Source organism: Sus scrofa, chromosome 15, assembly GCF_000003025.6.
Source record: "Sus scrofa isolate TJ Tabasco breed Duroc chromosome 15, Sscrofa11.1, whole genome shotgun sequence".
In the NCBI taxonomy this organism is placed as follows: domain Eukaryota; kingdom Metazoa; phylum Chordata; class Mammalia; order Artiodactyla; family Suidae; genus Sus; species Sus scrofa.
Window position 1 is genome coordinate 104,395,065 of NC_010457.5, and position 127,473 is coordinate 104,522,537.

The 127,473-nt window shown below is 44.7% G+C and overlaps 1 protein-coding gene across 3 annotated transcripts; it reads left to right on the top strand.

The window, feature by feature from the left end:
* AOX2 (aldehyde oxidase 2) lies at positions 1,438-104,725 on the top strand. 3 transcript variants are annotated; one of them, XM_021074625.1, is made up of 37 exons: positions 1,438-1,595; positions 12,241-12,352; positions 15,659-15,725; positions 17,440-17,533; positions 18,438-18,546; positions 20,470-20,596; positions 22,425-22,486; positions 24,802-24,891; positions 28,067-28,147; positions 29,794-29,938; positions 31,251-31,343; positions 36,238-36,389; positions 40,383-40,476; positions 42,423-42,532; positions 43,891-44,075; positions 44,693-44,876; positions 47,021-47,113; positions 48,488-48,657; positions 49,528-49,642; positions 51,310-51,432; positions 55,234-55,330; positions 55,752-55,876; positions 56,891-57,024; positions 58,905-58,992; positions 61,673-61,759; positions 62,232-62,423; positions 65,785-66,012; positions 69,133-69,228; positions 71,711-71,839; positions 74,645-74,719; positions 75,735-75,787; positions 78,249-78,363; positions 81,628-81,693; positions 81,809-81,997; positions 85,251-85,418; positions 100,605-100,680; positions 104,033-104,725. In XM_021074625.1, exons 2-36 carry the CDS (start codon positions 12,299-12,301, stop codon positions 100,656-100,658), a joined length of 4,044 nt encoding a protein of 1,347 aa, XP_020930284.1. In that variant the 5' UTR covers positions 1,438-1,595; positions 12,241-12,298; the 3' UTR covers positions 100,659-100,680; positions 104,033-104,725. The 3 variants fall into 3 exon arrangements, with proteins under 3 accessions (XP_020930284.1, NP_001295401.1, XP_020930283.1); NM_001308472.1 differs by lacking the exons at positions 1,438-1,595; positions 12,241-12,352 and having other exon boundaries at positions 15,623-15,714; positions 17,435-17,533; positions 104,033-104,617; XM_021074624.1 differs by lacking the exons at positions 1,438-1,595; positions 12,241-12,352; positions 15,659-15,725 and having other exon boundaries at positions 16,921-17,533.

The following is a 127,473-nucleotide window of genomic DNA, read 5'->3' on the forward strand; positions in this document are numbered from 1 at the left end:
TATTATCTGTCTAATTATAAATGTTATTAACAGTGATCATCATGCTAAAAGTATATAAAATGATCTTTTTAACCAGTGGACTCAGTAAACAGTCAAGCACCCTTAAAAAAGCACATGATTATTATTAACTCTGGGTGAAACTGCTAGTGCTTGTTCCTCATAGAAACTTCCCTTTACTATTGCTTAATTGTGGGTTCAATAAAAGTTTGTCAGGAGAAACTCTACTTAAAAGAGACACATGCACCTGCATGTTCATTGCAGCACTATTCACAATAGCCAGGACATGGAAACAACCCAAATGTCCATCAACAGATGATTGGATTCGGAAGATGTGGTATATACACAATAGAATACTACTCAGCCATAAAAAAGAATGACATAATGCCATTTGTAGCAACATGGATGGAACTAGAGAATCTCATCCTGAGTGAAATGAGCCAGAAAGACAAAGACAAATACCATATGATATCACTTATAACTGGAATCTAATATCCAGCACAAATGAACATCTCCACAGAAAAGAAAATCATGGACTTGGAGAAGAGACTTGTGGCTGCCGGACGGGAGAGGGAGGGAGTGGGAGGGATCGGGAGCTTGGGCTTATCAGATACAATTTAGAATAGATTTACAAGGAGATCCTGCTGAGTAGCATTGAGAACTATGCCTAGATACTCATGTTGCAACAGAACAAAGGGTGGGGGAAAAAATGTATACATGTAAGAAAACTTGATCCCCATGCTGTACAGCGGGGAGGGGAAAAAAAAATTCCCTTCAGAAAAAAAAAAATTGTTAGGAGGGAAATAACACTTGGCAGGTGCTACCCTCGCTGCCTTTGTTCATTCAACTTAAAAGAACCCATGGGGCCAAGGCTGTCTTACTTCTCCTGGACCAAAAGTTAATGATGAACAGTTTCGTGGTGGTGAAGGGCTTTATTTTCATTTAGTGTCTTGACCCTGCAGACATGCACATGCATTCAAGTTTTAGAAATGGGGCAGGGGAGGAGGGGTGAAAAAGCTGGGAAGGTCAAAAGGGTCAAGAGGGCTTGGAGAGCTACCTTGTTTCTTTCAAGGGAAAAACTTTACCTCCTCCACACTTGATACTTTCAGAGATGTAAACTGCCCTCATTCTTCTTACTGTCAGAGCGGCAGCTACAATGGATGGAGTTTTCCAGAAGCGGTTGCTGAGATAGGTTCCGGGCAGGGTGTTTCTTAGGGATCAATACCTGAGAAGGGAAGGTTGAGGAAGCAGAGTTGGGCAGAGGGAGAAGGCAAGCAACGCAGGCCCCTTGAAGCAACAGGAAGCCAGCAGGGCGGTGTCCCGCTCAGGATGAAATGGACAGACCTCTGGGTCCCCAAGAGACTCTGTCACGGGACTGCCTGAGAAAAGCTTTACTGAGCAAGGAAGTTCCTCTGCCCCAGGCAGACCCTGAGGGCGCTGACAGCTGGAGACCACGTGCTGACCACATTCCCACAGCCTGGGACAAGTCCTTTCTCTAAGGGGAACTGGGTGGCCAGCTCACCCCCATCTACCACAGAGATCTACCAAAGTGAGCCTTCCTGATTTGTGAGTTTACAAATATGAAAATCTGACAGAATGTAAGTAGCAATTCATACTTAGTTATTCATTGGATGAATTGCCTTTATAGAAAAAAATAATTTTACATTCAAAGAAATGCAAGATTTATGTATATAGAGCATTGCAGCATTTCAAGTCAGCACCTACAGAAATTTCCATGTTATATGTTCGCTATTTGCTTTCCTTACTTATGCAAATGAATTGGTTAAATTCAGTTATCAGCTCACTGTGTGCCAGAGGCTCTTATTAATTACAAATAAAACTTCAGGGAAAAAGTCTCTTACCTGAGTTTTATTATCTGGAATTGACACTAGGTCAAGAAAATTAATTTGCTCAGAATAAATAAGTGACAATGTAGAAGTGTTCAAGAAGATACGGCTTTCTGCAGAGCTCTAAAACTCTAAGGTCGGGTTGACAGATGTAAGAATGTAAGAAGTATTATAAGAAAGCTTATATTTGTCCCCAAAAGTCATGAGAATAAGTAAGTTTTGATTGAAATGTTTAATATGTAACATTTTCCAAAAATTATAGTCAGAGACCTTTGCTCCTCAGGTAAACCAATTCACTTGCTAGGGAATTCACTGTAAGACGCTCACTCTTTGTCATTTATTAAATGCACACGTTTACTGGGGTCTATTTTTAGCTTCTTTCATCAGTTCTACTGATCTGCTTGTTCTAATTTGAGCACCACGGCAAGTTCTCCCTCACCGTTATTTTTCACATTCCTCTTACTGATTTGGTCTTCCTCGAAAACCTAGGCGCGGGGCTCCCATTGTGGCTCAGTGGTAATGAACTGACTAGTATCCATGAGGATGCAGGTTCAATCCCTCAGTGGGTTAAGGATCTGGCATTGCCGTGAGCTGTGGTATAGGTCATAAATGGGGCTCTGATCCTGTGTTGCTATGGCTGTGGCGTAGGCTGGCAGCTGTAGCTCTGGCTCAACCCCTTGCCTGAGAACCTCCATATGCTGTGGGTGTGGCCCTAAAAAAAGGAAAAAAATAAAAACCTAGGTAGGGAGTTCCTGTGGTACAGGCAGCAGCTCAGCAGTGCCAGGACATGCACCAGTCCCATCCCCTGCCCGGCACAATGGGTTAAAAGTGTAGGAACTCCATATGCCACAGGGCAGCCAAAAAAGAGGGGGGAAAAAAAAAAAAAAAAACCTAGATGGAATTCTAATTAGAATCATGTTAAGTTTATATATTAATTTTTTAAGATAGTTGACTATATTGACTTTGTTTTTGTATTTTTAGGGACCCACCCCCGGCATGTGGAGGTTCCCAGGCTAGGGGTCTAATCGGAGCTGTAGCCACAGCCTACCCCAGAACCATGGCAGCATCTCCATCCAAGCCGCATCTGCAACCTACACCACAGCTCACGGCAACACCGGATCCTTAACCCACTGAGCAAGGCCAGGATGGAACCTGCATCCTCATGGTTCCTAGTCGGATTCGTTTCTGCTGCACCACAACGGGAATTCCATAATCCCTGATTTTAATTGAATTTTGAAAATTTTGCCCGTAAGAATAATAGTAATTATTGGGTTTTGTAAGTATTTTTGTTTTGGTAGTTTATGCCTGTTCTCTTTGATTTAGAATTTTTCTTAGGAATGGCTGCTGCATTGTCTCAAGTAATTTAGCAACTATGAATTTGATTAGTTTCCACCCTTTATTTTCTTGATGTAACAAACTAAATTTTAAAATGTGATAAAATTCTGATATTGAACCACATTTGTGTCCCAGAAACAAGCCTTACTTGGTAATTATCTCTTGGTACATTGCTAGATTCTATTTACTAGTATTTTATTTAGAACTTTCGTGTCTATATTCCTAAGCAGAACTATTCTACAGTTTTTTGTACTGTCCATGTTGGGTTTCAGTATTAAAATTTTACTAGGTTTATAAGATGAATTGAGGAGAATTTCCATTGTATACGACCTAGGAGAGTTTAAATAACATTGGCATCATCTTAATAATTACGTAAAATTCATCTATAAATACGTTTGTTCCTGGTGTGTTGTTCAGTGATAGAGCTTTAATCTTTTCCATCCTTTTCCATAATCAGTTGTCTCCTTGTTTACATTTGCCTGTTATCTCTTTGACCCATCTGTAGTTTGTCCTTTCTTTTTAACTTTAAACATTTTTCCTATAAATAGTACATATTTAGGTGTGGGGTATTTTTCTTATCCAATCTGCTAGGCATTATTTTTAAGTGGTAATATTTACTTCACTTCTATATCTTATAATTATAATTATTTAAACTTTATTTTTCCAATTTATTATGCAGGTAGTATATAGCAAATTATGTAATTTATATCATATGTTTATATAATTCAGCCTTCCTCTCCTCTTCACCTTTCTTATCTGGGTGGTTTCTTATCTTGGTTCACCTTTCCTATCTGGTTGTTCTTATCTGGGTTGTTTTGAGCCTCCTCACCTCGCAGAAGCCAAACCCACAGCTGCGAGTCTCCTGCCCTCTAGCGTCCACTGTGGCAGCGAGACGTTTGAGGCCAGGCTAAAGCTTTTTCCTTCAGAGAAAACTTGGTTTTTCAACCTGGTACCTTGTAAGACATTCTTTCTTTCCTCAGAGTAACAATGGTGTCAGGTATGTCAGATGAGTGTCCTTTCTCTTCAGTCCAGCATAGAACCTGACGAGCAATCCAGTCTCTAGACTCAGATCTCTCATCAGCTCCAAGTGTCTTTTTTTTTTTTTTTTTTGTCTTTCTCTCTTTTTTAGGGCTGCATCTGCGGCATATGGAGGTTCCCTATCTGCGGCATATAGGGGTTCAATCAGAACTGTAGCCGCTGGCCTACATCACAGCCACAGCAACGCTGGATCCGAGCCGCATCTGCGACCTACACCACAGCTCACAGCAACACCAGATCCTTAACCCACTGAGCGAGGCCAGGGATTGAACCTGCATCCTCATGGATGCCAGTCAGGTTCATTAACTGCTGAGCCACGGGAACTCCAGCTCCAAGTGTCCTCAAGTGTGTAATGGCTGCTTCTCCTTTATCTAGTCCTTTTCCTCCTTTAGCTGTCCCATTCTTTTGCTTTATCTCTTGCATCTGGGCTCCAGGTCTCTTATTTTGCCCTTCAGCATTGCTACTTCTATCAGTCTCTACTCTGTGCTAAGGTATATGTGTTGTACTTTGTCTTCCAAGACACTGACTTGGGTTTCCTGGTCTCTCCCTGGCTTGTGGCGGTTGTCAGCATTCCTTGGTGTTTCCCCGCTTTCAGACACATGACTCCAAACTACCTCCATCTACTGAATTATTGGTTAGTCGGCTGGTTGGTTTTGTCCTTGAGACTGTCTTGGGGGCAAGGGTTGTCTGGTCCATTAAGGACTATAACAAAATACCATAGACTAGGTAGCTTATAAGCAACATATATTTGTTTCCTAGAGTTCTGAAGCCCAGAAGTCCAAGATCAAAACACTAGATTTGGTGTCTGGTGAGCACCAGCTTCCTGGTTTACAGACTGCAGTCTTCCAGCTGTGTCCACACTTGGTGGAAGAGGCAAGGGAGCTCTCTGTGGTCTCTTTTATAAAAAGAACACTAATCCCATATATGACCTCTGCTCTTGTGACCTCATCCCCTCCCAAAGCCCCCCACCTCCTCATGCCATCACCTTGGGGGTTAGGATTCAACATATTCATTTAGGGGGACACAAACATTCAGCTCATAGCATTCCATCTCTACACCACCACCCCAAATTCAAGTCCTTCTCCCATGTAAGCAAACTGCTCTCCAGCTGTGACCCTAGGCAATCAAACATGCCATCTGGCTCCAAATACATTGGAGGATAGACATTCCCATTCCGAAAGGGAGGAATAGGGGAAAAAAAAAAAAAAAAAAAAGAAGAAGAAGAAGAAAAAGTAGGAACGGCAGATCCAGAGAAGTCCAAGTCCTTAGGGCTCCAGAATAATCCCCTTTGGCTAGGTATTCTACCCTCCAGGCCCACTGGAGCTGCGTTCTGCCTTCAGGACCCACTGGGTAATGATCCTACCCCCTCAGCTCTGCTGGGCAAGAGGTGGGCCCAAGGGCTCTCTGCTGGCCATTGCCCTAGGGGAGATTGTCTGCCGAAATTCTGCCCTCAGGCTCTTCTTCTCTGTGTGGTGGCCAGCACAGCTCCAGGTGGCTCCATCCCCCAACAACAGGCAGAGGTAGCCACACCTCAGCTGGTGCACCCAGCAGGCAGGGGGAGGTATGCGGTTTGGACCACCCAAAGGCCGTCAGACTCACATCACCAGTTGGGTGGGGCGTGGAGCCCACAGCATGAGCACAGGGCGGTGGTAGCCCCTCCGTTGAAATCATTCTGTCTCCCAGACCCTTGCACTCTGGGCCTCTGCTGCAAGGGACTGCCCTGATGAGGCTGCTGGTCAGTATTCCCCCTTCCCTCCCCCACCTCCCCCCCGCACCCGAGGCACATGGAGATTCCCAGGTTAGGGGTCGAATCAGAGCTACAGCTGCCAGTCTACACCACAGCCACAGCAACACAGGATCCAAGCCACATCTGCAACCTACGCCACAGCTCACGGAAATGCCAGATCCTTAACCCACTGAGCAAGGCCAGGGATCAAACCTGCAACCTCATGGTTCCTAGTTGAATTGGTTTCTGCTGCGCCATAGCAGGAACTCCACCATTCTTTTTTTTTTTTTTTTCAAATTGACAGTTGTCTCCTCCAAGAGCTCTCTCTTTTGCAGGGTGTGTTCTAGTTTGAATGATCCTCTCTAGCTCTTGGGTCTGTATGATTCCAGGGGCTGCCCTAACAAATATCACACACTGGCTGGCTTAGAACAACAGAAATTTATTCTCTCACTGTTCTGAAGTCTAGAAGTCTGAAATCAAAATGTTGAGGGACCATACTTCCTCTGAAGGCTCAGAGAAGAAGTCTTCCTTGCCTCTCCCTGGGCTGAGATGGTTGCCAGCAACCCTGGGTGTTCCTTGGCTTGTAGTCACAGCCCTCCAATCTCTGCCTCCATCGTCAAGTGTCTGTCTTCCTTCCGTGTATGTCAGTCTGTCTTCAAATCTCCCTCTCCTTATACCAGTCCCTGGATTTAGAGCCAACCCTAATCCAGTGTGACCTCATCTTAATTTGATTCTGTCTATAAAGACCCACTTTCCAAATGAGATCACATTGGAAAATGCAGCAGGCAGTCCACAATAGGCCCCTTAAATTTGTATTTGTCAGGGGAGTTCCCATCGTTGCTCAGTGGTTAACAAACCCAACTGGTATCCATGAAGACTCGGGTTCGATCCCTGGCCTTGCTCAGTGGGTTAAGGGTCCCACGTTGCTGTGGCTGTGTGCTTAGCCTGGGCACCTCCATATGCCACAGGTGCGGCCCTAAAAAGACCAAAAAAATTTTTAATTTAAAAAATAAAATTTGTATTTGTCAGCTCACTGGGCCCCAGAGTTATCAGGGTACCCTAAGAGGCACCAGACTATAGAAGGCAAAGTGACCCCAATCTACCCCACGGCCTGGCAGGGCAGAAGCACATAGGCTGCCAGTGCCCTACTGAGGAAACTGGAGGAAGCCTCACCTTCCAGCTCCTTTTTTTTTTTTTTTTTTTTTTTTTGCTATTTTAGGGCTGTACCCATGGCATATGGAGGTTCCCAGGCTAGGGGTCAAATCGGAGCTACAGCTGCCAGCCTATGCCACAGCCACAGCAATGCGGGATCCGAGCCACATCTTCGACCTACACCACAGCTCACAGCAACACCAGATCCTTAACCCACTGAGCGAGGCCAGGGATTGAACCCATGTCCTCATGGATGCTAGTTGGGTTTGTTAACCACTGAGCCACAAAGGGAACTCCACCTTCCAGCTCCGTTGATTCCTCCTACTGGCCCAGACCCATGGGAAGGAAGGGCTTAGACCACCCATGTGGCACTGCTGACCTCCTGTTCACACCCGGGTCAAACTCCTCTCCATGTCCCCACCCACCCTGACCCTGCACCCCAAAGGACCAAGCCCTCCTCCAGATTCATGATTTTCAAGGTGCAGGTCTCCAGCTCTCCCCAGGCCTGAAACCTCTCCCCCACACAGCCCCAGGTATCACTAGCACCCAGTTTCTCAGAAGCCCAGCAGCCACCTGGCTCAGCAGAGGCTGGATGATGGGAGCTGGGAGCTGAAGAGAAGGGACTTTACAAAGAGGTTGAGAATGGAGGGTGTATTGCCCAACTCAAGGTCATTTAATGACCAACACAGGGGTCGTAAAAAGTGCCCACTGTCAGTCTGTGGCCAACGTTCCCTCTTCAGGTTTTGAAGCACTCACAGCATAAGGTGGCATCCCAGAGACACAGACATCATGGCCAGTACTTTTCCATTTACATCCGCGGCCAAGACTTGTTACAGTTTTTTAATCCAGAAATAGTTCTGTTTGAATTGTTGGGAAGGGCAGTGTCCTTTCCAGTATTAATCCTCTCACTGAGTAACTCGGATTCTTTCATGTAACTACTAAGATCTTTTTCAGAACAAATATACAAGCACCTGTGTCAGTAGATGTGGCATTTTCTCTCACCCACCAGAACAATCCATTTGAAAGTAAAGAAATTCAATCTTCCCTTTTCTTTAAAAAAAAAAAAAAAAAAAGCAGTCCTTGCTTTTTTCCCATTGTCTTGAATAAGATCTGAGAATCAGAGACCTTGGCAGAGACAGCCTCCTGCTTTTCTACTGTGAACAACTTTCGTTTACACTGCAGCGCATGAGCTTTAGACTCAGCACCCAGAGCCCTGGGGGTTTCTGAGGGAGAAAAAAGCAGAGGACTTCAGGCCTCACCCCCAGCCCTCTGGGCTAAGCAGTCACCTTTTTAAAAAGTTGTTTACACTTCACAAGATACCATTCAAACAGAAGTTTCCCTGGTCAAGGTCAAGGTCAGTTTCCAGTTCCCGTGCAATGTATTTGGTTCTCTAGTGCAAAGTAAATCCCAAGTACCTATAATTATATCTTCCACTCTAATACTGCAGCCCAACTTTAGCACTCTAAAACTGATCTTCTGAGTTCCCATCATGGCACAGTGGAAACCAATCTGACTAGGAACCATGAAGTTGCAGGTTCGATCCCTGGCCTCACTCAGTGGCTTAAAGATCCGGCGTGGCTGTGAGCTGTGGTGTAGTTCGCAGACGTGGCTCAGATCCCGAGTTGCTGTGGCTGTGGTGTAGGCCGGCAGCTACAGCTCTGATTGGACCTCTAGCCTGGGAACCTCCATATGCTGCGGGTGCAGCCCTAAAATTCCAAAAAAATCCAAAAAAAAAAAAAATCCAAATAAATAAATACATAGATAAAATGGATCTTCTACCTTAAGTGCTATGTGTGGGTTTTTTTTTTCTTTTTTTCATTTTTGTTTTGTTTTGTTTTTGTCTTTTAACGGCCGTACCCAAGACATATGGAGGTTCCCAGACCAGGGGTTGAATTGGAGCTGTTGCTGCTGGCCTACACCACAGCCACAGCAATGATGGATCCAAGCCGCGTCTGCAACCTACACCACAGCTCAACAGCAACGCCGGTTCCTTAACCGAGTGAGCAAGGCCAGGAATCAAACCTGCATCCTCATGGATGCTAATCAGATTTGTTTCTACTGAGCCATGTTGGGAACTCCCCAATGCAGTGTTTTATATTGACCCTGAAGAAGTGATTCTCAAAAATATTTTGAAACACCAGTACTCATGCTTTTCACTGGTAGGGCCCCTGCTCCTGCAAATGGGAATTGTGTGCCCTTTGTGCTCACTGGCTGCCCTGTTTCAAGGATAGTGTATGACAGAACAAACTGGGGACCCTTAAAAACAATACCTGTGTCGGTTTTCCCCTACACAGAAGCAGCCAAAAGAAGGGCCTTCGTCCCCCCTCCCCAGGCTGCTTTCCCTCTCTCCCAGCCCACCTCCTGTCCACGCCCAACTCTCTGGGAATCAACCCCTAGTCATTTCACAAGCCTGAAGGTCCCTCCTCATGGAGACTTTTCTGATCCCACTCCCCAGAAAAAGCTGATTCCCCTGTTCTATGCTTCTCACAATGGTTAAAATTTAATTCCACGTTCATTGTCCCTCTACCTACCCATACCCTCTTTGGAGGAAGAAAACGTAGCTCTTGTTTTCCACGGTGCCACTACCACTGAGCATAGTGCCTGACTCAAGGCGGATGCTTAATAACTACCAAGCGAATGCAGGAATGATCGCTAATGCTCCCTCACTTAAAGCAGGTTCGGTCATCAGTCACACACATTCATTAACCCCCTCCAATGAACGAGTCATCATTCGTGCTGAGCGAGGTGGGGGATATCACCAGCTATTTAACCTCCAGGAACTTGTTACCTATTTGGGAAAAGGAGAGATGAACATTGAAAAGACAGCCAACTATCACTGGCAGATTAGAGACGGGTTTCCTGGTTCCTTTAAATGAAAAGCAAAGAAGCAGTCAGTTGGAACTGCAGATGTTTTTACAATTAAGAGAACGGGAGAGAAGGGAGAATCGATGCTGCTTTTTGACAGTAAATAGAGAAGGCAGGAGGACGAACAATCATAGCAGGACAGGAACGAGGTTGCTATCATTGCAGACACAGAAGAGCCTGCCTCAGTCACTTAGGCACTCTGGGAGTTCCTGCTGTGGCGCAGCAGAAACAAATCCAGCTGGTATCCATGAGGATGCAGGTTCGATCCCTGGCCTCACTCAGTGGGTCAAGAATCTGGCATTACCATGAGCTGTGATGTAGATCGCAGACAAGGCTCGGATCTCGCGTTGCTGTGGCTGTGGCGTAGGCCGGGGGCTGCAGCTCCTCTTCAACCTCTAGTCTGGGAACCTCTATACGCCACAGGGGCGGCCCTAAAAAAAAGCAAAAAAAAAAAAAAAAATACTCTATATGGTCAGCACCATTTCAGGCCCAGGATACAGTGGTGCCCTCAGGGAGCTTACCCTCTAGTGGAAAAAGCAAATAGCAGGTGGAGAAGCATGCCCGTCAGGTAGGATGCAATGCTAGGAAGAAAAGGAATCAGAGCAGTAGGAGTGACAGAAGTGCTCCTCCTAACGTGGCGATCAGGGAAGAGCTCAGACCCAAGGAGCAGAAAGGCACAGCCAGGCCAACGCCTGAGAGCAGAAAAGTCAAGGTGGAGTTCCCGTTGTGGCGCAGTGGTTAACGAATCCGACTAGGAACCATGAGGTTGCGGGTTCGGTCCCTGCCCTCGCTCAGTGAGTTAACGATCCGGCGTTGCCGTGAGCTGTGGTGTAGGTTGCAGACGCGGCTCGGATCCCGCGTTGCTGTGGCTCTGGCGTAGGCCGGTGGCTACAGCTCCGATTCAACCCCTAGCCTCGGAACCTCCATATGCTGTGGGAGCGGCCCAAGAAATAGCAACAACAACAACAACAACAAAAAGACAAAAGACAAAAAAAAAGAAAAAAGAAAAAAGAAAAGTCAAGGTGGAATGAATAACCTACAACAAGGCCTAGGTCATGTTCGAGAAGCAGGGAAAAGGCCCACATGCAGAGACACAACCAAGGGAAAGAGCAAAGTTGCGCTCAGACAGGTGGGCAGGGTCTGCACGGAAAGCATGCGGGGTTTTGCCAAGTGCAGTGGGGACTACTTGGGAGATTCCAAGGAGAGATACGCCAAGTTGAAGCAAGAGGATGACAATGAGAGGAACAGTTTGGCTGGAGCAGGAGACGTCTCCAAAGAGCAAGAGTGCGAGGCCAGAAACTGGGGCAGATCCTGGAGGGCTTCACACACGGGCTGAGGAGTTTGGACCTTAGGTTCTGAGCCTCAGAAACTCAGGATCCCAGCCACGTCTGCAACCTACACCACGGCTCACAGCAACGCCGGATCCTTAACCCACTGAGCGAGCCAGGGATCAAACCCGCATCCTCATGGATACTAGTCGGGTTTGTTAACCCTTGAGCCACAACGGGAACTCCAAGAACTGCTTGAATTTATACACATGTATCTAACTGGAGATCTTCAAGCGTATCAAAAATGATATTTGTTTTAATTAATGAATCTGTCTGCACACTAAAGTTATTTTAATTCAAGGAATCTTGGTTTTAGTTCCCGTTTTGCCCATTTGTGTGACCCTGCGCTACTGATCTCCCCTGTCTGGGCCCCACTGTATTTACCTGTCAAGTGGTCCCCTAGACTAGATCACTTTTTCCGGTGGAATATTCCCGTGGGTGGGGAGGAAAGGCATGAAGGGACTCGGTTGGTGTGACACCGACACCTCCACTTTGGCACACAGACTGGGCTTGTGCATATGATTTCCTACAAGAAGACATTTCTGCAGCTAGAATAAGAACAAGGCTGGGGAAAACGGGAGTCTCAGAAAGCCCACCGCTAGCTCTCTTTGAGAAGGATGAAATCCATCCAGGACGCATTTCTGGGGCAGAGGCAGCATGCAGAGCGGGTTTATGTTTAGATGGTTGTTTACAGTTTTCACTCTGAGGCCTTCCAGCTTCCAGCTTCCAGCCTCCGAGGAAAGAAGAAAGGGTGCAGGCTGTTCACAGAGCACACTTCAAGCCAGGATTGGTAGGAGGCAAAGTGAGGCATGAGCTGGGAGGCCGGGCCACAAGGGGGCCCTCCATTTAAAAAGATTCTCCACGCCTTGCCCTGGGGCTCCAAGCCATCTGCTTCCGCTCAGGTAGAGATTTCAGTTGCTTGGACCGAAATCCTTTCTGCTCATTTCTGCAGCTGGTGCCACAGAGCCTTCCCACCTTGACCTGTAAAGAGAAACTTACTTGCAGGAGCAATGCCCTGCCCGTCCAGATCAGATGAGTTGGTTTTCTTCGTGAACGGGAAGAAGGTAAGTATGGGGGGGTTACTACCCTGTTTGTGGAGACAGCAGGAAACGTGTAGTGTGAGGGGAGCACTTGTGGCCTCTCTGGGTTGGGACCCTTCCAGGCAGGGACAAGAAGTCAAAGACCAGGAACCAGGCTAATTTGGCCTGTTCTCCACTCAGCCAGGGCTCAGCCTCTGGGAAGGCGGGGAGGCGGTAAAGCATTGGGGTTAATCACATGCCTTGGGGTGAGACAGCCTGGCATCCATTCCAGCTCTGCCATTTACTGTGTAACCTTCCACAAGTTGCTTCACCTCCCTGCGTCTCTGGGTACCCACCTTTAGAATCCACTTCCTATGGCTATTATAAAGATTAAAAGAGAGATGCTTTTTTCATTGATTAGGAAGCTCTTAAATACTTATAAGCCCATTGCACTGGGCCTGATATATTGCAAGCATTCTATTCTACAACATACCTTGTAGAATCAAGCAACATACCTTGATTCTCAAACTCAGGAAGATAAGAAATGGAGCTTTTTTTTTTTTTTGGCAACCCCTTATTTATTTTTTTAATTTTTTATTATGATTGATTTACAATATTCTGTCAATTTCTTTGTACAGCAAAGTGACTCCATCATACATATATATGTACGTTCTTTTTTTCACATTATCCTCTATCATGTTCCATCACAAGTGATTAGATATATAGTTTCCTGCGCTATGCAGCAGAATCTCATTGCCCATCCACTCCAAATGCAAGAGTTCTCACCTACTAACCCCAGATTCCCAACCCATCCCACTCCCTCTGCCTCCCTACCAGCAAACACGAGTCTGTCCTATATGTCCATGATCTATTAACAAACCAGAAAAGATCATGGGTTTTCTTTATTTTTCTATTTATGAACTTAATTTTCTGTGGAGTTTCCGTTATACAGGAGTAGTTGAAATTTTTTTTGGTTTGGGGTTTTGTTTTTTGGTTTTTTTTTTTGTCTTTTAGGGCCGCTTACATGGCATATGGAGGTTCCCAGGCTAGGGGTCAAATTGGAGCTACGGCTAACAGCCTACGCCACAGCCACAGCAACTAAGAATCTGAGCTGCGTCTGCGACCTACACCACAGCTCATGGCAATGCTGGATCCTTAACCCACTGAGCAAGACCAGGAATTGAACCTGAGTCCTCATGGATCCTAGTCGGGTTTGACCACTGAGCCACGACAGGAACTCCAGGAGTAGTTGAAATGTAATTGCAATTTCCAGCCGCCCTATTTCCCTGAGTTGCAGTTACGTTCCAGGAGGAAACTTTGACATTTCTCCGGCATCCTCCCCTCCAGGCCTCACCATCAGTCCATAAAGGCCGCAAGATCACCCTCAGTGCCGCCTGCCAGGCCCATGCCTCTCATGCGTCTCTATCTGCCTCTCAAGGGAGCCGTTCTATGGCTCCAAGGCATGCGGCTTTCCTGGGGTCTTGCCCACCTCTCCTCCAGGGCCCCTCAGCTCCCAATCCCACAAACCTAACTAGGGTTTGGTCATGTACCCCCACCCCCACCCCACGTGGGGGCTCGGCCCAAGGAATGAGCGAGCACACAGAGCCTCTATATTCTTCCCATCACTTCCGTTCAAGCTCTCTCTCCTGTATCCAGTCTCCACAGCCAGCAGCCACCATACTTTCTTCCAAAACTCACTCACGAGCTGAGTCCTTACTGGCTTGTTCCATTAGCCTAGGCTTTGGAACCTCCTTGCTCTATGTTCTGTCCCACATCCCTTCTGATTCATAAGCCCGGGAGGAAGCGGCTGCAGCCAGAACAGGGAATAAGTCAAGGGCTAGAGGAAATACGGACTGTGTGGTAGGGGTAGAGTCAGCTAGATAATACAAATATTATCCAACCACATTCTCATCAAATGCTTTCAAAGGACTTGGGATAGGAGTAAGGGCAGGCAGAGGAGGCTGCTTCTGGCAGTGATAGCAGCCCCCTGGAGATCCAGAGAGCAGCTGAATTGCAATATCTCAACTTGGAAACAGCTTCCTGCACTTTTTTTATTCTTTGAGGGCTACACAAGTTCATGTTTTTCTTCTGGGGAGAAAGAAGAATGTCACATGAACAGCCCACTGTAGCTCCCCTCCCTCTGTTGCATCAGAATGGTTGTAGATATTGGCAGGACACCCAAAGACAAAGTCACAGGAAACAAGCAAATAAGAAAGACGCACCAAGGAAGGCCCCTCCATGGTTCAAGAGTGCTAAATCCCCCACTTTTCTTTCTTTCTTTCTTTCTTTTTTGTTTCCTTTTTAGGGCCGCACCCGTGGCATATGGAGGTTCCCAGGCTAGGGGTCCAAGCAGAGCTGCAGCCACCACAGCCACAGCAACACCGGATCCTTAACCCACTGCGCGAGGCGAGGGATCGAACCCGAAACCTCGTGGTTCCTAGTCAGATTCGTTTCCGCTGTGCCATGATGGAACCCCAAAATCTCCCACTTTTCAAGTTGAGGGAGGCAGGAATTCTCGTGTTCCTCCAGAACCTCCGTGGGTTCCAAGCTGGGCTCACAAAGCATACCATTAACCATGCTGCCATGAGGGGATTGGCATCCTCGGGGGCTACACCAGGGTGGCAGCACTTCCCCTGCTTCCCCTTTCTGCCACCAATTCTTGGGATCCCTGATATTATCAAAATGTGCTCCCCACAGGAGTTGTCTCAGAAGTGCCAGAATATTAATTCTTGGAGTTCTCACTGGGGCACAGTGGGTTAAGAATCCAACAGCAGCAGCTCTGGTCACTGTGGAGGCACAGGTTCGATCCCCAGCCTGGCACAATGGGTTAAAGGATCTGGTGTTGCCATAGCTGCAGCATAGGTCTCAGCTGTGACTCGGATTCGATCCCCGGCCCAGGAACTTCCATATGCCAAGGAGGCAGCCTTTAAATAAAAAAAATTAAAAAAAAAAGAATTGAAACTCTTCCTACTCAAGCTTCTTCTCTCAAGAACCCCCTGACACACACACACACACACACACAGCATCCAAGTCCTTCCCCAATTTGAAACATTTCAAGAGTACAAAAGCCTGACGTGGCTGAGTGGGAAGACTCCACAAAATTAGATAGTGGAGCAAACATGAAGAATGAAACTCCCAGGGCATCTTACACTGTGGTGGTTCCCAGCTCTCATCATGTAGATGAGCGTTGTTGCACAGTTGCTCGGCGAGTCTCCTACTCTATGAACATATGCAAAAGTTGCCTTTAGAGCACACACAAAAAAAGAGGCAAATGAATGCCGGCCACGGCAGGCATTCCGCTGGGTCACCCACTCCATGCCCACCATCATCTCTTTTCTGTTGCTAACGCAGGTGATCGAGAGGAATGCGGACCCAGAAGTCACGCTGCTGACCTTCCTACGAAAGAACTGGACCCTTTTGATCCATCTTGGCCATGTCTTATGTTTGCCTTAAAATTTAGGCCAGCTGAGATTATCAGAATTAATCCGATCTTTCCACCCCCCACAGCCAGGCCCCTTGGCTCTTGCTCTCTAATTGCTTTTGGAACTGGTTCTAAGCATATTAAGTTAATTGAGCTATTTGGAGAGGATAAAGTTTCCCCAGAGTTTCCTTATATCTCGATTTAATAGCCATGAAATAGAAGCTAAGCTCTTTACTTCAGGACTAATTATTCTTTTAAGGGCCTTCTGATCCCCAAGAGAGTGATTATGCAATAGAGGTTTGTGTTGCACATCCCCTGCCCTGGAGGACAACCAAGATCTCCAGATTCAGGGAGAGCACCTGTCGTAAGAAAAGATTGCCTTTCTCGACATCTGTTTTCTCACCGCAGATTTCCCCCCACCATTCTATACTCTGAAATGTAGATCTTCATGATGGCAAACCTATCTTAATTGGTAAATCGAATGGATCTCGCAGAGAAGCCCCCCCAAAAGATAGAAATTACAAGCTTTATTGGAAAGCCTACACAGCTTTTAATTTATGGTGACTGTTTGAAAATTAGGAAATCTCATATTTAAAAAATAGGAGTTTCTCATGCAACAAGGGGAAGATAGTCCTTCCTGCCTGGCAGCGGTCTTGCTTAGAGCTGAGTGGGGGACTGTCGGTCACCACCCACTCCCCTGTCGTCTAAAGTGGAGCACAAGCTCTCCAGTTATACCCAACCCACTCCACTCATTCACAGACCTCTCTGATAAGCATTTATGGTTATGACCTAACTTCAGTGAACAAGCTATATGGCTTTGAAAAAAAAAAAAGAGTCAATGATTCTGAAGTGTTTGTAGCCAGTCTAGGTAGTTACATCCAATCCATAAACTGGGTGGAAATAGACCACAATGAGGGAGAAGGATGGCTAAAGAGAGGGGGCAGAGGCTGAGGCTTGCGATTGGACCAAACAGGAGCAAAGGTGGGATTTGAAAATAAGGATGGATGGAGTTCCTGTCGTGGCACAGAGGAAACAAATCCGACTAGGAAAGATGAGGGTGGGTTAAGGATCCAGTGTTGCCATGAGCTGCGGTGTAGGTCACAGACACGGCTCGGATCTGGCCTTGCTGTGGCTCTGGCGTAGGCCGGCAGTTATAGCTCCAATTAGACCCCCTATCCTGGGAATCTCCATATGCCGAGGGTACAGCCCTAAAAAGACAAAAAGACAAAAAAAAGAAAAAGAAAAGAAGGATGGGGGTTTTCTCTGAGGGCTCACTCACTTGGTATCAAATGCAGTACAAATTACTGGGCAAAACTAGCAATACATTAAACTGCTAAATGGAAATTTCTCTTCCAGTTAGATGATTAACCCAGAAGAACATCTATAATGAAATAGGATTTTTTCCCAAGGGTTTTTACTTCTGTTATCCAGCAAGATGCTTATGACAAGCCTGTGAAGATAGGGTAGGTATTGCTTTTCCCTCGCTGCAAGTGCAGCGGCTAGTTGGCTGCGACCTTCCAGCGTCACAGCTGGTAAGATACCGAGGGGCCCCGACCCAGGCCTGGAGGCAGGGGAATGACTTCTCAGACTTGCACGTCACCCCCCAAAGGAGATCTTTTCTCACCTGCAACACCTCAGGGAGGGAGGCAGCTCTACTGGAGGGGACGTGTCTACCTGGGAGTCTTTTCCTTGACAGCCCCCCTCCCAGTACGCCTCACAGGAACCAAGTATGCCTGCGGAAGAGGAGGCTGTGGTGCCTGCACCGTGATGGTGTCGAAGCGAGACCCCGTGTCCCAGAAGATAAGGTATCTGCCCAGACGCCCAGAGGCCAGGCTTGCATTCTCATCTCCCAGCTGAGAAAGGTTTCTAAGGACCTTCTGGTCTTGTGGTTCTCACCCTCTCTAAGTCTTAGACCCCTCTGACAATCTGATAAAGCTATGAGATTTTACAAAAACTAATAACATTTTGCACCCACTTTCCAGGAGATCATGGACCTCCCAAGACCCAGCAATGCATCCCAGGTTAAGAAACCCCAATTTAGGCTAACCATTCACTGTACACATGGGGAAACAGAGGCTTAAAAGGATGAAGTAACTGTTTCGAGGTCATATAACTAGTAAGCCATGGAACAAGGACTTGAACTCACATTTTCTGGCTCTGACGCTAATGCTTTTTCTACTGTTGGGCTGGACCCAGGCCATGACTCCATCCTTTCATTAAGGGCCAGATTCCAGGCCTTGGGCTGCTCCCAAATCCACTGGCCCAAGAAATCAAGAAATGGCCTCAGGACACTGGCCATCCCACACTGCCGAATGACCTTACACAGAGAGTTTAAAATGAACAAGCAAAAAAAGTCTTAAATGTGGTTAAAAAACAAAGCCTTTTACCTGTTATGGGACCACTGTCCTGATGAATACTAGTTAGAATATTGCCCATGAATCCAGACCCAGGAAGACCTCTTCTGGGCTTGGCAAGGTGTTCTGAGGTCAGAATGCCCATATCACCCCTAAGGATCCCCAGTTCTTACAGATAGTACAGAGTCAGCAGGGAGGACTCTAAATTCTCCCTTCCAGCCACACCTCCAGTTGCTCATCGTCTGGGCTGAGTGATGGGCTTGGGGGGGTTTCTGTTGCCCTTTTTGGTTCCCAGTTCGCACCCAGGCAGAACTACATTATTCCTTTTGATTTTCCTTGTGTTTCTCATATAAAGACACTTCTCTGTCACCGCATGCCTGGTGCCCATCTGCTCTCTGTATGGAGCTGCTGTCACCACTGTGGAAGGAGTTGGAAGCATCAAAACCAGGCTTCACCCCGTGCAGGTGAGAGCGTACAGCCTAACTTTCTCACTGCTTCACTCTGTCTTTCTAATCAATGCCGTGTTGGCTGTACCTCCTAGGGCTTTGAGATTGCAGTCCTGTAAGTAGAAGCTTTGGATGCATATTGATCAAGATAATAATAACTGTTAAGTGATTTGAAAGAAAGCTAAAGATAATGCATATTTCATTAGAAGATTGTATTTCATCTGACTTTTTTCTGCTTGAATGATAACAGTGTGATCAAAACATTGATTAATGCCTATTAGACTGTGATGCAGAATAAATATTGCACAAAGGGTATTATGCATAGAATAAAACATCTCTGAGGCTAATAGGGTAAAATTCAGGATTATTCCCTGTGGCATGGAGCTCTTTGGAGTAAAATCAGAATTGAGGGTGACTGTACCTGAGCACGAGGACAATTATTTCTCCAATTCTTAACTTGAAGCTGGAACACAGAGACTGGTTTTAAGAGTACCGTGACATGTGTTGGCAGAAAGACATCACTTCCTCTGTTATTGTCACGGGGGTTTGGAAAGTTACACATCCAGACCGACTAACACTGCGAATCCTTCTAGGCAGGAGGAGCCTGGATTTTAACCATGTGAGAATCAATTCCAGGAAGGTCAGCAAAGGCAAAGGCCCCAGCTGAACATACTAGCATCTCTGAGAAGGTCAGAGAAGATGGTCTCACCAAGGCTGATAAACCTGAATCCAAGAATTACACTACATTCTGAATCCAGAGCAGGGCTTCCCAAGCTTTAATGGGCCCAGGAATCAAATAAGTGGGAGCAGACCCACAACTTCTTACTGTACCTTTAGGATAGCGAAATAAGGACATTTGGACATTTGCCCAGTTGAGGCTGTAACCCTCTGAGTACACAATTATTGTGTTACGGACTCACACTTAAAAGAAAAGCATGCAGGAGTTCCCGTCGTGGCGCAGTGGTTAACGAATCCGACTAGGAACCATGAGGTTGCGGGTTTGATCCCTGGCCTCGCTCAGTGGGTTAAGGATCCGGCATTGCCGTGAGCTGTGGTGTGGGTCACAGACACGGCTCAGATCCCGAGTGGCTGTGGCTCTGGTGTAGGCTGGAAGCTACAGCTCTGATTGGACCCCTAGCCTGGGAATCTCCATATGCCACGGCAGCGGCCCAAGAAATGGCAAAAAGACCAAAAAAAAGAAAAGGAAAAAAAAGAAAATCATGCACCTGCAATGTGAGCAAAGGCTATCAAATGAGTGAAAGAAATCTTTTCTAAATATTAAAAATAATAATAATAAGCTGGGAGCTTGTTAAAAAAAAAAAAGCAGATTCTGGGTCAAGAGGTTTGGAGCCGAAGCATGAGGTACCATGTTTCCCACAAGCTTCCCAGGGTGGAACGAACACTTCTGGTCCACAGACTACACTTTAAACAGCAAAGATCTAGGATACAGACCAAAATCTTGGACCTTTGAGAATAGGGCTCCTTTGAGCCAATACAAAATAATTCAAAGAAGAGAGTAAGGCAAAATCAATAGTGGAGAATCCCGGAGTTAATCAGAAAGCGGTCTCCACGGTCAGAGCCAGCTGGGAAAGACGTGGGCGTGCTCAAGAAAACTGCTTTTGAAATCACACGCACGTTCCTCGTGATTATTGATTTCTGGAGAAGTCTTCTCATTCTGGGAATGGAGGCTGGGCATTCCTGATTCCCAAGGAGAAGAATCTCAGCCCTGGAGCATGAGAAGCGACAGTGATGCTAGAACAGGGCTCCGGGGTCACCTCCTCCAGGAGCGGCAGAGGCCCGGGGACGCCACTCTGCCCAAGGGGAGGATGCACTGCTCAGGGAGCGGGTTCCACCGAGGCGAGGGAGACGCAGACTGTGGGCCCGGCGGGAGGCAGGGGCAGCAGGGAGGCAGGGCCTGTGACCACCCCCGTGTCCTTCCAGGAGAGACTTGCCAAGAGCCACGGCACCCAGTGCGGCTTCTGCACCCCCGGGATGGTGATGTCCATGTACGCGCTGCTCAGGAACCACCCGCAGCCCTCAGAGGAGCAGCTCCTGGCAGCCCTGGGGGGTAGGTTTGCCCGAGGCCAGGTGGGGGTGTGCCTCGGGCTGCTGCTCCCCACAATGCCACCCCCAGCCCCGCTCAGGGACTCCCCTCGGTTGTTTCTGACGTAGCTGCCTTTCACCCAGGAGCAGAGAAGAATGTCTTGCTGCACAGAACTAAGACATCTTGGCCCCATCTTGACCCCTCACTTCTCTGCCAGTGACTTATGTGGCTGCCATCCTGCAGGCTCTGATGACGAAGCACCACAAATTGGATGGGGTGAAGGGGCGGGGCTTACAACAGGAATTTCTCCTCTCACAGTTCTAGAGGCTAAGAGTCTGAAATCAAGGAGCCAGGCAGGGCCCTGCTCCTTCTGAAGGCTCTAGAAGAGGGTCCCTCCTTCCCTCTTCCTATATTCTGGTGGTTGGCGTTCTTTGGCTTATAGATTTGTCACTCCAGTCTCCGCCTCGGTCTTCCTGTGGCCTCCTCCCCTGGGCTCTGGGTCCACATTCCCTTCTATATAATCTAGTCACTGGACCTTGAACCTTTAGGGCCTCATCTTAACTTGATTATATCTGCATCCCTGCAGATTTCCAAATAAGGTCACACTCACAAGTTTCAGAGGTTAGGACCTCAACAGATCTTTTTTTTGGGGGGGGGGGGGGGACACGATTTGACCCATAACGGAGTCCTTCATGTATCTAAGGGATCCTTTAAATTTTGCAGTGGTTAAGTTACTACAGAGGAATTCATAAACACATCCCTTTCACAGGATAAATAAACCTCACATGCAGGTGTCAACAATCTCCAAACAAGACATCTGTTAGATACACAACGGTTCTTAGAGCGCACAGGGCACACTCTCCTATCTGCCAGTTACTTTTACAGACTTCCTGTACCCTCTCTGCTCCGTTTTAGAAAATCAGATCAAGTCACCTGAAACCCTGCCAGCCTGAGGTCCTTCCGCAGCTCCTCCCCCTTCGCGGTGTGGCCACGCCTACCTCCTTCACCTGCCACTCAGAGAACCTGGCTTCCGGAACTCAACCTTCCGCCTCAGCTCCTTGATCCCCGCTGGCCCGTCTCCTTTCAACCCTCAATCCTCCGCACGATCCCACTTCTACACCTTTGCTCATGCTGCTCTGTGAACCTCAAATGCCCCTCGCCTGCTCTCCACCCACCACGGCTTGCTCATCCTTCAAGCCTGAGCCTCATTGTGAAGCCTTCCCAGATGAACTCCGTTCCACACGGACCCCCCTCCACCCCATCCTTGCCCATGTCTTCATCCTTGGACATCTGAGGTCCTCACTCACCACCACGCAATCGACTTACCCGCAGACCTCCTAAATGCAGATTCCTTGGCCTGTCCCCCAACATTCTGATTCAGGACATTGCAGGAAGGCCAGGGACTTGCATTTTAGGCAAATATCCCCGGGAAATTCTGATGCAGTGACCTAAAATCCACTGAGAGGCACTACAAACAAGCTGCCTAAGGCATGATATTTCACTCAAATAGAGCCTTAGAAAAGGCCTCTATTTTCTTGTTTAAGGATCCCCTGACTTACATAGTATTTGAAATATAGTTGTCGATAGATTCGTGTTAAATGAATGAATGAATAATTTAATAGATGGTTGCAAGTGAATGCACCAGAGAGACCATTAACTTTTTTGGAACAGTGAATAAAACTAGAATTGTTGGGGTGGGAGAGATAATTGTCTAAGAAAAAAAAAAGCAGTAAACCATCTGGCAGATATTTAAGTATTCTCAAAAACAAAACGAAGCACCTGTGTTTATTTTAACTTCCTAAAGAAACCAGTAAAAATAAAGCCTACTGATAACTGCTTCTTCTCTGATTAGGTAACCTCTGCCGCTGCACTGGGTATCGGCCAATTCTCGAGAGTGGAAAGACCTTTTGCTCGGTGAGTAGGGGGCTGTGCGGATACTCTTCAAAGCGAGAATGACCGACAGGCAGGTCCCGGGCGCTTGCGCGTCCCATCTTCTAGTGCCACACGGGGGAGCCAAAGTTGACGCGCTGAGAAATGAACAGCTTGTAAACCCATCAACTTGCTGGTGTAAATGGAAAAGCATTTGTGAAATACAAATAAAGGAAGTTAAAGGAAACCTGGCTCCCTCCGGAATGTGGGTGTTATCCACCTTTCCAGACACAGACTCTGAGGATAAAGGCAAAAATATAGTCAGAGACCCACCCTGCCACTTTCCAGCCCCAGGGAACTTTTTTTTTTTTTTTTTTTTTTTTTTTTTTTTTTGTCTTTTGTCTTTTTTTGTCTTTTGTTGTTGTTGTTGTTGTTGTTGCTATTTCTTGGGCCGCTCCCGCGGCATATGGAGGTTCCCAGGCTAGGGGTTGAATCGGAGCTGTAGCCACCAGCCTACACCAGAGCCACAGCAACGCAGGATCCGAGCCGCGTCTGCAACCTACACCACAGCTCACGGCAACGCCGGATCGTTAACCCACTGAGCAAGGGCAGGGATCGAACCCGCGACCTCATGGTTCCTAGTCGGATTCGTTAACCACTGCGCCACGACGGGAACTCCCAGCCCCAGGGAACTTAATGGCTAAAAGGAGCAGGAGCTCCTGTGGGAATACCCGAGGCTGCTACGGACTAAGCAAGAGAAGACTGAAGGCCCATCACAGAAGCGGTCAGAGTTTTGAGTGAGAGAGGAAGCGCTACTACCTTGGCCCAGCTGGTTTTGCTCCATGGACAGAAGTAGGAAGGTGACAGCCTGAGACACTTGTGCAGAGAGGGAGAACTGAAGTGCCTGGAAGAAATTATTTTGCTAGAAACTTAGGAGAAATTATTTGAGGAAGAAGATACAAGAGGTAAGCTTGGAGGAAATGAGAAATGAAAGAACCGGCAAATGGAAAACTTCTTTAAAACTGATTGTTGGAGTTCCACTTGTGGCTCAGTGGTAATGAACCCAATTAGTATCCATGAGGATGCAGGTTCGATCCCTGGCCTCACTCAGTGGGTTAAGGATCCTTCATTGCCATGAGCTGTGATGTAGGTCGCAGACATGGCTTGGATCCTGCAAGGCTGTGGCATAGGTGGGCAGCTATAGCTCTGATTCGACCTCTAGCCTGCGAACTTCCATATGCCACAGGGGTGGCCCTAAAAAAAAAAAGAAAACAAATTAATTGATTGTCCATTGATTCCCAGTCCATCCCAAGCAGATCACAAATGTCAGGGAGATCTGTTTCCAAAATGGTTTTAGTTTTTCTTTTTTACATTTTTTTCTTTTTCAAGGTCCTTATATAAATGATAATACTTAGTATTGTCGAATCTTATATATACTAGAGAATGCATAAATTGCTCTAAAAAGCAACTTATAATTGACTCTACTACTAGGAATTCACCTAAGAAAAAATTCAGGGATATACTCAAAGCTGTGCATGTAATGAACAGAAATGTTCATTATGTTATTTGTAGGTATAAAGTGTTGGGGGGAAAAACTTAAGTATACATCAATAGCAAATGTTACAAATACATTACGGAATAACCAGAAGATGAACTATTATGCAATCAGCAAAATTATACTTTAAAGACTTTTTAATGATAAGCAAATAAATGAACAAAACAATAGGCAAAAAAAATGAACAAAAAACCAAAGTAAAAAGTATATTCTGGAGTCCTTGTTGTGGCTCAGTGAGTTAAGAATGGGACATTGTCTCCATGAGGATGTAGGTTCAATCCCTGGCCTCACTCAGTGGGTTAAGGATCCAGCATGGCCACAAGCTTCAGTGTAGGTCTCAGATGCAGCTCGGATCTGGGATTGCTGTGGCTGTGGTGCAGGCCGGCAGCTACAGCTCCAGTTTGACCCCTAGCCTGGGAACTTCCATATGCCATAGGTGTGGCCTTTAAAAAAAAAAAAAAAAAAAAAAAAGTATATTCTACCATAAATATAGTGCAAATATATATTCTATAAAAAACTTCAGTGGAATAGAGTAATGATAGTTTATTTCTTTGAAGCTTTTCCATATTCTTTATTATTGTCTTATGCAAGTTATTTTTATTATGTATATATCTATATATTCTATCTGTATCATTTTATTTAAAAAAATATATTAAAAAAATCTTATGAATACCCCTTTCCAACAGAAACCACCCAAAATGACTCTAAAAATTTGGAATCTCATTTAAATTGCCAAACTCTTCAAGGCACACACCCCATTTACATGTTTAAAAGTTTTTCGTCTCAAGGCATTTCCCTGTCCTAGGAGTCAAATGGCTGTCAACAGAAAGGAACAGGAAAATGCTGCCTGGATCAGGGAGAAAATGATTCTGCCTCGCTCGACAGAAAAAGTGACGTGAGTCCCTTTGTTTCATCCTCTCCCCGAGAGCACCGCTTAATGCAGGCCAGTGTGGAAGCTGTGTTTGTTGGTTTTGATGGTTATTCTCTGCTTTTCGTACACACGTCTCAAGTGCGTATACGAATGAAGCATGTTCATGTGGGAGCTGGGTAAGGTGGAGGTTCAAAGCCCAGGCTCTGACTTTCCCCTTCCCTCTCGGGAAGGCTGAAACAATGAAACATACACCACTCAGATGAGAGAAAAAATACCCACCCCAACTCTGGGGAGTCCCATCCTAGCCTGGCCCTCCTCGTGCAGGGCTGTCTCTCATCCCTGTGTCCCCTTTGCAGACAGAGGGCACTGCAGCCTCAGGAAGGCTGAGGAGCCCATCCAGAGTCACATGGCAAGTTCACGGTCCCGTAGCAGGGAAGTCCAGCCTACACCCAGTCTCTGGCTCTGCTCTCTGAGAGACACTAGTTTCCACAAAAGACTCTCTGCCAAGTTCCTAAAGGAATTACTTAGAGAAGTTAGAATGTGGGACGTCTGCTCCCTGTAGACAGAGAACTCTAAGAGAACAGAGCTGGCCTTATACGCAACCGAGCCTGGCATTTCCCAGCTCTGTCTCTTTCTATTCTTCACATCTACCTTGTCCCCATCCTCGGCCTCCCCCATCACTTTCCCTTGGTCTGGGGAAGCTGTGCAGTGGAGCAGGGGATGCCCCAAGGAAGGGGGGCTGCACCCTCCCCAAACAACTGCACCGAGGACCGCTTCTCCCTGGAGGGCTCAGTTCATTTTAAAGTCTGAGTCTTGATTTTGCGGCCTCAGGAATTCAATTCGGGCCATCATTGCGCTCTGGGGACCACCTGAGTCACTTTCATCAAACTCAAAAAAAAAGCATATTTAAACTGGACTATGCCCTGATATTCATTTATAAAGAGGAAACACACTTTAAGGTGGATCTTATGATCATTGAGCCACGTGACCTTTCCCTATAGGGAAATACACGTAGGAAGCCGCATTGTAAGTGCAAGGTCACTTGGTGGGTATGGAGGCAGAGCAGCTGGCTAAGCTTAAGGGTAACATTAGAGAAGAACCCTGTCCATGAGGTGGACCTGCTGCATGGCAAGCTTGTCTATCCTGTGACATCTGCCCCAGGATGCTCCCTTCTCTTGAAGCTATGTTAGTTTCATCTGCAGGGGAGCTGTGAAGTCTTGGCCTAGCCCCTATTTAGGGGAACTTGAAGTCAGAACCTGGGCTTTGAACCTCCACTTTACCCAGCTCCCACATGGACATGCTTTATTCGTATAGCTCAGGTCTTCAGCTCTGATTCGTTATGTTTGTTTTACATTTTAATTCTCAGACACTGTCTTATTTCTAGATTTTGTAGGTACACATTAATGCGCCCCAGGTACTGCCCACACTTTTAATTCCAACTAACACAAAACAGATCCTTTGAGAGTTCCCGTTGTGGCACAGTGGTAATGAACAGACTAGGATCCATGAGGATACTTGTTCGATCCCTGGCCTTGCTCAGTGGGTTAAGGATCCGGTGTTGCTGTGAGCTGTGGTATAAGTCACAAATGTGGCTTGGATCTGGCATTGCTGTGGCTGTGGCATAGGCCGACAACTGTAGCTCCTGTTCAACCCCTAGCCTGGAAAATTCCATATGCCACAGGTGCGGCCCTAAAAAGCAAAAAAGCAAAAAAATTAATTAATTAATTAATTTGAAAAAAACAGATCCTTCAGATGTTGGTCAGTAATGCCTCAGTCTGGGATCCCACTAGGACCCTACACAAAGAACAATTGTAAGTTTTCCTTCTAGAACCCAGGAAGACTTTAGAGAGAGAGGAAGAAAAAGAAAAAAAAAAAGGAGGGCATGTTGGACAAATGTCAGATCATTTAGAAAACCGAGCTATAACCTGCTTGTCACAATTACCCTTCCAAATAGGCATTATTTCTATTTAGTCTCTAAAGAGGGTAAGTCCCTTTCCCATTGGGAGGGCCAGAGAGCCAGGCTGTGGCAGAGCTGAGAATGAAGCCAGATCTCTCTGCCCCCCATGTCCCCTGCTTCCCCAACTTCACAGCACCCCCTTGCCCTGTATCCCACAGGGCTCTCCTTACTCTCTTTAGGAAGCTTTCCCAGGAGTGTTCCCAAGGCCAAAACATATTTGATTCCTACAAGATTGCAGTTGGAGTAACTTCTTACTGTGCTTTAGTTTCCTAAGAGATAAAATGGAAAGAATAATTTATTTCTTTGTACAACTGTTGTGAGGATTAAATAAATTATTAAGGAGTTTCCCAGGGACCTATCAGTTAAGGGTCCAGTGTTGTCACTGCTGTGGCTCAAGTCACTGATGTGGCGTGGGCTCAGTCCCTGGTCTAGGAACTTCTGCAGGCGCAGCAAAAAAATAAATAAATAGAATAATCAACAGGTGTAAAAGCACTTGGGATGTAAACACTCCACAAATGTTAACGATTATATTAAAGCAAGTGGGGTGTGTGGGTGTGTGGGTGTTTACACGTGGTGTATATGTCTAGGGTCATTTTCTACTTAAACTATGGGACTTCTTTGAATCTTGACTTGACAGATGAAGAGATAGAGGTTGGGGCACAGTGAGAAGATTTCCTGAACTTGTTTGCCCTCTGGTTGTTTTCAATAGACTGTCTTGGTGTTTCACAGGGTACTGTTTGAACTGCTTCTTTAGCAGAACACGCCCTTCTTTAGCATCACATTAGTGTCAAATCAGTATTGATGTTATAACAAGATTCTTGTTTAAAACTATATGGTTTGGAGAGTTCCCGTCGTGGCTCAACAGTTAATGAACCCAACTAGTATCCATAAGGACATGGATTCGATCCCTGGCCTTGCTCAGTGGCTTAAGAATCTGGCATTGCCATGAGCTGTGGTGTAGGTCACAGACACGGCTCGGATCTGGCATTGCTATGGCTGTGGCGTAAGCCAGCAACTACAGCTTAAATTCGACCCCTAGCCTGGGAACCTCCATACACCACGGGTGTGGCCCTAAAAAAAAAAAAATAAGACATAAAACTATGTGGTTTGAATTATTTTCCCATATAAAGAAAACTGGAGCGTTATTACTATGTTCCTTTTGCCTGACTGATGTAAAGAATTATGATGCTGTTTCCACTTGAGCGGGGCTGACAGAACCATCTTCTTCTGCCCTTTATAAAGATTTGCACAGAGTTATTTGCGAATGAGGAGTTCCAGCCCTTGGACCCCACCCAGGAGCTCATATTTCCCCCAGAACTCTTGGTAAGATGATTTGGGTGTTTTGTGTGCTTGTTTAAATGTCACTGGTTATAAGCTCGGTTTTCTGAAACCAGCCTTTCTGCCTGTGAAATTATCAAATTGTGGAAATCCTTGATTGAATCAGGGTGCCTGTCCTTGCGCAGCTCACCAAGCCCTGACTGATGCCCAACACATATCCCCTGAAGCCTCAGCTAAGGCTATTTTCAAAGTGATATCATCATTAGTCTCATCATTGTCATCTGCCATGTGTCCCTATTGACTGTCCCAAGCAATCCGGTTTTTCTCGGCTTCTAACTTAGTCCTTCCAGCCCCTCCAGGACATCGACCCCAAGGAGCCTTTCCAGGGCCTCCTTATCCTTCAGCCTTCCCTCCATCAGCATCTCTTTTTTTCTCGAACATCCAGTGGTCCCATTCTATAAAATACCTGTTTCTGAAGGGTTTCTGATGTGTTTATTCATGCATTCAGCAAATATCAATCATTCAGCAATGTACCAGGCACTGAATATACAGCAGGGGACAAAACTCACACAGTGATCTGCCCCCGATGAGCTTGTAATCTGGTGAGAGAGACAGGCAAGGAGCAAGATCATAGATCAATTACAGAGTGTGTCAGCAAGTGAGAAGGAGAACAGAATAAAATGGAGACAGGGGATAGGGTGCAGCAGGTGCAATTTCAAATACTGGCCAAAGAAGCCTTCTCTGCGAAGGTAGCATTCGAAGATGGTCCTAAAGGAAGTGAGGGAGGGAGTTCCCACTGTGGCTCAGCAGTAGCAAACCCAACTAGTATCCACAAGGACTCAGATTCAATCCCTGGCCTTGCTCGGTGGGTTGAGGATCCGATGTTGCTGTGAGCTGTTACGTAGCTTGCAGACACGGCTCAGATCTGGTGTTGCTGTGGCTCTGGCATAGGCCAGCAGCTGTGGCTCCAATTTGACCCCTAGCCTGGGAACTTCCACATGCCACAGGTGCAGTCCTAAAAGGCAAAAAGTAGAATAAAATAAAATAGGAGTTCCCGTCGTGGCACAGCAGTTAATGAACCCGACTAGGAACCATGAAGTTAAGGGTTCGATCCCTGGCCACCCTCAGTGGGTGCAGGATCTGGCGTTACCGTGAACTGTGGTGTAGGTCACAGATGTGGCTCGAATCCTACATTGCTGTGGCTGTGGCATAGGCCAGCAGCTGTAGCTCTGATTGGACCCCTAGCCTGGGAACCTCCATATGCCATGAGTGTGGCCCTAAAAAAGCAAAAAAAAAAAAAAAAAAAAAAAAGTACTCATTCAGGTATATGAGTTTGGATTTCAGAGAAAAGGCTGAAGACTTAGGAATATTAGTATAATTATGATTTTTAAGACCATCATACTCAATTACATTAAATTAATCTATACCACAGCGTCATTGATGGGTACTAGCTCATATTGTCCCTTGTCATCAAAGAACTACATATTAACAAGTCTTAAGCTAAAGGGGTAAATATCTAATTCTGGAATGTCAGCCATTAGCCAGTGGGTGGAGTGAGTATCTTTTTGGTCAAGGGGACCCCAGAACTTCTGAAAGCTCTCTAGAGGAGCCTACACCTCCGCCTGGGATCTGTTATAACCCAGGAAGACAGATGTGCCCACATGCACACACACTTGTCATTTGCAACTCAGAGAATGGCAGAGAACCCAGAAAAACGAACTCTGACCTTTCGTGGAGAGAGGGTCACCTGGATCTCCCCTGGGACCCTCAAGGACCTCCTGGAGCTGAAAGTGAAATATCGGGACGCTCCTCTCATCATGGGCAACACCTCACTCGGTGAGTGATTCCGACAGTTCTCAGGCCGCCATTACTGCCCAGCTGGCCTTCCTGTCCTCTCCTCTGTCACAGCCTACGAAAACTAGTTTTTAAGGATAAAAACCTCATCTTTTTAAGTAAAAATGGTATCATAATAATGTATCACAAAACGTGCTATTATATTGTATCGTATGTGTTATATAATTGCTTATATAATAACATTGTATATAAATGAAAATACTAGCATATATATGCTATGTATACTTTCACATGCAAATTTTATATACAGTATTAAAACTATAGTACAAATAGGATACTATAATATACTAAGATGGTCTCCCAAACTGGAGGCACATATATCCTGGGAGGGTGCAGTGTAACCCTTGGCGATGTGGGGGAAGAGTATAGGAGGATTGTTTACCATTTAACTTACCTTGTCCTTTTTAATTTTGTTTAGGTTAAATAGTGAATAAAGAAAATAGGATTTTATAAAATGCATATGAGTATATTAACAATACATACCCAAGCTTAAGAAGTCGAGCTTTGCCAAGAGCTCCGAATGCCCCGTGGGTGCCCCCAAACCACAGTCCCTCCCTTCCCCTTCCTCTCAGAGCTACTCATCAGCCTGAATATGGTGCTGATCCATCTCTCCTTCCTTTTTTATCATTTTACCACATATATTTGTGTCCCTAAGCAATACGTTGCTTACTCTGGCATATTTTTGAACTGCACATAAATAGATTGACATGGTGTTATTTTTCTGCAGTTTGCTTTGTGCACTCAGCATTCTTGAACGGAGATTCACCCCTGTTGCATGTAATGACTGGATGCTATCGTGTGTCCAGGACACAATTTGCTCATCCACCCTATTGCTCAAAAACGTAGAATGTGTTCCAAGTTTGGGCTATTAAAAACATCTTTATATGTTTCTCCTGGTTCCCATATGCAAGAGTTTTCTACGAGGAGTTCCCTGGTGGCCTAGTGTTTAAGGACTCAGCATTGTCACTTCTGTAGCTCAGGTTCCATCTCTGGCCTGAGAACTTCCACGTGTCTTGGGCATGGCCAAAAAGAAGAGTTTTCTAAGAACTTCTCCTCCATTTTATTTCCTATTTTTATATACATGTAGTGAGTCTAAATAAATACATATAGTGGGAGAGCATGCACCATGAAATTACTTGGCAGGGTGTATGGCCACTGCTTTCACAGCTATACACATTTATTGCCAGTTTTTAAAATTAGCATCTGAATAGTTTTATGAGGAACTTTCAATGCCAAAAAATTGCATTTTCTCTTTCCTAACTCTCTCTAAAACATATTCTGCATTGACTTTCAGGACCTGCAATGAAATCCCAAGGACGTTTTCACCCAATTCTACTCTCTCCTGCTAGGATTTCTGAGCTGAGTGTGGTGTCTAAAACAAGTGATGGTGAGTTCCAGGTGTTCTTGGCAAAGTATCAATGAACCAGTCCCTGCACTATGCTTAACCCTTGTCCAATAGTCTGGAACCTCCTCATACATTTATTTTGTCCGGCCTGTCTCTAACTTTTCATCATTTTTCTGATGTAATATTAAATCCCTACCATGAAACTTTACTGTCAAAAGCTTGCACAGAATGTGAGATACTCAGATGAGATGGTGGAAGACCTCGAATATGTGGGATTCTTGCCTATGAAAAGCCAGGGCGACCCAAAGGAAGTATATTTGCAGGGTCACATTAGTGAGAAGGCGTGAGAGAACTGGCACTCACCATTGGTTGGATGGTCAATTCCAGGGAGGGAGGATGTTTGCAGGAGGAAAATACGCGATATGGTGTCTGGCACTCAAATGCCACTTGTCACATGGGGACAATGGCAAAAGAGTGAGACAAAAATCTACCAGGACAAGCACCCCCCAGTCACTTACAACATCCTTAAGGGCTCACTATGTGCAGATACTGCATCGGGCAAGCTGGCACTCACAGAATAGGAAGGAAACATGCAAGACTTTGCCTTCAAGATGCGTGGGGCCGGGGTTCTCATTGTGGCTCAGCGGTTAATGAGCCCGACTAGTAACCGTGAGGATGTGGGTTCGATCCCTAACCTCAATCAGTAGGTTAAGGATTCGGCATTGCCATGAGCTGTGGTGCAGATGGAAGACACTGCTCAGATCTGGCATTGCTCTGGCTGTGGCGTAGGCCATGGCTACAGCTCCGATCGGACCCCTAGCCTGGGAACCTCCATGTGCTGTGGGTGCGGCCCTCAAAAGACAAAAAATAATAATAATAAGAAGAAGAAGATGCATGGGGAAGGTTCCCATTGTGGCTCAGCAGAAATGAATCTCACTAGTATCCATGAGGACACAGGTTCAATCCCTGGTCCCACTTAGTGGGTTAAGGATCCAGTGTTGCCATGATCTGTGGTGTGGGTCACAGACGTGGCTTGGATCGTGCATTGCTATGGCTGTGACTGTGGTGTAGGCCAGCAGCTCTAGCTCCAATTCAAACCCTAGCCTGGAAACTTCCATATGCCATGGATGCAGCTCAAAAAGCAAAAAAAAAAAAAAAAGCACAGTAAAAATTTTTACGAAAGGCACCTTATTTTACTCCTTCCCTCACCCGCCCAGATAGCCTAGTATATAAGTGCATGTCCCAGGTACATGCATATATGTGCTAAGTGACTGACAAACAATTTCATGGGGAAAAAAGAGACAAATGAAGGCGTGAGTCAGGAAGTTGAATTTGGGATGCAGTGACTTCCTTACCTCGGGGAACCAAGCAGTTGGCTGAACTGAAAGCTTTAGTCCAGACTGACTGGTAGGCCGCTGGATATTTGTGGAAGTCAGAGGTTGGCAGGAGAGGGACCCACCTTGGCTGTATCACTGCCATCCAGGAGTCCTACCTTCCCAGCCTCAACCATCCTTAGCGAAACTTAGATCGTGCTGCAGACCAGCAAGCCTGCCCTTCCCTGGCCTCAGCTGACCCATCTGCAAGGAAAGGGACCCTTCCTGCTTTGCCCGGCACCCACAGCCTCACAGCTCAGCCTCAGGACAACTCAGGCAGCACACCTGAAGACCCCTCAGAAAATTCAGGGAACGTGCTCAAGTTTATCTGAAGTCTTGGGGTGAGTAAATGGGAGAGAAGCCGAAGAAGGAATAGTCAAATGGGTGGTTCGGCAGTATAGACAAGTAGCTTCAGCAAAAGCTCGAGACAGGAAAAACCCTTCTCATCTTCACCCCGGGCATCCTTTAGCCTCATGGTTTTCAAACTTGTCTTTGGCACCACAACCCTGCCCTCAAACAAATTTTAGCAAAAGGAAACCAGCTACACTGTTTGGAGGGGTGAGACTTTTCACTATCCCACTGAGCTCCCCCTACGTCTTCCCCCAACAGGGCCAGGACTCAGGGAAAGTGAACTTGCCTTAGGTCCCCAAACGGGCTTGTGGCTCTTCCCCAAGCCGCACATCTCCCACTTCCACTCCAGAACTCCTGCCGTTACTGCCATTCCCAGGCCCACCTCACATCTGTCCAACTGGCTTTTCGTCTGGACTCTGCAGGCAAAGTTGAACCAGGTTCTAAAATCTGAGGAAAAATGGAGTTCCCATCATGGCTCAGTGGTTAACGAATCAAACTAGGAACTATGAGGTTTTGGGTACGATCCCTGGCCTTGCTCAGTGGGTTAAGGATCCGGCGTTTCTGCGAGCTGTAGTGTAGGTCGCAGACAAGGCTTAGATCTGGTGTTGCTGTGGCTGTGGTATAGGCCGGCAGCTGTAGCTCCAATTCGATCCCTAACCTGGGAACCTCCATAGGCCTCGGGTGTGGCCCTAAAAAAGACACACACAAAAAAATGTTTACTATAGTAAGTGCTCCAGAAAGTTACTGCATTTTTAACCCATAGACCCACAAACTCTGAGAAATACGGAGTTAAAACCCACATTCTGAGAATCAAATATAAAGCTCCTTTCCACTCCATTGAAATACCTGCTAGGTTTTTTCTGACCAAAGATAGAATAAAATTTGAATAGAAGTACAAGAAACAGAATTTTCTCAGTACAGCTATGTCATGCCTGGCACAAAGGGAGGGGGTCATGTGAGCAATGGAAAGAGCCAAACGAAAGCCCCAAAGTGGATTGTCTGGCCTCAGCCTGAGTTTGAAATTCATCCTTAGGAGGACCCAGGCAGTAAGTAGAGAAGACAGCAGGCATTTTACTCTCTCATGGGACTGAACTGCCCTGCTCTACCTGTGTCAGGTAAGAGAGGCTCATGCTGGTCTGTGGATGCTTCTGAACTTAAAAAGATAATATTATAATAATAATAACAATGTCTTTGGTTTCTGATTTCTTCTCTCCCAATAAGGCTCTGGGTCTATAGCATAAGAGAAATTGTCTTCCAATGCTCCTGCAGGCAAAGGGAAGGTAGGAGTTTGCAGATGTTAAAGGCCAAGCTTTATTAGAACTTTGATGGGACGCAACAGACCATCACGGATGGGTCAGGGTTGGGAGCCCCTGTTATAGAATGCCTTTTATGAGACACCGAGGCAGATACAGGTTGAGGACTCAAGCTGAGAGCCATTCCGGGGGAGAGGAGCAGTTTGGTTACTTTTAGGCAAGATTGGCTTAGCATAAGGATAATAAGGAGCAGCTAGTGTTTTCCCTGATCAGTTGGGCTAGCTATGATCATTGAAGCAGCAGGGACTGTTATGGGGCTATGCTGGCAGGAATGGGGGGAAGTACTGTGCCAAGTACATTTTTAATATCAACAAAAATGAAGCTACGTGGGAGGGTGACATATTCTCCAAGATTAATCCACAAGAGAAAAATCAAAGCCTAGTCTGCAACTTATTAAAAAAAAAAAGAACAGACGTGGCGTTCTCATTGTGGCACAGCGGGTTACGAATCCAACTGCAGCAGCTTAGGTTGCTGCAGAGGAACAGGTTCGATCCCCAGCCCAGCGCAGTGGGTTGAAGCATCTGACATTGCCACAGCTGTGGCTCTGATTCATTCCCTGGCCCAGGAACTTCCATATGCTGGGGATGTAGCCGTTAAAAAATAAATAAATAAATAAAGCAGACTAACTGTAACTGCAGTTAGAACCCAGTCCTGGGAGTTCCCATCGTGGCACAGTGGTTAACGAATCTGACTAGGAACCATGAGGTTGCAGGTTCAATCCCTGGCCTTGCTCAGTGGGTTAAGGATCCAGCGTTGCCGTGAGCTGTAGTGTAGGTCGCAGATGTGGCTCAGATCCCGCATTGCTGTGGCTGTGGTGTAGGCTGGCGGCTACAGCTCCGATTCATCCCCTAGCCTGGGAACCTCCATATGCCGTGGGGGCGGCCCTAGAAAAAGGCAAAAAGACAAAAAAAAAAAAAAAAAAAAAAAAAAGGAACCCAGCCCTGGAAGTGATGTCAAATCATACTCTGTGTGTTAGTGATACATTCTACAAACCCCAGGGGAAGTGAAAGATTAATTTTTCAAAGCCAACTAAGTCATCTGGTGGTTTGGGTGACTTCATTTTCAAAGATTGTTCTAAACCATTTTTAAATCCCTACCACAGAGAAAACCAAAGCTGGTGCTAATATCCTGCCAATATTCACAAGTATGGCTACAGTGGTCTTTAAATTCTGAATTACTTCCTTGCCAAGCGGCAAATAGCTTTGCCCCAACCCTCCTGAGTGCTCTCCCATTGCTCCTGCCTCCCTAGCCCCTCCCTGGGAACCCCCAACATCCCCACACCCAACAACACCCAACATAAGGCCAGGGGCAGCTCCTGGCATGGGCTGTGTCTATTCTGATTGGGAGTGCCCCTAATGGAACTGGTCGTTGAAGATGTTGAGTATCCAGGCTATCTGCAGAAGAGCAAATCAGCAGTCAAAGCTCTGCTGATTTTAGGCAAGGACCTGGGCAATTGAAAGACCTTTGATTTATTTGTTTAATACCATCAAATTTATCCCCCTTCATCACAAAACAGCTTTGTGTTGCTTCACTGTGGTCAGTCAGGAGGGGGCCACAGAAGGTTCTAGTTGAGTCCTTCCAACTGCTAATTGTTACTCTCATTCCACTCTCCAGCCTGTTTTCTTGCATTTGTCCAAAGAGTGTAGACCAGCCCAAGGGTTCCTAACCCTGGCTGCCCAGGAGAACTCCCTTAAGAGATTTTGATAAAGCCCACACTCAGAGATTCTGATTTGCTTGACATGGGAGTGGGGCATCTGTGGTGTTCTGAGTTCCTGGTGGCTCTTTGTGCAGTCAGTGTGGAGAGCCACTGCACTAGCTGAAGGCTAAGGCCCAGGCACCATGATTACAATTCAGCTTCTTCTTCTCCCGTGTCACCTATAAAAACAATGTGCTTTCCAGGACTGACAATAGGTGCTGGCTGCAGCCTGTCCCAGGTGAATGATATCTTGGCTGAGAGCATATCTGAGCTCCCGGAGGAGAAGACCCAGACGTACCGAGCCCTCCTGAAGCACCTGAAGAGTCTGGCGGGCCAGCAGATCCGGAACATGGCCGTATGTCCTCTGGGCTACTCACTAGGCCCACTACACCTATTTCTCTTTTTTTTATTTTTTATTTTTTTTTATTATAGTCGATTTATAATGTTCTGTCAAGTTCTGCTATACAGCAAAGTGACCCAGTAATACATATATGTATACATTATTTTTCTCATAAAATCTTCCATCATGTTCTATCACAAGTGATTGGATATAGTTCCCTGTGCTATACAGCGGGACTCCTTGCTTATCCACCCCAGATGCAATAGTTTGCATCTACTAACCCCAGACTCCCAGTCCTTCCCATTCCCTCCTCCTCCTTCTTGGCAACCACAAGTCTCTTCTCCATGTCCATGAGTTTATTTCTTTTCTATAGATGGGTTCATATGTGCCATATTTTTAGATGCCACATATAAGTGAAATCATAGGGTATTTGTCTTTCTCTTTCTGACTTACTTCACTTAGTATAAGAATCTCTAGTTGCATCCATGTTGCTGTAAATGACATTATTTTGTTCTTTTTTATGGCTGAGTAGTATTCTATCATGTATATGTACCAGGTCTTCTTTTTTTTTACATAATGATTTTTATTTTTTTCCATTATGGATGTTTTACAGTGTTCTGTCAATTTTCTACTGTACGGCATGTTGACCCGGTTACACATACATGTATACATTATTTTTTCTAACATTATCATGCTCCATCATAAGTGACTAGACAGAGTACCCAGTGCTACACAGCAGGATCTCACTGCTAATCCATTCCAAAGACAATAGTCTGCATCTGTTAACCCCAAGCACCCCATCCATCCCACTCCTTCCCACTCCCTCCCCCTCCCCCTTGGCAACCACAAGTCTGTTCTGCAAGTCCATGATTTTCTTTTCTGTGGAAAGATTCATTTGTGCCATATATTAGATTCCAGATATAAGCGATATCATATGGTATTTGTGTTTCTCTTTCTGACTTACTTCACTCAAGACGAGAATCTCTAGTTCTATCCATGTTGCTGCAAATGGCATTATGTCATTCTTTTTTATGGCTGAGTAGTATTCCATTGTGTATATACACCACATCTTCCTAATCCAATCATCTGTCAGTGGACATTTGGGTTGTTTCCATGTCTTGGCTATTGTGAATAGTGCTGCAATGAACATGCAGGTGCATGTGTCTTTTTTAAGGAGAGTTTTGTCTGGATATATGCCCAAGAGTGGGATTGCTAGGTCATATGGTAGTTCTATGTATAGTTTTCTAAGGTACCTCCATACTGTTCTCTATAGTGGTTGTACCAGCCTACATTCCCACCAATAGTGTAGGAGGGTTCCCTTTTCTCCACACACCCTCTGGCATTTGTTATTTGTGGACTTATTAATGATGGCCATTCTGACTGGTATAAGGTGGTATCTCGTGGTAGTTTTGATTTGCATTTCTCTAATAATCAGTGATGTTGAGCATTGTTTCAAGTGCTTGTTGGCCATCTGTACATCTTCCTTGGAGAAATGTCTACTCAGGTCTTTTGCCCATTTTTCCATTGGGTTGTTGGCTTTTTTGCTGTTGAGTTGTATAAGTTGTTTGAATATTTTAGAGATTAGGCCCTTGTCAGTCGCATCACTTGAAACTATTTTCTCCTATTCTGTAAGTTGTATTTTTGTTTCGTTTTTAGTTTCCTTTGCTATGCAAAAGCTTGTCAGTTTGATTAGGTCCCATTTGTTTATTTTTGCTTTTATTTCTGTTGCTTTGGGTGACTGGCCTAAAGAAAACATTTGTAAGGTTGATGTCAGAGAGTGTTTTGCCTATGTTCTCTTCCAGGAGTTTGATGATGTTTTCTTATATTTAAGTCTTTCAGCCATTTTGAGTTTATTTTTGTGCTTCATCTTCCTCATCCATTCATCTATGGATGGACATTTAGGTTGTTTCCATGTCTTGGCTATTGTGAATAGCACTGAGATGAACAAAGGATGCATGTATCTGTTTGAATGAAAGTTTTGTCCTGTACCTATTTCTTCATCCCACTGAAATGTTGAAATAGGCATTGGCAGAATCAGTATGCAGAGGGTCTCAGCCAATTGAAACACTAGGCATAATAAATGAACATTTAATATTTAACAAACATTAATTACATAATAATGTATTTAAAAGGAGACTCTAAATCAAGTTCAACAGCCAAGGCAAGATAAGTGGGAAAAGAACATCATGATTTTGCTAATTTTGTGATAAGACCTACAAAGAGCCTAATTTAGTCTTAGCCTGCATTAACAGAAAGTCTAATACCTAAGGAGGGTAGCCTCCTCCACCCCAGATTGTTCAGCCTGCAGCTGGAGAATAATGCTTCAATCAGGGAGGCACCCTTCAAGGTCTGCTTGGTTTTGACCTCAGAACCAAGCAGAAGTAGGTTTTCAAAGTACATATCATCCGGGAGTTCCCATCGTGACTCCAACTAGGAACCATGAGGTTGTGGGTTCCATCCCTGGCCTTGTTCAGTGGGTTAAGGATTCAGCGTGATCTGTGGTGTAGGTTGCAGACAAGGCTCTGATATCGAGTTGCTGTGGCTGTGGTGTAGGCCGGCGGCTACAGCTCTGATTAGACCCCTAGCCTGGGAACCTCCATATGCCGCAGAAGCGGCCCTAGAAATGGCTAAAAGACAAAAAGACAAAAAAAAAAAAAAAAAAGTACGTATGATCCCTCCCTCACAGCTCCCTCCCTTACAGACCCCGAATGCTGGCTTAGAAATCCTTGGGATTGAGAGAACCAGGGGAGGACATGTTTCCTTTGAAAAAGCTCGTCAACTGATTCCAAAATAGTCCCTTTCAATGTCAAGAACTGTGACTGACACCCTGGAGCCTGTCAAGGAGATGGTGGCAGGAGAGTGAGGGACTGGAAACTACATGGGAAAGAGAAATGGTGGAGTTCCCTGGTGGTGCAGCAGGTTAGGGATCCAGTGTCGTCCCTGCAGCAGTTCAGGTCCCTGATATGGCATAGGTTCAGTCCCTGGCCTGGGAACTTCCACATTGCACAGGTGTGACAGAGAGAGAGAAAGAAAAGGAAGAGGAATGGTTGGGACCATCAGAGGGATCCTGACTCCTGAGAAAAGCTGTGATGTATTTCACATGATCACAAAGGGTAGACATAGGACCAAAAGATGAGAGCCAGGATGCAGATTTCAGCTCAGTGGAAACAAGAACTTTAAAATCGAGCTATTCATAAAAAAAAACAGGGGTTGGCTTCCCTGTCCCCACCCCTGTTCCGGCCCAGATCATAGCAATCTGGGTGGTCACTGTGGATTCCCTCGCTTCACGGAGAGGAGAGTCCCGAGTGGAATGGCCAGTCATTTCTGAAATGACTGAGATGCTTCTGAGATGCTACAGCCACCTTCTGAGATGCTACAGCCTCAACCAAGTCCGAGTGGGGTCTCCCAGCAAGAGAAAGAGGGCAGCTCCCCCTCAACAGTGTGGATGCCCAGCATCTCAGCATGGCCCATGGGAAGTCTGGCACTTTCAGAGGCCCTGAGATGAGGCTGAGATCCCAAGGCCGGGTGGCATCTCTGTAGCCAGCACGGCGGCCCCCTGTGCCACCTGAATACGAGTAGTTCAGAATTGGCCGCTGAACCTAACCGCTGGGGTTTGAATCCCAACCCTGCCCCTTCCTAGCTGGGGAGTTTCATCAACTAGTTTCACCCAGTTGATCAAGTTTCATCCTTTCTCTGTGCCCCAGAGTCTTCATCCGTAACAGGGGAATAAGGGCATCATCTCACTGGGCTGCGCTGAGGATTAACTGAGTACATACCTGTGAAGGGTGAGACAGCAGGTGGAACATACCAGATGCTATGCAAGTGTTAGATACCATCCATTCCTCATCTGATTCAGAGCCTCCCACCATCTGAATTGAGTCTCATCTGCAGGGCAAGACCCAGATTCCTCTCCACCATTTCACTACCAAAGCAGACCAGAAGCAGGTGTGGGTGGGGCTGGGATTTAAGGGATTGAATGACTGAGGCTCTAACGCTCTCCCTCCTTAGTCCTTAGGAGGACATATTATAAGCCGGCATTGCTATTCGGATCTGAATCCCATTCTGACTGTGGGCAACACTACCCTCAATCTGATATCAGAAAGTAAGTGACCCCAGAACCCTCTGAACCGCACCTGCAGATTTTTTTGTCTTTTTTCAAGGAATTGCTATACCAGAGCCCAGGTCTCTGTCTCTCAGTCCACCACGGAGAGCTCAGGTTCCCGGTGTGGAAGTCACACGGATGCAAAAGAGTGGCTGGTGCCTCCTCCCACACTTCCCCCACCCCACCCCCACATACACACAACACTCAGCCCCGAGCACCCAGGGGTGGTGTGCAGAGGCTGAAGTGAAGGCTCTCTGTGCCTGAGGACCACTGCCTCCTCCTCTTCACACACCCTCTCCATCGCTGTGTGAGCAGCCACAGGACATGCTGCAGACAGCCTGAGCCCCTGGGGGCAGGAGGAAGGCGATGGCTAGTTTTACACGCTGGCTGAGAGGGATGTTCCCATGGGCTACTCTGTGCTATACCACCCTCGTCCCTTCCCCCATACCCTCCAGAAGTGCTCAGCCCTCACCCTGCCCCTGGGATGCTGACACTCCCATTTACTGGCTGCTAACTTGGTGCCAGGCTCTGCTGGGTACTTTCCTCCCGTGGCCACCACCCAGCTGAGATCGCTCGCAGAGGTGGGCTCCAGCCTGCCTGATTTCCAAACAGCCGTGCTTGCTTCTTCTCCATCAGCCGCTTCCCCAGGGCTTCTAATTGCCCCCTTTCCACCGCCCCTCCTCCTCCCTCACCCACGACCCATCAAATCCCTCCTATGGGCTGACACTGTCCCAGGCACTGGGGTGTAGGGGAGCGGTTCCCATATGAACTTTGGGGTGCATCCAACCAGAAATTCTCTCACAGGCACGGTATCCCTCCCGAGGGCTGTGTTGGCTAACACAATCCCATCCCCGATTGGTGGGAACTGAGAAATGTTGGGAGAAACCAGCTGGCAGAGGAAAAGCCCTCATGCCCCTATTCAGCTCTGCGTGGAGCCTTCCCTGGAGAGAGGAGAAAAAGACCCTCACCCCTGCCAGCCCCATGAGCCATCCTGGGGCCAGAATGACCCCAGCTCAACCCCATCAACACTAGGAGAGAAGAAGCCTAGGCTCTGGGGCATCAGGATGGCAAGAACAGCCTGGTCCCCTATACTGGGGGCCTTCTACACTGGGACCAGGGCTGGTACAAGTGGTACCAGCTATCTTCTACTGGGGTGTAGGACGTTACCTTTGGCTTAAGGTCTCTGTTTTCACAGCTCTGCCAAAGCCTCTGCCAGCCTGAGCTCAGCCCGGCTCCCAGGGGGCCAGTAGGTGAGCCCACTGGCCCAGCACCCAGGAAGCCAAGGTCCATGGGGGCGCCTTTGCAACCCTCCTGCCTCCCTCTATACCTGCCTCCCCATCAGCACGACCCCAACCCACGTCAGATTCACCAGGCTGTGGTCTGATCTCCCTATCACATCTCCTGTGGGGCCACAACCACTTTTCAGAGCCAGTGGGGACTGCTCTGACCGCTGTGTGGTGACAGCTGGGCTGAAAAGGGGGTTCGGAGAATCGTTCGCTTTGTGTTAAAGGTATGGGTATCCAGCTTAGACGCCAATAACAGCAGCAGGGACAAAAAAGCAAATCCAATGATCTGCGCTCTGTGAACAGTGGAAACAAACCCCATCTCAGCTTAAGTCACACCCTTACCTTGATCACAGTATTGAACGAGTTAGATTTAGTTAACCAGCCTCTGCTAAAAGATGAAAACGGGCCTGGCAGGCCTGCGGGCAGGAAGAGAGCCAGTTCACATAGCATGTGCACTAACAAGAATAAATGTCATGAAGCTGCTGTCATGAAGGTGCCCCCTGTGGAGAGATGGGGGGGCGCGCTGGTCTGTCACATACTCCCCATAATCGCTCCGTGCAGAGAAAAGTGACCTTTTCTTCTCTGCTGCTGACATTTAAGAGTACAGAATAATCTCGCATTCCTGCTACAACTGTGCAAAAATGTCATTTTCTTCCACAGAAGGCACACGGCAGATTCCTCTAGGCGAACATTTTCTTGCTGGCTTGGCAAGTGCAGATCTGAAGCCAGGGGAAATTTTGGAGTCTGTGTATATCCCTCACTCTCGGAAGGTAAGAATTCCTCCAGTCGCTTTTGAGAGCTGTTTGTTTCTTTCCATAACGGAGTCTGGGCATCTTTAGAAATTTGCAAACAGATGGAAGGAAAATGAGCCTGCCCGGCAAACCTGTTTCCTGTGGGCCACGGCCTGGCATGCCCCCCACCCCCACCCCGGGCCCTCAGCCACCCTCCAGCCCAGGGTGTGGACCCGGGGTTGTTATTTCAGCTGCAGGGTGGGGCCTGCCCGGCCTGCAATCCTGCTTCCACACCCCCTCATATCCAATATGACTCTGAGAGGTGGAAATTAAAGTCCTCTGGCTGTGGAATAAGCTTCTCCGCCTGCGCCACAAGGAGACGGAGGCTGGGGCCGGGCCTCCCCACTCCCCACTCCCCACCCCAGCCGACCCCAGCAGTTCAGAGGAACAGGAGCACCTGGCACAGGATCCCTGGGTAGATGCGGCCACTTGGCCAGCTCTGAAGGGGCCCTCTGTCCTCAAAGCAAAGGGTCCTGGTCCCTGTGCTTCTCCTCAAAGCTGTACTTGAATCCCAGAGGACAGTCTACCCAGAGAGGGATAATGCAACACACACACACACACACAGTGGTCCAAAGCCAGGAGTCAGCTTGGTTTTGCCACAGGTCTTCTATGATGCTTTCAGCCACGTAAGATCTGCATTTGTTTGTCCTCAGGAATGGAAACTTTGAAATGTGTTCCTCATCCAGGGTGCACCTGGGTAAAGGCCGCAGACAGAAACACAGGCAGAGGCAGACCCAAACACGGCACCCTCGCTGGCCATGGAGATGGAACACACTTGGGGTACCGGCCGTCTCCCTTAACCCCATGTCAGCACGCCAGCCGTCATGCTGCCAAGAGTCAGTGGGGGCAGCCGGCACCCTCCCGTCTCGTGTTCCTTATACAAGACTCCAGAGCCCACTCTTGGAAAGTTCTATTCAGTGCCTTTGTGAGCTTTGCAAAATGGAAAAGTAACTGTTTCTACAAACCAAGAGATGCGGTTGGTCTCTTGTGCACCTTAAGCAAATCACATGCAAAAGCATCTGTGTTGGGAGAGCTCCCCCGTCCTCGCAGGGGATAAAGGGGCCTGGAGATGAGAGTTCATGGCACCACCTTGGCAATGATGCAGGCATTCTGTGCAGAGCCCTCCTGTGCAGGGAGAATGCACAGTGATCCCCGTTCTCGGAGGGTATGGGGCATTGGGGGAGGGGACTTTGGCACAATCACCCTCCAGTTGTGCCAACTGTCCTTTGTGTTCCTTTAGATTTAGTCTAAGTGATTCATGAGTGGAACCAAGAAGCAGAACACTGGCTCTTAGTCTAGACATATCAAATAACTCCAAATGGTTTTTGTCTCCGCAGTGGGAATTTGTGTCAGCCTTCCGACAGGCTGAGTGCCAGCAAAATGCCTTGGCCGATGTGAACGCTGGCATGCGAGTCCTCTTCAGAGACGGCACGGACACCGTCGAGGACCTGAGCATCGCCTACGGAGGGGTCGGGGCTGCCACCGTCAGTGCACAAAAGTCCTGCCAGCAGCTTCTAGGGAGGTAAGCGACGAACCCTGTACCCTAGTGGTACAGCTTGATGTCAAAAAAAAAAAAGTGGAAATTTGGCTCCCGCAAGATTTGGTGAAGCCCTGGGAAGATGGAAACTCCTATACATAGAATCACTGCTTGTTCTTTCTGTCATTTTGCCAAGTGAATCCAACCTTATCTGACTTTGATTAATTAGGTGCCACTCTTTGGGTGAGGGGTATGACAAAAATGGCCCAGGACCGCGTTGAGCCCCAGTGCGCTTGTGCATATCAGCCCTCCGGCAAACCCACGCCAGGCAGCATGGAAGTGGTATCTACCACTCCCAGTGCTGGGGGGCACTCTTTCTCAGTAAAGGCGATGTTCAAGTCTAAGTCCTGTCCAGTCCGTAATGGAATTGGCCCTAACGGTCTATTTATTGAATGCCTGGTTCCAGCCCATTCTGGCTACCTAGCGCAGCCTCTCGGGCCATGGTTTTCCTGAAGGGCTTGGTTAGATAGTTTCCAAATTCCCTTCCAACTCAAAATGAGACTTTGGGGTCGCTAAACCATCACCCTCCCATATCGAGCATATGCCACCAGTCACTGAGACCGTCCCTGTGACCAGTTCCTTCCTGCCTCCAACCCTACCAGGCGCTGGGATGAGCTGCTGCTGGATGAGGCTTGCAGGCTGCTGCTGGACGAAGTCTCCCTCCCAGGCTGGGCTCCAGGCGGGAGAGTAGAATTCCGGAGGACTCTGGTGGTCAGTTTCTTCTTCAAGTTCTACCTGGAAGTTCTGCAGGAACTGAAGAAGGGAGTAGAGCAGTTCCCTGTGCCTGTGAGTACTCTGGCTTTCATGGGCTCCTGGCAGCCATAAGCTCCCGACTTTCCTATTGCTTTTGCAAACTCTCCTGTGGGCAGCCTGTCTGCTCCCAGCTGTCCCTGCTTCCAGGATCCAGCCCGGAAGGGCCACTATGCAAAGCTCAGGACATCAGACTGTCTTCAGCACACAGATGCTTACCTCATGCCCTGACCAGGGACACATGATGGGGCCCCTGCCTCCCATGTGCAATTTTTTTTCTTTTAAAACCAACTTCCCTGAAGTATAATCACACACAATGAAATGCACCTATTTAAACTCAGAGAGTTTTATGTGTACACTGGTGTAGCCACCAAATGTAGAGCATTTCTGTCGCCCCAAAATTGTCCTTTTGACCTGTGCTTTCAGCTCTCCCACCCCTGCCCCCAGGCAACCTCTGATCTCCTTTTGACACTATAGATTAGGCAAAAGCCTATTCTAGAATTTTATATTCAATATGAAATGTAAAATAAAATTTTATTGTTCAAAAAAAACAAAACTTGGAGTTCCCACCATGGCACAGTGTGTTAAGAATCTGACTGCAGGAGTTCCATTGTGGCTCAGCAGGTTAAGAATCTGACTGGAGTTCCCGTGGTGGCTCAGTGGTTAATGAATCCAACTAAGAACCATGAGGCTGCTGGTTCGATCCCTGGCCTTGCTCAGTGGGTTAAGGATCCAGCGTTGCCATGAGCTGTGGTGTAGTTTGCAGACGCAGCCCGGATCCCACTTTGCTGTGGCTCTGGCATAGGCTTGGCAGCTACAACTCCGATTAGACCCCTAGCCTGGGAACCTCCATATGCCGTGGGTGCAGCCCTAGAAAAGGCAAACGACCAAAAAAAAAAAAAAAAGAATCTGACTAGTATCCATGAGGATGCTAGTTCAGTCCCTAGCCTCCCTCAGTGGGTAGGTTGCAGATGTGGCCCCAATTCTACCCCTAACCTGGGAACTTCCGTATGCCACAGGAGTGGCCCTTAAAAGAAATAGAAAAAGAAAAAAAAAATCTGAGTGCAGAGGCTCAGTTTGCTATGGAGGTACAGTTTCGATCCCTGGCCCTACCCAGTGGATTAAAAAGATCCAGTGTTGCCAGACCTGTGGTGTAGGTGGCAGCTGTGTCTTAGATGCAATCCCTGGCCTGGGAACTTCCATGTGCTGCAGGTACAGCCACTAAATAAATATTAAAAAAAAAAACAAAACGTATTTATATGCTAATATTTAAGTACCTTTTACGCAGAATTTCTGACTATAAATTTCTGGGGAAGTCTCTGATGGCCTAACAGGTTAAAGCTCCTGTGTTTTCACCACTGTGGCTCTGGTCCCTGCAGTGTGGCACAGGTTCAATCCCTGGTCCAGGAACTTCCACATGCTGCGGGTGGGGCAAATTTTTTTTAAAAAAAGAGGGAGAGGGAGACCCTGAAATAAATGTTGTAACTCTCATAAATGAAATAAATAAATAAATTTCTAGAATGTTACCAACGCAAAACATCTTCTCTCCCTGTCCCCCCTCTCCTCTAATCTATATATCTTTCCTCCCTAAATACGACTACAGCTCTCACCCTACCTTGCACTTCTGTTCTCCAGTCACACCCATCCCAACAGCCAAGGGGCCCTAAACTGTCTGGTTTTCATTCATTCAGATGAAGACCTTCGCACACCACATTTGCCAGAGCACTTCTTGTCCCCATTGAATTTCTGAATCAAGACACTTGATGTGTTTCCGTGACAGCCAGAGAACCTTCCCGGTGTTACTGCTCTCCCAGAAAAGCTGCGTTGCTGAGGAAAACAATCAGGATTTGAGCTCTTCTGTGTATAGTTAACCACCCCAGCTCTTTCTTAGAAATGGCTTATGCAGCCCCAAATGTTCTTGCTTCTCCTCCTGCCTCTGCCCAGCTCGCTGACAGGCCTCTCCCTCTTCAGGCTGAGGGAGGGTCACATTCACCCAGCCGTGGGAAGGATGGCAGCTCAAGGAAGCAAGATCCTGGGAGGCGATGTGGATTTGCGTTCTCCAGGCGACCTGAACCTTGCGGTCTCTTGGCTACTTTAGCCAAGTCACTTTCACATAACTCAAAGCCCAGTTTAATCATAGACCAATCAGCTTATCTCTATTGTTTTGAATCGTCTCTCAGGGCACCTGCCGTTCTCCTGAAATTTCAGACGGATTCCTAAATGCTCTAGAAGACTTCCCGGTCACCATACCCCAGGGAGTCCAAAGGTACCAGGTCAGTGAGTTTGATGTAATGGAAACGGAGAAACTCAGGGACGGCGATAGCTGTGTGGACAAGCAAGTACTTCGGAGTCGCAATCTTCCCTTCCGACCTTCAAGTTGTTGCTGGAGCATTGGTCCTTTTTTCAGGCGGAGCCAGGGAGAGGCTGGATCTAAGATCAGGCCTGAGCTACTGCTGGAGGCACTCAGGGCTGAACGTGCCTGAAGCAGTTTGAGCACCTAATAAGCCAGAGCTTCTTCAAACAGATGTTCCTTGTGCATTTGTTTGAAGAGTATCTAAGCCAGGCAGTGGGAGAAGGACAAAGCAGGATAGTAGCAAGTTTCGGCCTCCAGCCCTGACTGCAAATGTTTACTCTCCAGTCAGCAAAACAAAAGCCCTGGGAGTTCCTGTCATGGCTCAGTAGTTAACAAATCCAACTAGGAACCATGAGGTTGCAGGTTCGATCCCTGGCCTTGCTCAGTGGGTTAAGGATCCAGCGTTGCCGTGAGCTGTGGTGTAGGTTGCAGATGAGGCTCAGATCCCGTGTTGCTGTGGCTGTGGTGTACGTCGGTGGCTACAGCTCCGATTCAACCCCTAGCCTGGGAACCTCCATATGCCACGGGAACGGCCCTAGAAAAAGGCAAAAAGAGAGAAAAAAAAAAAAAAAAAAACCCTGCAAGTAACTGAACCCCCTCTTCTTGAAGGTCAATTTAGCCAGTATCTATTAGCATCTGTTAGAGCACAAGCCCTCCACCTCCCTATCTTCACACATTCTACACACAGATAGATCTTCGTTGAGACGGGTTCCAGAATAAACATTTTCTCCTTCTGCTAGTACCCCCAGTGATGTTTTTGTGCCACTCACAAGGGCAGCCAAGGCACCTTACACCTTGGCTGCCATGGCCCCCCTCCCCCGCCAGAGGGCCCGCTCAAGTCCATTAGCAGGATTTTGACTTAGGGTTTGGTCTGCCACCCTCAGGAACTACATCCCCTTAGACCTTGTTATCATGATCAGTTTTGTGTCAACAGGTTAATCATGGGAAAGGTAAGAAATCTGGACAGGAAGACCCTCTGAATTCCAGAGGAAAGGGGTTCAGGAGTAACACTTGGGGAAAAGAGATACCAAAATGGAGAAGCAGGGGTGCCCCCTTCACCTGCATCACAGTTTTGCCAAAACATTGGCCTCATCTAAAGCATTGCTACCTAACTGAAATGACAGCTCCCTGCTAGTTACAGCATTAAATTGTCATGCTCATCTGACCCACTCCAGTGTCTGTTGCCTAAGGGTGACCCTCGGATTTCTCAATCCAGAATCAGGAATGTCGGTGCCTGGCCAGGCCGCTTCTGCAGATTAACGTTTTCCAGGTAAACTCTTGTCTTTCTCTGTAGAGTGTGGATTCTCACCAGCCCCTCCAAGATCCAGTCGGACGCCCCATCATGCACCTCTCAGGTCTTAAACATGCCACAGGTGAAGCCATATTTTGTGATGACATTCCCATGGTGGATAAAGAACTTTGCATGGCTTTGGTGACCAGTACCAGAGCCCATGCAAAAATCATGTAAGTAACCAAAAAGCTTTCAAAAAGCCTTTCTAGAGAGTTCCCGTCGTGGCACAGTGGTTAACGAATCCGACTAGGAACCATGAGGTTGCGGGTTCGATCCCTGGCCTTGCTCAGTGGGTTAACAATCCGGCCTTGCCGTGAGCTGTGGTGTAGGTTGCAGATGTGGCTCAGATCCAGCATTGCTGTGGCTCTGGTGTAGGCTGGTGGCTACAGCTCCGATTTGACCCCTAGCCTGGGAACCTCCATATGCCACGAGAGCGGCCCAAGAAAATGACAAAAAAAAAAAGCCTTTCTAGGAGTTCCCTTGTGGCCCAGCAGGTTAAGTTCCCTGCTGTGGCTCAGGTTTGATCCCTGGCCCAGGGACTTCCATGTGTTGCAGGCATGGCTAAAAAAAAGAAGGAAGGAGGGAAAGAAGGAAGGAAGGGAGGGAGGGAGGAAGAAAGAAAGTCACAATGATAAGCCCCCTGCTTTCTCTAATCTGGAAACACCTTTATCTGCCTGCTGTAGCCTCAGGCAAGGCTGAAAGGAGTAACTCTGAGCAGGACTGATATTCAGCTGGAGATAAAAACACCGACCTCCCTCATTGCTAAATGGTAAATGGCCACTGTCGTAAGCTTCCTAAGGACACCCCTTACCACACCACGTTGCTCGCCCGTTTCCCCTTGAGGTAGCTGCCATGTTGCCCTCAACCCAGCAGGGTGCCCCCAGACCCTGCTTTATGGTAGGTCAGCTCTGATTGGTCAGAGTCTACAGTGGCTCCATCAGTTGTTATATATTTTGATTTTCACCCATGCTCCACCCCTCCCTCATCTGCGGGGCCCTCAAAGCTTGCTGATTCCTACCTCTTAAATATTTCTCTCTTTTCAGATCAATTGATCTGTCTGAGGCCCTTGAACTACCGGGGGTGGTTGATGTGATAAGAGCTGAGGATATTCCAGGCACCAACGGTGCTGAAGGTGACAAGTTGTTGGCTGTAGATGAGGTGAGGTTCAGAACATGCCTTCCCATGTGACTTTGGGCATCTAATCCCCAAGGTGCCCCCTCCAGGCGGCTTCCCATGCCCTCCCAGCCCTCTCTGTCTCTGGGGGGTAGACATGCCAACTCTTCCAGCTTCTTTCTACCCTGATGCCTTTATTCAGATGGACCTACCCATCTGGAATCAGGAAATACCATAGCAAAAAGGAAATTTGTTGCAGAAAAACTACAAGTCCTAGTTCCCCCACTGCATGCTCTTGAGTCGATTACTCTTATTTGAAGAATACATGCAGGAAATGACGGGTGTCAGGACAGAAATCCTTGAAAAATCTAGAAACAGAGTACAAATAGACCATCACTCCCTGGTATTTATACCAAACTCTCTCCCTTCCTGAACCAACCGTCTCCCTGCCACCGCCCCCGGACCTTCACATATTCTATTTTTAATAAAGTTGCTAGCGTCATCTTTGACCTTTTCATTCAATTCTGCAGTCATTCAGTGAGCACTTGCTTTCGGAGCCAGGCTACCTTGGTTCATGTTCTCATGTGGCTACTCAGTAGCTGTGTATCATCACCTGTAAAATGGGCCTACTCCTAGCACCCACCTCATTGCATTGTTGTGGATTTAAATGAGCTAATACAAGCAAGTGCTCACAGCAGTGCTTAGCGTGTGAAGGCTCTCAGGAGGTGTTAGCCACTTTTGTCGCATCTCAGTGAGTCCCGCACAGACCCTTTCTCCTCCAGCCATGGAACCAATCACTGCTCTTTGGTTGAGCTCCAGATGACAAGGTTGACTAAGATTTAGGAGCTTTGTTATCTGCTCAGGCTGTAGTAACAAAACTACAGACTGGGTGGCCTCAAAACACAGAAATTTAGACACTCCCACTGTGGCACAAAGGGTTTAATCCCCAGCCCAGCACAGTGGGTCGGGGATCCCACGTTGCCACAGCTGTGGCTTAGTTCAAAGCTGTGGCTCAGAGCTGATCCCTGGCCTGGGAGCTCCATATGCCATGCAGTAGGCGTCCAAGGTCAAGGTGTTGGCAAGTTTCTCCCGAGGCCATTCTTCCCAGCTTGCACATGCCCTCCTCCTCCCATGTTCTCACTTGGCCTTTTCTCTGTACGGGAGCCTCCCTGGTATCTCTTCCTCTTCTTATAAGGACACCAGCCGTATGGAATTAGAGCCCGACCCCCAACCCCCAAGACATCACTACCTTAATTACCTCTTTTTTTTGTTTTGTTTTGTTTTTTGGTTTTTTTTTTTTTTGTCTTTCTACCATTTCTTGGGCTGCTCCCATGGCATATGGAGGTTCCCAGGCTAGGGGTCCAATCGGAGCTGTAGCCACTGGCCTATGCCAGAGCCACAGCAACATGGGATCTGAGCCACATCTACGACCTACACCACAGCTCACAGCAACACCGGATCCTTAATGCACTGATTGAGGCCAGGGATCGAACATGTGTCCTCATGGCTACAAGTCAGATTCGTTTCTGCTGAGCCACGACGGGAACTCCTAAAAGAAAATCTTTTTAGCCGAGCCCAGGTAGTTGAAAGCAACTCCAGTGTGGTTATCACTGTTCAGCAGTGATAACTAAGACACCTGCTATTGATAAGTTTGCACTAACTGTACTTCTATGCAGAATTTCCCACCTGCTTCAAGCATGTGCTTTCTGCAGGTACTTTGCGTGGGCCAGATCATCTGTGCTGTGGTTGCAGAAACAGATGTACAGGCAAAGCGTGCAAGTGAAAAGATAAAGATAACCTATGAAGAGCTGGAGCCTGTAATTGTCACCATCGAGGTAAGCAGGCACTGGGTTTCTATGATGACGTGTAAAATCCTAAGTCCCTTTGCAGGAGTTCTCTCCGTGGCACAGCAGAAATGAATCCAACTAGAATCCATAAGGATGCAGGTTCAATCCGTGGCCACGCTCAGTGGGTTGGGGATGCGGCTTTGCCGTGTAGACCACAGACCCAGCTTGGATCCCATGCTGCCGAGGCTCTGGTGTAGGCCAACAGTTGTAGCTCCAATTCGACCCTGAGCCTGGGAATTTCCATATGCCACAGGTGCCGCCCTAAAAAGCAAAAAAAAAAAAAAAAAGTCCCTTTGTAAAATTTTTTTTCCACTTTTTTAAAAACTAAATTTAGTTGATTTATGATGTTTTACCCACCTTTGTAAACACTTTACTGTGAGGCTAATTTGGGGCTCTGCTTTTTTCTTGTCACCGGTTTGCTCTGGAAAAATCAGGTTTCTCTGGAAGGTATTACTTAACACGAATTAAAATTAGATTTGGCTCCAAGAAACAGGAGAAAATAGAAGTTTCTTTCTCTCTCACATTCAAAAAGTCTAGAAATGGCGAGTCCCAGGTAGGAACCCCAACTTGGGGTTCTAGTGTCAGGGGTCTGGGTTCCCTGTACCAGGTAGCTCCATCCTGTGTGGTTTCTATTGTCCAGGTCATTAGTCCACAATGGCTACTGAAGTCTGGCCATTGAGTCTATATTCAGTCAGCAGACAGAATGAGGTGATGAAGAAAAACATAACTCCTCCCTTTCAGGACACTTCCCAGAAGTTACACAGAATCTTCCTACATCTTGTTGGTCAGAAACGAGTCATATGCCACACCCAACCCACCGAGAAAGGGGAGCTGGGAAGTGTAGATTTCATTCTAGGTGGCCAAGTGTCCACTAGAAATTGGGGATTACTTGAGGAAAGGGGGGAGAATGATATTGGGAGCAATAATCTTTTCAAGGTGGACCCCAAAAGCAGAGGGACTTTTGTGGTGGAATTCCACAGAAATTTCCATCCTCATTGCTGGCTCTAGATGATGGAATGCAAAGGCTACTTCCAGCAAAAATAATGAATTTAGATTAAGAAATTCAAATGTGGACTGGGGTTCCCAGGTTCTAATTCGATGAAGGATAAGTTCATAGCAATTGAGTTGGGAAAACCTTACTTATTTCTTTGCTCGTGAAAGAAAACAACATTTTTTCAAAGGCCCTAGTGAACCATTTGAAGATTTTTTTAAAGGTACCTAAAAGGTACAATTTGCTCAATATTCAAAGTGTTTAAAAGGTCATTTCTCTTGTTTTTTCTAAACTAAGTCAACTCTGTTCCAAATTCCCATTTCATCAAGTTTATAAGAAGTTCAGGCCATTTTTCTTGGCTCACTTCCTTTCCTAGAGTTGCACTGAAAGCCTAATAAGAGTTTTTGAACTTTCACCTCCAATTCCATTTCCAAAAGGGGGAAATGTCCTGCAGAAGACACACACGTGAAACATTTTGGGACTCAGAATATTTAGAGCTCTAGAGTATCCTCAGAATAGGACTGTCTACCTATTTTTTGTCAGCAAAAAAATTATTTTGTGGCGTTCCCTTGCAACACAGTGGGTTAAGGATCTGGCATTGTAACTGCAGCAACTTGGTGTTGCTGCTGTGGCTCGTGTTTGATCTCTGGCCCGGGAGCTTCCACATGCTGAGGATGTGGCCAAAAATAAAATTCTCTTGTGAAGGAAAGTAAATAAAAAAAGTCATATATATCAATACTTATTCATCCATTTATTCATGTGACTATATATATAAGAAACTGTGTAGTGGACTGGTTGAAAGCACAGATTCTAGAACCAAACTGCCAGGTTCGAATCCTGGCTATACTACTCCCTAGCTTTGTGACCTTGAGCAAATTTCCTAACTTGTCTGTGCCATGGTTTCCTCATCTGTAAAATGATGGTAATAATAATATTAATACCTACACATCAGGTTGTTGTGAGACTAAATGAGTTAATACATGTAAAGCACTTAGAACAGTGCCTGGCACCTAGTTAGTGCTTGCTGAATATAGCATATATTATAGTAAGATTACACTGCCTTGGGACACATGTACATACTTCCACGTGTACTAAGGTGACCTATTGAGATCTTGGTTTAGCAAAAAAAATGGAAATTTCTTCTATATTGTCCACTTTCTGCTGCTTCGAGAAATCAGGTATTCCTTATTAGGCAAAATGTTTCTCAAAAGTAGGCCCAGGCTTGAAAGCTGCCTCTATCACTTATTTGAAACATATCTTTGAGAAAGTTATTTTAACCTCCTTTTAAGCTCAGTTTCTTCATCTGGAAAATGGAGAGAATAACAGAATTCATGCGAGAACACATGCAAATACATTGTATATTGTGCAGTATTTGACACAAAATAAGCACCCAATAAATAGTAGCTGCTCTCATTCTCATTCTCATCATTAGCAAGAAAAGTATGGACTTAAGGCCACTAGAGAGTTAGAACACAGGAGACGGATGCCATTGTGAAGTACAGAAAACACCTAAAGATTAAGCAGGATCGGAGTTCCCACTGTGGCTTGGTGATAACAAATCCGACTAGTATCCCTGAGGACTCGTTTCTATCCCTTGCCCTGCTCAGTGGATTAAGGATCTGGCATTGCCATGAACTGTGGTGTAGGTCGAAGATGCGGCTAGGATCCTGCATTGCTATGGCTGTGGTGTGGGCTGGCAGCTGCAGCTCCTATTCACCCTCTAGCCTGGGAACTTCCATATGCCATGGGTGCGGCCTTAAAAAGGTGAGAAAGAAGGAAAGAAAGAAAGAAAGGAAGGAAGAAAAAGAGATTAAGCAGAATCAGCTGTCAGTAGGTCAATCCACACAACCTCAGAACCAGATGGCTTCCAGCCTTCACACGTCATTTCATAGTACTGTAAGGAAAAAAAAAAAAAACAACAAAAAAAAAACTGAGCAAAGGGCTAGAAAGGCCCTCATGAGATATGCCAAATACTCAAAGAAATGAACAAACTGTCTACCGTGTCTGTTGGGCTTTCTTGCCCCAGGGATGCCTTAGAACTTGAGTCCCCCCTCCAACCCCCAACACAGTCTCATTCCCATACATGAGCTCCCTAAGTCTGACACAAGCATTTTTCTTCAGGGAGTGGGCAGGGGGTGGAAAGAGGTCCCAAACCACACTCATTTTTCCTTTGGACCCATTACCTCTTCCCTGGCGATCCACACTGGAAGTGAGAATGAGTATTTCTCATCCTGGACCCCCCTAGTGTCCCCAGACCTCAATTCTTTTTTTTTTTTTTTTTTTTTTTTTTTTTTGCTATTTCTTGGGCCGATCCCGCAGCATATGGAGGTTCCCAGGCTAGGGGTCGAATTGGAGCTGCAGCCACCGGCCTACGCCAGAGCCACAGCAACACGGGATCCGAGCCGAGTCTGCAACCTACACCACAGCTCACAGCAACGCCGGATCGTTAACCCACTGAGCAAGGGCAGGGACCGAACCCGCAACGTCATGGTGCCTAGTCGGATTCGTTAACCACTGCACCACGATGGGAACTTCCCCAGACCTCAATTCTTAACGTTCCTCTAATCCGTGTTGGTTTTCTCTGCAATTTAGAAGGCGGTTCCTCTGCTGTCTCATCTCTGCGGTGAGCCTGCTGCTCTAGGAGATCCTCCATTGCTTCCCTGACTCCTTTCATATGTCCTAGCAGACGGCAGTTTTCGAGAGTGTATTGGCTTTTGAGTAAGAAAAAATTGCCAGTGGACAAAAACAATAAAAAGAATTGGCTTTGGTGTTGTTGTTTTTTTTTTCCTGTCACTCAGGATGCCATAAAACACAACTCATTTCTGTGCCCTGAAAAAAAACTTGAACAAGGAAACATGGAGGAGGCATTTGAAAACGTCGATCAAATTGTTGAAGGTAAATGACTCGAGATCCTTTCCAGAATCTTGGCCCAATTCTCTTCTGAAGAGACATGGAGAGCATGTAATTTCCTCTCAGAAGGACCAGCCTCTCGGGTCTTGGCACTCTGCCTCCTTCCAGATTGTGTGTGTGTTGCTTTGGGGGGGGGCGGGGAAGGGAGCAACAGAATCAATAGAAGAAAAATTCCTGAGACTTGGAGCAGTCAAGGACAGAGGTAAAAACAGTAGCAAACACTTTCAACTTGTTATCCAGAGCTACAGTCTCTGAAACAGATGGTCTCCGTCGTCACAGGACAACTGCCTGAGCCATCCGTTCCCCGGTCAGGACACGTCCAGCTGGCCAGTCCCACGTCTCGCTTGCTTTTGAATTTCCAACCAGCACACACCTCCAGGCATTTCCCTGTGCTTGCACTTCACAGGAGAGGTCCACGTGGGCGGACAGGAACACTTTTACATGGAAACGCAGAGAGTGCTTGTTATTCCAAAGACCGAGGACAAAGAACTGGACATTTATGTGTCAACACAGGATCCAGCCCACGTGCAGGTGAGGTCCAGGATCCCCCCACCTCCTAAGTCCTAATTCCGTCATGACTTCCAGCCCCCACTCAGAGCTGGCCGCCGTTTTACCTGCAGCATCTTAGAATCAGCAGAGCAGCTAAAACCCCAGAACCTTTTTTTTTTTTTTTAATGTTTTCTGATCTTGTCAGGTACATGAAAGAACAGCCAGTCACTTTCAGTTTAAAGAGTCTATCCCCTGGCTTCATGCTTAAATGTAATCACAGGATCACATTAAAATGTAATCACAGATCACCTGCCGTGTTTGATTGGATAATGACACAGTTATTTCTGCACTTTCTTTCACCCTAAAGTAATCATTATGGGTAACCTTTGGAATAAACACATCACTTTATAGCACTTTTTCTTTCTTTTTTTTACTTTTTAGGGCCGCAAGTGTGGCTTATGGAGGTTCCCAGGCTAGGGGTCCTATCGGAACTATAGCTGCCAGCCTATACCACAGCCACAGCAACTCGGGATCTGAGCCACGTCTGCAACCTACACCACAGCTCACGGCAATGCCAGATCTTTAACCCACTGAGCAAGACCAGGGATCAAACCTCTGTCCTCATGAATACTAGTCGGGTTTGTTACCACTGAGCCACAATAGGAACTCCTTTATAGCACGTTTTCATCCGCAGTCACAAAGCGCTCCAGGTTTTAGCTGCAAACATATGTTCTTCAATAGATTGTCAGGAATTCACTGGTTTTCACCTTGCTGGGACGTTAGGTGTAGGCATCTGGCTAGACTCCAGCTTCTGACAGGAATCCAGGACTCTGACAGTTTCCCTTTTGGAAAATACCATTTCTCTGCTGGAAAGTCTGATCTCTGAAGATTAACAATGTTTACGAATTCAACAGAGCTCCACGCAACGAAGTCAGATTATATCGTTTGGTTTTTTACTGACGGTAGATGCGGATGAATTTTGCTGGGATGTGGAAAGCAGAAGCCTTCTTCGCCATTTCACTCTTGTAAAACTTTCCCATTACCGACCTTTTACAGAAAACGGTGTCCTCTACTTTAAACATCCCCATCAACAGGATCACCTGTCATGTAAAACGAGTAGGTGGAGGTTTTGGCGGGAAGGTGGGAAGACCAGCTGTATTCGGGGCTATTGCTGCTGTGGGCGCCATCAAGTAAGTGCACTTGGAGACACGGAGGAGGTGAAATGCACAGAGTTGAGAGGCACTTGGGCTGCTGTCATAACCACCTGAGGGTCTTTGGGCAACTCAGCCTCCTGTTTCTTTTTCTTTATAATTATAGGTAATACTACCCACCTGGAGTTATTGGGAAACTCAGATGCACACAGAACTTTGAATAGGCTAGTTTGCTCTTAAGAGGAAAAGCGGTATTATGAGTTCAACACCTCTACTGCTAAGGCTGAGCTTCAGAGAAGATGACCCATTTGGGGGTGGGGCAAGGCACCTGCCCAGGTGGCGTGCCAGGAGGGAGGCTGCTCCCCCACTTTTTCTTCCTACCCTCAGCTGCAGGGTGGGGTGAGGGGAAAATTCTCCCATCCGCTGCCTCCCTGCACCTGAGCTGGCTCTTCAGTGTGTGCTCAGTGGACATGTGACATCCTCCACGAGAGCTCTTGTGCTAACCTCAATCAGAAGTCTTGCTCCTTCATGGTGCTGGCTTTTCTATTCCTTGATCTATTTTTATGGCTGTTGATTACTATGTCATAGCTCCAATCCCAGCCTGCAAAGTTCAAAGGTCCTGCTTCCTTTGACAATTTTCCTGTAGTTCAGAGATCCCAAAGCACTCAGATATGGGGCAAGTTTTGCAATGAGAGGTGGGAAAAGGCAGGATCTGAATCCCATCCCCAGTTTTTTCCATCATGAAACTCTCTCTGTTCACAACCACCCAGAACTCAGCAAGGGATAATGAATTCATTGTAATCCCATCAGGCTTTGTACATTTAAGACCTCTCAAACATGACTGCACATTAGTATCATCTGGGGAGCATTTAAATCCAATAGCTAGGCTGCCCCATATTGACCCAGGCATCAGTCTGTTTTAAAACTTCCCCAGTGGTTCCGCTATTCAGGCAAGTGTGGGAACAAGCACCTTAGGCTGCAACATCTGCCATGCATTAAGTGGTCCCCAGAGCAGTGTTCTCAAACTGCTGATAATGAGAGTTTCCTGGGCTTGTACAAATTCCTGCCTCCCCTTCCCAGACCCCACTGAAGAATAATCACCAGGGGATGCACCTGGAAACTATGCATTTAACTGATGCTCCAGGTGGTCCTCATCATTAAAGACCAGGAAACCCTGGGCTAGAATCGTGGATTTCAACACGTACCTGAAGACACCTGCATCAGAATCACAGGGAAGTACAGATTCTGGGGCCCCTCTCAACCTATTGAATCAGGGCCCTAGTGCTAAGCCCAAGAATCTGCATTTCACTAGCACTCCAGATGATTCTTCTGCACTCCAGAGTCTGGGAAGCTCTGCTCTAGACAAACAGAAAGCCTGAATCTCCTAACTACCTAAGGGCCCAACTTAGCCAAACACAGAAACTTGGGCAAAAATGAAGATTTTATCCTAGATGTCCTAGGCCATGTACTTGGCCTTGTTTTTCAGTTGTCCTGTTAAGTTTGCATCTATCTGTTCACACTCTTTATATTTGGTAACTAGTGACGGAGATATGCAAAATATATGAATCTGGGTAAGGGTCAAATTTGAAGCTGTAAGAATATAAGTTAACTCACATATGGCATTCATCCCTTTTGGCTAGATCTCCAAACATGGAATTATAGAACACAGGGATATTAGTAATTTAGTCAAACGTCAATTCATATCAGTGCCTGGCACATCATATGTACTCATGAATATATAAGTGATGAGTGGATGGTTAAATGAATAGTTGAGTGTGTAGGTAGGAGGGTGGATAGATGAATGGGTGGGTAGATTGTTGAATGAGAGGATTGATAAATAGATGGATGGATGGATGGATGGATGGATGGATGAATGGGTGAGTGGGAGGGATGAAGAATCTAAAATTTGTTTTCTTTAGAACTGGTCACCCCATCCGTCTTGTTCTTGATCGCGAAGATGATATGTTAATAACTGGGGGAAGACATCCATTATTTGGAAAATATAAAGTAAGTATTAAATATGAAAATATTAAAGCACTTCATTTTATTTGGTTTTATCCTTTTCTATTATTTTGATTTTACTAAATTCAAAAAACAATAAACTTAGCATCTAAATTATTAAATATTTAATAAATAGTTAAATATTAAATATTAAAATATTTGAATACTCAACATTTTACAAGGAACTTTTAGAAAATCTAGTATAGAGTTATGAAGACGTCGAATGATAAAGATACAATTTCCAATAATGATAAAAATACTGTTGAAGGAATAGGATTTATGTTAGTGCTTCCCCAAAGACAAAAAAAGAAAAGAAATAAAGAAATCCACTACAAACATTGTTATACCAAAACTTCTTGACAATAGAAATATTTTTTTCAATAGAAATGTTTGGAAACAATTTGACCACCTTTATAAATGTTTGCACCAAATGGTTATGAAAATGTCTTAAAAGCTCTTCGTCAATAGGAAAAAAGAATCTACTAACTAGTGAAATAATTTTTTAAATAATTCAATGAATGTTACTATATTTATAGTTGTACAACCATCATCACAACCTAATTTTAGAAGATTTTCACCCCAAACCCCCAGGGAAATAATTTAACATTGTTTCAAGCCACATTCATTGCATTTTTATGCAACTATAGAAAACACTATTAAAAATAATTGCTGGGATCTATTTGACAGCAATACTACTTTTCAAATTCATGACTGAGTTATTAGGACAGTTCCAATGTAATGTTTCTCTATCTAACATGCTTTATTTGGGAATTGCTTATAGCATATACATAGCTAAATTTTCTGTCTGATTTTGTCATTGCCTTAAGAGTACTAAATGATTGTATTCTTAGTATTACTAATTCCATACCACACAGAACAATTCTATTTATTCCATTGGCATTGGTAATTTTTATAATTAGAGAGAAAGAACCATAGTTGGCCATTAAATCTTTTAGCCACTTTAAAATAAAAAAAGAACTAAATACTCACCACTATTATTATCTTCCAGGCCCCAGAGCAAAGGTAGAGGCTCTGGGATTGTGCCAATTGGTGTTATGATGGTTGTTGAGTTCTGGCTTTGGCCTAGATTATAAATCAGCTTTCAGTTATATCACAGTTATGAGACTGTTTTAGTGCTGGTAAAAAGAGGGTACTAAACTATACTAAAAGAGGATTCTAGACTATAAATATGTTGGTAATCAAAGTAATACAAAATATAGTTTTAAAAAATAATCAGGAGTTCCCATCATGGCTCAGTGGTTAACGAATCTGACTAGGAACCATGAGGTTTGGGGTTCGATTCCTGGTCTTGCTCAGTGGGTTAAGGATCTGGCGTTGCCGTGAGCTGTGGTGTAGGTTGCAGACATGGCTCAGATCCCATGTTGCTGTGGCTGTGGTGTAGGCCAGCAGCTACAGCTCCAGTTAGACCCCTAGCCTGGGAACCTCCATATGCCATGGGAGTGGCCCTAGAAAAGGCAAAAAAGACCCCAAAAAATAATAATAAAAATAAAAAATAAAATAAAAATAATCAGATATTTTTAAAAAACAAGTTTTATTTTTAAATGAATATAATTTTACTTCCAATATTCTAATGTGTGTGTATCCTCATGCAAACCTAGCTAACCAAATTTCTTTGATTATTTAGAACTACTTGTAAATTAACATAAGGTTTATCTGTGAATAGATTCTTTCAAAATTCTTGAAAAGCTCGTACTGAACAGTTTGAGTCTCTCTGCTCCCTCATTTATGATACTACATTACTTAGCCGTCCTTTCTTCATGAAAAGTCAAAGGCAAACTTCAGCCTAGCATTTGTCAAAATTACCGTAAATTCTGAAATTGTGTATTTTGCTACATTTTTTAACTTCTCTGATGTATTATCAAACATTTTCCTTGGCGTAGATGATAAGAACCATATAGGAAAGTGGGTCCATCAATGTATTTATCCCTGTTTTCAGAAAGGCAAGGAGACCAGGGCCAATTCTTTTTGGGTAGAACTACCCTAGGGAGTGGGAATTTTGCTGTTTCAATCTGGGCCGTGCAGACGAAATGGTCTAGGTGAGTAGGACTAGTGGCAGCTAGTCTAGGTGAACCTAGTGGCAGTTCATCTAGTGCACTTAGTGGCAATTTCAGAAAAATGCAAGTTGCCTTCAGTAAGTTCCAGGAGGAACAGCAGCACTAGCTTGCATGTGTTAGATCCTCTATCAATGACAAAGTACTTCATGGACAGCTCAGTGAGATGAGAGAGTCAGGTGGACCTCCCGGTGCCCATTCCCCAACCTCAGAAGCTTCCCCAAAAAAATGATGCCCTGTAATTCATCCCAACACACTCTGGAATTCCAGAGATTTTTCCAGAGGGGGGACCCACAGACTAAATTACAAGGAAAATCAGTCCAAAGTGAAGAAGAATCTTCCACAAAAAAGGAAGAAGAGGGTAGCCATTATATGCCAGGAGACCAGCAAGGACTTTAGATTCCATGCTGACTGTGAAGCCAGAAAATTACATGATGAAAGCCAAGGGCTCAGCAAAATTCAGGTCAGAGAACACCTTTGTCAGCCAAGCATTGAAAAACTAGGGAATGTCCAGACGTGGTCCACCCCAGAGCAAACAGGGGTGGTCTATCTTCATGGAAGAGCTGGGCTGTGAATCGTAAACACATGGTAAAATGGCCATCATTTGGTGACAGGTGGGATTCATGAACAGCGGGCGAATCAAAGCTCTGGACATTGAGTGCTTCATTAACGGAGGGTGCATGCTGGATGACTCGGAGCAGGTATGTGCATCAGCAACCGGCACGTCCTTGTTGGTGAACAGAATGCAGAATTTCTAGATGAGGAGTTGCCGTCATGGCGCAGTGGTTAATGAATCCGACTAGGAACCATGAGGTTGCGGGTTCGGTCCTTGCCCTTGCTCAGTGGGTTAACAATCCAGCGTTGCCGTGAGCTGTGGTGTAGGTTGCAGACGCGGCTCGGATCCCGCGTTGCTGTGGCTCTGGCGTAGGCCAGTGGCTACAACTCCGATTAGACCCCTAGCCTGGGAACCTCCATATGCCGCGGGAACGGCCCAAGAAACGGCAAAAAGACAAAAAATATGTATATAATAATAATAATTTCTAGATGAGTCTCTAAGGAACAGTTTCTTCAAGTACTTACCCAGTCCCACAAGCAATTCAACTCTGTACTTGACTTTTCGAAAAAAAGAAAAAAGTGCTGTTCAATATATGTGACTATCTCCTTTGATTTTAGGTGACAGAATTTCTTATACTGAAGCTGGAAAATGCATATAAAATCCGCAACCTCCGACTCCGGGGCCGTGCGTGCCTGACACATTTACCATCCAACACGGCCTTTCGTGGATTTGGCTTCCCGCAAGGAACCCTGGTGACAGAATCCTGCATCACAGCTGTGGCAGCCAAATGTGGCCTTCTGCCAGAAGAGGTAAGGCTGTGATCAGAGTCCTAACCAAGGTTGTGGAAGAATCAGATGCAGGGGGGAAACCAGCTGCCCAAGGAAAACAGCCTGGAAGAACCACGCAAATTAGCCCTGGCTCAGAATTCAAGACGAGTTAAGGGCGACCTGAAAGAACCCACCTCCCTAACAGTTTCCCTCCTTATACAATGATTTTCTCTCTCTTTTTTTTTTTTTTTTTTTTGTCTTTTGTCTTTTTAGGGCCCCACCCACAGCATATGGAGGTTCCCAGGCTAGGGGTTGAATCAGAGCTGCAGCCGCCGGCCTACCCCACAGCCACAGCAACTCGGGATCCAAGCCACGTCTTCGACCTACACCACAGCTCATGGCAACACTGGATCCTTAACCCACTGAGAAAGGCCAGGGATTGAACCTGCAACCTCACGGTTCCTAGTCAGATTCGTTTCCACTGAGCCACAAAGGGAACTCCTTTCTTTCTTTTTTTTTTTTTTTTTTAACTTATACAAAAGTAATTACTCTTTCTGAAATTCAAACCATACTGAAGGTATTACGGTAAAAAATGAGCATCCCCTTTTGCATCCGCCATCCCTACAGGTCCAGGATAACTGTTGTTATTGATTGTTCTAGTCCTTTCTCTATGTTTACCCACCCATATGTTTATATATGCATACATAAACATTGATATGTGGTGCACATGTGCGCATATGTGGTTATTTACCAAAATGAGACCATAATAAACACATAATTCTGCACCTTATTTTTCTGCATGACCATATGCCATGACCATCTTCTCCTGTTGGTAGAATCATCTATTTCATTCATTTTCATGACTGATTAGTACTATGTAATACGCATGTACTGTAATTTATTTAGCCACACCACTATTGATATGCCTTCAGTTTGCTACCTATTTTTTGCTTTTAAAATGGCGTTGGTACAGAAGTACCAAGGTTATATCTTTGCCCTCTTGTATATGTCTGTAGAATAAACTTACAGAAATGGAATTGCTGATCCTTGGGAACTTTTGAGAGATACTGCCAAAAGAATGCCCTCCAGGAGTTCCCTGGTGGCTCAGCAGGTTAAGAATCCCATGTTGCCACTGCTGTGGCTCAGGTCACTTTTGTCGCACAGGTTCAGTACCTGGCCTGGGAACTTCCACATGCCATGGGCGCAGCCAAAAAGAGAGAGAGGAGTTCCCGTCGTGGCGCAGTGGTTAATGAATCCGACTAGGAACCATGAGGTTGCGGGTTCGGTCCCTGCCCTTGCTCAGTGGGTTAACGATCCGGCGTTGCCGTGAGCTGTGGTGTAGGTTGCAGACGCGGCTCGGATCCCGCGTTGCTGTGGCTCTGGCGTAGGCCGGTGGCTACAGCTCCGATTCAACCCCTAGCCTGGGAACCTCCATATGCCGCGGAAGCGGCCCAAGAGATAGCAACAACAACAAACAACAATGACAAAAAGACAAAAAGACAAAAAAAAAAAAAAGAGAGAGAGAGAGAGAGAATGCCCTACAAAAATATTTTGTGCAAGATCCCAGAAGGTACACAGTGTGTATGATAAGCCAGACCAAAGAGAGGCAGCCACTGGCACATGAGATAACTATTGATACACTCTTCTACTCCTCACATATTCCAAGCAGATCCCAGCCTGCTTTTTCCACTTCCATCCCGTCCTTCCCCAGTATGGACCCTCTGATCCAGCAAAGACTGTCCATGTCTTTGATCCCCTGTGTCCTTAAATTCGACAGGGAGGACCACTAGGTCTGTGATTCGTGATTGTCGGCATGCTTCCGACACACAGGGGAACACCTGACTACTGAACAAGGAACACAGTGGTTATCCTAAAAGAAGTCACATTTCTATGCATCCAAAGAAAGAAGACATCACACTGGCTTGGGGGAGGGACAGCAGGCAGAATGTTCTGGAGAAGATGACACTTGAGATGTACCTTGAAGAATAAGAGCACAGAGAATGGACAGGTAGTCTGGGCCAGTGGAACAATTAGAGGCTGCCTCTCTGTGGCTCAGTTTCTTTATCAAGAAAATGAGGACAATAGACTCACCTCACAGCATGCCTGCAAGAATTAAATGAGCTAGCATTCATGAAAATATTTGTTTTCATAAACCAGATAGTATTGTTCCCATGTATCTACAATCATAATTCTTTTATTGTCATTTGAATAGCTGGGGATAATGAAGCACCCTGAGCATATCTCGCTGGGCTCTCCTTCTTTGTCAGATGTTGCAAGTTGCTAGGATAAGACACACCCATACACAAAAACATTTTTTTAAAGATTGTACAGCACATTCCCAAGACAATTGAAAGACTTGGAGAAGGTCTGCTATTTGTCACTAGCTGCAGGCTATTCCTCTCTAGCAAAACAAATCTTCGGTTATGACAGTAAATCTTTGTTTTAATATGTTACCTGTCAACTCTGCTCCACCCTCTGAACCTTGCAGGGAAAAAAGGAAAATCTGCCTCCTTAGGTCCCTGCATCCCACTGCCCTTCACAGATCAGTCACTATCTCTCACCTCCACTTCCAGGAGGGAGAGACCCTGACTGGTGCATTGAAAAAGAGAGGAGGCGTTCCCATTGTAACAAACCCAACTAGTATCCATGAGGATGCAGGTTCAGTCCCTGGTCTCGCTCAGTGGATCTGGTGTTGCTGTGAGCTGTGGTATAGTCTGGCAGCTGCAGCTCCAATTCAGCTCCTAGCCTGGGAACTTCCATGTGCCATGGGTGTGGCAGAAAGAAAGAAAGAGAGAAAAAGAAAAAGAAAGAAAGAAAGAGAGAGAGAAAGAGAGAAAGAAAAGAAAGAAAAGAGAGAAGGAAAGAAAAAAAGAAAAAAGAGAAGGAAAGAAAGAAAGAAAGAAAGAAAGAAAGAAAGAAAGAAAGAAAGAAAGGAGTTCCCATCGTGGTGCAGTGGTTAACGAATCTAACTAGGAACCATGAGGTTGCAAGTTCGATCCCTGGCCTTGCTCAGTGGCTTAAGGATCTGGTGTTGCCGTGAGCTGCAGTGTAGGTTGTAGATTCAGCTCGGATCCCATGTTGCTATGGCTGTGGTGTAGGCCGGCAGCTGCAGCTCCAATTAGACACCTGGCCTGGGAACCTCCATATGCTGTAGGAGCGGCCCTAGAAAAGTCAAAAAGACAAGAAAAAAAAAAAAGAGAGAGAGAGAGAGAAAACAAGATGAGAAATACCCGCCCCCCCCCATTATTTCTTCGAAAGCATGTGCTGCTCAGACAAAAAGAAAAAAGACCCTGTCTTCCCCTCACAGAAGTTTACACTTTAGTGGGGAGGCTTTTCAAGTCTCTATTTCGCAGTCAGTTTCTGTCTTATCATAACTATTGGCTCCATTTCCCATCCACTTCAGGTTAGGGAGAAAAACATGTACAAAACAGTTGATAAAACCATCTACAAACAAGCGTTCAGCCCTGAGACCCTAATAAGATGTTGGAACGAATGTCAGGACACGTCCTCCTTTCCCAGCCGAAGAATACAAGTGGAGGAATTCAATAAGAAGAACTACTGGAAGAAGAGAGGCATTGCTATGATCCCCATGAAGTTTTCAGTTGGCTTTGCTGCATCAAGCTATCATCAGGTAAGTCTCGTACATGTGGTCAGTGACCCTCGTGTCAGACACACCCTGGGCCCAAATGTAACTTGGGATGAGCGTCACATTTCCCAGGGCCCTAAGCCCCTCTCCCCTGCACCGGGGAGAAGGGTACAGAACTATCCTGAGCAGCCCCCCTTCTGCAGGCACTTTCAACACAGTGCAGGAGAAAATGCACTGCTGTGTTTGCTTCAAGGGCAGAAAACGACATTGGCAAACATGAGACCCGCAGCAGCAAAACTACCAAGATGGAGCGTTGACCCCCCCCAACCCTCGCTGTTCAAAAAGGGGACAGGAGCCCCCAAGGCCCGTGGCACCATGCTTTCTGTGCTCGGTGGTCTCACAGCTTGGGCAGGAATGGGCTCCTCCATACACCTAAGTCTGAGGCAGAGATGTCATTTCATTTTGCCTCGACCAGCCGGTTATTCTCCTAGCCACCTCTCCCAGGAATTTGTGTCAATTCTGCAGGAGAAGTGGGGATGGCAGAGTCCAAAATTCCTCCCAGGTTGGGAGTTTGGAGTTAGTAGATGCAAACTATTGCATTTGGAGTGGATCAGCACTGAGATCCTGCTGTATAGCACAGAGAACTATACCTAGTCACTTGTGATGGAACATGATGGAAGATAATGTGAGAAAAAGAATGTATATATATGTGTGTGTTTATGTGTGTGTGTGTGTGACTGGGTCACTTTGCTGTACAGAAGAAATTGACAGAACATTGTAAATCAACTATAATAGAAAAAATAAAAATCTTATTAAAAAAAAAATCCTCCCAGGTAGATTTGCAAAAGAAGAGGCGGGGCATTCAGAGATCCCATCCAGAAGGGAAGAGGAAGGGTGGCATGGAGATGAGCCCATTCAGCAGCACAAGGACCCATACAGACAAGTCCCCAGCAGTCCCAGTGGGTCACATACAGGAAGGCCATTAGGAAACTGGGAAAAGCTGTTGCCTCCCATTGCTGCCCACCAAAGCAGAAACACAACAACTGGACAATCATACATGCATTACATCTAAATATAAATCTAAAAGCTGAAAATGCATTAGGTCTCTTGTATATATCATTGAAAGCATTTTTTCACTTACACCCAGCTACTGGCAGGCCATAGGCATGTGCGCGCACGCACACACACACACACGCACGCACGCACACATGCACCACAAAAACTGCCCTGTCAAAGGAAATCCTTCTTAGGGAATAAAGCAGTTGCCCAAATCCCTAATCTACTGGAGTGGAGAAATCATCGGCCCTGCTACTTGCCAGCTGTGAGATATTAAAGAAGTTATTCAACTTCTCTGAGCCTCAGCTTCCCCAATTACAAGATGAGAATCATAATCCTTTCTCCTAGGATTGATGAGGAGTCAATGAGATGCTGAATGTAGGATCTGGCAGGGTTCCCGGAATGCTGTGTGCTCTCCAGGGCAGCCCTAAGCCCCTCCCCAAGAGATCCCAGTCTCCCCCTCAGGGCTGTGGCTCCTCTGGCAGATAGGACTCTGGCTGGGAGTTGAAGTGTGTTATTCCAGGTCAGCTGATGACTCATGAAGCTGGACCACCTACTCTCTAAATTAGGTCTGAGAAGCACTGTGCTCAGAGGGAGTCAAAAGGCCCACCGTGAATAAATCCTGTTATTAGCACCTACAAGCTTTGAGGCCCCAGAGCTCCTCCAAGCCATCCTGGGCCTCCGGGCAGCTCCAGACATGAATAAAGTCCTAATTTCTCCTTCTCCCGGAAAGAAAAATACCACATTTCCATTCGTCCAATTTAACAGACATTTATTTCATGTCTCTGTGATTCAGACCGGCTCAAGGTTCTCTGCAGGACTGAGACGAGCAAGACCAGCTGCCCCTCCTTTCAGAGACTCTCAGAAGAGCTCACCACAGTATTCATTTCCCATGGCTGTTGTAACAAAGTACCATGCATGCGGTGGCTTAAAACAACAGATTTATTCTCTCACAGTTGTGGAGGCTGGAAGTCCAAAATCCAGGGCTCAGCAAGGCTATGCTGCTTCCGAAGGCTCCAAGGAAGAGTCCTTCCTCGCCTCTTCCAGCCGCCGGTGGCTCGTGGGGTTCCTCCGCTCACAGCTGCAGAACCCCAGTCTCGGGCTCATCTTCACATCACCTTTTTATAGGGACACAAGTCAATGAATTTGGGATCTGCCCAATCCAGTGTGACCTCTTAACTAATGGCACTTGCAAAGACTCTATTTCCAAATAATTCTGAGGTTCCAGATGGACATGGATTTGGGATGCAGGGGACACTATTCAACCCAGGGCACCCCTGTAAGAGGAACTGCAGAGAAAGGGGCCTCTCATTCTTCCCAGAGGGGAATGAGAAGCGTTCCGGCAGGCTTTCATGGAGACAGAGACAGGGGTATGGGGCTGAAGGCTGGGGAGCAGCCAGGAAGAAGCAGCCATTGGGCCAGACTTGGAAGCAAAGGAGGGAAAAGACAGGGATGAATCAGGAAAAGTTCAAGAGACCAAATCCCAAAGGGCCTCGCGTTGTAGCACAGAGCCCGCTTGCCCAGTGGTAAACCCTTCTTCCCGCCACCATTCCATTCACTTGTCCCTCAAGGGGAACCCTTCCTGGGCTCTGCAGAAGCTGTTGGAATCTGTTCTCCCAGGGTCCCTTCTGCCACATCCATGATCCCACAGAACATTCCACATGACAATGACTTGCTCTCCAGCCTGTGCCCCCACTATGTTGTGAGCTGCTGAGGAAGAACCATGCCTTCTTCATCTTGACTTATCCGGAGCTGAGCACAGGTTGGCATACAACCGGTGCAGGCACTTACCAATGTTTATAGAGCTGGTTGGGTGTGTAGGCAGCCAGAGAGTTTAAGCAGGGGAGTGACTTACCAATAGCTGAAACACTATTCACAATCCCCGGGTTTCCAAAGGGGCTTCTACTGAAACCAGGTTCTTAAATAGGAATGTTCTTCAGAGGCAGCTTGAGCACGAAACAGAACGAAGCTTCAGAATCCTACCAGGAAAGCCTGCCCCTCTGACCCTTCCTGCTCCACGAGACTGCTCTTCCACTACCTCATGTCTGACATTGAACCTTCCTGAACGCTGACTTGTGCTAAGCTGTGCTTTCTGGGTTATTTCTCCAGGCAGCTGCACTGGTTCATATCTACACTGATGGGTCTGTATTGGTCACACATGGAGGCAACGAACTGGGACAAGGTATTCACACCAAAATGCTACAGGTGAGAAAAACAAAATTCATCTGTCTATTCACTGTTGACATGATAGACATCTGGCACTAATTTTAGAGTAAAAGAGGGAGTTCTTATTGAGGCTCAGCGGTAATGAACCCAGCTAGTAACCATGAGGACACGGGTTCGATTCTGGCCTCACTCCATGGGTTAAGGATCCTGTGTCACTGTGGCTGTGATGTAGGCCGGTGGCTGCAGCTCCAATTCAACCCCTAGCCTGGGAACTTCCATATGCTGCAGGTGCAGCCTTAAAAAAAATTAGAGTAAATAATGCAAACAAACCCAAAGATCTTGACTATTTAGTTGAGAAGTTTCTTGCATATCAAACAGAATGGCAGAGGCAATGGAATCCCACACATAAGCAGGTACTGCTGGAGCTTGGCCAGGGTTTATGGATGGAGATGGTTGTTAGTGAGAACACCACTGATAGGCACCCAGAGCACTGTGGTGGGTGCACCATGCAGGTTTACCTAGAGTAGGAATTTCTCAGCTTTTCTTTTCTTTTCTTTTTTTTTTTTTAAAGGCCGCAGCCACAACATATGGAGGTTCCCAGGCTAGGGTTCAAATTGGAGCTATAGCTGCTGGCCTATGCCACAACCACAGCAGCACAGGATCTGAGCTGCATCTGCAACCTACACCACAGCTCAGAGCAACGCCAGATCCTTAACCCGCTGAGCAAGGCCAGGGATTGAACCTGCATCCTCATGGATACTAGTCTGGTTCGTTAACCACTGAGCAATGACAGGAATTCCTTAAAGGCTGTTTTAACACGCACATATATACACGAAGTAGAATGATAAAATCCTAGAAGAAAAAAAATAATAATCCTTTAAACTGAAATTTTTAACTTTATGACTAATTTACTAGATTGTGGTAGTGCACGTCTGTAGCTTTTGACTATCCAGCCCCTCAGCTCCTTTGGAATACCCCTCCCACACTCCATGTAGTTCTGAAAGACTCCTAAATTCTGGTACCTTTTAACCTCATCCCCCTCCTGCACCGACACCTGCCACAGATGTAGGCACAGGACCCTGGTCCGGCCAATCATGGTTCCTGAACCCCATCAGCTGCAGGGATTGGTCCAGGAAGAAGACACAGAAACAAGCAAGGCCAATCAGTGTCCTTTCCTGGGACTGATATGCAGATGCTGGGAGAAAGGAACTATTTTTGTCGCCTGTGGTAGTTTAGCTACTATGCTATAACCCAGGGATTGTCAGAAGCGATTCTGCCAAGGATGAAACTTGTCTACTGTTGGAAATAACATGACCATTGTAGAAGGAAAAGCAAATGCGAGAGGCTGTGAGAGGACCTGGATGAGACCACAAAGCCCCAGATACCTATATACGCCTGACGCTAGCTCCTTCATCTTTCCCAGTTATGTGGACCAGTAAATTCCTTTTGGATTTTCATCACCAATAAGTAATCAAATTGTCCTTTTTTTTTTTCATTTTGCATCTTTCTGAGGAAACTGAATCACTGAAGACTGAAGACAGGCTTTAGGGAACAGATACCTACCCGCAGACATCTAGAGAAAATGTTTTTGCAAAAGTGAGAAGACAGCATCAACCAAGATAGTGCTCTTTTGCTTTCCTTCCTTCCATTACTTTCTTTCTTTTTCATTTCTTCTTAATTAAATATCTTAATTTCCGTACGTGTTTGCTAGAGAAACTAGAAGAAAACGAACAGAAAAGAAAAAAGTAAACAGTACATATTAGAGGAGTATAAGCAAGTGAGAAGTAGAAGAAAAGGGAGAGGAAGCTAAAGTCAAGGTGGGAAGGAGGGCAAGAAAGAAGACAGGCCCTCAGGGTCATTCCAAGTTCATTTGATGCCGGGACCAACAGACTTAAGACTAAATTCTGAGCCAGTCAGGCTAATCTCTGTCTCTCTTCTTGTCAATGCCACCAATTAAGTCTGAATAATCTTAACTTGGCCAACTCCCTACACATGTAAAATTTAGAAAAAAAGGAAATCCTTAACATCCTGAATGCACTAAATTTGAATGGAAGAACTACAGTGGAATATTACCAAGAACACACTTTAAAAATCAGCATGAGGCCCTACTAAAAAGTGGTTCTAATTTTTATGACACACTATTTCAGGTTTTCAAGGATATCATGGATATAATAAATAGTAGGAGTTACTGTCATGGTTCAGCAGTAACAAATCCAACTAGTATCTGTGAGAACAGAGGTTTAATCCCTGGCCTCACTCAGTGGGTTAAGGATCCAGCGTTGCCATGAGCTGTGGTGTAGGTCACAGACGTGGCTTGGATCTGATGTTGCTGTGGCTGTGGTGTAGGCGGGCAGCTGCAGCTTTGATTCCACCCCTCGCCTGGGAACTTCCATATGCTGTGGGTGCCCTAAAAAGACAAAAATGAAAATTAAAAATTAAAATAGTAATTTTTAATTAAGAAAAAATGACTCAGATCTTCATAGAAATCCTTACCAGACGAAATTATTTCTTTTTCTCATAGGTGGCCAGCCGTGAGTTAAGAATACCCATGTCTTATCTGCACATCTGTGAAACAAGTACAGCCACGGTGCCTAATACAATTGCTACAGCAGCATCCATCGGCTCAGATGTCAACGGCAGAGCCGTGCAGGTGCTTCCTCCTGGCTGGCTGTCCCTGGGTGCTTTCTCCACCTCTCTAGTTTTCCTAGCTGGATACAGGCACAGTGGTTGGCTTTAGAGAAGTCACCTGTGTCACTGAACATAGGCTTGGGATGACCAAAATGTCAGGAGAGTGTGTTAGGGGGAGTAGGCTAAACAGAGGTGAGAAATTGACCCAGCATATAATAGCTCAAACATAACAAAATTTCTTTCTTGCACACGTAACAATCCAGAGGGAATGTTTAGCCATTCAAGCATTCAGATTGATGGCAGTTCCTCCATCTTCAACATGTGGTTTTCAAGGTTGCCCTGAGCATTGTTGCTTCAGTGAGCCAGAGAAGGGAAAGAGCATGGAGGCCAGGCCTGGGAAGGATGCAGGTCACTTCCCCTCACCATCCATCAGCAGAACAGTCTCAGGCCAAGTTCAATGGCCGGAAGTTGGGAAATTGTAGAGCAGTGAGAAATCACAGGCCCAGACATGACGGAAGAAGGGGAGAGTGGATTTTGATGAACAGGCAGTCTGTGTCCCTAGGAGACATAGAAAGAAGAAATCTGGGTACCAAGCAATGCACACCTGTGCAAGTTTCCCCGATACAAAAAGTTCTTGTATGGGGAGTTCCCATCATGGCTCAGCGGTTAACAAATCTGACTAGCATCCATGAGGACACAGGTTCGATCCCTAGCCTTGCTCAGTGGGTTAAGGATCTGGTGTTGCTGTGGCTGTGGTGTAGGCGGACAGCTGTAGCTTCGATTCGACCCGTAGATGGGAACCGCCATATGCCTCAGATGCGACCCTAAAAAGAAAAAAAAAATGTTCTTGCAGGCAGGTAGGCAGGCAGAACCCCAGCCAGGTAGATATGGTGCAATTAAAGTATCTACATCAGCAGAGTGCCACCCCAGCACTCATCCTTTTTCTTCGTATTTATATTTCTCACTGATGTAAAAAAGACTGCTAAATTCTCACTCGTTCAGACTAGAACCATGACTTCATCTTCTTCCATCCAAAGATCTGTCTGCACAGACTTTTGAAGTAATATCTATTTGTCAGGTTTCTATTATAAACTGTCTACTTTTTCCATTGGGACATTGTGGGGAGGCATATTTCCTCACTCCCAGAATACTGCACTTATACTACCAAGAAAAACCACTTTTTTTTTCTTTTTTTTTTTTTTGGTTTTTGTCTTTTGTCTTTTGAGGGCCGTGCCCACGGCATATGGAGGTTCCCAGGCTAGGGGTCGAATCCAAGCTGTAGCCACCGGCCTACACTTCAGCCACAGCAACGCGGGATCTGAGCTGCATCTGCAACCTACACCACAGCTCTCAGCAAAGCCGGATCCTTAACCCACTGAGCAAGGCCAGGGATCAGACCCACAACCTCATGGTTCCTAGTCGGATTTGTTAACCACTGCACCACGACGGGAACGCCAGGATTCCTAACTCACTGAGTGAGGCCATGTATTGAACTCACAACCTCATGGTTCCTAGTTGGATTCATTTCTGCTGAGCCACGACAGGAACTCCAAGAAAAACCACTTTCAAATCCATCTTATCTTCATGGGGACACCTCCTAGGAGCTCAAAAAACAGGCTCTTTTCACTCAGAACAAGGTAGAAAACTTCAAATTCATGAGATTCAATTTTACATAGAATCAAACACAAGACAGAAAGAGCTCAGTGTGTATGGGAGTTTTCAGCCCAAAATAGGCATTAATCCATCTTTTAGGTTTCTGGAGTTCCCATTGTGGTGCAGCGGAAACAAATCTGACTAGGGACCATCAGGTTTCGGGTTCAATCCCTGGCCTTGCTCAGTGGGTTAAGGATCCGGCATTGCCGTGAGCTGTGGTGTAGGTCGCAGACATGGCTCTGATATGACTTTGCTGTGGCTGTGGTGTAGGCCAGCAGCTACAGCTCCGATTCATCCCCTAGCCGGGGAACCTCCATGTGCCATGGGTGTGGCCCTGAAAAAGAAAAAAAAAAAAAAATTAGGTTTCTGTGTTAAGGAACAGAAACTTCGCAAATATAAATTATTACAAAAACAAATTTATTTTCTTACTTTGCACTCAAAGCCAAGGTCTTCACTGCGGGAGTTTGATGGTAGAGAGATGGACATACAAAAGGATAGACAGAGAGTCGAACAATATTTCAGACCCAGAGGGATACTGGCACGTCCTTGACAAAGACTGAAAAGCACACATTGGAATGGAAATAGGATGTTTAGTTCCACTTATGTTGATGGCTGGAAAATAGAAAAGGTATAAATACAAAAGTAGAAAAAGAGAAGGAATTTAGAAAGGGGATCTGAGAGTAGAAATTCAGCTACGCCCGTATTTTCACAGGAAAGGAAAACACCCTCTAGAACTGATAATCTTCTCAAGGTCAGGGGCTATGTTGTTTTTGTTTTTGTTTTTGTTTTTGCTTTTTAGGGCTGTACCCATGGCACATTGAGGTTCCCAGGCTAAGGGTCAAATTGTTGCCGCCTACGCCACAGCCACAGCAATGCAGGATCCAAGCTGCATCTGCAACCTACACCACAGCTCTCGGCAACGCCGGATCCTTAACCCACTGAGCAAGGCCAGGGATCAAACCTGCGTCCTCATGGATGCTAGTTAGATTCGTTAACCATTGAGCCACTACGGGAACTCCAGGGGCTGTGTTTTTATCATCTCTAAGTTCCCAGTGTGTCAATATCAGACATCCCATAAGCATTCTGACCTGATCAATTATCAGCTAATATTCTTCCCTATAAACCCTAACCACTGGGTCTTCTCTAATGAGGATTTCTTCTTTACTCCTTCAAGAATGCTTGTCAGATTCTTCTGAAACGCCTTGAGCCCGTCATTAAGAAAAATCCAGAAGGCACCTGGGAAGACTGGGTAAGCATTCCCCTCTGTCTGTTACTACAAATGAGAAAACTTCCAAACCAGCGCTGAGAGTGCCGTGGCCATGCACAGCCACACCACGTAGAATCAGTTCTAGGAGCGGGTTTCTGTGAAAGGGCAGGATCCCCAGATTCAGACAGCTGCTCCATGATGTTTCTCAGGTGTGAGTGGTGAGAGAGCACAGGGAACAGCATCACTGAGAGGAGGAACAGAAGTGTATGAAGAATTAACAGAGGCCTTACCCTCCCTGCTTATGTAAAAAAGAAGAGGAAAATACTGTGTCTTCCTAAACCACAAAAAAAAAAGTTGATTTTTTTTTTTGGTCCTTTTTAGGGCCACACTCGTGGCATATGGAGATTCCCAGGCTAGGGGTCTAATCGGAGCTATAGCCACTGGCCTACACCACAGCCACAGCAACGCCAGATCCAAGCCACGTCTGCGACTTACACCACAGCTCACGGCAATGCTGGATCCTTAACCCACTGAGAGAGGCCAGGAATTGAACCCGCAACCTCATGGTTCCTAATCGGATTCGTTTCTGCTGTGCCATGACGGGAACTCCCAAAGTTGATGTTTTGAGTAGAGAGGAAGAAAACTAAAAAGCCTAATTGCTATTTAATATGTTTTAAGGAAAATGACTTGCTTAATCTAACTTAACAATGTCCTATATCTTATTTTATTAGAAGAATTATCTCATACTTTCACATACACTTGCCAGAGATCTAACACTTAAAAATGGAGCTCCAAAATCTTCTGAACTAAACCCCTACATCATGGATGTGCAGCAGGATCCTATTTTATGTACTTAATTTGGATTTCTGAACTCAATCAGAAGGAAATTGTAATCGTACCAGTTGAGGAGAAAAAAATATTAGGATGGCTTCTATTATTGGTCACAAAGCACCAGCAAAAACTGTCAAATGTCAATTTTGATATATAGAATCTTTTCATTTTTCACTTATCAAGTGGTACGTTTATTTTATTCTGACTGAATATGCCCAATCTGCAGATCGAAGCTGCTTTTGAACAAAGAATCAGTCTTTCAGCCACTGGATACTTCAGGTAAAAATTACGATAATGTCTTGACTAAGAAAATATGAAGCAACCCAATTGCTCTAGGTCCCAGTTCCCTCATTTATAAATATGATTTTTTAATTGAAGTATAATTGATTTACAATGTTGTATTGGTTTCTGGTGTACAGCAAAGTGATTCAGTTATATACATATATATTCTTTTTCTATTTTTTCATTATGGTTGCTTATGGGATATTGAATATAGTTCCCCATGCTATACAATAAGGTCCTTGGTATTTATCCATTCTATACATAATAGTTTGCATCTGCTAGTCCCAAATTCCCAATCCAACCACCCCCCACCCCATAAAATAAGTTTTTATTATGTGAACCATAAGGTCCCTTCTAGGCCTAAAATTTTATGACTTCACATAGGACTTTGAGCTATGTCCAGAGAAATAGTAAATAATAAAAATACCCCTATTTGGTTAAAAAAAATTTAACATGACTTAGCACATCCGATCATTATTTACTATTCTTTATTATGAGTAGTAAGAAAATATCATTAAAAATAGCTTGTGGAGTTCCCGCAGTGGCACAGTGGGTTAAGAATCCAACTTCAGGAGTTCCCGTTGTGGCTCAGTGGAAACGAATCTGATTAGTATCCATGAGGATGTGGGTTCAATCCCTGGCCTCGCTCAGTTGGTTAAGGATCTGACATTGCCTTGAGCACTGGTGTAGGTCCCAGATGAGGCTCAGATCCCACTTTGCTCTGGTTGCCATGTAGGCTGGCAGCTGCAGCTCTGATTCAACCCCTAACCTCGGAACCTCCATATGCTGCACCTCTGCACTCCTCCAAAAAAATAAATAAAGAGAATCCAACTGCAAGGGCTTAGGTCACTGAAAAGGCCCAGCCTGGCACAGTGGCTTAAAGATTCAGCATTGCCACAGCTGTGCCTCAGATCCCCTGGCCCAGGAAGGAACTTCCATATGCTATTGGTGCAGCCATGAAAGAAAGAAGGAAAGAAAGAGAGAGGGAGGAAGGGAGGTGGGGGGGGGGAAGAAGGGAGGAAAGGAGGGAAGAAATGAAAGAAATTACAATTCAGTTTTACAAATCTCCCTCCCTACACCACAGCCACAGCAATGCCAAATCCTTAACCCACTGAGGGAGGCCAGGGATTGATCCCACATCCTCATGGATACTAGTTGGGTTCATTACCACTGAGCCACAATGGGAGCTCCCCAAACCTTTCTATTTTGAAGCTCCTTCCGGGCAAGAGAAATGGGTAAGTGGGCCATCTCCAGTCATCATTTGTGCAGTGCCTGGCCCTCAGTAGACACGTAGTAATCAAATGAAGCACAAAGAGTAGATGTGACTGTCAAATGCAGGAAATGTATGATGTTATGTATGATGTTAGTTTTACAATCTAATGAAACAAACCACCAAACCAGACACACACACACACACACACACACACACACACACACACACACACACACACACACAGAGTAAAGCAGATCCTCACGAAGAAAGGAGCTAATGGCCAGCCCAGTGTCTTGTACAGAGTAAGTTCCAAATTCCTGAGTTTAGTTCCCCCAAAAGAGGGCAAATCAGCCCTCTAGCTGAGTCCATCTTCCCATTAATAATTGCATCAAATTACCAGCCCTTTTTCACCAGCCTTGAATTACTATCAGTCCCCTGTGAGTTCAGTTGGCGAAATCTAGAGAGGCCCTCTGGGAATCCTAATAAAATTCAGTTGAGATTTTCAACATGCAGATCTAGAGCTCAAGACACAGACACCCTGTGAGGTCTGGATGGAGAAAGTTTGTTGGCTTCTCTCTTTTTGGTATCCTAACAGCAGCACAAAGAGCATCCTCTTTTTTTTTTTTTTTTTTTTTTTTTTTTTTTTTTTTTTTGTCTTTTGTCCTTTTTAGGGCTGCACCTGAGGCATGTGGAGGTTCCCAGGCTAGGGGTCTAATTGGAGATGTAGCCACCGGCCTACACCACAGCCACAGCAACGACAGATCCAAGCCATGTCTACAACCTATACCACAGCTCACAGCAACACCGGATCCTTAACCCACTGTGAGGCCAGGGATCGAACCCACAACCTCATGGTTCCTAGTCGGATTTGTTTCCACTGCACACAATGGGAACTCTGAGCATCCTCTTTAAAAGGGAGTTCCCTGGTGGTCTAGTGATTAGGATTTGGTGCTTTCACCACTGCGGCATGGGTTCAATCCCTGGTCTGCACATGTGGTGCAGCCAAATAAATAAATACATATAAAATAACATAAAATGAAATGAAATGAAATGAAATGGATATGTTAGTGTTGCTGTAACTAGCTAGACCATAAATACAGGTAGCAGTTTAAATGATCTTAAAAGGCATTTGCAATGAACATCAATCAAATAAAATGCTATCATTAAAACTTGGGTAACATTTAAAACAATCAACATTGTTTGCAGCTCCCTTCCCAAACTTAAGAGCTTTATCTCCTCTATCAGGGGCTACAAGGCCTTCATGGACTGGGAGAAGGGAGAGGGAGACCCTTTTCCCTACTATGTCTATGGAGCAGCCTGTTCTGAGGTTGAAATTGACTGCCTGACAGGAGCTCACAAGGTAAGTCAAATCTAACTTTCCTCTTGGCAAGTTAAAACAACAAAGTTGCTTTTATATTAATAGCCAAATTTCATTATGTAACACTTGTATAAAAAGAAGGAGATTCTTTCAATTCCATGGGAATGTCAAAAGACCCAGCTTTATCTTGAATTTCTACTCAAAAAGGAATTTCTACATCAAGAAGGAATTGCTCAATTGCAGTAAAGTTTTTATTCCATTTCAGACAAAATTACTTTCCAAAGGTTTATTTTCCCAAAAGGAGGGTGGGGGGTTCTATTTCTAAAGGAAGGTCAAGTTACTTATCTGACTAGGTAACTTCATAAATTGTCTTGAGTAAATGTTTAGAAAGCACACAGCAATATTATATCTCCCCAAAGTCAATTATCCCGAGTACTACTGGTCCTAAAGAAAGAGATTTTGGGAGGAGTTCCCATCGTGGCGCAGTGGTTAATGAATCTGACTAGGAACCATGAGGTTGCGGGTTCGATCCCTGGCCTCGCTCAGTGGGTTAAGGATCCGGCGTTGCTGTGAGCTGCGATGTAGGTCACAGACGTGGCTCAGATCCCAAGTTGCTGTGGATCTGGTGTAGGCCGGTGGCTACAGCTCCGATTCAACCCCTAGCCTGGGAACCTCCGCATGCCGCAGGAGTGGCCCTAAAAAACGCAAAAAGACAAAAAGAAAAGAAAAAAGAATGAAATAGATTGTGGGAGAAGGGAGGGAGGTAGTTAAAATAGTTTTCATGTTTGCTATTTAATTGAGCATTAAGAAACCACCTGCTGGAGGCAGAGTTCATATTTAACCAAAAACTAATAACTTCCATCACAAAGTATAAACCCCAGGTACCATGCCCGAAACAGAGAGATTACAGAAACCTTAAAATAGAATAGTATATAATCCAAATTATTGGAAATTTACAGAATGAACTGATGGCACATCTAAATTCCATACACAAATTATTCCAACATCATCTTGAACCACTCAAAATAGAATTGGCCAGTTCGTGTATAATAAGAAGGACTTTGCAAATACTGCCATAAATTTTATCAAAATGTCTTTTATTGCCCCGTTGTTGGTTAACTTGTCCCCTACTTAAATAGTCTATAAATTAGATAACAATGCCGTAAATGAAAAGGTTGCCCTCACGTTCCACTCAAGTTCATCCTTGGGACATTAATATGATGTCTCCATTTTCATTCTAAATCATTGTGAAGAAGTCAACTCATGAAATTAGGATCACAGATTACTCACAGCATTATTTTAAAACTGTGTTTCAAGATGCTTTTCACCTCCTGGTACACAGAGATAATGATAATATTTGCACAGCACACTGTTGCAAACAAGGATGCCTTGGTGGTAGGTGACCAACCTGGGGGTCCTACCCCAGGCCCCCCAAAAGCCCAAGTGCCAGTGTCTTGACCCCCTCCCCATAACCTATTGAGGGTTCACATAGGATGGGAAGCAGTTTTTAGAAGTCAACTAGTTGCCTGGTCCTCCACCCTAAAGGTGATGTTGCAAGATTTAGCAAATAAAAAAATAGGACTCCCAGTTAAATTTGAATTCCAGGTAAACAACAAATAATGTTCTGGTATAAATTTGCTCCATGCAATAATTGGACATACTTATTTTATCTGGCAGTTCAGCCTGGGGTCTTGGTATAAATCCCTGAGGAAAGAAACTTCATTCTTTAAAGAGGCAAAACTTACTTTAAATAAAGAGGAATTAGAGAAATTTTTTTGGTCTTTTTTGTCTTTTTAGGGCTCCACCTGCGGCATATGGAGGTTCCAAGGCTAGGGGTCGGATCGGGGCTATAGCCACTGGCTTATGCCACAGCCATAGCAATGCCAGATCCAAGCCATGTCTGTGACCTACACCACAGTTCACAGCAATGCCGGATCCTTAACCCACTGAGCAAGGCCAGGCATCAAACCCACATCCTCATAGATGCTAGTCAGGTTTGTCAACCACTGAGCCACGACGAGAACTCCATTTTTTTTTTTTAATCAGAGAAATTAAATGGCAGGCCCTATTGCTGATAGCTGTTTGTGGTTGATGAACTAAAACATCTGAAGATTGAGTTAGTGGACAGCCATTTCTTCCCAGTTTCCAACACCTATAGTGCAGAATACATTAGGTTTCAAGATGGATATGAATTGAAACCTACCCTGAGGTGTGTCTACCTCCTGCCCTACCCAGGTTGAGAATGGACGAAGGCTGGCCCCAGTGCCCATCACAGGCATCTGAAAGGCCGACAATTGAGTCAAAAAAGGAGCTTCCCACCCAAAGGACTTGAAAGTAGGAGCCCAGGCATTGGGCCTAAACAGAGAGGGACAATGTTATCAGAAGGAGCATTGGACATGGGGGCAGAAGGAAAGCCCAGAGATATTTCTGGGACAGACCACAGATTTGCTGGATTTTCTGTGGCTCCTTCGCAACCTGCATGCACATGCACAGGGACACAACAGAAGGGCCAAGGCAGTGTGATGTTTCTCAGGGAAGGAAGCATATTGGTCTTGACACTCAACCTTAACACACCCAAGATCTTGCAAATCCCCAAGTTCACACATGCCACCATGGCTACATGATTTCTTCAGTGAACTGGAGATGATACCACTGACAGCAAACCATCACGAGGTCTAGATGAGCTCACGATTATATTATGATTATATTATAACAAATCCAGGCTGAGACTCAGATGAACAAGCAGCTTCAATTATTTACTAAGTGACACTCAAAAACACCACCATGCCTTGGACTTTGGAGTCCCTTAAGAGAAATCAAAACCAGGAATGCAGAAGACCTTTTGGGGTCATCGACAGTCCATGTGCTAAATTTTGAAGAGCTTAGCAGATGTCTTACCATCTCTAATGCTGATGGGGTTTGATGCAGTTCTAATTAACTAATAAGAGTTCTGGTATAAATTGGGAACATTTGAATAAACCTTAAAGTAGTATTTTTTTTTTTTTTTGTCTTTTGTTTTTAGGGCCACACCCACGGCACGTGGAGCTTCCCAAGCTAGGGGTCAAATCGGATCTATAGCCACTGGCCTATACCATGGCCACAGCAACGAGGATCCAAGCCACATGTGTGACCTACACCGCAGCTCATGGCAATGCCAGATCCTTAACCCACTGAGCAAGGCCAGGGATTGAACCCAAGTGCTCATGGATCCTAGTCGGGCTCATTAACCACTGAGCCACAGCGGGGACCCCTCATTAATATTTTTAATTCAAGTTTCTATGGTCAAGTAATTTTTATTTTTGGCAGAAAATCAGAACGGACATCGTCATGGATGCCTGTTGTAGTCTAAATCCAGCCATTGATATTGGGCAGGTAGGTGCTGGCCCACCTGGATGAATGCTGCTTCCTGGGTGTCATTGTGGGGTAGGTAGAGGCCTTCTGAAAATAAGCACACAATGTCACAGAGCTTGACATTTTCTCCCTTCAGATTGAAGGTTCATTTATTCAGGGAATGGGCCTCTATACCACTGAAGAGCTGAAATATTCCCCAGAAGGTGTCCTGTACTCTCGAGGCCCAGATGCGTACAAAATTCCAACCATCACTGACGTCCCTCAAGAGTTTAATGTCTCCCTGCTGCCATCATCACAAACCCCATTAACCATCTATTCATCCAAGGTAAGCGTTCAAATCTACTAGCACACAATGGAATGGATCAGATGGCTTGGCCTGAAAGCAGGTGGACAAAATAAAAAAATAAAGGTCAACCGTTATCAGGATCCAGTCATGAAAGACTGTCAGAACTTGGAATCATCTAGAGAAATATGAGATTCAGAGAAGATAAATGATCCACCTAATGGCAATCCCGGGCCAAGGATTTTATTTATTAATATCGTCTTTCAGAGTCCTGCCGTGGCACGCTGGGTTAAAAACCTGACTGCAGCAGCTCAGGTCACCACAGAGGTGGGGTTTGGTCCCTGGCCTGGCACAGTGGGTTAAAGGATCCAGCTGTGGTGTAGGTTGCAGCTGCAGCTCAGATTCAGTCCCTGGCCCAGGAACTTCCATATGTGGCGAGTGCCACCATAAAATTTAAAATATATGTATATGTATTTTTTCACTGAAATACTCTAAAATTCAGCAAAAAGCTTTGATTTGATAGAATAACATTGTAGCTTAAGACATTCTCACTAAGAACCTTGAGACTGGAGTTCTATGGTGGCTCAGGGGGTGAAGGATCCAGTGTGGTTACTGCTGTGGCTCTGGTGACTGCTGGGGCACCAGTTTGATCCCTGGGTCCCGGAACTTTCACATGCCTTGGGTGTGGTCAAAAAAAAAAAAAAAAAAAAACCCTTAAGACTAAAATATTAAATGGGATTAAAGCATATGCTATTGAAATCTTAAAAGCATCGGCAGCTTGGACAGAACCCTGAACGAGGGCTCGGAAGAGCTGGATTCCTGCCCAGCCCTACCAACTCCTTATGATTGCCCGTGGGGCAATCAGAATTCTCAGTCATACCCATACTCAGAAGTGGATCTGAAGAAGTATTTCTCAACTGGGTGGGGGGGCAGTTGAAGGAACATGTGGCAATGTCTGGAGAGGTTTCAGGTCATCACAACTAGGGGAAAATGTCACTACTAGTGGGCAGAGGCCAGGGATGCTGCTAAACAGCCTTCAATGCATGAGACAGCCCCCCACCCCCACCAAGAAAGAATGATCTGGTCCAAAGTGTCAACAGTGTCGGGAAACAAAGACACCGACGTTAAGTAATTGGTAAATAGTGAAACTGAGAATTAAAAGAAAGATCAGCATTTGTTTGCATCGTGATATGTCCATTACGTGAAAAATCCCCTTGGGGTAGAAACTTCATTTAGGTTTGATCTGGATTGTTAAAAGTTTCTTTAAATTCTTTTGGGTGACTGCTTACGAGGGGCAGCAAATTGATACTTAAAAAGAAAAATGAGGAGTTCCCGTCGTGGCGCAGTGGTTAATGAATCCGACTGGAAACCATGAGGTTGCGGGTCCGATCCCTGGCCTTGCTCAGTGGGTTAAGGATCCAGCATTGCCCTGAGCTGTGGTGTAAGTTGCAGACGAGTCTCGGATCCCATGTGGCTGTGGCTCTGGTGTAGGCAGACGGCTGCAACTCCGATTCAACCCCTAGCCTGGGAACCTCCATATGCCACAGGTATGGCCCTCGAAAGGCAAAAAGACAAAAAAGAAAAAGAAAAGAAAAATGAGTTCACATATATCTGCTGAAATTTTACCTTTTCCAAACTGGATCCCACTTTGAGCCCCAAAATCTCCTCTGGGCATATAGTTATGGTAATGAAGGTGAGGGCGTCGAGGGGGCGGGGCAAATTTGAAAGGAAAAACAGTCAGCAGCACCTTTGGATTCTCATGGGGCTGGACATCACTCAAAGGGGAAAAGCAAAAGAAAGCTCAGAGCCCAACCTTCAGGCCACCAAAAGTAACAGAGCAGGCCCTTGCATCCTTGTGCTTGTGGCCGGTCACTCATGGGAGACCGTCCAGAAAATCATGGGTTTGCAGGTTCTCCATGGGGTGTACTATGTAATGATAACAGGACCCTGCCAGTTAACAGGTGCTGTGCTAGGTGCTTCCTGAACTTCACGAGACCCTGTCAGGTAGGTATCATTGCCTGAATTTCACTGATACAAGAGCAGGAGCTCAGAGATGAGATCTCACTCAGAGAAACACAGGGAGTGAGGATTCAAACGCCATCTCTCCAGCTCAGGGATTGCAAACTGGGGTTCGGGGGGTGGGGGAGAGAACTGGCAGAATCCAGCCTGCAAATGCGTTTTCTGTGGCCTACACGGTGTTTCCAAAAGTGAGGGATCTTCCATTAAAATACAATCTCTTAGAGTCCCTGTTGTGGCACAGTGTAAACAAATCCCGCTAGGACACATGAGGTTGCAGGTTCAAACTCTGGCCTTGCTCAGTGGGTTAAGGATCCAGCATTGCCGTGAGCTGTGGTGTAGGTCGCAGACACGGCTCAGATCCAGTGTTGCTGTGACTCTGGCGTAGGCTGGTGGCTGTAGCTCCGATTAGACCCCTAGCCTGGGAACTTCCATATGCCATGGGTACAGCCCTAAAAAGATAAAAGACAAAAATAAATAAAATAAAATACGATATCTAAATGCTCTTGAAAAATTGGATGATCTGGTAGTTTGGGCTGCATTCCTGGAAACAACTAGCTAGAGTCAAAGAAGAGCTGCCCCTTTAGATAGGTCCCAGGATTGCCTCCACTTGCCCATAATCCCCACTATTCCTTATTGTCCTGCATCTGCCCACATCATTCATTTACGTACCTGACTGTTCCCTACAGGTGACAGGCTTGCAACTCATCATTTGGTACCATAGTCTATACTCTTTCTTCTAGACTACCTTGCCTCCGCTGACCCTGGAGTCATAATGAAGCATTTTTTCTCTCTGTTCATGAAGTGGTCCAGTTCAGTCTATGGAATGTGCTTTTTTAAAGAGCGTATCCTTCCCTCACCACACACACACACACACACACACACACACACTGCTTTCCTATAGAATAAAGATTTCACCTACACAGAATTTTTAAATAGGGAGGTTCAGGTGACACTGGGATTTTGAAGAGTACTCAAGCTTCAGTCAGTCGGTAAGTCAGTCAACAAACACTTTTTTTGGTTGTGCCCATGGCATGTGGAAGTTCCTGAGCCAGGAATCAAACCCACACCACAGCAGTAAATAGAGCCACAGCAGCGACAATGCTGGGTCCTTCACCCACTGAGTCGCCAGGGAACTCCAACTCCAGTTACTGAAAATTGTTGTGTGCAAGACGCTGTACTAGGAGTTGGGGATACAATGGTGGAAAAGACCTGCCCCTCACCTATGAGGCTTATGGTCTAGTGTAGAAGCTTCTAAAACAAATGTGCTTTCTTGCAGGGCCTGGGGGAGTCCGGGATGTTCCTGGGGTCATCTGTGTTCTTCGCCATCACTGATGCTGTGGCTGCAGCCCGCAGAGAAAGAGACCTAGCTGAGGACTTCATAGTGAAGAGCCCAGCGACCCCAGAATGGGTTCGAATGGCCTGTGCAGATCGATTCACGGAGATGGTATGGAATTATTGTTTATTTTCCTAAAAGGTGACTTCTGCTTCCTCCTTCTTAAACCACTTAGGTAAATTTATAACCTAATGTGTGTCTAATCAAATTATAAGAGCACTTTATATATTATAAGCCCTTTATAAAATATATAAGAGCACTTTATATAAGCTAATCAAAGGACAAGATGATAAAAATGTTACGCAAATACCTTTTGAATATGGAGTAATTTTAACTTTATAAAAAGCACTTCCCCATCTGTTACATAATTTGATCATCTCGACAACTCTGAAGTAAGATACCTTGATTATGCTTCAAAAACTAATAGCCAGAAACTTTTTTTTAATTAAAAAAAAGAAAAGGGAGTTCCCGTCGTGGCGCAGTGGTTAACGAATCCGACTGGGAACCATGAGGTTGCGGGTTCGGTCCCTGCCCTTGCTCAGTGGGTTAAGGATCCGGCGTTGCCGTGAGCTGTGGTGTAGGTTGCAGACGCGGCTCGGATCCCGCGTTGCTGTGGCTCTGGCGTAGGCCGGTGGCTACAGCTCCAATTAGACCCCTAGCCAGGGAACCTCCATATGCCGCGGGAGCGGCCCAAGAAATAGCAACAACAACAACAACAACAACAACAACAACAAAAAGACAAAAGACAAAAAAAAAAAAAAAAAAAAAGAAAAAGAAAAAATTAATAGTTACTGTGAAACTAACTGATCTCACCAAACTGTTCTAATTATTCCCTCCCTCCTGCCATCCTCCCTAATCTATCCTGTGCTTCAACAAACACAAAAAATAACCCAGGTCATGGAGTCGTATTTGATAATATCACTTTCCATGTTCCCTATATGAACACAGGGACACCCAATCTGTCCTTCATTTAGAAAGCACGTCATCTCATTACCTGCTGTTGTTTTCCACCTCATTCCATTTCGTGGCAATGCCTCCCAGCCTGGGGCAAAGACTCAGGAGCCATCTGCTAGGTTCACATGCACAGAGCAGTCCCCACTTGCTGATTGTGGCAGACACACAAAGTTGGGTAGGTCATTGAGTCCACCCTGTGCCAATTTCCTCATAGTTTCCTAACATAAACAATAACAAAAAAAATAATAACAGTAATTTGCATTGACTGCGCACTGTAATAAATATTTTACAGATTATCTCCTTAGTCATTCCTACAACTCTTAACAGGTAACTACTATTGTTTTCTTCATTTTATTTTTGAAGGAACTGAGGTACAGGCATTTGCCCAAGGTCAAGATTCAAGCCCAGACTGTGTGGCTCCAGTAGAAGTATATTGCCTCCTAGAGAGAAAAGAATTAATTCTCTACTTCCTAAAAGAAATGTGTAGGAGTTCCTGTCATGGCTCAGTGGTTAATGAACCCAACTAGTATCCATGAGGACACAGCTTTGATCCCTGGCTTCACTCAGTGGGTTAGGGATCTGGCGTTGTCATGAGCTGTGGTCTAGGTCACAGACACAGCTCAGATCCTGCATGGCTGTGGCTGTGGTATAAGCCGGCGACTACAGTTCCAATTCGACCCCCAGCCTGGGAACTTCCATATGCCACGGGTATGGCCCTAAAAGACAAAAGACCGAAAAAAAAAAAAAAAAAAAAAGAAGAAGAAGATAAGAAAAGAAAAAAAAAAGAAATATGTATTTTCATATCTATATTAAAAGAAGCCCAAATACTTAACCAACCTCTTCAAAACAGCCAGCCCATGAGTGACAGCATAATGCATCCCAGGATTTAGGAATATTGCTTCAAGGGATGTGTCATGATTACTCATTTCCTTCCCCTACACGATCCGTCCTCTCCCATCTCCAACTCTGACTCAACTTTTCTCGTACGTCAGTAACACTGCCCACCCTGCGTTTCCCTGCAGGTCTCCCAGAGACAGTTCTGCCTCTCAGGCTGACACTCACACAATTACCCCATTTACAGAAAGGATTCCAATCACCTGCCTTGGGCTGCTCCCTCCTCAGACGGCCAAGACCAGGGAACCAGCCCTCCTCCACTCCAGGACCTCCTTCTCTAGGCTGATTTTGGCCTGGAGCACTGTGGCTGCTTACCTAATATCACCGGTGACACCATAACTGAGGAATCACATGACCTTCACCCTCAAAGCACAAGCACTTCAGACCTCGAAAAAAATATTCCCAGAGTTCCCGTTGTGGTTCAGCAGGTTAAGAATCCAACTAGTATCCATGAGGATGCAGGTTCAATCCTTGGCCTCGCTCCATGGGTTAAAGGCTCCGGCATTGCTGTGGCTGTGGTGTAGGCCAGCAGCTGCAGCTTGGATGCAACCCCTAGCCTGGGAACCTCCATATGCTGCAGGTGCAGCCATTTAAAAAAAAAAAAAATGTTCCTGATCACATGTTGCAGTAATAAATATCCTCTTCTGGAATGGTGCAGGTCAGGGAAACTAAAAAACACAACAGAAAGATACCGCTAGTCTTCCTTTCTTGCCTGGGTATAACATTTTCAGTCTTCAAATGTCCCAGCTCTTAGAAAATTAATTCCTGGAGTTCCCGTCGTGGCGCAGTGGCTAACGAATCCGACTAGGAACCATGAGGTTGCAGGTTCGGTCCCTGCCCTCGCTCAGTGAGTTAAGGATCCGGCGTTGCCCTGAGCTGTGGTGTAGACACGGCTCAGATCCCACATTGCTGTGGCCCTGGTGTAGGCTGGCAGCTACAGCTCCAATTAGACCCCTAGTCTGGGAACCTCCATATGCCACGGAGTGGCCCTAGAAAAGGCAAAAAGACAGAAAAAAAAGAAAATTAATTCCTTCATTTCTAAGATTTCTTTCAGGCCTCTTTTTTTTTTTTTTTTTTTTTTTTTTTGCTTTTTAGGGCCACACCCGAAGCCTATGGAGGTTCCCAAGCTAGAGGTCTAATTGGAGCTGCAGCTGCCAGCCACAGCCACAGCCACACCAGAACAGAGCCACAAGCTCACAGCAACGCCAGATCCTTAACCCACTGAGCAAGGCCAAGGATCGAACCCCCTCATCCTCATGGTTCCTAGTCGGGTTCATTAGCCGCTGAGCCATGGCAGGAACTCCGACTTCAGGCTGTTTTTAGCAGTCCAGTTCTCTGGCAAAGTCACTCTGTCATATGCAGTGGTAAGAAGTGAATCCCTTTGATTTCATTCACTGTTTGAAACTCAGCCTGTCGGCTACCTGGTCCATGTAATGAGGCCATATTTTCTCCCAAGTCTGATGGTTTCTTGATAAGAGTAATTAAATGTCTTCATGGATATAAATCATCCAGTAATTTGTACATTCATCAATCAAATGCTCAGAGTCAGTATGAGTTATCTCACATTTTCTGAAATACCCATAAATGGGTATGTGGTTTCTAAATATCACCTCATGTTACAATCTATATTTCAAATTATTAGCCTCATGTTAGTAACTTTTTAAGATCTTTTAAAAAGTAACATGTGTCCATTATGTCTTTTCAGAAAATGCTAAAAAGAATAAAATGAAAGTTAAAATCAGTCATAACCCCACTAACCAGAAATAATCATAACCATTTTGGGTTGTGTATATACATATATATATAAGTACAAACACACACATACACACAGTTTTAACTGTCTTCTAATTCACATATAGTTGTATGTACAACATATCTTCTTTATATACTCATTTTGCAAAATTGGGATATTCCTGACAAAAAATGTTTTAAAAGATTCGAACAGTATAATTAGGAGTGACTCTGTTGAGCCTTCATTCACAGGAAGTCTGGATTGAGAAGCTCATTTTCCCATGCAATATCACTCAAAAATTATAGTTTCTTAATATTTAAGAGAAAAAGACCTCACCAAAGTTGTTTATCCTTAAAACTCATAATCTTTATTTACAGCCACTGGAATAAAGTTTGGAGGCAGAGGCAGGGCAGAAGGTTTAACTTCTTATTAATAAGCCTCTTGTTATGAAGGCTGCTTAGAACATGTTGAAAAGGACAATTTCTCTTTCATTCTTTTTTTTTTTTTTAGGGCCACACCCACAGTATACGGAGGTGCTCAGGCTAGGGGTCAAATCAGGGCCACTGCCACAGCCACAGCAACACTGGATCCTTAACCCACTGAGCGAGGTCAGGGATCGAAGCTGCGTCCTCATGGATACTAGTCAGATTCACTTCCGCTGAGCCACGATGGGAACTCCTGTCTCTTTCATTCTTATCCTGATCCACAATCTTCCCAGCCATTCCACGGACCTCTCATATATTTGAATCAATGACAATACAGACTTCTTCAAATCCTTGACAAGACTTCAGTGATCCCAGAATTTCTCTGTTCTGGCCTGCAGACCCCCTCTCCTTGGCCGGACATGAAGAGAGGAGAACAATCAAAAGCCAGCCTGGATGGGGGGCCTCCCAAGGGAGGCAGAGAGGAGGAAGTCCTGACTCTCTTTAACAAAGAGAGTCGGAAACACAAAATATAGATTCTTCTGCCACTTCCTGTCACAGGAAATGTCAGTAGTCCTCCATCCACATAGTACCACAAACCGGAAACCTTGGACTTGGCCTGACATTTCTCTCTCACACACTCAGTAGCTAGTCCTTCCCCACGCCCTATTCATTTGAACCCCTAAGGATCTCTTCCACCAGTCTACGGCATTCGTTCAATAAGCAAACATCTGAGTACCTAACATGTGCCAGGCATTGTTCTGGGTGCTGGGGGTACAGCAGTGAATGAAACAGAGAGTGATCTGAACCTTCAAGAAGCTTACTTTCAGAGTCCCTGTCGTGGTGCAGCGGAAATGAATCCGACTAGGAGCCATGAGGTTGTGGGTTCGATCCCTGGCCTCACTCAGTGGGTTAAGGATCTGGCATTGCCACGAACTGTGGTCTAGGTCACAGACGCAGCTCGGATCCTGTGTTGCTGTGGCTCTGGTGTAGGCTGGCGGCTACAGCTCCGATTAGACCCCTAGCCTGGGAACCTCCATATGCCGCGGGAGCGGCCCAAGAAATGGCAAAAAGACCGAAAAAAAAAGAAAAGAAGTTTACTTTCTAGAGACTCTAAGTCCAGTTATCACTTCTCTAGCCTGCATCAAAGCAGCCTCCTAGGCAGAGCCTCCTTGCCTGCCTGCTTGCATCTCTCACAAACATCCTATCTTAATAAATCTATTTCTTGACTATCAAAAAAAAAAAGTGCAGCCTGCTTTAAATCTATTTCTTGACTATCCAAAAAAAAAAAAAAAGTGCAGCCTGCTAACTGGTCTCCCTACGCCGATGGCAGCCAGACATGTGTGCTGTGACAAATACAATTAGGTCATTCTAGCATGCACCCAAGGCAAAAAGGTTCCCATTGCTCTTAGGTTAGAGAGAAAACTGCTTACTTTGCCCTGCCATGCCTATAAACCTGCAAGGACCAGCACGGCTGGCCCCCACCTACTTCTCCAGCCACATGAGGTACCCCATCCTACCTGGCCTCTCCACTCCTGCTACACCTGCCTTCTTCTGCTCTTCCTTGTGTCAAAGACAGAGGCCACCACCAGCTCTTCCCTCTGCTTGGAACCTTCTTCCTGCTTTTCCTCACCTTGCTAACCCCCCTACTCACCTTTCATATTTTAATCAAATTCAAGAAATTAAAGGATACTTTCTTTCTTGCATAATTAGAGGTACTCGCAGTACAGTGGTGCCTTGAATTCACAGATGCTTCTCTCCAGTTGTTTATGGTAGGACAGGGGGGGGAAGACAAACAATCACTGTAAATTATAAGCACTTGGCTCACTCTGGGTTCTCCCCGGGTGTTAATAGAGCAAAGTTTTCTTACTTAGCCTTAATCTTTTCTTAAAGTCAAAGGGGTAAGAGATGGGGCCCTAGCTTTGATCATTCACCATGCGATTATTCATTCGTCCAGCATTTTTACTCAGCCCTTTCCATGTGCCAGGCACTGCTGGGAACTAGAAAATAGTGCAATAGTCAATCTCTGCCACAGGGAGTTTACATTCTATTGGGGAAACCAGACAGTAAACAAACATACAACATTATTTCAGGTGGTGATAAATACTGTGAAGTAAAATAGAAGTGTAGGGGGCCAGAATGTGATGGAGAGGTTTTTTTATTTATTTATTTTTTGTCTTTTTGTCTTTTCTAGGACTGCACCCGTGGCATATGGAGGTTCCCAGTCTAGGGGTCAAATCGGAGCTACAGCTGCCGGCCTACACCACAGCCACAGCAACTCAGGAACTGAGCTGAGTCTTCAACCTACACCACAGCTCACGGCAACACCAGATCCTTAGCCCACTGAGTGAGGCCAGGGATCGAACCCTCAACCTCACCATTCCTAGTTGGAGTCGTTAACCACTGAGCCAAGATGGGAACTCTGAGAGGTTATTTTAGATCATTACAGAAGTTTTGTCTGGAGTGTTTATATTTGAGCCAAGACCTGAATGAAGTGGGAGAGCAGTTGTAAAGCTGGTTATGGTGTGTTCCAGGCTCGTGCAAAAGTCCTGTGGCAGTTTCAGTGGATTCAAAGTAGCTGAGACTAAGCAGTCCCCAGAAATGGCTTTCTTCATAATTTTGCCTCCTTGGTAGAAAAAAACCGAAAGGCTTGTAATTGAAAGGCTGCAGTTGTTGTTCTCTGTGGCAGAGGGATTAAAGAAATAGAAATCTGCAGTCACACCACTCATCACATCAGCAAGGTGAAATCTGGATTGACCTTATCCAATCCGCAGTTTCCTGGCAAGTAGCCTCTAGCACAATGCAGGTCTACTTCTTCAGATCTTCAGAAACCATAATTCACAGCAGATCTCCTGAAATTCTTATAGCCTGGCTCTTCATACAGACTGGTTTCTTTAAAACACTTTGGAACAAATCTAAGCTTGTATGAGAAATTTCATTTGATCAAACTACAATGTGATTTTTTAAAATATGGAATGATTTATACTGTCATGCAATGCTATACGATGCAAAAAAAATTTAAGAAACTTAGATACTGTCACTCTTTGTATGGGGCCTTTGAATACTGTGGTCAAAAGACAATTTTGACAAACAAGAAGGTGAGACAATCAGAAGGTCTGTGTACGAGAACACAAGCATTGGAAAGTCCAAAATCTCTTCTTTTAATAACTTTCTTATCACCATAAGGTAAATAACATCCAACCTATATCTACTTCTTTTTTTTTTTTTTTTTTTTTTTTTGTCTTTTTTTTTCTAGGGCCGCTCCCACGGCATGTGGAGATTCCCCGGCTAGGGGTTGAATCGAAGCTGTAGCCACCAGCCTACATCACAGCCACAGCAACTCGGGATCCGAGCCACATCTGCGATCTACACCACAGCTCACGGCAACGCCAGATCGTTTAACCCACTGAGCAAGGGCAGGGATTGAACCCACAACCTCATGGTTCCTAGTCGGATTCGTTAACCACTGAGCCACGACGGGAACTCCTATATCTACTTCTTAAACAGAAATGATGGTCAGACATTCAGTATTTTTCCTTTGGAATTAAAGAAAATAATGCATGTAAAGATACTGTGTAAATACAAGTCACTCTGTAAATATTACAGTTAAGGTCTCCACCAAACTTTCATAACTGTTAATGACTTTTTTCAAAATATGCCTCTCCCAAAGGCTTAAAAAAATTTCCACATTAAATCAAGTTGACTTGCTGAGGACAGAAAAACAACTCTTAAGACTTAACAGCCTCTTTTTCATGGATAGTTTGCTTTAAGCTTCAACAAAAAGCAGGCATTGGTAAAGAAGGCCGGAGCATTTTTGTTATAAAAAGTTCTATGATTTGGAGTTCCCGTCATGGCTCAGTGGTTAACGAATCCGACTAGGAACCAGTGAGGTTTCGGGTTCGATTCCTGCCCTTGCTCAGTGTGTCAAGGATCCGGTGTTGCCATGAGCTGTGGTGTAGGTCACAGATGCAGCTCGGATCCTGTGTTGCTATGGCTCTGGCGTAGGCTGGCACTACAGCTCCAATTCCACCCCTAGCCTTGGAACCTCCATATGCCGAGGGAGTGGCCCAAGAAATGGCAAAAAGACCAAAAAAAAAAAAAAAAAAAAAAAAGTTCTATGATTTGAACAATCATATTAATGTTTTTTTTACCTATGTGGCTTTGTTACTTTGATCAGAATTTTTTTTTTTAAGGGTAGCACCCACAGCATGTGGAAGTTCCCAGGCTAGGGGCTGAATTGGAGCTGCAGTTGCTAGCCTACACCACAGCCAAGGCAATGCCAGATCCAAACTACATCTGTGACCTACCCCACAGCTCATAGTAATGCCAGATCATTAACCCATAGAGCCAGACCAGGGATCGAACCTGAGTCCCCACAGATACTTCGGGTTCCTTACTGCTGAGCCACATTGGAAACTCTGAGAGTTGTTGATTACTGCTCTTATCCATGGGCCTTTTTTTTTTTTTTTTTTTGGTTACACTCATGGCATATGGAAGTTCCCAGGCCAGAGACTGACTCTGAGCCCCACCTGCAATCTACACTACAGCCGAGGCAGGGGATCAAATGCACACCTCTACAGCAACCCAAGCCACTGCAGTTGGATCCTTAACCCACTGTGCCATAGTGGGAACTCCTTCATGGACCCCTTCTTAGAAGGTGGCTAACTCCCGGTCAGAACAGTGTGGCTGGGAGTTTCCATTGTGGCGCAGTGGAAATGAATCCAATTAGGAACCATGAGGTTGCAGGTTTGATTCCTGGTCTCACTCATTGGGTTGCAGATCTGGCATTGCCATGAGCTGTGATGTCCGTCACAGATGTGGCTTGGATCCCGCATTGCTGTGGTGGTGGTATAGGCCAGCAGCTGTAGCTCTGATTCAACCCCTGGCCTGGGAACCTCCATATGCCCTGAGTGTGGCCCTAAAAAGCAAAAAAAAAAGAAGGAGAAGAAGAACAGTGTGGCTGGCAGTAATTTCCATTCTGAGCCAACAGAGCAGCCCGGCTCAACTAGATATGGCCAGAAATATCATTTCTATTCAAAATTTCCTTTTTGATGATGGGAGAAAGAAAAGTGCATTTCTTGGAAAATGTGTTTTGTTCAGTTGTTTAAAACTCCACAAGAAAAAAAAAAAGGGAAATTTCCTTTAAGGGTATACAGAAAATGCCTAATTAACACTTTCAAATTAGGATCTTCCTTAGAAACAGTGATTTCATTTTCTTAAAAATCTTTAGGATTCAGAGACATGAAAGGTTTCACAGCCTTAAAAACTAGAAAAATATCGCCTTGGAGAATTTTGCAGCCTTTCTTATTGCTGAAGGTTAAATACAAAAACCTTGTTACCTTGTTATCATTAGCAGCAAAAAGTTTGGGGGTTTTTTTGGTTTTTTGTTTTTGTTTTTGTTTTTGTCTTTTCTAGGGCCACACCTGCAACACAAGGAGGTTCCCAGGCTAGGGGTCCAATTGGAGCTGTAGCCACCAGCCTACACCACAGCCACAGCAATGTGGGATCCAAGCCATGTCTGCGACCTACACCACAGCTCAGCAATACCGGATACTTAACCCACTGAGCGAGGCCAGGGATCGAACCTGCATCTTCATGGATACTAGGCAGTAAGGTTAGGGTTAGGGTTAGGGTTAGCCATGATGGGAACTCCAAGGGGCCTGATTTTATGGTAACCTGATGGGAAAGAGTCCTTTCATTTGGACTACTACCCAGTTCCAAGTGGCCACGGCTGTCCTATCCTACTATTCTGTAAGGTTGGTGACGGTCTTGTTTCTGGAGACTGTGACATTCCCTACTTTGAAAACTCAAAAGCAGCGTCTTTCCACCTACTCTCCTCCTTCTCCATCACTCAAAACAGCGTCTTTCCACCTACTCTCCTCCTTCTCCATCACTATCACCCTGTCTCATTTTCCTTTCTGCTTCTTTAGCATTTTAGACGCCTAAGCCTTTGAGAAAGCTGGCAGCATGTAAACACGATCCTACCGGAGTTCCACTCGTGGCGCAGTGGTTAACAAATCCAACTAGGAACCATGAGGTGGCGGGTTCGGTCCCTGGCCTTGCTCAGTGGGTTAAGGACCCGGTGTTGCCGTGAGCTGTGGTGTAGGTCGCAGACACGGCATGGATCCCGAGTTGCTGTGGCTGTGGCGTAGGTCTGCGGCTACAGCTTGGATTCGACCCCTAGCCTGGGAACCTCCATATGCCACGGGTGCAACCCTGGAAAAGGCAAAAAGACAAAAAAAAAAAAAAAAAAAGAGAGAGAAAGAAAAAAATATGTGTAGATGTATAACTGAATCACATTTTTGTACATCAAAAATTAACATTGTAAATCAACTATACCTCAGTTTGAAATAAAAAGTGCCACCTGTTTAGTGCAGTAAAGGAAGCCCTTCCTGCCAGATGAAAGAGGAAGGGCATGTGAGAATTTCCTGTGCTGGGGGCAGCCTGCTTTACCTGCCTTGCTTTCTGCTGTTTTGTCCCCAGTTGCTAGTCCTCAACCCTATACCTGCACACACAGCCTTGCGTTTCTCTGAGCAGGGGGAGGTGCATTGCCAGGCCTAGAAGCCCGCATTCCTTTGCCTTATGGTTTTGGAACCTACCCCAACAACGTGTGGAAACACAGTCTCCAGCCCATTGTGCTGAAAGCTGAGCCACAGACCATTGGCAGAGCCTTAAAGCAGCACAAACACACTTGAGTCACATGGGTTCTGTGAGATGGAGCACAGACTCGGACCACCCGACTCAGGAGATGGGAGACGACTTAGTGGAGGTGGCCACAGAGCCTCCCTCAGAATACAGAACCTGTAGTTCTGTTCCCATGTGGTGCACACACAGACCACCTGACACAAGTGCACACCCATGCACATATAGTCAGGCGTGCACTCACTCATTCTCCACCATGTCCTCCTCTCCCTGCCTCTCACACTGTCTTGGAAGGTATTTTGTTGTGAAACTGGTTTCACATTGAACATGCTTGTGCCAGGAATGCAGGGATTTGTTTCCTGCAATACATGGTGATACTTCACACAGTGGCCTTTCTTATTGCTGAAGGGGATTATCTGAAACTGTTAGTGAGTGTATATTTTTGCGTCTAAAAGCTCTCCTGCCTGGTCTCTGGAAGGTTACCTTTAGATGGGCAAAGCTGGAGGCGTCCCTCAGATTAAGAGAGGGAATAAGCGATGCAGAACAGGAAAACAGGAAGAAGGCAGCCACCTCATCAGGTCAGGGAAGTGAGTTATGATGGACTTTTTGTAGCTTTGTGGTTAAGATATGGACCTGGAATCAGAGGGGTCTGGGTTGGAAAACCAGCCCTACTTTTGATGATTTCATTTCTCTGATCACTTAGTTTCTGTATAAAATAGGGGGAGAAGTTTGTGGAGAGAATAATTCTGGTTACTTTACACCATTGTTAAAAGGTTTGATTAAGATACATGAAAAGCACTTAGGAGTCATCACGTAGTAAGTGGCCAGTATGCACTGATGATGGTGATAACGGCAGCAGAGGTCAGCAAAGTTACCTTCCATTTCCATGATTCAGTGACAGACTCACAGAACTCAGAAAGCTGTTCTATTCGTGACAACAGCTCATTACATTGAAAGGATAGATAGTAGCATCAGCAAAGGCAAAAGAACACAGGGCCAAGTGCAGGAGAGACCAGATGAGGATTCTAGTGGTCTTCCAGTGGAGTCACGCAGACAGCACCTACTTTTCCCAGCAATGATATGTGAGAAGATACACAAAGTATTGCCAGCCAGGGAAGCTCAGCTGAGCCTTGGTGTCCAAGATTTGTATTAGGGAATCAGTCACACAGGAACAGATCACCTGCATGTCCAGCCTTTCCGGAGGTCAAAGGATATGATGTGACCCAAGGCTCAGGTAAACAAAAACACTCCTATAAGGTAAGGTATTTCAAGGGCTTAGGTGTTGTCTCCCAGGAGCTGGTCAAGGGCTCAACCTTCCTTTTTTTTTTTTTTTTTTTTTGTCTTTTTTGCCTTTTCTAGGGCCGCTCCCGCAGCATATGGAGGTTCCCAGGCTAGGGGTCTAATCGGAGCTGTAGCCGCCAGCCTACGCCAGAGCCACAGCAACACAGGATCCAAGCTGTGTCTGCAACCTACACCACAGCTCACAGCAACGCCGGGTCCTTAACCCACTGAGCAAGGCCAGGGACCGAACCCGCAACCTCATGGTTCCTAGTCGGATTCGTTAACCACTGCACCATGACGGGAACTCTGGCTCAACCTTTCTTTGGAATGTGCGGGGTTGGACAAGGGAGGGTTCCTGTGCTCCTCTGTTACTGCACCGTGAGGATCTGATGAACAATCCTGGGTTGATGACACTAGGCTTTGAAACCAGTGTGGATGGAAACAGAATATCTCAGAAGACTTAACTAGAAGTGTCATCGGTCTTTTTTTTTTTTTTTTTTTTTTTTTTTTGTCTTTTTAGGGCCTCACTCTCAGCTAATGAAGGTTCCCAGGCTAGGGGTCAAATCAGATCTGCAGCTGCCGGTCTACACCACAGCCACTGCAATGCCGGATCCAGGGATCCAATCTGTGTTTCATGGATGTGTTACTGCTGAGCCACAACAGAACTCCCAGAAGTGGCATCAGTCTTGACATCCATGGTGAATGTATTACTTTAACTATAGCTGTCAAGAACCAACCACGGAGACCATGATTTTTCTCTTCTGTGGAAAGGTTCATTTGTGCTGTATACTAGATTCCAGATATAAGTCATATCATATGGCATTTGTCTTTCTCTTTCTCACTAAGTATGAGAGTCTCTAGTTCCATCCAGGTTGCTGCAAATGGCATTATTTTGTTCTTTTTTATGGCTGAGAAGTAGTCCATTGTGTATATATACCACATCTTCTTAATCCAATCATCCATCAGAACACTGTAAACCAGCTATAATGAAAAAAATTAAAATAATTATATAAAAATTTTTAAAAAGTAAAAAAAAAAAAAACCAACCACGGAGAAAGAGGAGGAAGGAAGAAGGGCATGATGGGTCCAAACAAGGAAGAAGTTAAAAGGAAGATCAGCAAAGGCCAATGAAAAGCAGTTTAAATCCCAAAGCTGGGGTCCTTAAGAAAAAAAAAAAAAAAGTGGAGTTCTATTGTGGCTCAGTGGGTTAAGAACCAACACAGTGTATGTGAGTGTGCGGGTTCGATCCCTGACCTCATTAAGTGGGGTAAGGATCCAGCGTTGCCACAAGCTACAGTGTGGGTCACAGAGGCAGCTCAGATCCAGGGATCCTATGGCTGTGGTGAAGGCTGGCAACTACAGCTCCAATTCAACCCCTAGCCTGGGAACTTCCATATGCTGCAGGTATGGCCCTCAAAAGAAAAAAAGGCGAGGGAGGGAGGGAGAGAGTAAGAAAAAAGAAAAAAGAAAGTTGTGTCCTCATCTAAGAAGTTGGGAGTAGGGAGTTTCCGTCGTGGCGCAGTGGTTAACGAATCCGACTAGGAACCATGAGGTTGCAGGTTCGGTCCCTGCCCTTGCTTAGTGGGTTGATGATACGGCGTTGCCGTGAGCTGTGGTGTAGGTTGCAGACGAGGCTCGGATCCCGCGTTGCTGTGGCTCTGGCGTAGGCTGGTGGCTACAGCTCCAATTTGACCCCTAGCCTGGGAACCTCCATATGCCGCGGGAGCGGCCCAAGAAATAGCAACAACAACAACAAAAAAAGACAAAAAAAAAAAAAAAAAAGAAGTTGAGAGTAGGTGAGACTCGAGAAGGCTGAAGTAAGGAGTTCCCATCGTGACTCAGCAGAAATGAATCTGACTAACATCCATGAGGATGCGGATTCAATCCCTGGCCTCGCTCAGTGCGTTAAGGATCCAGTGTAGCCGTGAGCTGTGGTGTAAGTCACAGACAAGGCTCAGATCCTATGTTGCTGTGGCTCTGGAATAGGCCGGCAGCTACAGCTCTGATTCGACCTCTACCCTGGGAATCTCCAGGGCCCTAAAAAAAAAAAAAAAAAAAAAAAAAAAAAAAAAAGAAGGAGAAGAAGCCTGGGGTAGCAAGAAGATGACCGATTGAGTATGGATCTGAGTCCCAAAGCAGAAGGGTACCCCAGGAACCCAGGTCTAATGAGGAGGAGAGGAGAATAGGAAGTAGGTTTTTGAAGAGACTAAAAAATCCTGATCGCCTTTAGCTTAAGAGTTGACCCGAATCTACCTAGACTAGACTGAGGAGCACTGTCCAGTGTCCAGCCCAGCCCGGGCGGAACAGAAGTCAGACAGCCCAGTAACTCCCAAAGCAGCATTTAGGTAGAAAATCAGAGATGTCCCTTTGAAGAGGGCAAACTAGTCCCTTCCATTTGCACTTCAACACAGATTACAAGCAAATAGTAAACGTGGAACTTGTAAAGATATCCCAACCAGGTTAGGAGTTGGGCTGTGTTTTTTACTGCTTTTTGTCCTCTTTTTGTACTTTTGGGAGATAAGCTTAGGAGACAAGATTTCAGGCATCTTCATAATTTTACACTATTTATGGGAAGCTTGTTTATGTGTTTAACATCTTTGTTACTAAAAGTCAACAAAAACATGACAGCAAGCAGAGTGGGGGGAATGTACATTGTGTTTGGGGGCCAAACCTAAGAGGGAGAATTCCCAACAGAGAAAGGATGTGAGGACAAACAGGTCAATTTCTTGGGACTTGTAGCCCAGGATAGAGCAGTGAGCCCGGAGGTCACCTGGCAAGAGCATCATAGCACATGAATCACTTGGCTGAAGGTGATCTCAGGTCACTGCAGAGGAGTCTGGGTCTGCAGGCTGTGAACAATTCTCAGTCTCACCATTTCCCCTTCCCATGCCCCTCCCCCAAACGTGTTCACAGAATTTAAAATTCTCTTTGGGATTCACATCTAAGATGCAGAAAAGATAGAAAACACAGAGTTCCCCTTGTGGCTCAGTGGATTAAGAACCCAACTAGTAAGCATGAGGATGTGGGTTTGATCCCTGCCCTCGCTCAGTGAGTAAAGGATCCGGTGGTGCTGCAGGCTGAGGCGTAGGTTGCAGATGTGGCTTGGATCCCACATTGCTGTTGGTCTGGTGTAGACCAGCAGCTGCAGCTCTGATTCGACCCTTAGCCCAATATTATGGGTAGCAAATATCACAACCCCAACCCACTGTCTCTTCAGAGTTGTCACTTGAAAGGAATGGTACAGTCCCCAGGAAAATCCTGCCTCCTCCCATCAGAAACATTTTTCAAAACCTACAGATTCAATATCATTTTCCTGGTGAAATATTGCAATGGTATTATAACATTAAGTATTTCATTTGCTTTCTCTCCTAGATCCCAAGAGATGACCCTACAACATTTAAACCCTGGTCTATCCCTGTAGCATAAGGCTGCTGTCATTTCCTAAAAGGTAAGACCAATAAGCCCAGAGATAATCACTCAAAAAGACAAGATCAGCCACTCCCTTGGCTTTCAAGCTGAGTTCTGTGGAATGTTAAGATTGCACAAGTATGTAAATCAAGTTTCCTTTTAAAATCTTATCCAACATTTTAATCCTTCTACAATAAATGTGCGTGGAGTTCCCGTAGTGGTGCAGTGGTTAACGAATCCGACTAGGAACCATGAGGTTTCAGGTCCTATCCCTGGCCTTGCTCAGTGGGTTAAGGATCCAGTGTTGCCGTGAGCTGTGGTGTAGGTTGCAGACACGGCTTGGATCCCGCGTTGCTGTGGCTCTGGCGTAGGCTGGTGGCTATGGCTCCGATTAGACCCCTAGCCTGGGTCTGATGCCGCGGAAGCGGCCCTAGAAAAGGCAAAAAACAAACAAAAAAAAAGTGTGTGGCTTTGGATCCTGACAAAGGAAATTCAGGGTGCTTTACCTAACATGGCAGTTTTTCTTTTTCTTTTAAAATAAATTCAAAAAAAAAAAATGCTTTGGGAGTTCCCGTCGTGGCGCAGTGGTTAACGAATCCGACTAGGAACCATGAGGTTGCAGGTTCGGTCCCTGCCCTTGCTCAGTGGGTTAACGATCCGGCGTTGCCGTGAGCTGTGGTGTAGGTTGCAGACGCGGCTCGGATCCCGCGTTGCTGTGGCTCTGGCGTAGGCCGGTGGCTACAGCTCCAATTCAACCCCTAGCCTGGAAACCTCCATATGCCGAGGGAGCGGCCCAAGAAATAGCAACAACAACAACAACAACAACAAAAAGACAAAAGACAAAAAATAAAATAAAATCAAATAAAATAAAAAAATAAATTCAATATGAGAATGCTGATCCTGCTGTATAGCACTGGGAACTCTATCTAGTCACTTAGGATGGAGCATGATAATGTGAGAAAAAGAATGTATATATGTGGATTTCCCATTGTGGTGCAGTGGAAATGAATCTGTCTAGGAACCATGAGGTTGCAGGTTCAATCCCTGGTCTCTCTCAGTGGGTTAAGGATCTGGTGTTGCCAGGAGCTGTGGTGTAGATCGCAGACTCAGCTCGGATCCTGCCTTGCTGTGGCTGTGGTGTAGGCCGGTGGCTGCAGCTCCAATTTGACCCCTAGCCTGGGAACCTTCCTTAGCTGAGAGTGCGGCTCTAAAAAGACAAAAAAAAAAAAAAAAAAACAACAAACAAAGACTGTATATATGTATATTTGTATGTATGACTGGGTCAGTAGAAAATGACAGAACACTAAACCAGCTACGATGGAAAAAATAAAAATCATTTTAAAAAACCAATAAATAAGTAAATAAATAAAATGAGAATGCTGTGGATTAAGATATTTTAAAGGTCCTACCAATATCCTGATTCTTTCGAGAATCAATTACAACCTGAGTGCAAAACACCAAATTAAAATCTATTGATTACTGCGCTTATAATTAGTTAGGCCTATTTGAAAGAGTTGTTTCTTTGTATTCACTGAGTACAGCTGCTACAATTTGGTACTGCTGCTTCACACAAAATGCAAAGCATTGAGGACTTTGGAGAATGGCCACCGAAACCAAGTGGGAAACAGATGCTGATAAAAAGGAACAAGTATTCTTATTGTTAGAAAAGTAAACTTCTGCTTTTCTGCACACTGAATGGGCAACACTAGAAAAACGGAAAGCAAGAGAGAACTACATTACAGATTCAGAGAAAATGAAATTTTTTCATCAAATGCTAATTTCCCAATTAAATGTCTAAAACAACCCACAAGTCATGGGTTGATGTATATATATTCTATTGTGCTTTGTCAGATGAAAAATTGCATTGATGGATTTGCTAAATCAGACTAAATAAATGACATTTTTGTTTCTCCTTTCACGATAACATCAAAAATCAAAACAGGCAACAGTTAAAATTATATTTTAAATTATTATAAAATAGTAATTTAATAACAGACACCCAGGTAGGGAGGACAAAATACCTGAGTTCTTTAATTACTCTCCTTACCTCTCTCTTTCCAAGTATTAAAATTAAATATAGGAGTTCCTGTCCTGGCACAGCGGAAACGAATCTGACTAGGAACCATGAGGTTTCGGGTTCAATCCCTGGCCTTGCTCAGTGGGTTAAGGGATCCGGCATTGCTGTGAGCTGTGGTATAGGTCACAGATGCAGCTTGGATCTGGCATTGCTGTGGCTGTGGTGTAGGCCGGCAGCTACAACTCCAATTCGACCCCTAGCCTGGGAACCTCCCTATGCTGTGAGTGTGACCCTAAAAAGCAAAAAAATTAAATTAAATTAAATTAAATGTAGCTGTGACGCAAGTCTACTCTAATTCCTACGTATAACAAGGTATATAAAGTGCATTGTAGTATGCCCAGCACTAGTCCTCAATAAAGGACAGCTACATGCACACGCATGCGCGCGCACACACACACACACACACACACACACACACACACACACACACATACATTTGCTAAATACCACATTTTAACAAACTGGAAACCAGTAATGAATGAACTGGATTGTCAAGTTTTTGTACAGACTTTAAACTAAAGACCATTCTCAGATTGCAAGACAAATATAAGAACAAAACAAAACAAATCCCCCCTCAAAAAAAACACTCTTGCCACTTTTCCACTTACAACTATTTCTATGTTGTACTCCATGCTGTCCTGCAAGTAAAACAAAATGCAAATAGTAATTGCATTCTGAGTCTTTAACTGCCATCCTTTACCTATAATTTCAAATGTTTGCACCCTTTAGTGTCTCATTTTCTTATGTATTTATAAGCCAGTGTTGAACATTGACTTATTAAATTCGTTAACACACTAAAATCAAATCTGTATGTGTGTTCCCCCTGGCATCTTAAACCTCTGCTAAAAATGTGTAAAAACCTCTGATCTCATTTTACAGGATCTCTGTGGGTTGTTTTTTGCTTTTGTTTTTGTTTTTTGTCTTTTTAGGGCCACACTCGAGGCACATGGAGATTCCCAGGCTAGGCGTCAAATCAGAGCTGTAGCCGCTGGCCTCCACCAGAGCCACAGCAATGCCGGATCCGAGCCCTACGTCTGCAACCTACACCACAGCCCATGGCAACGCCGGATCCCTTAACCCACTGAGCAAGGCCAGGGATTGAACCTGCATCCTCATGAGCCATGATGGGAATTCCCTGTCTGGTTCTTATATAAACAAAGACATGGAGGCCAAGGGAGAGTAAGTAACTTCTAAATGTACTTACTCAAACCTGTAAAGTTTATAATCCAATTTTTCAACGAATTATTTCCTCCTCACACACAAAAGTTGAGATACTTATATACTTTTATAATTATTCTCTTTTCTGTTTTTCCAGGTATTTCACAAATGAAAAGATGGCTTATTCATCCTAACTGGACTCCAAACTGATATTCTTATCTTATACAGTATAAGAATTTAACATTTAAATATAAAACACTTTAAGTATTTTAATGATTTAGAAACATTCATCAGGTCTGATTACATCAACACAATGAATCAACACTTACAAATGACTTATACTTTCTAGCCTAGAGGCCATCAGACAAACACTGCAATAGTCACAGCAAGCAGTGAAATGCTGATTTGTTTCTGAATAGATCATGCAAACATTGCTGTGAAGGCAAATGTTTCCTTTGCGTGTCCATCCAATCTAACTGAACTAGTCATACAGGTTACAATCCTAAAATGAAAGACTTCTTAGTAGGTTAACTTGTGATTACTCTTCCCAGGGATGTGTTTGATTCAGTGGCCACAGGTAGGGACACTCCGAAAGTTCTAAAGGTTTGGTACCGTTTGGTTTTGTTTTTACTATGGAGTAGCTATGGGTCTGTGTATGTGCATTTGACAGCAAAGGAGTATGTTCCTTGTGTCGGTCAGCTGTTCAACAGGTTAACATTCATCTGGAATTTGGAGGGGAGAAGCAGTGTAAAAACATTTTTGATATATTATCACAAACACTTTTTAAAAAACATTGTTTATAAAAAAAAAAAAAAATCCAGGAGTTCCTGCTGTGGTGTAGCAGGTTAAGAATCTGACTGCAGTAGCTTGGGTCCCTGCTGAGGTGTAGGTTAGCCCCAGGCAGTGGGTTAAAGTATCAGGTGTCGCCAGCTGTGGCTCAGATTCAATCCCTGGCCCAGGAACTTCTGTAATGTCACAGGTATAGCCATAAAAAAAAAATTGTTTTAATTCTTAAAAATTAAAAAAAAATCCAATCTGGTATCAGCTTCAGATATACTTGATTGCTTGGTTTCCTAGATACTGAAGTGGGTAACACAGAGCCAAAGAATTCTAAATTGTAATCACCTTTACGTTACAGTTTAGAACATGCAGGATCCATCAAATTCCATTCATCTGCCTTTCAGAGGCGTTTGGAGGAGGAGAAACCAGCATAGGAATTGGGCCCTATTTGACCAGAAAGTCAGAGGGTAAAATGACACTCTCTCAGCCAGAATTCACAGGATCAGGCTCACTAAACCTTCATCTGCAGTGACTCCTGGAGTGACTGAAGGAGGTACGGTTGAGCTGAGCACACTTGGGGACTGGTGAGAAACGGCAAAGACCAGGCATGTAATCTAAGCTGGAGGAGGCTGAGGCTCCCTGGAGGCAATGAGCACGTTGGACTGAAGGGACTGGAACACAGATGTCTGCTGGCACATCCACCCACAGGAGGGCCATGGGCGTTCAAGGGAGGAAGTAGGAAAGGAGCACACAGAAAAAGGAGGCGGCGTCAGAAAGGTCATGGGCAGGACAACAATTACAGGAGATTTTTGCACATGTGAGCAGAAGAACTGGGGAACTTAGAGGGAGTAGCCAGGGTGAAAGTAATAGGGAAAAAATGTTTGGGCTCTTGAAAGTAAAATCCTTAACTGTGTAATCAGAAAAAATGTTTGGGCTCTTGAAAATAAAATCCTAACTGTGTAATCAGAGACGAATGTGAGAAATTTGTTTTATCATTTTTATCATTTAAATGATGGTGAAGATAATGTGCTTTGTTTTAATTTGGCCTATTAGAGCCAAAGATGGTTACTAGGTATTTCTTTTCCATTGGTCATGGTTGAGAACTATTTTAGCACTAAAAACAGAGGCTCTAAATAAAAATCATTCATGTGAGTTTTACGCTAAAATCTGGATGGCTTGGATATGAATAAAAACTTGTCTAAAAAGCATATTGGGAGTTGTTTACTAAAAACCAGTTCTTTAGGTTCTATAAGCATTGATTGTTTATATCAGCGTAGAGTTGATTTACAATGTTATGTTAATTTCAGGTGTATGGCAAAGTGATTCAGTTATACAAATATCTATTCTTTTTCAGATTCTTTTCCCATATAGGTTATTACAGAATATTGAGGAGAGGTCCCTATGCTTTATAGTCAGTCCTTGTTGATTATCTATTTTATATATAGTGGTATGTATATAGGCATTTTTAAAGCATGAAACTTACTAAATTTTTTGAAAAAGTAATACCTTCACACAGTTCAAAAATATGAAAAGGTATACAGTGCAAAGGCTTACTCTCATACCATCCCCATCCAGCCAATTTTCACACAAGCGCAGAGTGTAACCATTTTTATTAGCTACTTTTACTTTTTTTTCCTTCAGGAATAGCTGGTCCCAGAATATGCAGCCCCCTCTTGTCAAGCTACCCCCTTGGGAGTTCCCATTGTGGCTCAGTGGTAATGAACCTGACTGGTATCCATGAGGATTCTGGTTCAACCCCTGGCCTCACTCAGTGGGTTAAGGATTCAGTGTTGCGGTGAGCTGTGGTGTAGGTCGCAGAAGCTGTGGCTGTGGTATAGGCCAGCAGCTAGAGCTCCAATTTGACCCCTAGCCTAGGAACTTCCATATGCCACAGGTACGGCCCTAAAAAGAAAACAAAAAAAAGATTAGAGCTATCCCCTGTTGGCCCACACGCATATGGGATGCACGCAAAGGCCAAATTTCAGGCTGTTGGGGGACATCTAAGGCAGCAGGACAAGAACCTGGTTCCTGTCCATTACACCTGCTGGACCCACTGAGCCAGATGCTGGTTCCCCTTCTCTGTCAAGACAATTCCCCCCCTCCCCATGTCAACAGTACCCTGGTGCCCCAAATAGTGAGAAATTATAACTCTTGGAGTTCCCGTCGTAGCGCCGTGGTTAATGAATCCGACTAGGAACCATGAGGTTGCGGGTTCGGTCCCTGCCCTTGCTCAGTGGGTTAATGATCCGGCATTGCTGTGAGCTGTGCTGTAGGTTGCAGACGTGGCTCAGATCCCACGTTGCTGTGGCTCTGGCGTAGGCCAGTGGCTACAGCTCCAATTCAACCCCTAGCCTGGGAACCTCCATATGCCATGGGAGCGGCCCAAGAAATAGCAAAAAGACCAAAAAAAAGAAAAGAAAAGAAAAGAAATTATAACTCTTAATGTTCATCTGGGCTCCACAGACACTCCTGTTTCTTCTCCCTGGGTCTTAGGTTCACACGAGGCATTTGTACACTTTGGAGCCTGGGTTCTCTGGGTTGGTTTTTGCTCATGTAAAGGAAAAATAACATGCTCCCAGCTCCATCCCTGGAACAGTGGAAATTAACACTTAGTGTCATTTAACTAGGTAGACAAGTAGCAAAAAGTTCTGCTTTCTGATTTAAGGTGCCAAAAAGAAGTCAAAAAAATTAGGCAAAAATAGTTGGAAGCAGAAAATAAAGATATTTTCTCCCCATACTACATGGAATGAGTCAATATGAAGAAAGCACTGAGTGCAAAATGAGAGGATTCTTTCCTTGGCACAGCCACCAAGCAGCAGGACAGGCACCCCCACGCTCCCTTCGCTTCCCTCTGGCTGACAGTCACCAGCTGTCTAGCTGCTCTTGCTCCAAACCATTCTGCACAGAGCTGCCAAGATAATCTTTCTCAACATCTGTAACCACCCACCCTCCCTGGGGAAGAGTGGCATCCAACAGGAGAGCTTCTTCTTCCAAAAGGGACTGTACTGGGAGTTCCCGTGGTGGCTCAGAGGTAATGAACCTGACTAGCCTTCACAAGGATGCGGGTTCCATCCCTGGCCATGCTCGGTAGGTTATGGATCCGGCGTTGCTGTGAGCTGTGGTGTAGGTCAAAGATACAGCTCAGGTCTGGCATTGCTGTGGCTGTGGTAAAGGCTGGCAGCTACAGCTCCAATTAGACCCCTAGCCTGGGAACCTCCATATGCGTCCCTTAAAAAAAGGGGGGGGACAAAAAAAATGCACAAATGGACTGTACCAACCTTGGCATAGTGGTCACCTGTCATTCTTATCTGCCTAGCGTCTTTTCCCTTGGGAAGTCACCTGTCCTCTGCTGGATGTGTTCCAGGAGGGCTGTTGGAAAAGGCACAGAAGAGGCTGGGTCAGAGTGTCTCTGATGAGAGTGATGTACACAGGCTAAAAGTCCACCAGAGCAGGTTGTCTGGATGGCCGGGCCGTGGAGAGTACACAAGCCTTGCCATTGAGAGCCTCAGAGGTGCCCCTGTCCCTGCGCACGGGAAGGCTGGCTTCTTCAGCTCAGCACTCAAATCTGTGAGCTCCAGAGCCCCTCTCCAGTTGAATTCCTTTCCTAGGGCCACTGCAACAAATTACCACAAACTGAATGGCTTAAATATTTATTCTCTCACAGTTCTGGAAGGTATCAAGGTGTTGGCAAGGCCATGAGTTCCAGGGCAGTATTCACCCAGAGGCACCTGGCGCTCCTCGGCTTGCAGCTCTAACACTCCAGTCCCCACTTCCATCCTGCCTTCTGCCCTGTGTGTCTCTGTCTAACTCTCTCTCTCTCCTTTCGCTCTCTCTCTCTCTCTCTCTTTTTTTTTTTTTTTTTGTCTTTTTAGGGCCGCGCCCATGGCGAGGCATATGGAGATTCCCAGGCTAGGGGCTGAATCGAAGCTACAGCCACTGGGATTATGCCACAGCCACAACAACACCAAATCTGAGCTGTGTCTGTGACCTACACCACAGCTCACAGCAACGCTGGATCCTTAACCCACTGAGCAAGGCCAGGGATCGAACCTCATGGTTCCTAGTCGGATTTGTTTCCACTGCGCCAAGACAGGAACTCCCCTCTCTCCTTTCTCTTAGGAAAAGAGCAGACATTGGATTTGGGACTACCCTAATTAGTATGACTCATCTTAACTAATTACATCTGCAAAGATCCTATCTCCCAAAGACGTCATGTCTTGAGATTCCAGGCAGACATGAATTTGGGGTGACACTATTCAACCCACGATGCCAGTAAGCTTTCTTGCTGAGGCTAAACGATTCTATCTGGGGTGGAAGTGACCTTTCCTCCTTTACACTTTGTGCCTGGCTCTTCTTTCTCTCACTGCCTACTTGTCTACATGTGCATCCTCTCTTTCTAGACCATGTGTCCACTGATAGGTGGCAGGGACTGCATTTTACTCAGCCTTTACCACGGGATCTACTTACACAAGCTTAACTAAGGAAGAGCAAGCAAGTATGATCAATTCTAACAGAAGGTATTTGTGGAACCCATACTGTTAAAGTCAGACACTCACAAGCAAGGAAGTCTAAGGAAACTAAAGAGAAAGAAACTACAGTTCTTGGAGTTCCCGTTGTGACTCAGTGGGTTAAGAATCCAACTAGTGGAGTTCCCATTGTGGCTCAGCAGAAAAGAATCTGACTAGCATCCATGAGGACGCAGGTTTGATCCTTGGCCTCGCTCAGTGGGTTAAGGATCCGGCGTTGCCATGAGCTGTGGTGTGGGTTGCAGATGCAGCTCAGATTCTGCATTGCTGTGGCTGTGGTGTATGCCAGAGGTTACAGCTCTGATTTGACCTCTAGCATAGGAATCTCCATATGCTGAGAGTGCGGCCCTAAAAAGACAAAAAGATAAATAAAGCTAATTGCTCGACAATAAAAAATTAAAAATAATAATAATAATAATAAAAGAATCTGACTAGTAACCATGAGGGTGTGGGTTTGATCCCTGGCCTTGCTCAGTGGGTTAAGGATCTGGCGTTGCCATGAGCTGCAGTGTTGGTCACAGATGCAGCTCAGATCTGGCATCGCTGTGGCTGTGGCATAAGCCAGACTCCTAACCCAGGAACTTCCATATGCTGTGGGTGCAGCCCTAAAAACAAGAAAAAAGAAAGAAAAACTATAGTTCTTTGACAAAACGATCAGGCTACATTGTTATTGGAATTTATTCTATTGGAAACACTATTTATGTTACTCGCACATGTTAAGAAAAATGTTCCTGACAGCCTATGAGTTGCAGAACTCAGACCTCAAGAGACCTGCAGCTTCTGCCTTTGCCCTTCTGGGACCACTGACCTGAAATTGCCATGTAGGGGGGAATCTTGCCATGAAAGACACTTTGCAGAAAAATACCAGATGATTCAGCTGCCCTACCTGAGCTTAGGCTCAGGTGAACAAGCATTTCCTGAACAAATTCAAGTAAAACTGACAGAAAAATACCCTGGGTAACCTGCACAGTCCATAGATGTAATAAATCTCTGCTCTTTGAAGACTCTTTAAAAAAAGAAAAAGAGGAGTTCCTGTTAACAGTGGTTAATGAATCCGACTAGGAACAATGAGGTTGCGGGTTTGATCCTTGGCCTCACTCAGTGGGTTAAGGATCTGGCATTGCTGTGAGCTGTGGTATAGGTCACAGATGCGGCTCAGATCCCGAATTGCTGTGGCTGTAGTATAGGCCAGCGGCTACAGCTCTGATTCAACCCCTGGCATGGGAACCTCCATATGCTGCGGGAGCAGCCCTAGAAAAGGCAAAAAGAGGAAAAAAAAGAAAAAAAGGAAAGAAAAAAGAAAAATGTTTTGAAACTTGGAAATAAGGGGAAAAATATTGTGGGCTATTTCAAAGTCATACTTCCACACTAATTGATTCATTAGAATAATCGGATGTTTTAAGGATGCCCTGCCAGTTATGGTGGTCACAAGCCACATGCAGTTATTTAGATTTTCATTTTAATTAATTAAATTAAAAACACAGATACCTAGTTGCCCTTGCTGCCTTTCAAGAATTCAATATCTGGGAGTTTCCATCGTGGCACAGTGGTTAAAGAATCCGACTAGGATCCATGAGGACTGGGGTTCAATCCCTGGCCTTGCTCAGTGGGTTAAGGATCCGGCGTTGCCATGAGCTGTGGCATAGGTCGCAGACACGGCTCAGATCTGGCGTTGCTGTGGCTGTGGCATAAGCCGGCAACTACAGCTCCGATTTGACCCCTAGCCTGGGAACCTCCATATGCCTTTCAAGAATTCAATATCTGGGAGTTCCTGTTGTGGCTCAGCAGTCACAAACCTGACTAGGATCCATGAGGATGCAGGTTTGATCCCTAACCTTTCTCAGTGGGCTAAGGATCCAGTTTTGCCTTAAGCTCTGGTGTCGGCTGCAAAGCAGCTCAGATCTCAAGTTGCTATGGCTGTGGCTGCAGCTCTGATTCAACCTCTAGCCCGGGAACTTCCATATGCTATGGGTGTGACCCCAAAAAGACCGAAAAAAAAAAAAAGAGAGAGAGAGAGAGAGAAATTCGATATCCATGTGTAGCTGGTGGATACAATAGTAAACAGCACAGAGGAGATTTATCATCCCAGAAAGTTATATTGGGCCGTACTGCTCTGAGAAAACACAACTTGATGGTTCATACTCTGAAAAGTTAGGTCTTGAAGTAGGCAGTCCTAGAAGCTGGAAAAGGCATTGAAATGGATTGTCCCTATTCTGAAGGAACACAGCCCTGCCAACACTTCGATCACAGTCCAGTGTGGCCCGTTTTGAACATATGACTTCCAAAACTATAATAAATTTGTGGGAGGGTGTATTTTTTATTACAGTTGATTTGCACTGTTGTGCCAGTTTCCACTGTACAGCAAAGTGACTCAGTCATATATGTATATACATTCTTTTTCTCATATTATCCCCACATTTGTGTTATTTTTAGCCACCAAGTTTGTGGTGATTTGTTACAGCAATAATAGGAAACTAATACTGGTGTTAATTTCTAGAACACTGACAAAGTGCAAATTATTTAAGTGTAGTTAAAAAGATAACTCCAAAGATTTCAGGAGGGTTTTTGCCCTGTAAGACATGAACCACTTTTGTTTTGATTTTTGTTGTTTTTTGTTTTTTGTTTTTTGTGGGGGATTTTTGTTGTTGTTGTTGTTTTTGGTTTTCTTGGTCTAACTATGTAATCTTACTCTGATATTCTTTATACCATGTCAATTTCTCATATCTTTCTTTGAATCTATGTTATCTTCTTGGCTTCCTCCTTGACGATATTTTCAGTCTTGCTCACTATACATTGTCTAAGAGTCATGGTTTAATATTTTTAAAGTTAGACACTGACACACAGCTAGCAAAGAAAAACAGGGGGCTCTGAGATTTTTCTGTATGTCAGGAGAGCCTATACAATTTGTATAGTGATGAATCTGATGAACATAGTTCATTTACAATCTAAATGAATAAATTTCGGAGTTCCCATCGTGGGTCAGTGGTTAATGAATCCGACTAGGAACCATGAGGTTGTGGGTTCGATCCCTGGCCTCGCTCAGGGGGTTAAGGATCCAGAGTTGCCATGAGCTGTGGTGTCGGTTGCAGACTCAGCTTGGATCCCGCAGTGCTGTGGCTGGTGGCTATATCTCCAATTAGATCCCTAGCCTGGGAACCTCCATATACCATACGTGCGGCCCTAGAAAAAGACAAAAATAAATAAATAAATAAATAAATTTCATATCCTACAACAAGTATAATTTATTGACTAAATTTAACCAGTAGACAATTACATTCCAGAGAGAAGATAAAAGAAACTTTGTCTTTGAACAAAGAACCCAATGTATTTAACATTAAATGTATAACTAAGGATAAACCACTTCCTTTTTTAGCACATGTTATAAGAGCAGAGCCTGTTCCAATCTAAATAAGACCTTTCTCTACCTGTTCAGTCTCTTGGTTTCTTGGGCTCAAGAAATTGCCAGAGGAGTTCCTGTCGTGGCTCGGTGGAAACGAATCTGACTAGGAATCATGAGTTTGCAGGTTCTATCCCTGGCCTCGCTCAGTGGGTTGAGGATCCGGCGTTGCCGTGAGCTATGGTGTAGGTTGCAGATGAAGCTCAGATCCTACTTTGCTGTGGCTGTGGTGTAGGCCCACAGCTGTAGCTCCGATTGGACCCCTAGCCTGGGAACCTCCATATGCCACGGGAGTGGCCCTAGAAAAGGCAAAAAGACAAAAAAAAATTTTTTTTTAAGATACATGTACTCCAATGTTCATTGCAGCACTATATCCAATAGCCAAGACATGGAAACATAGGAGTGGATAAAGAAGATTCAATACATATACACAATGGAATATTACTTACCCATTAAAAGGAAAGAAATAATGGCATCTGCAGCAACATGGATAGATCTAGAAATTATCATGCTAAGTGAAGTCAGTCAGACAATGAGACACCAACATCATATGCTATCACATGTGGAATCTAAAAAAATGACACAATTAACTTCTTTACAGAACAGATATTGACTCACGGACTTTGAAAAATTTATGTTTTCCAAATGAGACAGGTTGGGGGATTGGGGGATGTGCTGAGGGTTTGGGATTGAAACGCTATAAAATTGGGTTGTGATGATCGTTGTACAACTATAAATGTAATAAAATTCATTCAGTAATTTTCTAAAAAGCAAAAAAATATTGGCACATATCTATATGGTGGATTGTTAACCATAAAAAGGAACTATTGATAAACTCAACAATGAGCGATTACATCTCAAAAACAAGCTGAGTATGTAGTTCCTGCCGTGGCACAGCAGAAACAAATCTGACTAGGGACCATGAGATTGTGGGTTCAGGCCCCAGCCTCGCTCAGTGGGTTAGGGATCTGGCATTGCTGTGAGCTGTGGTTAGGTTGCAGACTCGGCTTGAATCCTGCATTGCTGTGGCTGTGGCCTGGGCCAGCAGCTGTGGCTCCTATTTGACCCCCTGACCTGGAAACCCGCATGTGCACTGGGTGCAGCTCTAAAAAACAAAAAACAAACAAACAAACAAAAACCATACTGAGTAAAAGAAGTCGAACACAAACAATGGTTAAAGGAAATAGGTGGGGGGAGGGGTGGATTGGGGTTTGGGATTGGCATATGCACACTGTGGCTTATGGAATGACTGGAACTGCTGTATAGCACAGGGAACTCTACCCAATATTCTGTGATAATCTACATAGGAAAAGAATCTGAAAAAAGAATGGAAGTGTGTATATGCATAATTGAATTACTTTGTTGTTCAGCAGGAATTATCACATTGTAAACTATATTTCAGTAAAACTAAAAATTTTTTAAAAAGAAGATGTGGTACATATACACAATGGAATAGTACTCGGCCATAAAAAAGAACAAAACAATGCCACTTGCAGCAACGTAGGTGGAACTAGAGACTCTCACACTAAGTGAAGTAAGTCAGAATGAGAAAGACAAACACCATATGATATTACATATCTAGAATCTAATATATGGCACAAATGAACTTTTTCACAGAAAAGGAACTCATGGACTTGGCGAACAGTCTTGTGGTTGCTAAGGGGGCAGGGGAGGGAGTGGGATGGACTGGAAATCTGGGGTTAATTGATGCAGGCGATTGCATCTGTTGTGGATAAGCAATGAGATCCTGCTGTATAGCACAGGAAGCTACATCCAGTCACTTGTGAAGGAACAGGATGGAGGATAACATGAGAAAAAGAATATTTATGTGTGTGTGCATGATGGGTCTGTACAGCAGAAATTGACAGAACACTGTAAGTCAACTATAATGGAAAAAATAAAAATCATAAAATAAAAATGTTTAGAAAGCATTGTGTTTGTCGTTCCTGCCTCTTGCCCAAACCAGACAGTGCATATCATTAACACCATGATTTACTGTCTTCAGATCCCCGTCACAGCACACCAGGCATATGTTTGGTATTTAGCGGATATTTTCTAAGGGAAACACAAATGGGGGTCTTAGAACACTTCATTGCTACTGCTTTTCTGCCTAGAAAAAGCAGAGAACTTCCGGATACGTTCTCAGCAGAAGCATTGCTCAAAGACAAAGCTGTTGCTTGTTTTTGGGTTTTTTTCTTTCTCAAAATGTCATAAAATACCAAAGTCCTTTTTTTTTTCACTTTTACACAATTTTTTTACATTTTAGTGTAGTTGGTTTACAGTATTAGTTTCAAGTGTACAATACAGTGATGCAATATTTTGATAGGTTATACTCTATTGGAAGTTATTATAAAATAGTGCCCACAGTTCCCTGTACTGTACTATCCTTGATGCTTATTTCTTTTATACATATTGAGTTTGTATCTTTTAGCCCCTACCCCACCTTGCCCCTCCCCCTTCACTCTCCCCGCTGATAACCACTAATTTGTTCTCTATATGTGAAACTGTCTCTGCTTTGTTATATTCATTCATTTTATTTTTTAGCTTCCACATATGAGTGATAACATACAGTGTTTGTCTCTCTCTCTGACTTATTTCACTAAGCATATTACCCTCTAGGTTCATCCATATTGTGGCCACTGGCAGAATGTCATTCTTTTTTATGGCTGAGTAACATTCCAGCGTGACATCTTCTTTATCCATTCATCTATTAATGGATACTTAAATTGCTTCTAATCTTGGCTACTACAAATAATGCTGCTGTGAACACTGGGCTGCATGTATCTTTTTGAATTAGAACAGACTAGAGGTCAAATCGGAGCTGCAGCTGCTGGCCTACACCACAGCCACAGTAACAATGGATCCAAACCATGCCTATGACCTATACCACAGTTCACGGCAATGCAGGATCTCTAACCCACCGAGCAGGGCCAGGATCAAACCAGCATCCTCATGGATATTAGTCAGATTCATTACGGCCGAGCCATGATGGGAACTCCCCCAAAGTTCTTAATGTTATTTAAATTTTTTACTTGGCTTCTAAAAGTTCTTCATGGAACTCATGCATTATAAAATGTGAGTTGAATTCAAAGTAATAGGTGTAGACAACTGATGGAGAATTTCACATTAACATTTCCTATAACAAGTCACCTAGTGCTGAGAATCTCAGTTGTGGGTAAGCATTATTGTATAATGTTCTCTGAGATATGGACTTCTGCAGTGTCCAGCTTCTGAAAAAGGAAGCTATGCTTTAAAAGAAAACCATATTTATCTCAGAAAGACCTGGGAAGTCCTCCAGGACAGTTTTAACACTGCATTTTAAGAGTAGAACCTGAAATGCATCATAAGAAAAAAGGTTCTACTTTTTCTCACCAGACAAATTGATATTAAATTTACTGAGGAGTTCCCGTCGTGGCGCAGTGGTTAACAAATCCGACTAGGAACCATGAGGTTGCGGGTTCGATCCCTGCCCTTGCTCAGTGGGTTAACCATCTGGCGTTGCCGTGAGCTGTGGTGTAGGTTGCAGACGCAGCTCAGATCCCACGTTGCTGTGGCTCTGGCATAGGCCGGAGGCTACAGCTCCGATTTGACCCCTAGCCTGGGAACCTCCATATGCCACGGGAGCAGCCCAAGAAACGACAAAAAAAAAAAAAAAAAAAAAAAAAAAAATTAAATTTACTGAGTAGTCCATGGCCTTCTTTCGTTTTTTGTTTTGTTTTATTTTTTGTTTGTTTTTTGGCTGCCCCGCAGCATATGGAGTTCACAGGCCAGAGATCAGATCCCAGCCAGAGTTTCGACCTAAGCCTCATCTGCAGCAACGGCAGATCCCTAACCAACTGTGCCAGGCTGGGGATCGAGCCTGCATCCCAGTACTCCCAAGATACGGCAGATCCCATTGCACCACAACTGGAACTCCCATGGGCTTCTTTTGGAAGAATAATTATCACTGTTAGCTTATTTTGAAAGTAAAGCAGCCCTTCTTACTCAAAATTTCTGTGGAGAGTTATAAAATGCCTTGTGAAAATATTGTGTAAACAGTAATGCATAGGAGTTCCCATCGTGGCACAGAGGAAATGAATCCGACTAGGAACCATGAGGTTTCAAGTTAGATCCCTGGCCTTGCTCAGTGAGTTAAGGATCCGGCATTGCCATAAACTGTAGTGCAGGTCGCAGATGCGGCTTGGATCCAGCATTGCTCTGGCTGTGGCGTAGGTCGGCAGCTATAGCTCCGATTAGACCCCTATCCTGGTAATGGTCTCAGGTACAGCCCTAAAAAGCAAAAAAAAAAAAAAAAAAAACCAGTAACACATAAATGTAAGGTCTACTATGACCAGTGTATTATTATTATTAATAGTAGTAGAACATGCCAAGTAGTAGCAGTAGCAGTATGACTACTGCTAGCAGTTTTCATTTTTTGGTAAATAATTTTATTTCACACAGAGTCCCCCAAAAAGTGAAATCTGGATTATAAAAAGACATCAAAGGAGTTCCCACAGAGGCGCAATAGGTTAAGACTCCGACTGTAGGAGCTCAGGTCACTGTGGGTGCGAGTTTGATTCCCTGCCAGCACACTGGGTTAAGGATGTGGCTTGGGTTGAAGCTGTGGCTCAGATTCATCTCTGGCCCAGGAGCTTCCATATGCTGTGGGTATGGCCATAAAAAGAAAAAACAAGACATCAAAGAAAGATAGCCATGTAAAAATGTCAAGAAACTGTTCAACATACACCTGAGATCATTTTCTAACCAGAAATATTTAAATTTGGGTCACCAGTAAGGTTTCTTTTTCTTTAGGAACAAGGAAAAGACTTCCTTTGCATTTTAATAGACCAAAGGATATGAATTAATAAGCAATAAACAGTCCTCCCTAAATAATTCTATAGCTAACAATTAAGCCATATACCATCAGTTAGACATGTTGAGTTCTTTATTTTAATGAATGCCTTGAATATTATATAACTTAGAATGTAGATGTTATGGTTATCCAAAATATTGCTTACTTGACAAGTCACCTCAAACTATTTTCTGGATAAACATTTTACAGGAACAAGAGTTTTCTTAACCTATCATCATTCCTATGTGGAGATACTGAATGCCAGGTTTCTTGAATCCCTAAGTCTCAGAAATCTAAATAATATAGTGTGTTTATTTAAAAGGGTTAAAAAGTCTGTTAAAAAAATAACTTATTTACCAAGTTTTATTAAAATGTTCAGATAATTATTTTTCATTACCTCAACTATAATAAATATTGTTAATAGTAAATATCATCAATAGTCAAAAACTATTAAAATCATCCTATGTGGCAAGGGGGAAAAATGGTGTATATAAGATATATAGCAACTACTTAACACATTTTCATCTAAAATGACATTATCTGAAATTTCACTACACCTCAAAGCTTTTCATTGTAAAAATTTTGTGGAGGAGTTCCCTGGTGGCTCAGCAGGTTAAGGATCCTGCACTGTCACCTCTGTGGCTTTGGTTACTACTGAAGCATGTGTTCAATCCCCAGCCTAGAAACTTCCACATGCCATGGGCATGGCCAAAAGAATGTTTTTTGTGACACCTATAAAAATACTTTAGCCACCACTGTAAAAATGAATAAACAGAAGTCCCAATTAAATCAAGCTGGGAGGCCAGAAAGGGGAGTTCTCAAACCCTATGAGGACAGCAGAGCCCAAGAAGAAGAAAAAAGACTCTCTTCTTTCCTGGCAACAACTCAGCCAGTGAAAGCCATGGCTTTTTGTTTACTATAGCCCTCTCCACTTCCTTTTCCCCTATAAAACTGTTCTTCTTCCCTTGCTATATGGAGTCTTGCCATGGTTGCAGACTCCAATTGCAATTTTCTGCAGATCCTAAATAAACCCATTTTTTTTCTGGAAAAGTAACTTTTAGTCTATTTGTTTTAGGTCAACATTTTAATTGCCCACATGGGGAGCAGAGAAGATCCATGATAGCTCTGGGGCAGGTGAGCAAACAGGTGCAGTATCTACAGTTGAGCCCATTTAACTCACTGCTTTTCAAACTGACTCTGGAGTTTGAAGTTAAATCTTTCTCCTGGATTCAAGCTTCCACCCTCTTTGTATTAGAAGCTGTCCAGGGAGTTCCCATCGTGGCACAGTGGTTAATGAATCCAACTAGGAACCATGAGGTTGCGGGTTCGGTCCCTGCCCTTGCTCAGCAGGTTAACGATCCGGCGTTGCCGTGAGCTGTGGTGTAGGCTGCAGATGTGGCTCGGATCCCGCATTGCTGTGGCTCTGGTGTAGGCCAGTGGCTACAGCTCCGATTTGACCCCTAGCCTGGGAATCTCCATATGCCGGAGCAGCCCAAGAAATAGCAAAAAGACAAAAAAAAAAAAAAAAAAAAAAAAGAAGAAACTGTCCAGGACTCATTCAGGATCTATTTTAAGGTTTTTCCCTCTATTTCAAGGGCCTCGCTTTGAATGTGAGTACTCATTTGGCACTTTGGTCTAATTTTGAGATCAGACTATTTCAACTGAAGCTGGCTGAGAAGACTTCAGCCCATTCCTTCAGGAGCAGGGGCTGCTTCACTAAAACTGTGCCAGTTCAGCCTTTGGCCCACTCCTTTGGAATAAGGGCTGTTCTACAGAAACTGGCTGAGAAGCCTTCAGTATGGCTCCTCCAGGACCAAGCTGATCCCTTAAAACTGGCCAGTATTAGCTGCAGGTTTCTTGAGTTTTAAGTTGTTTGAGATATTTGAATTGCTTAAGCTGTTTGAATTGAGTTGTTTAAGCTGTTTGAATTGAGTTGTTTGAACTGTAAGTTGTTGAAAATTATTATTTTACTCTGGGGAAAAAACCTCTGAGAAATAAGATTCCAGTCATCTAAATATTTTGAGAGCACCCCACCTGACATGGACTCTGGCTGATTTTGTGTTTAAAAACCATTGTCCTTCCTCATGCACATTTCTGACTAAATGGACTGGCCTAACCAAGGGTAATTTAGAATATCAATGGCCATTATGGGGATCTTTTGAAATCCCCAAACTTAATTTTCCTAAAACCAAATTGTACTACACTAGCTCTAAAACTGGGAGTTCCCATCATGGCTCAGCAGTTAACGAACCCAACTAGCATCCATGAGGACTTGGGTCCTATCCCTGGCCTCATTCAGTGGGTTAAGGATCTGGCATTGCTGTGAGCTGTGATATAGGTCAAAGACTCGGCTTAGATGGTGCGTTGCTATGGCTGTGGCATAGGCTGGTGGCTACAGCTCCAATTCGACCCCTAACCTTGGAACCTCCATATGCTGCAGGTGTTCGCCCTAAAGAGACAAAAAGACTAAATAAATAAATAAATAAATAAATAAATAAATAAAAATAAAATATCCACCAGACACCTATGGTCAACTAATCTTTGGCAAAGGAGGCAATAATATAAAATGAGAAAAAGACAGTCTTTTCAGCAACTGTTGAAATCAATGAAACTACAATACACCCTCACACCATGCACAAAAATAAACTCAAAATGGCTGAAAGACTTAAATATAAGACAAGACACCATTAAACTCCTGGAAGAGAACATAGGCAAAACATTCTCTGACATCAACCTTACAAATGTTTTCTCAGGTCAGTCTCCCAAAGCAATAGAAATAAAAGCAAAAATAAACCAATGGGACCTAATCAAACTGACAAGCTTTTGCACAGCAAAGAAAACCAAAAAGAAAACAAAAAGACAACTTACATCTTGAATAAAAAGGTTTATTTTTATTTATAAGGAGGCATAAAATAAGAAGTGTCCATGCAGCCTTTTTTTTTCCAACAGATGCTGTACACCATTGACTTTATATAGAACAGGGAGATTCAAATACAGTACATTTTCTATTGGTATTTGTTCTGTGCATTTTTAGCAACTTCTACCAGCAAATAAAGTATCCTCAGTAAAACAAAACAAACAAACACAAAAGACAACTTACAGAATGGGAGAAAATAGTTTCAAATGATGCAACTGACAAGGGCCTAATCTCTAAAATATTCAAACAACTTATACAACTCAACAGCAAAAAAGCCAACAACCCAATGGAAAAATGGGAAAAGATCTGAATAGACATTTCTCCAAAGAAGATATACAGATGGCCAAAAAGCACTTGAAACAACACTCAACATCACTGATTATTAGAGAAATGCAAATCAAAACTACCACGAGATACCACCTTATACCAGTCAGAATGGCCATCATTAATAAGTCCACAAATAACAAATGCCAGAGGGTGTGTGGAGAAAAGGGAACCCTCCTACACTATTGGTGGGAATGTAAGCTGGTACAACCACTATAGAGAACAGTTTGGAGATACCTTAGAAATCTATACATAGAACTACCATATGACCCAGCAATCCCACTCTTGGGCATATATCCAGACAAAACTCTTCTTAAAAAATACACATGCACCTGCATGTTCTTTGCAGCGCTATTCACAATAGCCAAGACATGGAAACAACCCAAATATCCACTGACAGATGATTGGATTAGGAAGATGTGGTATATATACACAATGGAATACTACTCAGCCATAAAAAAGAAATAATGCCATTTACAGCAACATGGATGGAACTAGAGACTCTCATCCTGAGTGAAGTAAGTCAGAAAGAGAAAGACAAATACCGTCTGATATCATTTATATCTGGAATAAAGCACAAAGGAAATTTTCCACAGAAAAGAAAATCATGGACTTGGAGAATAGATTTGTGGTTGCCTAGGAGGAAGGGGAGGGAGTGGGAGGGACTGGGAGCTTGGGGTAAATAGATGCAGAATGTTGCCTTTGGGATGGATTAGCAATGGGATCCTGCTGTGTAGCACTGGGAACTCTGTCTAGCCACTTATGACAGAACATGTAATGTGAGAAAAAAGAATGTATACATGTAAGTGTAACTGGGTCACCATGCTGTACAGTAGTAATATATATTATATATATATATATATATATATATGATTTTAAAAAATAAAATAAAATATCCAGAACTGAATGGAATGCCCCTTTTTTTTTTTTTTTTTTTTTTTAGGGCCATACCTGTGGCATATGGAAGTTCCCAGGCTAGGGGTCAAATTGGAGCTGCAGCTGCTGGCCTATACCACAGCTCGTAGCAATGCCAGATCCAGATCCTTAACCCACTCAGCAAGGCCAGGGATCTAACCCACATCCTCACATAAACAATGTTGGGTCTTTAACCCACTGAGCCACAATAGGAACTCCATGTCTATTTTGATTAGTATTTTTAAGTTTCTGAACCTAAAACTGCCTTTCTACAAAATAAGATTTTAAGTTTAACTGAGGCAAACAAACAATTAAAGAAAGAAAAAAATGGCTCCCAAAGCCTCAGGCTCTTCTTCCTGGCTTCTTTGTCTCAGGCTCCACCTCCAGTGCCATCTTCCTCTTTCCTTCTATGCCCTCAGTTCCTCCAGTTTTTTCTTTGAACTTCCCTTTTTTTGCTTTTTTTTTTTTTTTTTTTTGCTTTTTAGGGCTGCCCCAAGGCATATGAAAGTTCCCAGGTTAGGGATCAAATCAAAGCTACAGCTGCCAGCCACAGCCACAGCAACACTGGATCCAAGCCTCATGTGTAGCCTACACTACAGCTCACACTGAGTGAAGCCAGGGATCAAACCTGCATCCTCATGGATCTTAACCACTGCGCCACAAAGGGAATTCCTGAACTTCCCTTTTTCTCTGAAACTCCCCACTCCCTTTTCCTCTGAACTTAGTAGAAGCTGTCCCTTTAAAATTAAGCCTTCTGGGAGTTCCCATTGTGGCGCAGTGGTTAACGAATCCAACTAGGAACCACGACCCCTAGCCTGGGAACCTCCATATGCCATGGGAGTTGCCCAAGAAATAGCAAAAAGACAAAAATAAAATAAAATAAAATAAAATAAAAATTTTTTAAAATAAAATTAAGCCTTCTGGGGAGTTCCTGCTGTGGCTAGGGAATCTAGCTAGTCTCTGCAGAGGCAGTGGTTCATCCCCAGCCGGGTACAGTGGGTTAAGGATTTGGCTTTGTTGCACCTGTGGCATAGGACACAGCTCTAGCTCAGATTTGATCCCTGGTCCCGGGAATTTCCATACCCTGCACGAAACAAAGAAAAGAAATTCTCCTTTAAAAAAATAAATAAATAAGCCTTCTGAGGATCCAGAGGCTAAACTCTTAATTTCTTATATTCCCTGGACTAACGCTGAACTGTGAGTCAAAGTTCTTCCCAAAGTTACCAAAGATTCTCATAGATTTCCTATGGAATTTAGTCATTCAGACTTACCTATCTGGTTTCTCTGACTTATATCAGTCAGGTCATAAGCTTGTCAGTGAAGGCCAGGCCCTCTATTGGATGGAAAACGGTCACTAAAAAAAAAATCCTAAAAGTTCTCTAGAATTACAAACGGGAAGCCAGCCTACTACCTTGTTATGTCATCAGGCCTGGCCAATCACTAAGGAACTTCACTGAGCAATTCCTAGGGCTTTTCCAAAGCCTATTAATTGGAACAAAATTTAATCTTGCACACAAAGAAAACTGATGAAACTGTTCATAACTGTTGCAACTGACTTCCAATTATTTTTAAAGAAAATTCTGGTTTTTCTTCAGATGTTAATTCCACCCAGGTGGCTTTTAACTCTATAATTATTAATGAGATGAACTGGCACTTTTCCCTTCCAGTAAAAAAGGCCAGAATGGAATGGGAAATTATATCCACTCCAGATTAAGTTAATCTGGCATACCAGTGCTCCCACACTCCAGATGAGTCACCTGTAAGGAAAACCACCACAACTCTTAAACCTCGACTCCAGTAATTGAAGGTCCCTAAACAAAAACAAAACCCTCTAGTTTCTGCTATTACTGCAAAGAGCTAGGACACTGGAAAAGGGATTTTACAAATTCCACCACTTCAGGCACTGGCAGCCCTCTAACCAGCCTTTCCAATGTCCTCTTGAATCTCAACAATGGGGCTCCAAGGAATTACAGGGGCTCTTCCCAATCCTGCCTCTTAATTGGCTTGGAGAAATAGTTCTCCAGATTGCAGATAAATCTCTTCCATTCCTGACACCAGAGCCACCCTCTCAGTGCTCAACCCTACAGATAGAAAGCAGTGCTGCCTTGGAGTACTTACACAGTTCAAATAGAAGGGATCTGATGAATCTTAAGAAGTTCCTGTGTCTTGGAGTTCCCATCGTGGTCCAGCTAGGAACCATGAGGTTGCGAGTTTGATCCCTGCCCTTGCTCAGTGGGTTAAGGATCTGGCGTTGCCCTGAGCTGTGGTGTAGGTTGCAGACACAGCTCAGATCCTGTGTTGCTGTGGCTCTGGCGCGGGCCAGCGGCTACAGGTTTGATTGGACCCCTAGCCTGGGAACCTCCATATGCCGCAGGAGCGGCCCAAGAAATGGCAAAAATACAAAAAAAAAAAAAAAAAAAAAAAAAGTTCCTGTGTCTGAACCTATTCCCTTTTGTTAGAGATACACACACACCCCTTTCTCCTCAGTGCCTCCTTCTCTACCCATTCACTAGGGTGAGACTTCCTAGTGAGGTATCATGTCAGAATTTCTTGCTACCAAAAGGGGGAAATAATAATTTTAGACTCTGAGTCATGAAAGCAGCCAACCAGGTGAATTAAATGGGGATTTGATGGGGATTCCCTGGTGGTGCAATAGGTTAAGGATCTGGCATTGTCCCAGCTGTGGCTCAGGTCGCTGCTGTGGTACAGGTTTCATCCCCGGCCCAAGAATTTCTGCATGCCATGGGCATGACCAAACAAACAAAGTAAAGATGTTTAAGTAAATATAAATAAATGACTCTTTGATGTCTTTTATTTGCCCCATCTCTCACAGCACTAGAAATGATCCTGAAAACACCCATCTATGATCCCTATTGAATCAGAAGCTATCATCCTCCCTATTGGCAGTCTCCAACTGATATTGGCAAATTCACAGCACACCTCCCATCACGACTGAAACAGTTCCTTCAAAACCTCCTCAAAGAATTAATCAATAACCTATAAATAAAGAAGCCCTTCAATGCATGGAGCTCCTAATAGAAGATTACACAGCTCACAACCTTATTATCCTTTTTACTAGTCTCTGTTCACTGCTGATAAAACCTAAGGGCCAAGGGTGGACCTTTATCCAGGACTTCAAGCAATAAAAAGCATTGTTATCCCTGTCATCCTGTTATTCCTAACCCTTACGCATTACTAATATCCACTCCCACCAGGGTAAATTCTTTACTGTAATTGATGTACGTAGTGAATTCTTTAATATTCCAGTAGATAAATCTAGCCAATACCACTTTGCCTTCACTTGGGAAGAAAAACAACTCACCTGGACAGAAATGCTTCTGGGTTTTAACTGAGCGTCCTTGTTTCTCACAAATCCTGAAGGCTGATCTGGATGATATAAAGTTCCCTAGAGGTTCTACTTTGCAATATGTGGATGATTTGCTTCTTTGCTCTTCTTCTCAAGCCTCCCCACGGGAGGACAACATTGACTTTTGCTAAAAGCTTTTAGCCTTAAAGAAGTAAGTTCACTGAGGACAAACTGCAGTTTTCCCAAACCCAGGTTTGATATTTAGGGCCTCTGATATCAGAATAAGAGCTACACCTAGATCTGGGTAGACTTCATGGTGTTCTACATTTTCCAAACCCCCAAACTAAGTACCAGCTGTGAGGTTTTCTTAGGATAAATTGGTTATTGCTGAAATTGGGTTCCAAATTTCTCTCTCTGTATGCTTTACTAAAAAACAACCACCCTGACCCAATTTGATGGAAAGAACCAGAAAACATAGATTTTAAGGCCTTAAAGGAGAGTTTCATGAGCCCACCTGCCCTTGGGCATCCCAAATATCTAATTCCCTTTTTCTTTTTTCCATATGAAAAGGAAAGGAATATCGTTGGGGTACTCACCCCAAAACATAGGACCTCCATTAATCCAATGATTAAGGAATTCATTTTACTGGTCAGATAGTGCTGGGTTGCTTTTATAACACTTTTACTGTATTTACCAATCTCAATCCTCTGGTTTAGTTGGACACACTAATAGCATTATTAAGATCTAATTAGCAAAAATTTTAGACCCTTTAAAAACACCTTGGCCAAAAACATTGCAGTTTGTCCTTCTGAATCTCTGATCCATGTCTTTTAGAACTCATAAACGCTCATCCTTTTTTTTTTTTTTTTTCCTTCTCTTTTTATGGCTAACCCTGTGGCATATGGAAGCTCCCAAGACAGAGATCAAATCAGAGTGCTGTAGCATCCTATGCTGTACCTTGTTGCAACACCAGATCTTTAACCCACTGAGCAAGGCCAAGGATCAAGCCTGCATCCTCACAGAGACAATGCCAGGTCTTTAGCCTATTGAGCCAAAGTGGGAACTCCCAAACTATCACCCTTTGAGAGAATCACAGGATACCAAATGCAATTGGCTCTTACATCTTTTGATCTGCAATTTTCACACTGCAAAGGCTTGATTGATGCTATTAAAAATAACCATGTTTTGGTAGAAGAATCTCTTCACTCTCAGAAGATAAAGACCTTGGAGTTCCCATGGTGGCTCAGCAGAAACGAATCTGACTAGCATCCATGATAACACAGGTCCAATCCCTAACCTCACTCAGTAGATTAAGGATCCAGTGTTGCCATGAGCTGTGGTGTAGGTCACAGACACAGCTCAGATTTGGCGTTGCTGTGGCTGTGGTGTGGGCTGGTGGCTACAGCTCTGATTCGACCCCTAGGCCAGGAGTCTCCATATGCCACGGGTGCAGCCTTAAAAGGCAAAAAAAAAAACCCAAAAACAAACAAACGAAAAAGCATAGGAGCATAAATACTTTTCCCAGATCATTTTCTAAGGAAGCAATGTCCTTTTTGAAAAAGGCCCTTTGCATCTTCCTAGCTGTTGGAATAAAGACCTACTGTTACTTGCCCTTGAAAAAGAAACATCTATTTATTTCCATCAGTAAAGTTAAAAGCAATATCAAGTTTACATGTTGCAACTAGCACCTTTCATCAAAGTAGGTCAAAATTTTAAATCCAAAGTACTATGAGGATCTTGCAGTAATGGCAGAGTGAAGAGGTCAACGAATCATCTTTCAAAAAAAAAAAACCTATAAAACCAGGGGAAATTGTCCAAAACTACTATTTTAGGACTCTAGAATCAACCAAAGGGCAATAACAAATTTAGAAGAGTACATCCATGAAAAACTACTATCTTGGATAAGAATAGGGGTTCTGTGGTATTCTTGTCCAGAAAGAAATAATAAAGATCAGAGTGAACATTCATGAAATAAAAGAAAAAATATATTAAAATCAATGAAACTAAAAGATTGAGTTTCTTTGAAAACATTGATGAACTGATAAACTTTTAGCTATTCTGACCAGTTGAAAAAAAGAGAGAGATCGAAGATACAAATCACTGAAGTCAGGAATGAAACAAGAGCCCTCACTGCCAACTTTACAGATAATAAAATGATTATAATAAAATGTTAACTTTATGCCAACAAATTAGACAATTTAGAGGAAATGATAAATTCCTAGAAAGACACAAAATACCAAAGCCGACCCATAAAGAAACAGAAGATCTGAACAGGTCTATAACAAAGGAATTGAAATATTAATCTAAAATATTCCCACAAAAGAAAGCTCAGGCCCCTAAAGCTTCACTGACGAATTCTATCAATTTTGAAAATAGAGGGAGTTCTTGCTGTGGTGCAACAGTATCGGTGGCGTCTTGAGAGCATTAGGATGCAGGTTCAGTCCCCAGCCTGACACAGGGGGTTAAGGATCCAGTGTTGCCACAGCTGTGGCTTTGGTCACAATTACAGCTTGGATCTGATTCCTAAGCTGGGAACCACATATGCTGTGGGGCAGCCAAAAAAGAAAAAAATAATTTTCTTTTGAAAATATATAATACCAG

Excerpts from the sequence above, each read along its gene's own strand:
- AOX2 (XM_021074624.1), top strand. The coding sequence starts at position 17,304 with ATGACTTCTCAGACTTGCACGTCACCCCCCAAAGGAGATCTTTTCTCA. Across the intron at positions 22,487-24,801 it reads GTGGAAAGACCTTTTGCTCG|GAGTCAAATGGCTGTCAACA; the intron begins GTGAGTAGGGGG and ends TCCCTGTCCTAG. Across the intron at positions 55,331-55,751 it reads CGTCGATCAAATTGTTGAAG|GAGAGGTCCACGTGGGCGGA; the intron begins GTAAATGACTCG and ends TGCACTTCACAG.